This window comes from Pelodiscus sinensis, chromosome 12 (genome assembly GCF_052426305.1).
Source record: "Pelodiscus sinensis isolate ZL-2025 chromosome 12, ASM5242630v1, whole genome shotgun sequence".
NCBI lineage: Eukaryota > Metazoa > Chordata > Testudines > Trionychidae > Pelodiscus > Pelodiscus sinensis.
Genome location: NC_143063.1, coordinates 44,005,386 through 44,149,564, shown reverse-complemented (window position 1 = coordinate 44,149,564; position 144,179 = coordinate 44,005,386). Strand labels below are relative to the sequence as shown.

Below are 144,179 nucleotides of genomic sequence, written 5' to 3'. Positions count from 1 at the left end.
CAAATTTAAGCATGAATGACAGTTCAGAGGATTCTCTTTCAGGTGTAGTCTTAAAAGGCCTTTGAAGCAGGATGCAGGTAATCAAGTCATTGACATTTACCTCCCCCTCCCCCCATTCCCCTTCTGTTCTGAAATGTGATTTGTCCTTTTCATATGTGTTCATTTTTTTAAATTGTATCCTTTGGTATATATGGTTGTGATAATGTTCTCCCACTATTTGATCTGAGGAAGTAGGTCTGGCCCACAAAAGCTCATCACCTAATAAACCATCTTGTTAGTCTTTGAAGTGCTTCATAGTCTTGTCTGTTGTTTCAGCTATACCAGACTAACAGGCTACATTTCTATCACTATATCTATTTATATTTTTGGTTAGTCCCTAAGGTGCTAAAGGACCCTTTGTTGTTGTTTTTCCCACATGATGTGGATGTTATTCATAGAAGTAAGAAAGCTCAATTTAGATGCACAAGCAGGTTTTTAGCAAGGGCTTGCTGTTTACTCAGTTTTCCAACTGGCATTAATTGAGGTCAAAAATTGCCAAAGGTTACCCAATTAAATGATTCATCGGCCAAGGTAAAATCTCCCAAATCATGCAGCTCACCACTGTTTGCTCTAACTATCAACGGACCAGCTAGGTTGAGGACAGAATTTAGGCCTAATGCTTCAGACTCTTGATTAATTTAAAAGAGTTCTCAGGCTAAGTATATAGTGTGCCGGTGTCACAAATCCTGATCCCTGAAAGAGACGATCTAATTGACAATTAAAGAGTTCCTCCAGATGAAGTGTGATGCCTAGAATCATTCAGAACTGGAATTGACAAACCACTGGAGAACATGCTAGTGTGAACAATCTTGCTTTGGCAGGAGTCAGAACAATGATGTAACAAGGAGCCTGGTTTAGTAGCTAACACATGAAACTGGCAAAAAAAATCTTCTGGCTTCTAGTCTCAGAACTGCCAATGTCTCACTATCTTGTGGGTAGGTCTTGTGTAATCTCGGTTGCTGGTACCAGAAGTATCATGGTGCTATGTCTAGTATTAAATGAAAGGCCCGGGGAGTCAAGACTTGTTCTCAGTTCTTCACCTCCTAACTGCAACTGACTCGCTAAGTAACCTTGGGCAAGTCTTTTAAACATGCTGTGCTTGTGTTTGCTGATCAGGGGTGATCTTACAGGTGTTCAAATCTTCCAGGGGGGTTGAAGATTCATTCCATTTTTCAGTGCTTCAAAAATGGAAGGCACTAAATATTACCATTAGTTGTTACTATGAATTGCTTTGTATTTGCTCTAAATCCATGTTACGCCACAATTTCTACCCCAGCCAAGCAAGGCTGCTGGAAAGGTTTTGGGCAAAAACAAGGCCTGCTTGTTGCCACCAAGTCAGCGAGTAGGAAACAAAAATGTCTTCCACTAGGAACATTTTTTTAGTCTGTTAGCCAGAATAATGCTGCAAGGGGAAAATCCCATATCCATAACAACATAAGAATGGTCATACTGAGTCAGACCAAAGGTCCATCTTGCCCAGTATAGTGTCTTCTGACAGTAGTCAATGCCAGGTGCCTCCAGAGGGAATGAACAGAACAAGCAGACATCAAGCGATCCAATCCCTGTCACTCATTCACAGCCTCTGAGAAACAAAGGCTAGGGACACCATTCCTACCCATCCTGAATAATAGCCATTGATGGACCTAACCTCCATGAATCTATCTAGCTCCTGTTTGAACCCTGTTAAAGTCCTTGCTTTCACAACATGCTCTGGCAAGGAGTTCCGCAGGTTGACAGTGCATTGCATGAAGAAATACTTTCTTTTGTTTGTTGTGTGATAGAAGAATTTCTGTCACTTTGGAACTGGCTCCTTCCACAGACTCTACACATTGTGAGTGATGCTACCCAGGTAGCTTCTATAAAATCAGATGGTGTGAAGCTTGAGTGGCCTATGATGCTTCTTGAGCTCCCAATGTGTCTGGTCACCAATATGCAAATTTATGAATCTCCTGTGTGGAGCAAATATGTGCCTTGTTTAACCCATTTAAAAGGCTTTCCTTTTTCAAACGTGGCTATTTTTATAGATCTCACAGTTAATTTTTATATGGCTTAACTCCCTCCCCACCCTTACCCCCCACTTGTTTTTTTAACACATATGCAACACTTTGGATCCAATAGAGATTGTGGAGTGCAAAGACGTGTGCTGAAAAAAATACTTGCATATCTTTAATATTACTGAGAAAGATCAATAAAGAAAAAAAAAAGCACCAGGGTGGAATCATCTCCACTCTGCTATAGACTTCAATGAGGCTAGGATTTCACCCATATTGTCTAAGATCTAAATTAATGGAGATTGCCTATCTCCTAGAACTGGAAGGAACTTTGAAAGGTCATTGAGTCCAGTTTCCTGCTTTCACCAAGTATCATTCCTGACAAATTTTTGCCCTAAATGGCCTCCATAAGAATTGAACTCACAACCCTGGGTTTAACAGGCCAATGCTCAAACCACTGAGCTATCTGTCTCCCCACATGCAGTGACTGCTAGCTCTTTATTCCATGAATTTCAAACTTTGAGACTAAATTCATGGAAATAAATCAGCAACTTCATCCTCTCATCTATGTTTCCAAAGTCAAAGAATATACGATTAGTTCCGGGTAGCTTTTGAACACTACATTTGATTTGGATGATTATTATGCCTTCTGATTTCAGAGAGAGTGAATGTTGCAAAAGTAACATCGGTAGGTCCACTGATATAAAAACCTGTACTACTGACAGCAACGCATCCCAAATATAGGCCTCGCCTGGACAGCCTGTCTGCAGTACATGGTAACAAAGACTGAAGCTATGCTGGCACCAGGCCTAATACAACAGTAAGAACTTCCCTGTGGCTTTCTACTCCCAGGGAGAAAGAGCAAAGAAATCAGCAGGGAGAGCAGTAGAAGTCATGGCTTGACAACATCAAAGAACAGCTTGGACCCAGTCCGCACAGAGAGAAAGAGGTTGCCAGGATCCCATGAGCTGGCCGACTAACTAGTGAACTGCTGCCAGTGCTCTCATTGAGGGACAACTTGGGGTGACCCAATGAATGTTGATCGTTCCTGGTGGAATAACTTAATGGAGAAAACAGGAACCTCAAGAAAAATAACCCAGCAAATATGGGAGTCAAGAATTCATGTGAGTACAGAAGGAGCCGCCTCTTGGATCAGAAAAGTCTTGTGTTGCGCAGTAAGGTCAAGAGCCCTCCTGAGGCCTTGCCCCAGAAAAGCACGTTGTGATCACTTCCCGCCTCTGGCATAGCCCCACTCGTGAACACACAATATTTGCCTCGATCACAGTAACAGACACAGCCCTTGCGGCATAGAATACGTCACCTGAAGTTGAATCACTCAATGGACCGTTGTGCGACAACCTCTGCCTCCACTACACGAATCTGCCACGTCTTGTTCTGAAGACGGCGCTTGCTTTCATACACAGCCCATTTCCCAAGTCAGGGCCGAATGACTTTATTTGCCTATCTGCAGACGCACGATAGGAGAATAAAGTCACACAGCATGTGGAAGTTGGGCTCATTCTACCGTATACATAGAATTGGCAACTGCCTCTGAGGCATGCAAATGTTTAGTGACTGTTCATTGGGTGAATGACTGCTAGGCATGAGGAGAAAAACCAGTTCTGCTAAGGCTGTAAAAAGCCTTAAAACCAGAATAGAATAAAAAGGATCATAAAAAAGGAGGGCGGTTTCAGTAAAAAACACTCTGAAGTGATGCAGAGAAGTAGATTTGTCAAGCAGGTGACCGCCAGTTTGCTGTCAATTATTTTTCTGTGTTTGATAGTCTCCGCCGTGAACCAGGGACTATCATACACAGAAAACGTCTCCGAAGGTCAGCCATGTTAGTCCATATCTGCAAAAATGAGTCCAGGACCAAATGGTAGAGAAAAGAAGGGAAGACATGCAACAAGAGGCATTTCAGATGCAACATTTGACAAAATGTTTTTTTTTTTAACCCATGAAAGCTTATACCCAAATAAAACTGTTAGGCTACATCTACACTGCATGATTATTTCGGAATAAGCTCTTCCAGAAGAAATACTCTGAATTTCAAAATATTTCAAAATAGCGTGTCTACACTAGAGGGAAGGCTGGAAATGAGTCCGTGATGCAGACATGCTATTTAGAATCCCAGCAAGCACTGGGGAGTAATTACTTTGAATGGCCTGAGGGTGGAGCTATTTTGAAATAGCAGCAGTGGAGCATCCTCCCTCCTGCTATCCCAAAATAGCTATTTCAGAAGAGGCATTATTCCTCATGGAATGAAGTTTACAAATGCCGAAATAAGCTTCCTATTTTTTCAAAATTATTTCGAAATAACAGGTTAGCTGTGTAAACACTCGCATACTTATTTCAGAATAACGGATGTTATTCCAAAACAACGCTGCTGTGTAGACATACCCTTAGTCTTTAAGTTGCCACAGGGCTCCCTGTTGTTTTTGCAGTATTTGTAAAATACTTTTTCTCTTGTCTCCCTTTTCTTTGTCCATCCTTTGGTCCTATTTTCTGCCCTCTCCTCCAGCTCCAGCCTTACTATCTACATTACAAGAGCACTGGCATTTTCCGGGTTAGATCCTGCAAATTAGGGAATGTTGACAGAGTGGAAGAGCCAGCACAAGAGAGAGAGAGAGAGAAGTCTGGTAATAGAAAAATCATGAAGGAAGGGACCACAAAACCCTGCATAGGTAACACCTGGGATCTCTTTCCAACTGTGTCACTGAAAGACCTCCGGCAAGTAATTAAATACCAAACCTTTATTTTAATTAAAATAAGTCAACTGAGCACATGCAAAAGTTAGGGTGAGCAGAAGGATAAAGCAGGAGAGCATATCACTGCTCTGTGTCAGAGTTTCCTCTCTCTCTTCTGTATTATCTATTTAGATTATACAATTTTCATTACAGGGATTGTCTTTTCCCATGAGACTTAGCAGAATGTAGCCATGAACTCAGCAGACACTACTGAACTGCAAATAATAGGCAATTAAATACCATCCATGAATTCATCTTTCTGTGTTTTTATTTAACATCCATAAAATGGGTGTAAAATACTCCTTGGAAGGAGCTGTGAATTGTAATTAAGTAACTGTTGCAGGGAGACTCTGGGAGATCATGTGAGACATTGCAAACTTTTAACCCTCCTCTCCATTGGCTTAGCAGCCTGAAGAACTAGGCCAACAGGTTTGAAGGAAGAGAGAACACAATCAAGGGGTGTTGTGGATAGCACTGGGTCCCCTAAGTCATGATGTCACATAAACTGGGATAAAAGCAGAATGGCAACCAAGAAATCCTAAATAAAACCGAAGTAAAGACAAATTACACTCTGTTAAAAGAAACCAAGACACAGTAAGTCAATGCTCTTGATGCTGTCACCATAGAAGTCAGTGACATTGCTCACATAAGAACATAAGAATGGCCAAACTGGGTGAGACCAAAGGTTCATCTAGCCCAGTATCATATCTTCTGACAGTGAGCAATGCTGGGTGCCCCAGAGGGAATGAGCAGAAAAGGGAATCACGAAGTCCTAATCTGCACTAGAGAGCTATTTCAAAATAACAAGTGGAGCATCCACACTACCGACCCCATTATTTCGAAATACGGGGCTAGTGATTTCAAATAACAACTCCTGCTTTCCATGAGGAATAACGCTTATTGCAAAATAGTTATTTTGAAATAGTGGTAGTGTGGATGCTCCAGTGCCATTATTTTGAAATACCTAGTCCCCAGAGTAATTTAAACTAACTACTTCTCAGTGCTTCCTGGGGCTCTGAGTCGGGATTACGCATCCACATTAATGAAGCCTGCCTCGGACTGATTTTGAGGCTTCCCCATAGTGTGGACATGCTATTTTGAAATAGTTATTTTGGAGTTATTATTTTGAAATACATTTTTTCAAAATGATTTCCAAGTGTAGTAATGCTCCAACAGATCCATCCCCGGTTGTCCATTCCCAGCTTCTGACAAACAGAGGCTAGGGACATTATTCCTGCCCATCTTGGCTAATAGCCACTGATGGACCTATCCTCCATGTATTTATCTAGCTCTTTTTTGAACCCTATTAAAGTCCTGGCCTTCACAATGTCCTCTGGACCCATAGCACAATGTGCATTGGGTCCATATTATAATACCATTCCTCATGTTCTGTAGCAACCTTTGTCACAAATTGAAGTCATACGAACTCCTCGTAGAGCAGGAGTGGGCAATAAAAAAGCAGCAGTCCTCCAGGGTTAGTCCCTGGCGGGCTGCCACTGCTATGTTTACCTATGATTTTGCAGGTACTAGACAATCACAGCTCTCATTGGCCATGGATCACTGTTCGCGGCCAATGTGAGCGTCGGGAAGCAATGTGGACCAGGACGCCACTCCCCCTCCACTCTCATTGACTGCAAACAGCGATTTGCGGCCAAAAAGAGCTGTGAGGCTGAGATAAACATAGTGGTGGGGACCTGTTAGGGATTAACCCTGCAGACCGGATCTGGCCCATGGGCCGGAATTTGCCCACCCTTATCGTAGAGCGGTATTTCTTAAACTTTTTAAGACTGATGTACACCAAACAATTAATGAGGAACACCAAGGATTTTTGGTTGAGGGGAAAAAAAAAAGGTCTCTTGCCCCTTTAAGTGTGGCCATTTTGAATTCTGTTGTCATCCAGGGCACACCGGTGTGCCATGAAACACAGTTTAAGAAACACTGTCAGGGTATGTCTACACTACCCACGAGGAGTAACGGTAGTTCGAACTAGGAAGCCTAGTTCGAACTACCTAGTTCGTGCCCCGTGTAGCCGCACTGCATGGGGTTCGAACCAGTGGGGTTTTAAAAATGGCGGCTCCCCGCTTATGCAAATGAAGCCCGGGAAATTCAAATCCCAGGCTTCATTTGCAAGTGCGGTATGCCTACATTACCCTCCTAGTTTGAACTAGGAGGGTAGTGTAGACATACCCTCATAGAGTAAGGAGCTCTTCAATACAAGTTAGGAAACCAGAGACTGTCCATTAACATCGGTGGTTCAGGATCAGGGCATGAATTCTCTCGTGACCCTAACTCTTATCTGTGAAAGCATCATAAAATCCTGCAACTAAAAGTCTACTGGGATGAGGAAATAAAAAATGTTGCTCCATCTTCTTCATTAGACGATTTGAAGACTGTATTTATTACTTTCCCTGTTTCAAATGGCACAGCACAAGGGAGGAAAAAAATTGGTTTACAAATTTCCAGCTAGGATCATTTGTTTGCTTTATTTTTCAATCTAAAAATGGTTTCAGTCCAGCAAACCTCCCTTTAGAGTGAGAGGGCAGCAATGAATGCGGTTTCGGGTTCATTTTTTCCCAAGCACGCTAATAAAAATGAATTAATTCCAATATGTTTAGAGAGGATATATATAGAACTGTACAGGCTGCCCGTCCATTCTGTGGACTAGATCCTTTTTGTGTACATGTTCAGATTATTATAATATATATATAATTACCTTGCGTGTAGAAAGTGGTTAGACAGGAATGGACATTTATAAAAACCATGATTAAAGGTACATTCACACACACACACACACACACACACACACACACACACACACACACACACACTTTAAAATGCAATCAGGAACCTAATTATGGGATATTGACTGAGAAAGGAGCTGGTATAAGTGCCAGTCAGATTATTAGATACCAGAGGCTGTGAGTCTAACACTATATTCTTTATGGTTAAAATTCACTCCTCTACAGAACAAGATCTAAGTAAGCACTAGCTTAAGCTTAAGTACTGTCAGGTGGGCTTTTGTGATGCATATGTCCAAGGCTTTGCATTGGAGTGTATTTCACCACACTGAGTGGTTATTTCCCAAACGTTCATGCAAGCAGAAAATCTTTGAGCAGTAATTTGACAACAGGGAGAGGTACGTGCATGGCTGAACTGAAAAGTCCTTTGGAACAGAAATAAAAATGCACAAACACTGGGCAGCATTCAGCTCACTCAGATAGGCAGCTTGATCATGTAGCATGTCATCTCGGTACACCCTGCTGAGGTGGCAGCCTGCCTTACTTCCCCTGATGAATCACATCTGTGTGAGGATCGATCACACGCAGGGGCAGAGAGCACGTTTTGCAAGTGAAGGCTCTCAAGTTATCGGAATCAAAGGTAGTAGGTTATGTCACCCAAATGTGTTTAATCGTGTGTGGGCACATTGATTAGTCCCCGTGTGAAAGTGTTGCACACGTATCCTTCTGCAAACACGCAGGGCTGGAAGGTAAAACTGGTTTAAAGATACTTTGCTGCAAACACAGCCTGTAACGCCTCACATGTGCATTTTTGCTGGGAGCTCATCGTTCGGTGGAAGTTGTAAGCAGCGTCCTCCCTTTCTGACAGACCATAGGCATTCAGCTGTGGTGAAAATTTTCCCCAAGCCACTCTTCAAGTGCCCTCCAGGCTGACCCTGCAGAGGTCACATTGTCAGAGGATATGATTGAGAACAGTTCACTTTATCCACCGGCTCCAACTTGGGACCTTTCTCATATGCCATTTGTGCAAATTATGGGAAATGGTGTGTTATAATTTTGGTTTCAATTACTGGGCAGCAGGGTTTGCGCTAACACTCCCTGCAGTTACAGCGGAAGGTAGGAGTTAAGCCCTGGGAAAGAAGAATTAGTGTTGTCTCTGGTGAACTACTCAGCTTCTTTACCTCTCAAGAGAAATGTATCCGGGAAAGATAGAAATATATATACACATAGCTAACAACTAGGCGTGAAACTGTGGAAAAGACAGACTCCTGCCTCCAAAGAGCTAAGCCAAGACCCCCAACTTTCATTTCGTGTAGGTGGTCTGAGACAGATGTAATGAACAAATGTGAAAGAAAGAACAAATCCTGCCTTTCGTAGCCAATAATTAGAGCAAATGGACTAGTCTTAATCTGACATGTTAAGTACATTGTCAGTCTTTGAAACCTATGATTTAGTTTTAAAACCAGCAGCATATATTTGAAAAGAAAACCTCTGGTTTCAGTCACATGTTCCCTTTGAAAAACAAACAAACAAGCTTCAAGAAATATTTTCTTGCCAAATTCACTCAACGGATGTTTTTCCTAATATTGAATGGTCTTATATCCAAATACAGTATTATTTTCTCATTTGGGGAAAAGCTTAGGATGCACATTAGTTTACAATATGTTATTAGAACTCCTGGAGATATTTTCACCATAAGACCAAGGGTCTTAACTGATCCTTATTCACTAAATCAATAAGCAGGGAAGGCATTGGTTTTCCTGTTTATATTAGTAGATGACATATTAATGCTTGCTTATTCCTCATATGCATTAATCTGTAATTTTCCCATAAAACCCCATATAGACAGATTTATTTGTACCACAAAAAAAATATATAGATGTGTTGGATTTAGTTTGCAACTGATACTATTAGAAAATAAGCATGTGGTTCAATACATTCTAAATATCGCTCTATCCTTTTGGTGGCAGTCTCTTCTGTGCCCTCTTCTGAATAAGACGTTAAAGAAGTCGAAAAGACCATCAAAAACTGTCAAAATAATTTGACAACAAGTTCAAGCAAAAGAAGGACGGTACAAACAACGAGGAGGTAAATACAGACATTGCATAAAATTTTCACAAATATCTTAGATCTCTTTTAAGTGAATTCAGGTTCCTAAGTCTCTTAGGCCCAACTCATCAAAGGGAGTCATGAGCCTAACTCCCACTGAAATTAATGTAGGAGCCTAAATACCTTGGATGCTTGTAGGCCTTAAGTGAAAATATAATATAAACAATGTCTGTAAGGATATAACAATGATATGACATATTTTTAAAAGGACAACTTTTTGCAGGATGCCTAAGACACACTTTTTAATAGCTTTTGGAAAGCTCCAGAATGCTGGTTCTAATGGCTCTGTTTGTGAGATGAAAGACTATATAATAATATCTGAATCATGTTGAACCTGAAAGGACTTGGCATTTAGCTCTCTCCTGCTGTCTAAGAGTTTGCAGAATTTAGGTCTGACTGAATAAGATAGATTTGACTGTGTCATTGAGTGTGAAAGAAATATAGCACAGCCTCAAGAACTAAGAAAGTGGTCTTGGAAGAGAATAATTCTCATCCATTTAAGAATCGCTAGAGATGACATTCACTCCTATACAGAGAGACCCAGAGCTGGCCCACAACATTTTCGCACCTGAGGCAGGGAGCTCAAATGATGCCCCCATGACCCCTTTTCTCCTGACTGTTATGTCTCTTGCGCCCTCCTTCCTCCAGCACAGCACTCCACCATCTCTGTGCATCTAGAGCAGAGAGAATACAGATGCACCAGCAGCAGACACAATTTTCTGCACTCTGAGTCCTAGTGGCACCCCCCACAGTCTGGCACCTGAGGTGGCCACCTCAGTTCGCCTCATGGTAAGGCCAGTCCTGGAGAAACCACACAAACCCTATGCATCTCTTTCAAGCCCTGTTTTGAGTGTACTGGCCCTTTGTATGTACAGGTTTAACCTATCTAGTCCAGCACCCTTGGGACCTGACTGGGGCCAAATCAAAGAATTTGCCGAACCACGGGAGGTCAATATTGTCTAGCAGCATGACCAACACTTCCACGGCTTACTGGGCTCTTAGAAGACATTGAGGGGTAAATTAGAGCTAAATAACAGCACGGAACACTGAGAGCCAGGACTGGTGGCTGTAAACAAACAAACAAACTTGATGGGACCGTGGGAAACCCGGACAAACCCATGATAAGTGGATATCCAGTGAACTAAAATCACGCTAGACCAAGACGTTGCGGGACCACAGAATGCTGGACTAGAGACGTTTAACCTGTAGTAAATTTCATCCTAGAAATATTAACCATCAGGGATTAAATCTATATGGGAGCTTGATCCAACCTGCCAAAGAGTACTTACCATGCCAAAGTACTTATGGGTCTCCTGGCACCTCTGCTTTACTAGTATTACATCCGGCTCCCCAATTCTCATGATGGATCTCTGTGCTCTGTTGGGATTCCCTCCTCCCTATGGATTCTGTATCCCATCTTTGTGGGTCTCTTGATCCAGGAATTCTGCCTGAATTCATCCTTGACCAATGATTAAGGATCATATTTAAATCAGAACAGCACGTTCCATGATATTGCTGATTCCTGATCTTTCTTCTAGGCAGAGTTGGACTTACAGATCTGGACGGGGATGTCTGAGTATGTCTCCAACATTTACAAGCCACCCCTTTTCTATCAACTAGGTGGAATATCTCCATATTTTGTGGAAGATTGGATCCAGATTTGGATCTGACAGTTTGTGGCTTGGGCCCATTCCTAGCGTCTCTTAAGCAAATGTATCACCTATGGAGAGTTAACAATAATCCCACCCTGAAGAAGGCCAAGGAAGCCAATGCTGTGTGTTTGGTGAACAAAGATTGTCCTTCAAGATCTCAGAAGGACTCCAGCCTAACCTGATGCTACAGTCTGAAAACGAAAAATGTGCCTCTTTCCAAAGGCTAGGATCTGAAACATCCTTTGATTCAGCCCTATTTTCACAGGCCCGGATCCAGCAAAGCACGTAAACACATTTTTAATTTTGATCCCAGTTTAACAAAGTGTTTTATGTGGTCAAAGAGATGTAAGCACATAATTAAGCTAAACGTGTGTTTACAGTTTTGCTGAATCGGGATGGAGTTAAGTATGTGCCTGAGTGGTTAGTGGAGTCTTAACTTAATCCTCCATCCCAGTGGTTAAAGTTTTCTCAGGTCCCTAAATTCTGATAGCTTAAAATGTATTTATTTTATTTCTTTCCATATTGACACTGCATTCTGATGTCAGTTTAGACCTGCCTGGCACATAGCGCTGTGACAAATGCATCAAAGGGAATCTAAGATTTGATTTAGTTACAAATTTTAGTAGAAGTAGAACCACAGATACACTGTTTTAATCCTCAGTTATGAAATTGCTCAAAAGAATTAATTCAATGGGGAACGTTGAAACATTTTGGACATTATGCCAATGATGTGTTTGAGGGGGCTACATGATGCTACATGTGCTGAACTCTCTGTGAACCTGGGGTTGCTTGGTGCTTCCCAGAAGTCAGACAATGCAGCAGTATCAAATCAAACCGAAGGGGAAGGAAGTTACTAGAAGGAATTGTCTCTCAAAGACTGGCCCAGGAGAAAAATAGTAGCAAGGGTACTTGTAAGTGTGTATATAGGTTCTGACCATGAGCCCCTGGAACTCAATGACAAAAATTCCTTTGCCCCCATCCTAGTACAATGGTGCAGAATGTGACTCATGTTGAAATGATATTTTTTTCTGTGCACCATGCACAGTTATGTAGCTGGATCTGAAGGGTGAAGGATTCTGTCCATTAATGATTATAAATAGAGCTGGTTGAAAAAATCAAAACCAACTTTCATGAAAATTTCAATATTGAAAGTTGGTTCCACAGAAGAATAAATACACGAAAGCTCATGATGCCATCTGCATGTTTTGTTAGTCTTTAAAGTGCTACCAGACTTTTTGTTTATTATTATTTATTATTTTCAAAAATTGTAATTTTCCACATTTTGAAACTGAATACTTTCATTTTAATATGGTTTTGGTTTAGAAGCATCATCACCCTGGCTGCGTCTAGACTGGCAAGTTTTCCACAAAAGCAGCTGCTTTTGCAGAAAAATTTGCCAGCTGTCTACACTGGCCACTTGAATTTCCGCAAGAACACTGACGATCTCATGTAAGATTGTCAGTGTTCTTGTGGAAATGCTATGCTGCTCCTGTTCAGGCAAAAGCCCTTTTGCACAAATGCTTTTGCGCAAGAGGGCCAGTGTAGATAACACAGTATTGTTTTGCGCAAAAAAGCCCCGATTGCGAAAATGGCGATCGGAGCTTTCTAGCGCAAAACCATGTCTAGATTGGCATGGACACTTTTCTGCAAAAAGTGCTTTTGCGGAAAAGCATCCATGCCAATCTAGATACTCTTTTCCGCAAATGCTTTTAACGGAAAAACTTTTCCGTTAAAAGCATTTGCGGAAAATCATGCCAGTCTAGACGTAGCCCCAGAGACTAAGTTGAACAGTCAAAATTGACAGGGAGGGCAAGAGACAGAAAACAAAAATGAAAGAGAAAGAAACAGAAAACCCCAAAATGACAAAGGAAAACTGACAGAAACAATTAGCACCCTCAGCAAAAAGCAAAGAAACAAAAATGGTCGGGTTTTGTGGGGGAGAGGAAGATTTCAAGAGAATCAAAATGTTTGCGTGAAAATTTTGAATGAAAACATTCACCAAGTCTTACTAACGATCTAATGGGGATTCAATGAACATGCAATCATCTCCAATCAAAAGAAAATGGAGTTATTCAGATTCTGCTTGAGTATTTAATTGCTGGAACAAAGCAAGTCTTCTCCTACACTTTTAACCAACTCCTTAAAATAAGTGGGTAGTGGATCAAATAGATGACAAGTAGACTTGCTTTCTTAAGCAGTACAGTGAATGGGGCTTGCAGAATCTTGCATGGTTCAGGTCTTACCTCTCAACCTGTATCAGTGAAGTAAAGAGGAACTTCGACATTGGTTTGTATGGCCAAGATGTCAGGCCACGAAGCAGCATTTTGATTTACACCAGAGTTTTTTCTTTTGGAGTTTCAGGTTAAAATAAAATAAAATATTATCAATGAATATAAGAGTTTATAATGAAAACAACCTAGTTATGCATTTATCAGAGAGATTAGAACAGAATTGATCACTCCATTCTTCTACCTTTATAAAGAATCTACATTTCGTAATTGGGCACAAAAATTCAGATCACTGAAATGCCTAACAAAACGAAAACAAGTTGATTAAAAAGCATTATTGTTCCGGCTTGTGGTAGCAAATGCAGATCATTCAAAATATGCATATTTAAAACCTGACAATGCTTTTTATAATCAGCATTTAGAAAACAGACATGTGCCTAATATTATACAAGCTATGCATGTTGCTGTTGAATCAAAACTTCCCTGTGTGTGTGTGCGTGTGTGTGAGAGAGAGAGAGAGAGAGAATGAAGGGCAATTGTCCTGGCTGTTCTTTCACGCTTCCTCCCCTCCCTCCATACTTCCTCCCAGTTTGCATTGAAACCTTTAAGGTGATTTTATTTATTTTTAATAAAGATGATGAGGGGAAGAAGGAATAAAATCTGTATTTATAAATGATCTTCAGACCCTTTTGTGTTCAATTCAAATGTATAGGAATTATACTGTGTGTGCAATGCTTTTTTTCCCCCCTCAGATTTTTCAATATGACAGATCAAATTCCATTCCCAGCCACACCAGCGAAACCCCAATTGAGTTCAGTGGGAGCTGGGAGCAGTATCTGGGCCATAGTGTGATTAATGAGTGAGGATTTCTGATCCATGAGCCAATCACGCTTATGTGTAAGGTTCCCTATGAGACCTTGTCTTTGTACATCAGAGGACTTCGTTGAGTATAAATATGTGCAGCTATTACTGATAATAAAACAATATCCCGATATTCAAAGCAGTTTCCAGTGCGACTAGTTTATAAGGCACCACACTCTAGAGAGTGGAGGGGATACACATTTAATTCTTCAGAGCTAGATTAAAAGGAACATACACGTAATACAGAGAACACTGTTAGCACAGCTAATATATACAGTCCCACAAAGTAGTGACAGAAAAGCCATAACTCATGGCTACTAGTGAGCTTTCTTCTATTTATTTACTGAGTTCAGCCAACAGACTTCTAAGTGATTTAGATGGTCTGCGAGATAAAACAGCATTGAAATCAGGACTTTCACAAATCTAATTACTGCATCAGTCGTGTAGTGGAAAAAGTGTCTGATTGTTAACTGGTCATGTACTTGACTTCCTAGAGGCCTCTATTTATAAAGGCCTCCCGGTAATTTTTATCTGAGTTTATACATTTCTTTTATTTATTTTTGGTTTAGCAAAAGGAGTGAAGAAACATTCCAATGTAAATGGGGAAAGCTCTCGGGGAACTGGCGTAAACTGCAAGGTAACACAGGGAAAGAGCAAGCCAGGGTAAGTACGCGGGGAAAGATCGGATTATAAAAGAAACAAAAATGTCTAAAGTGACATGAGGAGATGACGGCAGGAATTCAAAATGCAGGGAACTTAAAAGCGAAGGACAAATTCCTTTCTTTTTTTAACTTAAAGGCAAAATATGATTTACGTCTGAGGAGCATTGTTGAACTCTGAACTCTCTGACCTTTACAAAGCCTCAAAATAAACCCCAGCTGACTCTGATAAAATGGAAGCAAACAGCAAAATCAGTCCCTTGGGTAACTTCATTCTTACACCTCAGCAGCCTTCATTGCATCTTCAGTGGCAACACTCCTTGAATAGAAATGGTGGAAGGCCAAATTCTGCTTGGTTGCATTGGAGTTTATCTGGAGAACCCTATGGATTTTGATAGAATTCCTCTGGATTTATACCTTAAGGGGTAAAAGCTGAATTTGGTCTATCAAACATATTTTCTTTGCACTAAAATTAGTACACCAGGTGAAATTTTGTCCTGCCCCACAGTAACTTGTCTTCAAAGGTATTTTCCCAGAGTGCAAAGTGCAGCCGATTTTGTGCAAGCATACAATAGATTTGTATTTATTTTCTTGTTTATTAATCACATCAGTATAGTTTTAAAGCAAAATATCTAGGAGCGAATGTCTTCTCCCCAGCTTGATGGCAATATTTCTCTCCTGCCTGCGAGAGGCCTTTCAGAATAGGAGCTCCGGCACAGCAGCAGTCTGTGGCAATCCAAATATTTACTGAGCAGAGCTAGCTAGAGGTGTTTCATCTGAATTCTTTATAGTTTGCTTATTTGAATTAAAACGCTAATGATAAACTAAACTCCAGTGTTCAAAACGATCTGTCCTTAATCCTCAGCCACAGGGAAAGGGCTGCACAATGTAAAAGAAAATAAGAAGCCACACTGAGCAAAACCTCAGCACTTTCACACTCTGCTCAATGAAGCATTTTTGCATTGAGCCAGAAAGAGGAAATCTGTGTTTAGAACATCTTCTGTGTTCATACCTCCCTACCTGGACAGTGGCCTCATAACATAAAGTATTTAACAGCACCACCTAGTGACAGAATATAGGCATTGCAGTGCTGAGTGATCCGCCCCTCACATGCCTAGAATAAACAAAAAACAGGAGTCTGTATCACTTTAAAGACTAACAAGATGGTTTATTAGGTGATGAGCTTTCGTGGGCCAGACCCACTTCCTCAGATCAAATAGTGGAAGAAAATTGTCACACCCATATATACCAAAGGAAACAATTAAAAAAAAAGTGAACACATATGAAAAGGACAAATCAAATTTCAGAACAGAAGGGGAAGTGGGGGAGGGGGAAGGCGGAAGGTAAATGTCTGTGAGCTAATGATATTAGAGGTGATAATTGGGGAAGCTATCTTTGTAATGGGTAATATAATTAATGTCTTTGTTTAAACTTAGGTGTAAAGTGTCAAATTTAAGCATGAATGTCAGTTCAGAGGATTCTCTTTCAAGTGTGGTCTTAAGCGGTCTCTTAAGCAGAATGCAGGTAATCAAGTCATTAGACAATGTCCTTTCTGGTTGAAATGGCAAGAAACTGTTTTTGATCCTGTCTAATAGTTGATTTGTCATGCTTAAATTCGACATGAATTTAAGCAGGGCACAGGAAGAAAAGGAAGGGGAGTGCTGATGTCAGGATGCCCCTCCTTCCACTCCACAGAGCAGAGGTGGGCAGGAATGGAGAGAGTTTGCAGGCTGCTTTTTGGAGTGGGGGCCAGGGTAAGGGTGAACTTTCCTTAGCCCCCTGCACCACCACTCAGAAGTCACCTGTGATAAGTGGTGCCCAGCTGGAGCCTGCACTCCAAACTCAGCTCCAGTCCTAATCCCTCTTGTACCCCAAGCCTCTGACCCCAGCCTGATAAAAGCGAGGGAGGATGTGGGAGGGAGGATGGAGTAAGCAAGGGCGGGGCTTTGGAGAAGGGGTGGGAAGAAGGTAGGGTGTGAGTGTTTTGGTTTGAGGAAGATCCTGGATTGCACTTAAATTCATAAAGTGATCTCATGCTTAAAAAGATTGAAGATCTCTGGTACAGAGGAAGGGAGCATAAATAATTTGAAATAAAAATTGGGAATGTAATTATAAATGTTTATTTAGTGTTTGACTTGCACTAGTGTCCAAAAGCACTGTTCAGAATCCTATCCCAAATGGCCAATAACCTCATTTAAGGCGCGGCAACAAGCAGAAGGAGGGAGCAGAGGACGGAGGAGGAGGGTAAAGATGAAGAATGAACTTCCAGCAAAGGGGTGCCAGTGAGACTCTGGCAATTTGAGTTCGCTTCCCACCTCCACCACAGACTTCATGTGGGACCAGGATCAAGTCTCTTTGTGCATCTACGTTGTTGGGGGAAAACCACGAGCAGCAGCAAGACTCGGGCTGGCGCTAAGTGACTCCGAAATCTGGCAATGGGGTTGGATTTCAGAAACGGGGCCACTGCCCAAGTAAAACCATCTCCACAAGTGTTTTTAGCCCCATGGTATGCATTGGGTCAGCTGATGTGGGTTCTGTCACAGAGTTTAGAAGCCTGGGGGGAGGATGTTTTGTTGGTTAGACGTACCCTCTGTGCCTCATTGCCCCTTATGCATAATGTATGTGTGGGGGGGGTCTCATTCTTCTGCAGTTGTAACCTGTGAGGAGAGGAATCAGTGAACAGATCTCACTATTCATTTGTACACAGTGGAGGTCCCATCTTGTTAAGGCTTCTAGCAGCTATCATAAATTATAGCAATAAAGTAATCAGAACAGGAATTCAAGCCCAAATCTACAGTTTTTTCTCCTCATTACCCTTCTCTTAAGAGGCAGATAAGGATGCAAACCTGTTGCCTATTGTATATCCCAAGTGAAATCATGACTCAAAAATCATAAAGCTGTCCCCTAATAATCTCCCAGATGGTTTAAAAAACAGGAGGTTTTTCAAAAATAATGTTGGGATCCTTTTATGTGTTTCTGGGGTTTGAGCATTTGGGGCCATGTTTTCAAACTTTGCTCTGCAACTGTGAAGGCTAGATGCTTCCTTCTTTTATTTTTAAAAAAGAGGAACGTTGACATTCTCATTTTATCACCTGACTCCGGAAGCACGGGCTTGAAGAAAAAAATGACATAAGTCCCGTGATACCTGATGTCATGAATGGTGGCAACATTCAAAATTAGGAGTTCAGCAATTATGAGACTGTCTTAAAAATCCTTGAGAGACTTTTTTGAAATCATAGAATCACAGAATCCTAGAGCAGGAAGAGACCTCAGGAGGTCATCGAATCCAGCCCTGCCCTCCCTCCAATCATACTTTTTAAAACTCATACATTTTGAATGCTCTTTTCTTATCCTCTGCATCTTTGAAGGTGCACTTAGGCTGAATTTTCAAGCCTTTTTGTGCAATAAAACGGGTTAAAATCTTCCCTGAGAAAAAGCTGACATTGCTCCAGAATAACTGGATTCCAGAACCTGCAGCTTTAAGAAACACTCTAAATATCAGGAGAGTCACAGGAAATTGCCAAAAAATGACAACACAACTGTTCCTGGATTTTTTTGTCCATAAATGGCTCATGGAAATGTACCAGACTCAGAAGAGATGCTCCCTTCTATTTGTAGAGGTGGCAGGAGGGGAAGCCGGAAAAGAATTGAGTTGTTCGAAGCTACTACCTCTCCTCTATAGTGGAAGTGACTATGCCATCGGAGGCTATCTCAGGACTACATGATGATTGGCTTGCCACTCCTGAGGACAGGCAGGTGATGGTGACAACATGACTTCAGGCCAAAGAAAGGAAATGAGATATTTGTGCACTACACACAAAAATCCTTCATCTTTGCATTTCTGCTGAGCTTGTCTAAGCAACTTTGTCTCTCACGATCAGCTCTTATGTTTTTTTAAATAATTTCCATTTGTACATATATGAATTCCACTGCCTTTTTTAAAAAGGAAAGGAAGAGAACAAATTCCCATTTCTCCAAATAAGATACCAATCAGAAGTGGGCTGTGCCCATGAAAGCTTGTGATACTATCTACATGGTTTGTTAGTCTCAAGGTGCTGCAAGACTATTTGTTGTTTTTTAAGTTTTTCTATTTATAGATTAACTGTAACCTTTCTAAAGCAATTAGTAATGGTCAGCTACCATCCCAGATTTGAACACTTGTGGACTGAATAGGTATTGTCCTCAATTAGTGTCTGATAGTATCACAGTCACTGAATCAGATTCTGATTAGTTACCAACACAAATGTGCTAGTCAGTTTCATCTTTTCCCTATCTAAGTATGGATAAGATGCCCAACAGGGCAGTACTAAGGCATCTTTTCTGGTCAATTTCACTTGCAGAATCTCATGTACTTGCAAAATCCTGCAGTGGTTAAGTAGCAAACACTTCAGAGGGGTGTTTGTTTAAAAAAAATCAGCCTCCACTCTGCTTTCATAGGAATTAAAATGTTTAGCAAAAATTCGATGCCTCTTACAGCTAGACCTAGACTTGCAACTAAGTTTGTCCTCAGAATGTCTCTTTATATGATACCAATTTATTTCCAAACCCTTGAATGCCATGTTGATTGGGTTGTACCAGGGTCGGAGAGATCAAGTCCTAAAAGATGATGCAAGTACTGTTGCGGGCAAGGATAGGATAGCTCAGTGGTTTGAGTGCTGGCCTGCTAAACTCACAGTTTTGAGTTTAATCCTTGAGGGGGCTATGTAGGGCAAATCTGTCAGGGATGGTACTTAGTCCTGCCGTAAGGGCAGGGGACTGGACTTGATGACCTCTCAAGGTCCCTTCCAATTCTATGACATAGGTATATCCAGGGCTCACCAAGTGGCAGTGAGCCCTGCTCACTAGCCATGTGGTTCAGTGTACTGTGCTGCACATGCACTTATGCAGCTGTGCCAGCTTGTAATCTGCTTGCCACAGGCAAGTAGATTACACTAATTGTCAAGCCCTGGGTATATCTATATATTATATTATAACATTGCCTCAGCATGCTTTGTGATGCATCAAAGTGTGTGTGTGTGTGTGTGTGTGTGTGTGTGTGTGTGTGTGCGCGCACATGCATACCTGTGTGTTTGCAAGTGACACTTTTTTAGGCATGGTTTGTGAGCCATCAAAGAGAGAAAGAGAGAGAGAGAGTGTGTTTAAGGGAGAAATTCATGTAATTTGGTTTTTCTGCAGCTACATTCCCTGGATCATATGCAACCTGTCTCTCTAAGAAGCAATTCTCCCAAACGTATGTGCCCGGCTTGGCTGAGCAGAATGCCTGTAAATCCAGAACAGTTCATTCAGTCAGTGCTGTTAGTCCCAGTCACACCCACACCATATCATTAGGATCATAATTTGGCCAGCAGTTCATAAGTCGCTCAGTGACAAACCAAATCACTAAACGTTCCACTTACCGGCCTTCTAAGAAGCAGATTACCGCAAAGTATCAGATACCAGCACAAGGATTTTTCCTTCTCCTGTTGTTTTTATGATGATGTTAAATTGTTACAATCTTCATTTTACAAGAACACGATGGTTGTCAGGTTCACTGATTGAGCTGGGTCACTGATTGCTATGCCTTCCTTGCAGGTAGAAAGGATGTTGATTTATTGTAGGGGAAATTCATATTAGCCATAAATATCTTAATAACTAACCATCTGGGGGAGAGCGAGCCCTGCACATGGACAGCAGACTGATTGCTATTCCATGTGTTAGCTCTCTAGGAAAGCGAGGCCTTTGGTTCGCCTTTGAAACAATCCCTTTGGCATGATTTATTTCTTTGCTGGGCTCGTCATTTCCTTTCTGTTTGGAAAAGGAAAGCAGGGTTTGCAGTACTGGATCAGAGCATTGCTTCAGTGAGTCCGTGATCTACATCCCGCAATTGCGAAGGGCTGATGGTTCCGATTAAACCCAGGGAGTGCAGCCCCTCAAAGGAGCCACTGGAAACAGAACGCCCAGCTGCAGACAGGACTGGCTCCCCCATGCTGCTTTGCTTGCTCCCGACATGCCAGAAGCTGGAACAAAAGATGCTATTGTGAGGCCACATCCCTAGAGCCCAGTTCTCGCCCACACCTCAAAGGAATCATGGCCCAGAAGCACAGTTCTGGAAGGGATTCCATGGGGCCCGGGGAGAACCCAGGTTCAAGCAATTCTACCATGTAAATCCAATGGGTTTCAGGACTTTCTACAACCCCCAAGGAACTTTCACCTGAGATAGGTCCTCCCCACTTGTCTAAGCAGAGGGTTCATCAGGCTCATAGAATGTATCCCCTCGTTTAAGTGGCGAATGAAGATGGAAATAAGAAATATGATTATGATGTGACCGTTGACCCTTGTGTAGTTCAGCTAACTTGCCACTTCTCATCAGAGAAGAGCTGAGGACTCATAGACTGTGTCTAGACTGCAGGGTTTTTTCGAAAAAAGTAGCCTTTTTTTGAAAAAACTTCACCTGCGTCTAGACTACAGCAGCGTTCTTTCGAAATTAAATCGAAAGAACGCGGCTTTTCTTTCGACGGTGGTACTCCTTATTTCACGAGGAATAGCGCCTTTTTTCGAAAGTGCTCTTCCGAAAAAAGGCGCTATGTAATGCAAACTGTGCTTTTTCGAAAGAGAGCATCCAGATTGCCTGAGTGTTCTCTTTCAAAGAAGCGGCTTGCTTTTTCGAAAGTACTGCTTGCAGTCTAGACGCTCTTTTTCGAAAGTGGATTTTTTGAAAGTATCTGTTGAAAAAGCCTCTTTCGAAAGAGGCTTGCAGTCTAGACGTAGCCATAAGGAAAACGATCTATGTGGAAATAAGTCTTCTCATACATTAAATATTTCTTCTGCTTTTCTTTCCTCTCTTCATTAGAGACTTTTGTGCCAAGCCAATCCTGAGGCGTGGCAAAGATCTGGAGCTTTACTGATGAATTCAAAGGTTACCAGAAACCATGAAATTACTAGAAACCATGAAAAAAAATATACAAAACTTTTTTTGAAGAGTCATAGTCGACATTTAAGTACTGGTTGGACCTCCCCTGCCACTGATCCCCCTAGTCCGCTGATCCTCAGTGCTGCCAGCTCATTGACCTAGCTGGCCCCCATGACCTCCCGGCCCCAGCAGGGTTGCTGGCCTCACTGCCGCCAGCCCCTGGTCCTGGCTGGACTGCCTGCTGGGCTGCTATGGGTTCCAGCCCTGCGCTGCCACAGGCTTCCTGGGTCCAACCCCAGCTCCACTGCTGTGGGCTGCCGCCGCTCTGGTCCCAGTGCCACGAGCTACCAGGGGCTGCTGCTGGCTCCAGTCCCAGCCCTGCTGCTGGGGGCTGGGAGCTGCCGCCAGCCCTGGTCCCGCTGCCAGGGGTTGCTGCAGGCTCAGACTCCAGCCCCATGGAAGCCCACGGGCTCTAGCTCTGCTTTTGCGGGCTTCCTGGGTCCGCAGCCCCATGCCTCTGTGGGCTGCCCGGTCCTGCATTGCTGAAGGATGCCACCAGCCCTGGTCTTAGCACCATGGTCTGTTGGGGGATGCTGCTGGTTCTGGGACTGACACTAGTTCCAGCTCTGGCCCCCACCCTGCTCCTGAATGCTGGTCCTCCTGCCGCTAGGCTTCCAGGGCTCTGATCCAGGAACATCCACGGCCCTGTTGGACCACAAATAGTACCAGTATGGGGAAGCCCAACCTGTCACGTTCTTAGCAATCTTTATAGAAGATGGGCCTGAATAAATCCACAGGTTTATAATGTCCATGAATTTTGCAGAAGTTGGCTCTGGATCTAAACATCACGGCTGCCTCCATAACCTCTTCTTTTACCTACATTTTGATTCTCTGGTCCCTCCTTAAATCAAGATCTTACAAGTTTCAGTTGCACAGGATGAGGTTTCTTATATCTTCCGCTAAAGCAGGAAGACATGGGAATAAACTAGCCAGGAATAAACTTGGGCTAGAAATTAAAAGTTTATAAACGAGGAGTGTGGGTTTGGATACCCTTCCAATAAGCACACAACCTCGTTCAATTTGAGATGGTGTTTGACGGGGCTGTCCTTAGGGATTATGGGGCCACCTATGCAGTACTGTTAAACTGGGGACCCTGTGCCTGATGGCAGCTGATATTTTAGAGCAGTGATTTTATAATCTTCAGCCACCCACTAATGAAATATTTTTAAAGCAAATTTTAAACTCAGGTCCTGTGACGAACACAGTATATTCAGAAACTGACAATCTACACCTGGGCTACGTCTAGATTGCATCCCTTTTTCGTAAAAGGGATGCAAATTAGACGTATCGCAATTGCTAATGAAGCGGGGATTTAAATCTCCCCTGCTTCATTAGCATAAAAATGGCTGCCGCTTTTTTTCGGCACGGAACTTTGCCGGAAAAAAGCGCCAGTCGAGACGCGGATCTTGCCGAAAATAAAGCCTATTCCGAAAGATCCCTTATCCCTTATTTTAAGGGGGTAAGGGATCTTTCGGAAAAGGCTTTATTTTCCGCAAGATCCGCGTCTAGACTGGCGCTTTTTTCCGGCAAAGCTCCGTGCAGAAAAAAAGTGGCAGCCATTTTTCTGCTAATGAAGCGGGGGAGATTTAAATCCCCACTTCATTAGCAATTGCGATACGTCTAATTTGCATCCCTTTTATGAAAAAGGGATTCAATCTAGATGTAGCCCTGGGGTTCACAAATGCCTGTTAATTACCTTCATGAACCCGTGAATGGCTCTTTTACAGGTTCTGCTAATAGCTCTGGCTGTTTTTTTCACTTTTAAGTTAACTAGATCCTCTCCAAAGGAAGTGAAGACATAGACCGGAGATGGGAAAAGCTGGGTGGGTGGACATAAAGACCCAGTGATGCCCCAAATTTCAGGTGTCCTACACCAGTGTTTCTCAACAAGTGGTACGAGTACCCTTAAGGATACTTGAGAGAAGTCTGGGGGGTACATCAACACAACTGAAATTTGGAGAAAACTGAATTGTTGTTTTAAGTTTTACAGCACTTTATTATTTTTGTCCTTTTTACACCCAAAAATTTCATCGCCCGCCCAGCTACAATTAAGTTGTTTAAACAAATGTGTTGCAATTGTAGAAAAAAAATTGTGTGTCTGAAAACTGTAGGTACTGGGGGTACTCTTAATTTTTTTAGGGGTACTTTATAAAAAAAAGGTTGAGAAACACTGTCCTACACAGCTGCATTTTCTACATATTGGTAAAGATGATCCTGGTGCTTGATAAGCTCAAGAACAGTATTATACAATGGGGATGCCTGTTATTGCAAGGGACTAGCTTTGATGACCTAAGAGGTCCTTATTAGTTTGTTTCTTTTGGTTATTGCTCTTCTGTGTCTTGGCCTTCTAATCATGGTTTTGCACTTTGTCCTGCTTCAGCCACATTTGGAGAGAGACTACTAGAATTTGCTGCCTCCAATGCTCTTAGGAGGTCATCTACTCTACAAGCTCACTCCTCAGGAGATACAACCACCTTGTGTTTCTGGCATCACTGAAGAGATGATTAGGAGGATGAAGAGGATCTGGATTTCAAGGGGGAAATGAACAGCTGACCTCCTATGCTGTTCCTCCATAAACCCCAAGCTGAAGAGAGAAAAAAAGCTGCAGCAAAGCTATTCAACATGCAGAAAGACATCCAAAGCAAATGTTTTCTCGGTGTGGTCCATGAGGCTCCAGCTGCTCTTTCTACTAAAGATCAGAATGAGATGTCATGAAGGAGGAGTATCTGATGAGCAATGGCATGCCCTATTTCTTTACCAGGTAGCTTGTGTACACTGCTAACATTCACCTTCATGCCAAGGAGTCTGCTGCAGCAGCCATCCTCAAGATACAAATCTTCAAAATCTGGGGAAAAAAACCCCACCTGTATGTATGTGTTGCAGATGCTGGAATGGAGAATTAAAAAGCCCCAATAGAATACACCATCCTACAAACACAAACTTTTTAAATGTCCCTGCACCTTCTCTAATTGCCATTTATTTTTCGCTGACGCCTATTAGTAATGCAGATCTCACTTGGCGCGTTTTCTCTAAGCATTGGTATCTCCAGAAGGCCAGACTGATTTCAGATCAGTCTAATTGTTCAGAAGCTAACACCCTCTAACATTTCCCCTCCTGCACCTCTCCCCTCAGGAATTTAACATGTCAGACCTGAGATGAAAATTGCAGCAATTGTCAGAGCCATGTAGAAACCAAGCCAATTAATTCCAACACCTAGCCACCTGTAAAAATAAAGCTCCAAAAGAATTTGCCAAGCACAAATCCACATTCACTTCAGAGCTATGAACCACGCTGTACATGGAGCATTAGGTTTTTTTAACTATTAAATTGGGTTCTTGACAGTTTTCTGTCAGAGTGCGATTCTGCCCAGTTAGATGATAATACAGCAAATATTCTAATGCTACCATATAAATCCATGGTACACCCGCATCTTGGATCCTGCATGCAATTCACCTCTACTCAAAAAAGATAAATTAGAATTGGAAAAGGGACAGAGAAAGACACAAAATTGGGATATGGAACAGCTTTCATAGGAGGAGAGCTTTAAAAGAGTGGGACTTTTCAGAGTGGAGAAGAGATGACCAAAAGGGGAAAAGATAGAGGGCTATACAATTGTGAATGGTGTGGAGAAAGTGAGTAAGGAAGTTTTATTTACTCCTTCACATAACACTGGAACCAGGGGTCACCCAATGAAATTTATAAGCAGCAGGTTTAAAATAACCCCCCACCCCCAAAGGAAGTATTCTTCACACAACGCAGAGACAACCTGTGGAACTCCTTGCCAAGATATGTAGTGAGGCCTAAACTAAAAGAGGGTTCAGAAAGGAATTAGATAAACTCCTGGAGGACAGGGCCACCAATAGTGGCTAGCCAAGATGGTCAGGGATGTATCCCCCTACTCTTGGTAACCCTTGTCTCTGTCTCCTAGTAGCTGGGGATGGCTCTACTTGATGATTGTCATCAGTTCTGTTCATTCCTTCTGAATCACCTAGCATTGGCCACTGTTGGAAGTCAAGATAATGGGCTAGATGGACCACTGGGCTGACACAATATGGCTGTTCTCATGGTTCTCATGTTCTTATGCCATCTATAGGCTTGCTTTGATAGAGCTCCAGATTGGTAGCCTGTATCTTGATGGGCCTTTTTCAATTGGTTAAGCTATCTCCGCTGAGCTAAAACAATTAAAAAACATACCCTGGTAGCCCGTCACCTGGCTGGTTCTAACCTGAGGGAGAATCCAATTTACTCAGTGTAAACAGGGTTGCAGAGTTGGGTCCTATTTGAGGGATGGACTATTTTAGGGAGAGAGAGATTTAAAATTTAGCTCTGCTTGTAAACTGGTACAACTCTGTTAATTTCAGTTGGAGTCTCATGAGTTTACAGCTATTGATTGTAAATGTTTTTCTTCATTTAAGGTGGGCAACTTAGAAAAGGTCCAGAGAAGAGCAACAAAATGATTAAAGGTCTAGAAAACATGACCTATGAGGGAAGACTGAAAGAACTGGGTTTGTTTAATCTGGAAAAGAGAAGATAGAGGGGCAGGATAACAGTTTTCAAGTACCTAGAAGGATGTTACAAGGAGGAGAGAATAAAATTGTTCTCCTTGGCCTCTGATGATAAGACAAGAAGCAATGGGCTTAAATTGTAGCAAGGGAGGTTTAGGTTGGACATTAAGAAAAACTTCCTAATGTCAGGGTGGTGAAACACTGGAATAAATTGCCTAGAGAGGTTGTGGAATCTCCATCATTGGAGACTTTTAAGAACAGGTTAGATAGACACCTCTCAGGGATGGTCTAGATGGTGCTTGGTCCTGCCATGAATGCAGGGGACTGGACCCTTCCAGTTCTAGTATTCTATGATTCTATGATGTGGTGAATGCCACCTTAGATTGTTAACATGGAAATGCCTGTTGTGCATCTGTAGCTCAGCTTTTCAGAAGAGAACTTGCAGAGATACTGTCGAGGAGAAGAGAATTCCGATCACATGGCATTTGTCTGTGGAGTGTAGTAGGTATGTCAATATCCTGCTACCTTACTTTAGTGTAAGCTATACATCAGGAAACAAAAGCTACCTATGACTTTTGGAGGGTGGCGTTCTATCCACTTTTTATTTCATGTGTTTTGGCCAGGCCCCAGGTATCAGAATGGGAGAGTGGCTGGACCCTGCTTCATAACAGCTCACTGTGAGCTTTTGAAAATCCATCTTACTTTAAAATATACCGATGGGGCGATGGAGGCATCATGGACAGGCCTTTCACCTGTAGGGATCTATGTTTAATGTCTGGCTTAATTCATACATGCAATGAGTTTGATGGCCTCAGCCTACGCCCTACTAAACACCAGTTCATGTTTCATCCTCATAAAGCAACAACTAAATTGGCAGCAGAGCTGGGAAGCACGCCTGTGGTCTAGTTCAAAAGAAGTTGCAGTTCACTTACCCTCCCCCGAGGGTGACCTTTCTATGTCACTGTCTGACGGCCTCAGAGGACCTCACACAAACAACTTTTCGGCTCCAGCGTCTGAATAGTTGGCAACATCAACATGTGAAGTCTATCGTCAGTTGTAAATTTCACAGCTCTCGCTGGGCTGACTGGCTAGAAATGAGTCATCCCCGTCACAGACCCAAAACAACCCCACAGGGTGTGTGAAGGATTCCACCCGCTCCATTTTCACTATGAGGCCTCCCGCTTCCAGGAAAGATCTGGACACACTATCACCGACCACCTCCTCTGCCAGGTTCCCTCCAGCCCAAAAGACTAAGGGAGACCTCATTTGATCTACTTTTACAATCAACTCTGGGCCAGGTGAAGCTGCACCGAGTTATACTCCGGAGGATTTGGCCTTCTGTTTGTTTCTGGCACCATGTCACAAGGGCCTGACTTATACAGGGTGGATCATCTCATACAACTATTCACAGCAGTAGATCAACAGAAGAGCCATAGGCCACTGATTAGTCTCCTAACGAGACTTGAAATATGCAAAATGACATTGAATAATGCAAACAAATAATAAATATATCTTAAATGTCTTCAGCCATTCACAGAACTAAAGGCTGGAATGCATCAAGTAATCATTTCTTCAGCTCTAGTAAGCCAGGGTCTAATCTATTTTTAATGTGTCCATCACTATGATATCTGAGGATATGTCTACACTACAGAGGGTTTTTTTGAAAAACGGCTGTTTTTCCGAAAAAAACCCCTCATTTATGGCCACACTGCAATCATGTTCTTTTGGGGGAAAAATCGAAAGAACAGAGGCGTTTTTCTGACATTGAAACCTCTTTCTACGAGGAAGAAGCCTTTTCCAAAAAAGCTTTTTCAGAAAAAGGCGTGTGTGGCAGTGTGGACGTTCTTTTTCTGAAGAAGTTTTTTCTGAAAATCTCTTCCGGAAAAGCTTCTTCCGCAAGAAGCCTGCAGTCTATATAGCCTTAGTAAATAACTCCAAAGTGAAGGACCAGTAGGGGGCGATGCAGGTCAGGATTGGGTACACACAATATTGCTCATCTTCATGAGAACGTAATTGCCCAAATGCAGTAATGCACCACAGGAATGAGGGGGGAAAAGAGGAAACAAAAGGGCTATTTTTAAAGTCCTTTCTTTAACTCCTTCCTTAATGTCTTCACTGGCAGATTTCATTTTACCAGTTTCCCTGTTTAAGACCCCCTTTACTCTGACTGAGAAATGTGTGTGCATGATCTGTGTATATTACAAACATGCACATTAGACTGATCAAAGGACCACGAGGCAAACATTCTCTCATTCAGTGGGTGTGGGGTGTCTAAATCCCTTGAGTCATTTAAAAATTCTAACCAAAAATAGCTCAGTTATCCTCCTCTTTAAAGTTGATTTAACAACTCAGCTGGGATGATTCCAGTGTAATCGGCCCTTGCTTTTCAGACAAATTTAGATGCATAAATATATATCTTTGCTGAATATATGAGTGTAGCTATGCACACATCTCAAGGAATTGCATAACCAATGCACTTACCATTTGAACGTGCAACTGCCTGATATTCCTACACCCCTATAGTAACTGACAGGCAAACTGGAGATGCAATTGCAAATGGTGTGTATGTATTTGTATGTCTAACTTTAGCTGAAAATCTGGCTGGCATGCAGCAAATGAGTAACATTATAAAAGTCACACACACACGTGTCCTTTTTAACAAACAGACCTTTTTTTTAAAAGGATTGCTAGGATGAATGAATGAGCAAACCCATAGCATGGAGGTTAACTCTTAAGAGAAATGGAAAGAACACAATTTGGCAGTAAAATCTTCAGCAGTTGGTACATAAATGTCTCACAAGCATGAAGACAACTGGCAGGCAAATGTCGAAGGCATTAACACCTACCTCGGAGTGTAATTATTTCAGTCTGTTAGCCGTCTCAAGGCTAATATGCATTTCAAAAACGCTGCAAGAAATCAAAGCTTGGGAGGTCTGGGCAAACCATTTCAGAAGGTTGTAAATTTTATTTAAAAAGGAAGAATTTGGGATTGCGTAAACACTGAGCTGGTTTCTGACTTAAGACGAGAGCATTTTACAGCTTCAGTCTTAGCCATAATCAAATCCTCTCTGACATGAAAAAGAAACCTTGAAATGTAAAACTAAATGTACATTTTAGGCGCAATATCTATGTAAAGATCAAAACGCTGAGAGCAAAAGGCTTCAGTAAAAACTTCCCTCCCACGCACATGCTTTTCAAATTAGATAACACAGATGGATATTTAAGAGGTCAGAGCTGCAAACCCTTTCCTCATATAAGGTACCCAGACTCACTGCGTGTTTCACTGAGGTTTGGTCATGTGACCGGGCCCTCAAACCTTGGACTGGGAATAGAATGGGTCAAATTTAACCCTGTGGGGGTAATTGCATGTCCAATAAGATGGTGACTTTCCTTGCCATTGGTAAATGTACTTTGATGGCATCTTTAATTATGAAGTAAAGGCTGGAGATACTATGAGTGGCTTCGGTCATACAACCCCACCCATGTGCCGGACCTCCGTGCCAGCATGCAGACTTGGGACTGAACCTGTGACCTCCAAAGCTAAAAGCATAATTAGGTGCAGCTGACACTAAGCAGCTAGGGGGGAACAGACTCCCACTGAGCATAAAGCGGGTGGACGCATAACACACCTGACTAGGGGTATGGGGTTCTCTTCCCCATAGGGGCCTCTCAGAGGATTTTTAACCCTTCTCAGAGACACTCATGGTCCCCCTGCTCACTTGTATACCAGGCTACCTCTGACCCATGAAAAGGCCGGAGCTAAGTCACAGCCCCGCCTCTGTCCCCTGCCTCCTCATTTACTTCGGGGTAGCTTGTCGCACACGCCAGGTGCAACAACGGCTGCAGTTACACCCAGAGGCTGCACAGGAGCACTAAGAAGAAGGGGCCTGGCACACCCCTAGAATAGCTGGGCCTAGTCTGGCAAGGAGCTCTTAATAAGGGAAAGAAACTCTATTCATGAGGGCTACGTCTAGACTGGCATGATTTTGTGGAAATACTTTTAATGGAAAAGTTTTTCCGTTAAAAGTATTTCCACAAAAGCACGTCTAGATTGGCACGGATGCTTTTGCGCAAAAAGTGATTTTGCGCAAAAGCATCCGTGGCCAGTCTAGACACGATTTTGCACAAGAAAGCCCCGATCGCCATTTTAGCCACAGAGGCTTTTTTGTGCAAAACAGTTCTTCCCTGTCTGAAGTTCCCTGTCTGAAGTTCTTCCCTGACTGGCCCTCTTGCGCACGTATTCTCGTGCAAGAGAGCTTTTTCCTGAGCAGAAGTGTGAAAGTATTTGTGCAAGAAGCACTGATTTTGTACATTACAAAGTCAGTACTCTTGCGCAAATTCAAGCGGCCAATGTAGACAGCTAGAAAGTTTTTACACAAAAGCAACTGCTTTTGCACAAAATCTTGCCAATCTAGATGCACCCGAGGAGTAAGGGAAGTCAAAGGAATAGAATTCTTCATTCAACTTCCTTCTGTGTAGACAGCGCCAAAAGCCGAATTATGCTGTGTCGACTTCAGCTACACAATTGACAAAGCTTAATTCGAGTTTTGCCCTGCTGTGTAGACATGCCATTACAGATTAACAAAAGTATACAGTATCATGTGCTTTTGTGGGCAAAATCTACTTCCTCAGATGATGAGCTGGACTCATCTGATGAAGTGGGTTTTGCCCATGAAAGCTCATGATACTACATACTTTTGTTGGTCTCTAAGGTGCCACAGGACTACTCATTGTTTTTACAGTTACAGATTAACACAGCTCCCCTTCTGAGACTTTTCATATATGCATACGGTTAATGCATTATCAGATCATGATACAGCACCTGTATATAGATTTAATGGCATGCTGCAACCCGCACAAAATATAAAGGGGAGGGGGGGCTCTTTAACTGTCCTGTAAATTAACTTGGGCTCCTTTGAACATTTAACCTAAATTTACAACAGCTAAGAACTTTCTTTTGGGATTGCCTTTTGGCCTGCCAACCATTACCGAATTCTCACATTTTATTTTCTATTATTATTGGTTCCATCATGGCCACTTTGTAGCATCCAGGAACTGGGGAATTACACTGTCTGTTTCACATGATCCCTGGAGCTCTGGTCGTCAGTGTTCCAAATGACGTGCACCCTGCTACTGGCTCCATTTCCCTCGTTCTGTTTGTTTCGAGAGAGTAAGAAAATAAGCATTCTTGAGCCGCATGGTAAATGAATAAGCAAATACATTCCTCCCTTCGAGGCAGTTAAAGCTCAGAGGTATTTGTTTCCAGTTTGGCAGGTGGAAGGGCCACTGCTGTAGAAATGTGGTACTCTTTCACGGCTAGTGAAGCCACTGAATCACATTAAGTGGGATTCTTCTTGCTTGTACGCAGCCCGCTGCCATTTCCCCTACCAACGTCAGAGACACAGTATGTGCAGACTGCTGTGGAGACCCCCAATATCCTGACCCCCCCCCCAACTCCAATTCTCCTCCCAGCACACAAAGTATAAAAGCTCAACCACTCTATTAAGCAGTAGGAGAATCTGCCAAGGCAGAACCCAACTGGCCAAGAATCTCCATGTTGGTTCTGTCAACATGGCCAACCTGAAAGCTGCAATCACAAGCTCACCTCTGCTTGGCTCATGCAACCAGGAGTATCAGCCACACGGAGGAGCAAAGAAACTCCACTCCCAGAACTGGTAAAACAGAAGAGCCATGAAGAGCAATCCGGGCAGCTCTGCTTTGGGTGCAGTTATGAAAGTAAAACCACAAATGGTGGTGTAGTCAGTGGAAATGAGCTTGACCAGGGGTGGGCCAATACCAGAAGGTGGGCCAGATCTGCACCACTGGAGTTTGCCTCTGGTGGGCCCCCAAACCACTGTATTTACCTGCACTTCCATAAGTACGAGGAATTACAGCTCCCATTGGCTGAGGTCAGCCAATGGGAGCTGCAATCACCGGTATCTGCGGAGGTGCTGGTAAATATAGTGGCTGTGGCCCACCAGGGGCCAACCCTGATGAATCACCGCCATTTTATTGCCCACCCCAATCTAGACCACTATGTTAACAAGATCCAGAATGTATTATTGTTCCCATTGATGCATGTTCCCAATGATGCCCTTCTTGTAGACACCATTGTTTGGCACTTTCCCTCACGTGGAGGGAGGAGAGTCGGACAGGACAAAGGGCAAGTCTTTGAAAGCTGATTGACAGTCTTTCCAGAGGACTTCTTCTGGGATCTCTCCTCTCTTTTATGCTGCTGACCAAGGTTTTGTCCTGGGAGAGAAGGGATGTTATTTTTCCCCTCAAGATTTACAGTTGCAGCGTCACAACGTTGTTTATTGAGGCGGCAGTGCTGCCGAGTGTAACTATAATTATCATCCCCACCATGTAATCTCTCCACTCACTGCACATTTCTGTCTGATTCAGAGACCATTTTTTCCCCCAGAGGCCACATTTAATCCTTCCTAAGTGCCGTCAAAAGCCTGCAAAATGACTGCACGTCTTTCATCCCTTAAAACAAGGCTTCTCAGGGTTTGGAGGTTTTTTTTCACCTCCCGTGATCTTTTATCCTCAGCTGCTCAGAACAGTTGTCTGTCAGGCACAAGCCCAGAACCCTTGATACCGATTCCACAGTGCTTCAAAGGGGTCTCGGTCCCACAAATCGCTCAAAAGGAGACTATGTGGCAGAAATTAGTGTGCTTGTTGGAGCTCGTCTATTCTTTACCACAAGGCACTTAGCACACTCTTAGGTGCTGCAAGCCAGTCCTAAATAAGTAATACTGAAAGTCTTAGAGCACTGTTACTAACTTGTCTGAGACAGGGCTCTTCTTAAGATTTTAGATGTCCTGTGTAGCCTGAACACCTGCATTGTCCATCCCCTGCCACTCCATGAGGGCAAGGCGGTGGAGGCAAGAGCTCTGTGGGGGGATGGGCGGGTAGCTGGTGAGGGAGCAGGTACATGAGTGGCACAGCCAGCTGGAGCTGCAGACAAACAGGTGGATTGGGGGGCAGGGAGACTGCGGGGTGGAGGATTTGGGTCTGACAGGGCTGGGAGGTGGAACATGGGCCAGGGGTCTGGTGGATTGGGGCTGGAAGGCAGAGCAGGGTGCAGAAGGTGGAGGACGGGGGCCAACAGGGCTCAAACATGGAGCAGTGGGCGAAGGGTCAGGGGACTGGAGCCATGGGAGATGGCGCTGCCCGTGGCCGGTGGTGACTCTAGTCATACGCAGCATATGGCACTACTAAATTTGGAACATCACTTATGCCCAAATGTAGTGCTGCCCTACGCAGCTGCATATGTCTAAGCATAGCCCTGGTCTGAGAACTGTGTATCAGAATGAATGCTCACTGAACAGACCTTGACAGGAGCTATATGAAAGTTTTACACTACACCATTACAGGAATGGCAGTGTGCTATTGATGGGTGACAGCACCTTTAGCCAAAGGCCATTCAGCGGTCCTCAAGCTTACTGTGACCCCCCCCAACAGAAGAAATCTGTCCTGCTCTAAATTCTACTGTACCGACAATTGTCAATTGATCCAGTGATTTATTAGTCTTTAAGTTTAGCTTACCCATGAAATAGGCTCTGCTCTGAAGAACTTACAATAGGCCTATTACCTGATTCAGCCCTGCTTGGTCACAGATTCACCTGTCTTTTGGTTCTGTGTTTGTGTAACACACCTCACAATGGAGCTTGGCCCATGAGTAGGGCTCCTAAGTAATAATAAGAACAGTGTGCATTGAAAAGACAAATATTTCTTTCAATAGGCTGGACATGATCAGTTGACACCTTGCTGCCCCTCTGTGGTCATTCTGAAGCATAACTGTCCCTCCTGCCAGACCCTTCCCCTTCCATTTTATAATTCCTGGCACATCCCACTGTCATATGGAGATACTAGAAGATTTACCGAGTGTCTCTCAGGTCCTTAACTCCGATAACTTTTGTTTTTCTTCATTTAAATCATTGCTCTGGGGCTGGGCTAGGGATGAGGGGTTCAGTATACAGGCTGCCTGGGAAGAGAGGACTACCCAAACCTCCTCTCACCACAGCAGGCTGGGGCCAGGTGAGACGTGCCTGTCCATGGCTCCTGCAGCTGCAGCTGCAGCAGGCACAGCCAGGGGAAGGGATGCAGACAGACATATAGACCAGGGGTCTCCAAACTACGGCCCGCGGGCCAGATGCGGCCCGCGAGGCCCTCTCATCCGGCCCGTGGAGACCTTTTTGTCTACAGAAAAAAAATTATGGAAATTTACGTGTTGATGTTAGGGACAACAAATCTAAAGCCAGAAATGTCTGCTATTTTGGCATCCAGGAAACAATTTCACCATTCACACTAATACAGGTGTTCATGTGTAGTGTATCAATGTGTTATTAAATAATAACTGAATAAAATAATATTAAATAAATAATTAAAAACAACATCCATGTTTTGATTGTTTTTTATTTGGACCTCAAGTGTGTAGTCGGCCCCAGAACTGCTGTTTGATAGTTAATGCGGCCCTCGGGCTGAAAAGTTTGGAGACCCCTGATATAGACACACAGACAAACTCTCTGAAATATATAGTAGATAGCTGTCCCTTTCTCCATACCTGCCCCCTGCTGGCCCAGTGGGGTTATCGCTGTCCTGGTCCTCATCACTGGCCCCTTGCTGCCCCCCTGTGGTCATTCTACTGTATAACTCTCCTAATGCCAGACCCTTCCTTTTCCATTTACAATTCCAGGCACATCCCATTGTCCTGGCAAAACCAAACCCTGACCTTGCATTAAGTTATGATAAAAGGAAGCACCGTTCCAAATGCGGTGGTGCTAGCTCTTACCCTTTTGGAGGCGTGCTTGAACAAACAGACTCACAGATGGACAGACAGATGCACAAAACGCTGTCAAATATACAGTATATATGTTACATGTTAGCACGGCAGGGACCATTTCAATTTTATTATTATTAGCAGTGGGAGAGGTGGCTGTTTTCCAGCATATGGACTGGCCAAGATTCCATTTGATTGGCCAAATCTTGACCTAATCTATCCTGATTTCTTTGGAACGATGCTGATTTATAGCAGATAAAGAATTATCCCTATAAACGTGAACAAAATGCATACCAAAAAAAAGATTTTTGAGAAAAATAATATTTTATTCTATTATCTAAAGGGTGGGTAGATTAAAGGACACACAGGAGAAGCGACAACTCCCCCATCCAAGAATCAAAGCATAATACCATGCACTAAAAAGAAACTGTATCATTAGGAGGCAGATGAAAGCACATGTAAGTTCAGCGTGATGTCATGGTTGTTTATGCAGTTAAATCGCTCTTTATCATACACCAGGCACAGAATGACTTTCTAAAGCTCCCACTGGACTGATGGTCCAACTCTGTAATAAATGTTGACAAGTTTTATATAAAACGGTATATCACTTTCTATTCCCACCACAGCCATTTGAACCTGTGATTAATAACCTCACAAATCTTATCTGTTTGAAAATAAGAGGACCTGGGTTTGTTTCCTTCAGATTAGGGTTCAGGGCTTAACAACAGGAAAATAGCCTGCTGAGGTCATGGTGGTTTTCATGTCACATGAAAGTAAGAGACCCCCAAAAAATTAAAAATATGTTTAAGCATTCATATCACAAAGCAAATAAGAGCTGTGATAACATTGATCTGTGAAGTCTGTAACCAAGCAATTGTTTTTTATCTGAGAGAATAACTGTGAAGAGAGTGATAGTATTTTTATATTAAAATCCTAATTGGCCAATACACTGAACTACTAAAAATAATATTCAGAGTCATATTCCTTGGTGATTTGTCAAAGTGAAATGGGAAAGCTTTGAGGGTAAAGTAGGAGACAACTTTGGATTCCAGGTCTATATTTGGATGATGATTATGGACGGAATCCAAGACTGTACTGGGGAAAAAATATATATCACTAGGGACCATGTTTGAGCTCTCTTTAAAATACCCAACATCCTCCAGCTTTATTGTGGAGTCCCTCAACAGTTCCTGGACTACACAAGGCTAGAGAATTTTTTAAAAACCCCAAAAGCACAATGTTAAAAGGATCCTGACGGGCAAGTTGAGCAGAGTAAACATCCGAGGTGAGAGAAAGCAAATTTCTCTAATCTTTAAGCTATTATTTGCCACCAAACAAAAAATAACTGTTTCAATGTACGGAGGTTTCCCCTAATCTTAGGCTCCCCGAATCTGATGGACAAAGAACAACAGTTTGATGGCTGTAAAATCTGGTAATTGTGCAATAGCTTGTTCAGGCTGGTTAATGCTGATTCTGTGTGGTGTAAGAGAAGGCCCCACACAAGAGCATATATTGCCCTGGGATGTATTGTGTTACATGGTGCATACAAATTTTATTTTTATTTTTAATTCACATACTGGGTCAAGTCATATAGATTCATAGATTAAGACCAGATGTGACTGTTAGGCCATCTAGTCTGATCTCTGGTAAAATAATGGCCAGAAAAAGTCATCCCATTACTCCTAAATTGAGCGCATGTTTCGTTTGACAAGGCATATCTCCCAGCAGGATAGCTGGCTTCGAAGACAAATATTTCAAGTGCTTACATGTCCTTACTAGGCAAAAGTATGGCAGGTTGTCTGGGGACTGAATAGCTGTATTCATGCTGGCAAAGTTCTGCTCTTGAATGGAAGTAACAGATTTCCAATGATTTAACAAAACTTGCATACACATGCCTAGAAACAAAGGAAAGTGCAGACTAGATCAGGATGCACCGACTCTAGTACACCAGGGGTACGTCTAAACTACATGGCTCCGTCGACGGAGCCATGTAGATTTGTTGTTTTGGCAAAGGCAAATGAAGCCGCGATTTAAATGATCGCGGCTTCATTTACATTTACATGGCTGCCGTGCTGAGCTGACAAACAGCTGATCAGCTGTTTGTCCGCTCAGCGTGCTAGTCTGGACGCTCCCCTGCCGACATCAAAGCCCTTTGTCGGCAGCCCCGGTAAACCTCATCCCACGAGGAATAACGGGGCTGCCGACAAAGGGCTTTGATGTCGGCAGGGGAGCGTCCAGACTAACGCTGATAAGCTGTTTGTCGGCTCAGCGTGGCAGCCATGTAAATTTAAATGAAGCCGCGATCATTTAAATTGCGGCTTCATTTGCCTTTGCCTATGTGTCTAATCTACATGCCTCTGACGACAGAGGCATGTAGTCTAGACACAGCCCAGCTGCTTTAGAGGAAGGAACAAAGAACTCTGCAGTATGCGGTTATGGAATAGTTTGCCCCAGGGAAAGTTCCCTTCCTAACTCCAGTAGTTAGAGATGGGACTATACCCTGAAGCCAAAACTGTTTCTATCCCTTTCAAGGTTAGCTATTTATTAAATCCTTATTATTGTTAGTTATTTTTTAAATCCTTACTATTGTGATTCTAGATATTGTTGTTATGTTTGTAAACTCTTTCCTAATTCCTGCTGAGGTCTTGGCCACAATGACATCTTGTAGCAGTGAGTTCCATAGACTGTATGGAAAAGTATTCCAGTTTCACTCATTGTTACTTGCTTTAACTTTCAATGGCTGAACTATTTTAAGCTAGCCATTTATACACATTATTTGTGAAGTTGGCATTCCTTTTGCTAATGTGCTCTTTGTCTGCACATTTTCAATGAATAGTTTGGGAGAATAGATATTATCCAACAGATTGTTCACAAAATTATCACTAGGAGAATCCATTGGGTTTTTTAAATTTGATTTTCCATGATATATGAATGGTCACTATATAGTTCTCAATTGATAACCTAATCTTTAGCTCAACAGGAAGAATTGCAACTTGACCACCAACATTCATAAGTGATCAACAAATTTACTCTACATATGACAGAGTATTCCCAAAAGAAGAGGCACCATTTCAAATTGGTATCGTAGTTTCATGGGTAGGCCTTTCCTTTCTGTGAACAGTCTTATGCCTCAATTTTCTGCACCGTTCCTTTGAATCCATCCAGTATCACTCTGTCTCCTATAAAACAAAACCTTGATTTATTAAAGGTGGTGGGAAGGTAGCGCAGGATTCTCTCTAAAAAATGTTGACTAAAATGACCTTCCCACCGGTTATAACACCAAGAAATTTCAGGTTTAAACAGCTGAAAATATGAAATTTATCAATTTTCAAATACTATGGCTGTAAAATTGGCCATAATGGACCATGAATTTGGTAGAGCCCTGCGTCTAAATGAAGGAATATGGAAACCAACCTGACTTAAAATAGGAGGTTGCACCCTTACATTTCATAATACAGGGCAGCCCATAATCCCTTGCAATTACAGCACCTGGAACAAGAAAGAGAGATAATTATTATTATTAATTACGTGAATCACTGTCGTGCTCTAGAGTCTAGTAATGGACCATGACCCATTGTTCTGGGTGCCATATAAAGACAGAATAAAAAGCTGCACCCAAGGAGTTTTGCTTTATATGCCACCCTTTGTTAAAAGGGAAATAAAATAGTCATAATTTGACCAGGAATTACAATAATTATGACAGCCAGTGACAATTCAGAAGATGAACTATATGCCATGGAAGGAAAAAATAAAACATGGGAAAGTAGAGAACCACAAATTCTTATGGAATGCAAGAAAAAAATCACATGGAATCTTATCGATGAAATTCCACATTTCATTAATACACAGATACATAATAGAAAAAGAAAGATCTGTGTTTGTCCACCAGAGGTCTCTAGAGGCTTTTTTTATCCACCTTGTGACCTGCTGTCCTGTCATGGATGTAAGACATCATTTAGGGCTGGGTTATTAGTAAACCAGTTGTCCTTATAGCTTTTGCAGCAAGGTACAATGAAAATATTATGGACATTCATTAATACAGATCATGCAAGGTCCCTTTGGTGTATTGTATGGCAACTCAGCAATGGTAACACATCACCCTACTTAGACAAATTTAGTCTCAGGGCTTTTTCATAATAAGTTGTTTAACTTTGCTTTTCAAAGCTTGGGGCAGGTAGCAACATTTGTTTTGATGCCACAGTGGATGCAGAACAACCAACAGTCCCTAGAGATATCAAAACGAAGAACTGAATGGAGCTTTCCACTGAAAGCTATCCATTCTTTGGGTTTGTAAATTAATAAACATCTTGTGAGCATGTCCTTATCTCAGCAAATATTTAACTTTTGTTACCATTTTTATTGAAAATGGGGATAAAAGTGTTCTGCTAGGGTTCTACTTCTGCATGAAAGAGAAATCAATACAAGTTGAACCGCTGTAGTCCGGCACTCTCTGGTCTGGCAACATCCATGATCCGGCATGATTTTAATTAGCTGGATGTCCACTTATCATGGGTGTGGCCAAGTTTCCTGCAGTTCCATGAGTGTTCTGTGCTATTATTTAGTTCTAATTTACCCCAGTGAGTAGAGCCCAGTGAGCAGTTGAAGTGTTGGTCATGCAGCTAGACAATATTGACCTCCCATGGTTTGGCAAATTCTCTGGTTCGGCACTGGTATGGTCCCAAGGGTGCCGGACTACAGAGGTTCAACCTTTATACAAATGAAAGATCTACATTCATGCAACATTATGACTGATATCTTATTAACATTAATGTTGGAAAACACACAATTATAATTTCCACAGCATCTCGTAACTCGATTTCTTTGCTTCAATTTATTATGACTATATGTTTTAAAATATAATATCAGCCAAATATTTTTAAAATGGCATCTCATTTTGTACCCACACTTCCTTTGCCCATAATGCCTTTCAGAAACACCTAATAGAATTTAGACAGGTAAACTGCTAGATTATGCCTCCAGATCAGGTAGCCAGACATTGACATGCTGTTATCTGCACCCACAATTCACTGTCGACACAAAATTGCAGGTGCAAAATTAGATGCTTGGACTGAGGCTCCTTTATGTACAATGTGGCTAAGTTGTTACTGAAAATCATGATCTTGAATTTCCATACATGGAGCAATTAAAGTCTTAATCATAACATTGAATTAAAGAGTTTTCTGATTGATTTTTTTATTATTATTTTTAAAGGCAAAGCCAAAAGCAACACTGAGGGAAACCCAGTAATATATGCGTTCAGATGCCTGACTAATGAAGCTGTGCACATTAAATAGGGTCTAACCAAAGCTCTGCTAAACTTTTGATTCCATCCACAGACATTATAAGTAGTTGGGATGTTGCCATGTTAGGCCTGGTTTATATTTAAAATGTATACCAGAATAGCTATGTTGGTCAGAGGGGCGAAACCCTTTCCCCCGTCCCCCACATCTGGTGACACTGCTATGCCAACAAAACCCCCAGTTTTGTAAGTGTAGATGCAGCTGTGTCAACAGACAAATTCTTCTGTCAATGTGGCAGCTAAATTCATTCAGGGTGTGGGTATTTCTACAGTAGTAGAAAAACTCCTATCCATGCATGCATACACAGGGGGGATTTCAGGAAACTCAACACAATTGAAAGTCAGCACATAAAGAGCAACACCTAGGAATACAAATGCCAGGGCAAAATGCAGACAATCTTCACATATAAAGGATGGAGAGGAAGTAAATGATGCAGACTACAAGGTCCACTTTCAGATTCAACTGTTGGACTATACTTGAGCAAATACAGGGCACAGTCAACGCTGCAACATTGTGAATGATGCCATTGATTATGGCAATATTGTCAATCTGTAAAATGGGTAATTCCACTAGAAGCTATTGAGTCTTTCAGAACTGTCCGCATGTTAAGGGAGCCCATTGTGGAAAAACTATCTGTGAATTTAATTGCTTTTTGAAACATTCAAGCACACTGGTTTCACTAACATAAACATTCACAGAAAACACATTCTATGGAGGAACAGTCAAATAATCCCAGAAAGCAAGTTTTGGTTGTAAATTGTGCAATTAACCTTGTGTTTATTTGCAGGGTTGTCTGATTAGAGAACAGAAAAAATGCCACATGACTGACACCACAAATTTTTTTTAATTTGCATTTACCAGCTCAAGCATCATCTGCAGAACAGAAATGAGTTTCTGAAAGAATCCAAAAAATCATTGTGAATGACAGATCTATTTTGAGACCACTGTGACTTGTTCTCAAAAAAATCACAAAAAATAAAGAGGAGAAATTCATTGGTCAAAGCAGTGGTTATGAATTATTTACCCATGTACGTACCACGTGACAGCACTCCTCCAATTTCTGTGACTAAGCCGCCAAGTAAGGGAAAGCATGAAGTCCAGCCAACACCTATGGTTGTCACAATTAATATATCTCCTTGCTTAATACTGCTAACTTCTTGAATAGTCTTCAACACCCGGGCTGTTCCTTTAGCCACTCCATGACTAATTATTACGCCTGGGGCCCAAAGTAGCAAAAAAACCATTAAATGGATATTAAAACAGAAAATAGAACATTTTAAATCATTACATAACTGGCTTCTTTTGTCTGCACTTAGCATAATGAATGGGATTTACATAAGGAATGAGTGCATGAAGTCCAAAAGGTATGTACAAAAATGCAGTGCGGAGTTGTTGGTGATTTTAACTACAGATGATCTCCACCTAGCCGATACGTGAGAATTTGGGGTCTTGCTCCATGCTGGGGCTCTTGCATGCTACCACAATGAAAGTATGAAATCCAAGTGGTGATCATATTCGGGCTTGGAAGTATCCAACTTTTTTAAAGCTGGAAAAGTAGCTATGAGAATACAAGTTAAAGCCTGAATCTGACAATTCCAAGACAAGTGTAATGAAAGGGAATTTGGCAACCCTAATGCATGCGACATAAAAAACACCAAAAAGACATGCAGCCTTGGCCTCGTAGTAAAACACCAACATTAAATTATTCCAGCAATGTAGGGAAATGTGACTAGCTGCACCAAGCATCTCAAGCACCTGCTCATGTATCACGATGCCACACCCAGCTCTGTGTGTGTCTCTTAGCTGCTAACTTACTGATATATTGCAGCAGAGAGATGTTTGACTTCCAAATTATCTGTGTAATAAAGGACATGTATGATGACATTTCAAATGTACACAGCAGTGGCTGGACTCTGTTCCCACTTAACTGATTGGGAACATTCCCGTTGATCCCCAGGGATGTGAGCAGGGGAGCTGACAGGATCACCAGGCCCCTGAGCAAGAGGGAGGGCCAGTTCCATGCTCCTGGAAGGGGTGGGACTGGGCAGCCAACCCCCAGGACTGCCTGGCATCCCCGCCAGCCCTCAGTGCGGCGCAGGGCTCCAGAGCATACCACCCGTCTCTCCAGTGGTGATTCTAAAGGGCCTGGAGTCCAGTGGCAGTCAGGAATTCTGGGCCTTTTCGAATCGTTGGACCTTGGGGCAATTTCTCCCTCTCCCTCCTGTCAGCGGGCCTGGTTGTGAACAAAGTTAAGCCAAAGCTGAAGGCTTTTGAAAATCCTACAGTGAATATCTTTGTGTTGCTTCCTGGCTGTTCACACCATTTCCCGGTACAACGTCACGTATATTCTGCGCGGTTCTTTATATCGTTTACCTGTTAAACCTTCTGATGCCTTCTGGAAGACAAGTGTTAGCCAAACAAGCGATTGGGCATAACACCGGGATAATATTCCATGGGCTACATTATACAAGAGATCAAACTACAAATAATCTAATCATCTCTTTTGGCCCTGAAATCAATGAATCTATACAAACTGCTACCTCAGACTCTTTGGCCTGTAGACGTCCCCTCATCCTTACCACTGAGCATGGCCTCCCCTGTCAGTGTTGCGCCCACCTCAAGTTGTAAAGGAACCGGTCTGGCTACATTCACCTCTGGGAACTGTAAGGCCATCTGATGGTCTAATATTTGCCTCCTCCTGCTCGCCCTGCAGAAAAGAGAGGAGAAGAAGAACATAAGAATGGCCATACTGAGTCAGACCAAAGGTCCATCTAGCCCAGTATCCTGTCTGCCAAAGGTGGCCAATACCAGTTGCCCAATATGAAGGGATCACAACAGGTAATTCTCACATGATCCCGCTCCTGTCACCTGTTTCCAGACAAAGGATGAGGATCAGAAGGATGAGGGCTCATATGTATTCTGTCAAAGTATTGTCAATATAATGAAAGTATGTTTCAGGCACTAGCCTGGAAGTAAACAGAGGCTTAGAATATCTGAGAAACACAAAACACCAAACTTCACCTGAGGACGATGTCTGCTGATCTACACCGTAAGACTTCTCCAATCTCTAAATGTGTTAGGAAGAACAACAAGTCCTCATCTGGCAAGAAACACTGTTGGGAATGACAATAGTTGTTGGACATATAGGCTACGTCTAGACTGCATCCCTTTGTCGACAGAGGGATGCAAATCTAGCACATCGAAATTGCTAATGAAGCCGGGATTTAAATATCCCGCGCTTCATTAGCATAAACATGGCCGCCACTTTTTTTCAAAATGGAGGGTTTTTTTAAAAAAAGGCAGTCTAGATGCGGATCTGTCGAAAATAAACCCTTTTTCAACAGATCCTGTATTCCTCAAAAAACGAGATTTACAGGATCTGTCGTAAAAGGTTTTATTTTCGACAGATCCACGTCTAGACTGCCTTTTTTTAAAAAAAACTCCATTTTGAAAAAAAATGGTGGCCATGTTTATGCTAATGAAGTGAGGGATATTTAAATCCCTGCTTCATTAGCAATTTCAATGTGCCTAATCTACATCTCTCTGTCGACAGAGAGGTGTAGTCCAGACACGCCCATAGTGACTTCAGGTGTTCAATGCAGCACAGTCAACACCAGCGCTGTCAACTAGATTAGAACTAAAATGTATTTCTTCGTATTTAACAAAATCTATTGTGTGTGAACATGTTTCATTTAAAAAGGTTTGGTTTATTCATCCAACAGTCTCAAGCACAGCAGTGGAAAGTCAAACACAGCAGCATTATCTTTGTTCTTATTATCATAAGAACAGTCTCTCTAGTGCCACAGCTCAAACTAAATGCAAAAGGTAGGAGAGCAATGAAGAATACATGGAGACCAGTCAGTCAAATGGTTTACACAGAGATTTAAATTTAAGTGGATGTGTTTCAAAGAGCCCAGTGTAGACCTAGCTTGGCTCCCATTGTATTCATTGGAAAAATGCCTATTCACTTGGATATAAGCTCAAAGCACATTGGATAGCCACACACTTTAGCCTGACAGTCTCCCTTTAACATTCCTGACATGAAGGAATAAAATAAGATTTTACCTCTTCAACCATGTGCTTAGCCAGAGCCCAGTATGCTGTCTTGAATAAGGCATAAACCTTCATAGCTAAGTCCTTTGAATGTTCACGTTTGGAAATCCCTTCCCTTGCCTTTCTTACCAGAAAAGGGAGTATAAACCTGAAAAACAAGGTAACCAGGTTACCAGATTTACTTAAAACAAAATAAAACCTTTGCATCATCCCAGGAGGTCACTCCAGCCATATCCCCTTACCAACACCTCCTGGAAATGCTCAGTAAGTGATGGCTTCAGGCCTTCGGGATAGCACTGGGCACTGCTCAATTCCGTATCACATAATCAGTCTACGTCTACACTGGGAGCTTCTTGCACAAGAACTCTTTTGCAGAAAAGATCTTGTGCAAAAAATCTTCCACAAGAGCGCATCCACACCGCCATGTGCTTTTGTACAAGAGCATCTTTGACAGTGTGGACGCTCTCTTGCACAAGAAAGCTGTGATGGCCATTTTAACCATAAGGGCTTCTTGGCCAAGAAATTCATGTTGCCTGTCTACACTGCCCTCTTGTGGAAGAGCTCTTGTGCAAGAGGGTTTATTCCTCATGGAGAGAGGAATAACTCTTCCGGACGAAGCCCTGTTTTACAACGCTATACTGTAAATTTACTTGCACAAGAACGTGCGTGTAGTGTAGACAGCAGGCAAGTTTTTGCACAACAGCTGTTCTTGCGCAAGAAGCTGCAAGTGTAGACATAGCCTCAAACTATTACTGAGCTGACTTACTTTCTGAGCCCAGTGACTGGGGCTTTTATCGCAGCAATGGCTTCTTCCACTGATGTTTGGGCTTTCTTCTTGGAAACTTGGCCACGCTCTAGTGCTTTTTGAAGAAGTGGAATCAATTGGGCAGGGTCATCAGCCCAAGGTTTAGCCCGCAAGTCCGCCTGTACAAGCAGATGAAAGATTTCAAGTCTTTCGCGCTGGTAGAACCAGCGTTAAGCATCCTCATGATTTGCAGGAAGATTTCCTGAAAGTGGCTTTCAACCAGAGTCAAAGACATACTTGTTCTTTTCGAGGCAGCTTTACTGAATCAGCAGTAGCACATCCTCTTCCGCGGTATCAGCATTCTTAGGCTTGGTCTGTACGACCAAATTTTGTCAGCTTAACTGTGATGGCAGATTGCCCAGTGTAGCTGCAACTTTCCTGACAGAAGAGTGCTTGTCAGCAAACTAATGTCATATGGGGATAAGGCATAGTATTGTCAGCAGAAAAACTCCCTCTGTCAATTTGCACTGTGATTGTACTAGGGATGTGAACATATAACCATGTAAGCAGTTAACAGATAAGCCTGGATTATCCGTTAATATTCACGGTTATACACAGGCTCCTGCCTCACTCCTGGGGAGACAGCTCAGAGGCGGCAGCCAGCTCCCCCAGGAGTGGGGCTGCAAACAGGAGCCAGCTCCCGGGGAGCCGGCTGCTGCCCTACACTGCTGCCTCTGTATCAGATATCTGATACAGAGGCAGTAGCATGGGGTGGCCACCAGTGCGCACCGGCTCCCTGAGTGTGGGGCAGCAGATGGGAGCTGATACATGCCAGGAGCTAGCTTAAAAGCCGGCTTCCAGTGTGCACAGACTCCTAGAGAGCCGGCTGCCATTGAGGGTGTGTGTAACCATGTAACCGCTGAGTTTTAGCAGTTACACTGTACACAATAACCCACTTTTTAACATCCCTAATCTGTACTAGAGGCTCGGTAGCGTAAACAAGCCCTTCATCTCAGATTAATTGGTTAGAAATATTAAGAAACTAGATATTGTTTCCCTTCAGTTGTGTTAATCTTGCCATGACAATAACGGTTAAAAGTTACATAGTGCTCATATGTCACCATTGTCTGTTCCTCGAGCAAGTTCCCTAGCCTGCAACTTTCTCCCAATATGCACTGCACTTCACTCTGAGTAAAGGGCAAGCATGTGCACTTCTCATGCATGCAATGCAAATATGGCACTTACTTCTCCAAAGCTGTGGAAACCGTGTTTTTCCAGAAAGCTCTGGAATGTCTTCCCAGCCTCTCCACTGTCAGATGAAAGCAGCCATGACACTGCTGCCTGGAGAGAGGAATTGTCTATGTTAACCTCCCCAAACTGCCAACTTACAAATATGCTTGTTCTCTAATAGGTGGCAGCTTTATACCAAACAAAAGGAAGCATGTGTGGTCAACAATGCACAGCCAGCCTGAGGAACTCATTGCCGCAGGATACTGTGAAGTCCACAAGTATAACTGGGTTCAAAAAACAATTAGGGTATGTCTACACTACCACCCTAGTTCGAACTAGGAGGGTAATGTAGGCATACCGCACTTGCAAATGAAGCCCGGGATTTGAATTTCCGGGGCTTCATTTGCATAAGCCGGCTGGCGCCATTTTTAAATGCCGGCTTGTTCGAACCATGGAACAAGGCGTACAGATAGTGCGGAATGGCTTGCTAGTTCGAACTATCTAGCCCGTGCCGCGTGTAGCCGCGCGGCACGGGGTTCGAACAAGCCGATATTTAAAAATGGCGCCGGCTTATGCAAATGAAGCCCGGGAAATTCAAATCCCGGGCTTCATTTGCAAGTGCGGTATGCCTACATTACCCCGCTAGTTCGAACTAGCGGGGTAGTGTAGACATACCCATAGATACATTTATGGAAAACAGGACCATCAACAGCCCCCGTGCTCTGGATATCCCGAAACCTCTGACTGACAGAAGCTGGGACTGGATGACAGGGGATGATGGATCAGTTAAAATTGCCCTGTTCTTTTCATTCCTTCTGAAACAGCTGGCCCTGGCCATTGTCAGAAAACAGGATACTGGGCTGCTATTGGTCTGACCTAGTGTGGTTGTTCTTATGTTCTAATACAGGGTAAGCGGTCTGTGGGCCAGACACAGTGAACCAAGCTTACCCCCTGGAGTATGGCTGCTTGTAGCTTCCATTGGCTGCGGATCACAGTTCCCAGCCAATGGGAGCTGCGGGAAGCAGTGCCCCAGTCCGCACAATTTCCCACAGCTCTCATTGACCAGGAACAGCGATCCACGGCCAAGAGGAGCTGCCAGTGGCTGTACCTGTGGACACGCAGATAAATAAAGTGTCCAGCAGCCCACCAGGGGTTAACCCTGGTGATCTGTGTCCCACCCACGAGCTGTTGATTGCCCACCCCTCTTCTAATATAACCAGAAACTGCATGCACTATACAAAAAACTGATTTGAGGCTCTGCCTTTTATTCTTTGGCTGCCACACCAATTTCATTGCTAGATGGCACGCTCTTTGTGTCAGGGCCCATCTCTTTTGTTCCAGATGGAGCCCTTATGTGCTACTGTAATACAAATAAAAAAAAAGCAATAAGGATAATTAGGCCACAGACTCCACATTTAATCTGGTGTATCATCATGGACTTCAAACTGATAATTTACCTGCTCTCCGGTAAAATAACTAAAGTCCAGCCAGATGTACCTCTGCATTTTAAAAATATTCACTTTGACTCTGTTTGGGGTCCTTTTGCATCTGCTCTATGAGACTATTTGAACAGCCAAATTTTGATAACACTAATGTTTCTGGACAGCAGTTTTCAAAGCCACCTGCCCATCAAGGAAAGCTATTTTAAAAGGCACACGTGACTCTAAAGGGCTGGAATAGCTTGCTTGCGGATCGAATCTGGGGGCAGGCATAATAACAGGTGGCTTATCTAGCCAATCACATCTTACCAACACTGCTTGAATAACATATATTTGCAGGGCATTGGTGATGATCAAGCCATAGAATAAAAAATAATTCAAAAATATTCATCCCATATACAATGGAAATCACATACTGAGGACAGAGGATCTGTTAGCCGACACTGGACAAGCAGAAAAACAAACTATTTGTTATGAACGATTCATTCTACTAATCAACAGGCTTTTGTTCTTCTCAGCCACATAGGAGGTGAGCACACATCTACACATTGCAACGTGACTCCGTGCATATTTTGTGCTACTTGACCTGTGGATCCATTGTTATAAATTCTGCACTTTCTCCTTGGTCTCTAACAGCCTGAATTATAGCCTGGAAAAACAAAAACAAACAACAAGCAGGTGGATAGTCACTTTTTTTATATGGTCAGCTTACAAAACTCTTGGCTAGTAGAGAACAGTGTTCCCTTGAAGCTGAGCACTTGGGTGACTGCCCAGGAGATTCAGAGTGCCCACAGCTGGCAGTAGCCATCAGCAAGTGTTTCTGGTGGTGCACATCCACACATACCTTGGTGCATATAACAAAATTTATTTTGCACATGTATAGGGAAAAATTAGAGGGAACATTGAAAGGATACTCTGGCCTTGAGGGTTTACAGACATAGACCCACGCAAACAACTTCTTAAAGGGAATTATCCTAAGTGCCAATTTAAAATACACTCTATCCCAAATTAAAATAAACATGACATATATGCCTTCAACTGCAGCCAAAGGCATGGCTAAGCAGATGGCCTTTGAACCATGAATGCCCTGAAGAACAACACTCATGAGCTTTGTTCATCAAACAAGGGAAACAAATTCCTCTAATCAGCCCCAAGTATTCAAATTTAGGAGCTATAAGCTCAAGCAATCAGCTGATCTTGGCAGAAAATGGGAATCTCTCTGTTAGTTCCAGAAATGTGAAAGGAAAAGTCAGGACCCTTGACTTGAATCTCAAAGAGATTAGAATGCCAATGTAATCCATTCCCACAGGTCAGATAAACTGGCACCTTCTGAATGCAGTGCTCTTCCAATGGATTCCCATGGAGCATTACCTCATCTGGGAGATGCCAAAGACAAGGGAAATGTCTGATACAATGATCACAACATTGGGATTTGCTGGCTCCCAGCCCAAATTCAATCCACTCCCCTAGGCAGCCTGTGCTGACCCTGCAGTAAACTGTCATAGTTCTGTTGACTTCACCCAGGTTACAACAATTTACACAAGCAGAGGAACTGGTCCTAAGCCAGAAACCTGTTAATGATAAATCTCACTGATCTGACTGGACAGTAGATTCCCTGCCCTGCACTTTCTGCTGATGACCTGGAAAATGAAACCTACTGCCGTCACCAAGGGTCGCTGAGTGAAATCATTTGCTCAACACGACAATGAATGCCAAAGAAAGATTCTCTTTCGTGAGCTCTTCATGAGCTCGCTGGTACCTGGGAAAATAACTGGAATGTCAGTGTGGCTTACCTCAACTGCCCTGGGCAGCTCCACAGATGAATCTGAGCAGGTGTGGCAGAGAACAGCCATAGCAGCCATGGCCTCAGGGGTCCAATCTGACACAAGAGGAAGAAATTCAGAGAGTATTTGTGGATAGTGCTACAGGAATTGGCTGTCAGCAAACGTGATTTTGCTGCTTGTACACAGGCTACAATAACTGGTGATGTTCCATCTTCCATGCTGCATTCAGTCAAGGGGAGATTTCAAAGGGCTTTATTCATATTCACTAATGTCGTAAAGGTGTGTAGCTAAATCTGGTAAGTAGTGACTGTTTACATGATTAGCAATTCTGGGCCGGATTTCCAATAGGACCTCACCTTTTGTCCTGTGGGTGATCCACTGAGGAGGATGTGTAACAGGTTCTTGCGCCTGATCCACAGAGGAATAAGACTTTTACAGCCCTAGAGAAAGCAACTTAGCTCTTTAACTCACAACTGTCACAGTGTGTGCTTCTCGCTCTGGCAGGCCCAGAGACAGAACTCGAGTGACTCTGTCAGAATTTATGAATACAGTATGTTGATCTGGTTAATGGGATGTTTAGGGTGTGAACATGTTGGTTAAGTTTAATGGAGGGGGTTGTTAGGAAAAGCAAGCAGGAAGGGAAAGAATAGCTTAACATAAACCACTCCTCAGTAAATGTGTAAGGATTAAGATATAAGCCTGAAATGTTAGCTTTGAAATGTTTCCCTAATGGATCCAGCCAACCTACAGAAAGATTCGACAAGCAGGCACAAGGATTAGGAAACAGGTGATTAAAAGGACTATCACAGTTAAGAAAAGACCACTCATACGGGACCTGCAGAGATGTCTAAAGAAGTCACCCTACGTTATCATCAAGGAGTGCTAAGTCTTTAGCTACAATAGATATATCTGTAGACTGTGATTTTAAAATACCTTTTTTTTCTCCTCTTAATGCTTTCAACCTACTGGTACATTGATCCAATTTGTTTTAAGACAGCTGTTTTGTTACTGTTGTCTTCACTGATTACAAACTACAGGCGACAAGAGTCTGAATTCAGATGGGACGGGAAAGAAGAGTTGATGCACAGCCCGGTCTAGGAGTGGGAGAATTGAAGAATTCCGCCCCCGGAGTGGCGAACGCATGCTATGACATCTGAGGCTATCTCTACACTACAGGCTTCTTGTGCAAGAAGCTTTTTACGGAAGAGAGCATCCACACTGCAAAAATGTATCGAAAAAGCGATAAGTTTTTGCAAAAGAGAGCATCCAGGCTGCATGGAGGTTCTCTCAAAAGGAAACTCTGATTGCTATTTACAGAATGGCACCAGGGCACCTGGGCTTTTTTCGATTGCCTCTTTTTGCCCAAAAAATCCCTGTTCCCTGTCAAAAAGGAGTTATTCCTCGTAGAAAGAGGAATACCTACACTGGAAAACCCCCTCTGTTCTTTCATTTTACTTGTGCAAAAACGCGTTTGAAGTGTGGACGCTCTGCGAGTATTTGCGGAAAAACAGGTTTTTTTTGCAGGAAAAACACTATAGTGCAGACCTAGCCTGAGGGATGTACCAGAAAAGACCAGAAAGGAGACTTAGATACAGTTAGCTCTGTGACAGACCCTGGTTCAAACCCAAAACTGCAGTAGCCCTGGAAGCCTAATAACTTCTTGATCAACTCAACAAACTTTAAACAGCCTTGTTTGTCCTTTAAGTCCAGAAGGTGGTTGGTTCTAGGAAAACATACTACCTGATATGGGGATCCATTTTGAACCTGGTATTTTTCAACGGAAGGTAGGGGATGTAAAACAAATGATTTCCACTCTGGGGGAGAGTCTATTTAATCAATGGGACACTATCAGCCCTTTTGGAAACTGCTCGACATACCCTAAGAGGATACCAAAAACTTTAAAGAGGGCTGAAGACCCAAGTCATAGTAAAAGATCATCTCTGCCTTGAAACTTATGCATGAAGTTAGAACAGCAGTTTAGGATAAGAATTTGCACGTGACAAGTTTCTTAGTAAAGTAGAACTAGCTATGCATTTTCGATTCATTTTTATTTAGTAACTTACTTTGATCTGTCTGTTTTCACTTACAACCACTTAAATCGTACTGGTTGAACTTAATAAAAACACTATTGTTTACAGTCAGACCCAGTGTAAATAAGTGGTTCCTGGAGGCAGCAACCACTGTGCATATCTCTCTTTCATTGATAAAGGGAGCTTACCTGGTGAGCTTTCGCTGTGTAAAACTTTTATTTGGGGGGTTGATTCCTTTGGGGGGGGGGTACAGTGCTGTGCCCTAGAACTGAGCCCTTCCAGAGTTGAGCTGGTTCAGTGTCTGCATTGCTCTTCAGGGCAGCGGTAACCCTAATTCTTCTGGAAATGCCTTTGCAGTGTCTGCGACAAGCAACTAGTTAGTGTGCCAAAACAGGAATATGGAGAGCCTACTTCCAGACCATTTCCAATACCTTGTGCATAGCAGGCAATTGTATTCTGTAAAATCAATATTTTCTTCCTAGTCCTAATCTGGCCTTGTGTATCCAACCCTTCCTGCCTTGAACAGTTTCCTAGGTGCCAATGGCAAATCATGAAACAAAGCCTGTGAATCTGATACATCTAATGTCTTGCGTGTATATGTGTTCGGGTCTATATGGTAATACCCTTTGAAAAGACAGTATATAAAGTAGTCTCTTACGGTTTTCTCCTTGAGACAAGGTGCTAAGCAAATAAGTGGGCCACATCGCAAATGCTGCAGAGCACATCAGTGAAGTTAAAAGTGCCTAAGAAAGAAATTGCCAATGAGAATCAAGGCAGCAGCAGTTTAGTCCACCCACCTGAAATTGATTATTAGTGCTAGGTGACTTGTTCCAGACCTCAGTCCAAAATTCAAACATAATTGAGATCAGAAAGAGTTCAATGAATCTCTGTTTTCTTTGAATTTTAAAGGGCCGCTGTGCTTGCTCGTTTCAGATTAGGAAGTAGGAATTCCATAGGAGCCTTCTCCACCATGGTGTTTCTAACCAAGCCAAGATCATTAGCATTTACTGAGGGAGCCACTCGCATGAGATTTCCATTTTAGATGGCTGGTATTCCGCCCTTACTTCAAAAGGGCAACTATGGCTTTGCGCCAGCATGAATTGTAGTGAAATCTAGCCCATTGTACCAATGTACTTCAGATCATGTAGCATGGTAAGTTTCCCAGGGTTCAAAGAGCAGAAGCATCTACTATGTTCTTGTTTAGTATTCTTCCAAATAAACAGAAAACAAGGGATGCGTGACATTAGCTATAATTATTGTTGAGTGTTCAGCCTATTCACTAAGGGTGTATCTAGACTACATGGCTCCATTGATGGAGCCATGTAAAGTAGTTTACCCAACATAGTCAATGAAGTGGGGATTTAAATAATCCCTGCTTCATTAAAATAAAAATGGCCACCGTGCTGTGCCGACAAAGGCTTCTCTTATCAACCAATCTGCGTCTAGACTGCCACATTGTGCCAAATCAGCTGATTGTCAGCACAGCGCGGTGGCCATTTTTATTTTAATGAAGCAGGGATTATTTAAATCCCCACTTCATTGACTATGTCGGGTAAACTACTTTACATGGCTCCATCGACAGAGCCATGTAGTCTAGACACACCCTAGGGGTTCGTCTACACAGTACCCTAAACTCGAAATAAGATACGCAAATTGCGCTACACAAATTGTGTATCTTATTTCGAATCTATTTCAAAATAGCTTATTTTGAAAATTGGTTCATCTACACAGCGCCAAATTTCAAAATAACCTGCTATTTTGAGACATCCCTTAGCCCTCGTGGAATGAAGTTTACCAGGATACCGAAATAATGCGTCCATTATTTTGAAAAATATTTTGAAATAATGGGTGGCTTGTGCAGATGCGGGATAGCTATTTTGGGATATCAAATAGCCATGCAGTGTAGACGTACCCTAACGGACAAATCTGGATTCACAGCAGCTTTCAGCCTGACAATTTATTTCCCACAAACATTTGAAATAATATGAAACATTGCAATAAAGAACAATACTTAGAATCATAGAACACTAGAAAAGGAAGGGACCCTGAGTGATCCTCAAGTCCAGTCCCCTGCCCTCACAGCAGGACCAAGCACTGTCTAGATCATCCCTGATAGATGTCTATCCAACCTGCTCTTAAATATTTCCAGTGATGGGGATTCTACAACCTCCTTAGGTAATTTATTCCAGTGTTTAATCACTCCAACAGTTAGGAAGTTTTTCCTAATATCCAACCTAAATCTCCCTTGCTGCAATTTAAGCCCGTTGCTTTGGGTCCAGTCATCCAAGGCAAACAATTTTTCTCTCTCCTCCTTGTAACACCTTTTAGATACTTGAAAACTGCTATCATGTCCCCTCTCAGTCTTCTCTTTTTTAAACCAAGCAAGCCCAATTCTTTCAGTATGCCCTCATAGGTCAAGTTTTCTAGATCTTTAATTATTTTTGTTGCTCTTCTCTGGACCTTCTCCAAATCTTTTTTGAAATGTGGTGCCCAAAACGGGACACAATACTCCAACTGAGACCCAATCAGTGCAGAGTAGAGCAGAAGAATGACTTTTCATGTCTTGCTCACAACACTCCTGTGAATGCATCCCAGAATCATGTTTGCTTTTTTGCAACAGTGTCACACTGTTGACTCATAATTAGCTTGTGGTCCACTATGAACCTTTGATCCCTTTCTTGCAGTACTCCTTTCTAGATAGTTTCTTCCCATTCTGAAAGTGTGAAACTGACTGTTCCTTCCTAAGTGAAGTACTTTGCATTTGTCCATTTACCTCAGGCCATTTCTCCAGTTTGTCCAGATCATTTTTAATTATGACCCTATTCTCCAAAGCGCTTGGAATCCCTCCCAGTTTGGTATCATCATGCGAGACCATATCAAATGCTTTACTAAAGTCTAGGTATGCCACATCCACCACTTCTCCCTTATTATATTATCAAAGAAAAGTATCAGATTGGTTTGACATGATTTGTTCTTTACAAATCCATGATGACGGTTACCTGTCACCTCGTTATCTTCCTGATGTTTACAGATGAATTTCTTAATTACTTGCTCCATTATCTTCCCTGGCACAGAAGTTACACTGACTGGTCTGTAGTTTCCTGGGTTGTTCTTAATTTCCTTTTTATAGATGGGTACTATATTTGCCCTTTTCCATTCTTCTGGAATCTCTCCTGACTTCCATGACTTTTCAAAGTTATAGCTAAAGGCTCAGATACCTCCTCTATCAGCTCCTTGAGAATTCTAGGATGCATTTCATCAAGCCCTGGTGACTTGAAGACACCTAACTTTTCTAGATAATTTTTAACTAGAAAAAATTCAGCCAATAGAGAATGGCTGGGTATATACAGTAAAATACACGTGCCTACCCTTAAGCAACTCTGTTGATTCTAATAAAATGGCTCATGTGCTTAAAAGTAAGGCTTATAATTAAGCATCTTGTTGAATGGAGGGTCTTGTATAAAAAAATCTTAATCTGAGGATCTTAAAATGGCTTTTTTACAAAGGTGGATAAGTATCACTATTCCCATTTTAAAACTTGGGAAACAGAGGAACAAACATCAAATAATTCAGCCAATAGGGAATGGCTGGGAATATACAGTAAAATAAGACTAATTAGGTATACTTCTGATAATGTATACAGCTGTTCTATTAAGGACCATAAAAGAATCAAATTTTTTAAATCTCTCTAATAAGCCTTTTTTTTCTTTCTGTTTCTGTCTCTTTTCTTTCACTCCTCCTTTCTCTCTGGGTTTTTTCTTGGTACTACTGCTTTTATTTTATCTTTGGGTACCAACTTAAGTAACACATTAATGACAATAACAGACACAGAAGTCAGCAATCTGGTACATAATCACTTTCCAGCTCACGACCTAATAAATCTGTTCGTTTCTAAGATACAACAAGACTTCTGTTTTGCTTATGTGCATGACATCATGTCATCTTTCAGTCAATGAAAGGTTACTTTTCATTTATAGTTACCTACTGCATTTGCACTTGTCAGTTTATCCAAAGCTCAAAACTAGAACTAAAATCAATACAGAACGTAATGAAAAGTTTGTGGGAAATAACCACTAAGTGCAATGGGCCAAACTGCAAACCAAGACAACTGAATTTGAGTTTCTTGTTGATTTGAGAAAATGTGAATTGTCGATTCAATGAATTTATCTAAAAAATGATAAACCAGTGCAACAAACTACTTACATCAGAATATTCTGGCAGAAGTCGATCAATATGAAGATAAGCTTCCGTGGCATTGCTGCCAGAGGGAATGCGGAAGGTCTGGAGTTGCTTGAACCAATGCCGTTGTCTAAAAATATTGCTCAGCAAGAACTAAGAAAGGCCACAAAAATTCAAAGCAGTTTTTAGAAGTGAGTAAACATATGTGAAAAAAATTATAAGTGCTAATGTTAATAAAGCTCTGTAGCTCTGCACTGTCTGGTCTGGCAACATCCATGGTCCAGCATGATTCTAGTTAGCCGGATGTCCACTTATCGTTGCTGTGGCCAAGTTTCCCGTGGTCCTATAAAGTTTGTCTACAGCCACCAGTCCTGACTCTCAGTGTTCTGTGCTTTTATTTAGCTCTAATCTACCCCTAATTGTCTTCAAAGAGCCCAGGAAGGCGTGGGAGTGTTGGTAATGCTGCCAGACAATACTGACTTCCTGAGGTTTGGCAAATTCTCTAGTTTGGCACTAGTCAGGTCCCGAGGATGCTGGACTAGAGAAGTTCAACCTGTAGCAAAAATTAACAATAATTTTACTCCTAGATGGCTTGGGTTTAGCTTCTTATTATTTGCTGAATAAATTATTCATTTTATTTTAATTCCCCGCCCCCCTCCCCAAAATGATTTGTTTAATTAATTATTTTTTCTGGTATTCAGCCCAGTTATAATCTTGGTGCTTTAACAACTCTATACAAACTATAAGTAGTTATCTGTAGTACATATATATGTAGTATTTAGAAATGGTACTGTCAACCACTTAACTATCACCGGCCAGCTGTTTTGATTTGGGGGGTGGTCTCAGTTTTTTTAATCCTTTCAAAGAAAGCTGAGGCTGTGTCTAGACTGGCAAGTTTTTCCGCAAAATCAGCCGCTTTTCCGGAAAAACTTGCCAGCTGTCTACATTGGCCGCTTGAATTTCCGCAAAAGCACTGATGATCTCATGTAAGATTGTCAGTGCTTTTGCGGAAATACTATGCTGCTCCCGTTCGGGCAAAAGTCTTTTTCCGAAAAACTTTTGCGCAAAAGGGCCAGTGTAGACAGCAGAGATTTGTTTTCCGCAAAAAAGCCCCGATCGCGAAAATGGCGATCAGAGCTTTTTTGCAGAAAAGCGCATTTAGATTGGCCACGGACGCTTTTCCGCAAAAAGTCCTGCCGTTTCCGGAAAATCATGCCAGTGTAGACATAGCCTGACTGAATAAGCATTGTCATCCAGGATAAGGCCCTTAGTAAAATGACTGATTTTTTTAACTGATGTAATGGATTGCTTAGGGATGTGTAAACCCTATTAAGGAAGAGAAGAAACAAGCTAATAGGTACAATAGTTTGGCAACTCAAAAGATCAGGCATTGATGCTGCTTGACGGAGAAGAGAAAACAAAACATTTCCCCCAGCTTTTGCACCCTATTCAAAATAAATTAAAGGCCTATACATTAAAAATATATTGGTGGCAACATTTTGAAATTGGGAGAGTATGAATTTATTTTCATCTCAAAAGCAGCAGTTTCTCACATTACTAGCTCAATGGCTAGATTTGAAAATGAGTCCCCAACATGTGTCTGGCTGCACTGAATTCCAGCAGTCCCCAGCTAGTACAAGCTTCCTGATGGGCCAGAATCAGAGAGCTATAACCAGTCTTTCCTCCTTCCATTTCTCTCAGCAGAAACTGAGCACAGCTGAGTCTGTGACTCCTGTCCACAGCTCCACTGGATGCTTAATGACCACAAATAGTCTGGATCTTGGTTATATGGCTCATTCTAAAGGCATGTGGTAAGGAGGAGCGCTACACGTTACAAGGTTTTAATACGTGAATTCAATTGACTATTGATATGAGGCCCTACAAGAAATGACAGGGGGATTTTACTCTTTTCTCTTCCCACACAACAGAGTGCTTGTGTGCAAATAAAATCCTGACTGGGCTCTTCACAAACATTAGACCTTAAATGGAAAAGCCTTAAAAATCTTCAAATGGTACTTCACTACCTGCATCTGACACAACGTGCCTAAATCAGCAAGGGACAGAACACCATGGGTGTGTCTAGACTACAGGGTTTTGTCGACAAAAGTGGACTTTTGTTGACAAAACTATACCTGCGACTACACTACCACCGAGTTCAGTCAACATAACGTCGACAGAACTTGGCAGTTTTGTCGACGGCGGTAAACCTCATGCTATGAGGAATAACGCCTTTTGTTGACAGAGTTCTGTCGAGAGAAGGTGTTATTGCATCTACACTGTCCTTTGCGTCCACACTCATGTCGACAAAGCGGCTTGCTTGGTTGACAGAATTGGCTGTAGTCTAGACGCTCTTTGTCGACAGAGGCTTTGGCGACAGTATCTGTCGACAAAGCCTCTGTTGACAAAAGCCTGTAGTCTAGACGTATCCCATGAGAACCCAGAGAAAGAGAGATATTTGTTCCTCACAGGCGCCAAGAACCTTGCACTCCTTACCATTGCAGATTTGAAGCTATTTAAGATCTTTCTCCACATTGGTAATTCCCCGTATGTTACAACAAGGTCATAAGAGCTCAACTCAGGCAGTTCCTGGTGGAAGAAACGGAACAGAAAATGGGAATTAACTAATGAACCAAATGTTTCAATTCTTAGAAGTCCAAGAGCCTAATTAGCACCTACTTGTTCTATCAAAAAGCAGAGAGCTTTGTTCTTCCCATACACCAGGTTGGCTTGTTCAAATGAAACAGCAATCGACTGAAGAGAGAGAACAGACATGCTCAGATACTTTTGTGGAAAGAACAGATAACAGCAACTGTTTATTGCTCCATGAGTGGAATTGGGGCTAATCCCTGCATCTTCTATCACCAGGCCTTTTTGCTTCATGATCACTAAGAGGTAAATAAATAATTAGTAACACTTTAGGAAGTGTCAAGTATCAGAGGGGTAGCCATGTTAGTCTGAATCTGCAAAAGCGGCGAGGAGTCCTGTGGCACCTTATAGACTAACTGAAGTGTTGGAGCATAAGCTTTCGTGGGCAAAGACCCACTTCGTCAGATGCAAGTAGTGGAAATTTCCAGAGGTAGGTACTCTATAAGGTGCCACAGGACTCCTCACCACTTTAGGAAGTACGTTTTGCCTCCTTTCACCTGTATATAGCAGAGTAATTTAATAATTGTAATTATATTGTTTTATACGTGGTAATATATAGTCCTTGCATAGCAATATGCAGCATATCTCATGAAGTACCCAAAGAACAATTTATTTCCCTATGGGCAGACATGGCATTTGTGAGAGGGATGCTACAGGGATATTTTAAGAGCAGCCCAATCAGTGGAAGAAAAGGAAAGTTGATCAGATGCCTTTCCATTCTTTGAGTCATACCATAATATTCAGGAACAAATGGCCGCAGTACATATCCAGGCATCGAAAACTGTATGGCTTGAGTCCATCCAGCCCTCCACTATGCACACAGAATTGCTGGAAGTGATTTAAAAGCGAAACATTATTAGCATCAGAGCCACCCCTACCCAATGGCAGAAAATGCAGCTGCGTAGGGCACTTGAAAATCTGGGGCATCGCTGGGTCTTAATGTCCACCCTCCCACCTCTTCCTATCCCTGTTCTGTGGCTCTGCTTCCTCCGGTGAGGATCTAGTTAACTTTAAAGTGAAAAGCCTGCCAGAGCTATTAGCAGAACACTTCGCATCCGTAAAATACAGCGAACAGTACTTATCTCCTATGTACCATACCCTCAGATGAAAGGTTCTATATAGGAATTTAGATGATGATGATGAATTGGATAAATACCCCATTCATCAAAAAAACCCACCCTTATCTGCGTTCAAGATTTCTTTTTAAAATCTCACCTGAGCTGCATACTGTAGGGCTCTCCCAAACACAGCCCACATCAGTGGGGTCACAGCACCGGGAGCTGTTTCACTGAAAACAGTCAAATCATTCATTCTCAGAGCTTAGATCTCAATATCAGTGTTTAGCTTTCTTTATGGAAGTCAAGACCCAACTGGAAAAGTCCAGGTTATTTACAAGTTATGGCAATGCTTTATCTACGCATTTAGAAAGGTAATTTTTTTATGTCCATAAAAATGTCTTTAAAGCGTGTCCATTTCATAGAATCACAGAATCATAGAACATTAGAACTAGAAGGGACCTTGAGAAATCAAGTCCAGTCCCCTGCCCTCACAGCAGGACCAAGCACGGTCTAGATCATCCCTGACAGATGTCTATCCAACCTGCTCTTAAATATCTCCAGTCATGGAGATTCCACAACCTCCCTAGGCAATTTATTTGTTACATACTGGTTATTGCAAACTGATCCGTCCATTGACATTTGGTGATAATGTGATCGTTGTGATAAGCATGTGTCATGTCCCCCTGCAGTTGGCTCACATAGAGGATAACAGCTTACTACTGTAGCCAGCTAATGGAGTTACTCCTTAAATTAACGTGTAAATGTCTAACTCCACTAGGAGCTGTGAATGCTCATACAAAAACAAAAAGAGGCCACTTAGTTAGCTGCCTAAATGTATATGTAGATGTCAAAATTTTGGTGCCCAAGTTTCATAATTTTGGCCATAATGTTCAAGCGCCATGTACTGGCCTTTGGCTTAGTAAATAGATATATGAAGAAGCCATAAGATTTGTGGAAAACCATGAAATCAAAACAATTCATTGATCCCCAGTACTTACCTTATATTGGCTGTTGTTAGCCACTGATAGTCTGATGGGAAACCAGAGTCAAATTCATGCATCAGCTCAAATTCTGACGCCAGGTCAAAAGCTGTCACAGGTCTATCCTAAATATGAGGAAAAAATACAGGAGTGGAAATTATTTCCACTTGATTTAAAGAATGCTTTTGATTCAAAATGTTGTCATACTAAACCGATACAACCTTTTTCATTGCTAAGTGATCAGGTTTTCATAGAATCATAGGGTTGGAAGAGACCTAGGAGGTCATCGAGTCAAACCCCCTGCCCAAAGCAGGACCAATCCCAATTAAATCATCCCAGCCAAGCATCTGTCAAGCAGGGACTTAAAAACTTCTAGGGATGGAGATTCTACCACGTCCCTAGGGAACCCATCCCAGCGCTTCACCACCCTCCTAGGGAAATAGTTTTTCCTAATATCCAACCTAGACCTCCGCCCACTGCAACTTGAGACCATTGCTCCTTGTTCTGCCATCCATCACTACTGAGAACAGCCTCTCTCCATCCTCTTTGGAACCTTCCTTCAGGTAGTTAAAGGCTGCTATCAAATCCCCCCCAATCTTCTGTAGACTAAATATGCCCAAATCCCTCAGCCTCTTCTCATAAGTCATATGCTCATCATTTTTGTTGCTCTCTGCTGGACTCTCTCTAATGCATCTACATCCTTTCTGTAATAGGGGGCCCCTTTTAATTGTCACTATGGTCCTGTTTGTAAAACAGGGTCTTGTTTGCAAAACTGTTTGTGTGCAAATCGATATTATCATATAACTGGGCATTTGTGCACTCTTCTGGGAGTAGCTGAAGTAATTACTAGGTATCATCCATAGAACTGTCAGGCACAGGCCCTGAAACTTATGTTGCCAGAGAAGTTTCCATTATTTGTTCCACTATAATCTATTCCTTTTACACATCAAATAAGGAGGCAAGGCTGTTCTGTTGTTACGAGGCATCATTGCACTCCGTTTTTGATGGCAAGTTCAAATCCTTGCCTGACTTCACAATCAATAGGGGGTTTGGTGTCCACATCTTAACCCTGATTTTATTCTCCTCACAAAACCACAATGCAATCTGGCATGATTGCCACTCTTCTGTAGAGTTCCCCGAATTGGAACAACAGAATGTTGCAAAAGTATGAGTTGCATTGACAGCGTTTGGCAGGGTTGTAGGTCAGGACAGAAGCAGTATCAAGTACTTCTAATCAAACTTGATGTGCCCTGGCAGCGCTGAATAGAGGAAGCTTGTCTAGCGTCTCTTGACATTTATGCCATGCTTCTTTTTCCCTCCCTTCTATGAGCACTGAATTTATTCACAACTAATTTTTTGGAAGTATGTTAAACGAGCTGTATTTGCTAATCTAATTAGCATGGACCATGGAAAATATTATCACAGTAGTTTTACCAACTTATAAACATGTGGTAGGAGTCTGGAAGTCTTACAATAACAGTAAGCCCAAGATTGGGAATGAAAAAATTGGGATTTGGATGATTTTGGTAAACAAAATTACCAGAATCACATTCCAGTGTCTGACTGTGGTCATTGTAAATTAACTCTGCACACTTTTGCGCACGCAGCTATGTGCACAAAATTCTAAAAGCCTGGCTAGCTCACTCGCTTTGCTACTGTGATGTGCAACAAATAACATATCATACACAGCTGTGCTGTAGTTAATGGCCTGCCAGCATTTCCATTAAGAGTAGAAATTTCCATTACAAATAGAAGCAGTCAGAAGTTGGTTAAGGTGAGTTGTTGTGAACTCTGGTCTGGAAGACAACATTTCCATAATAACCCACCCTAGCATCCTAAGAAAAAAAAAGGGTCCCATCCATTTCAATAGGAATTTTGCCTAAGGCACACCTAACTTGGTCCTAAATGGGAAACTAAGAAGGATAGTCTTATAGTTAAGACACGTTGGGCTCGTCTACACTGGCCCCTTTTCCGGAAGGGGCATGTAAATTTCACCAGTCGTCGTAGGGAAATCCGTGGGGGATTTAAATATCCCCCGCGGCATTTAAATAAAAATGTCCGCCGCTTTATTCCGGCTTTTTTAAAAGCCGGAAAAGAGCGTCTACACTGGCCCCGATCCTCCGGAAAAAGTGCCCTTTTCCGGAGGGTCTTATTCTGTGACTCACCCCTCATCTGTAAAATGGGGTTGCCCACAGAGTGAGGATGACTTCACTGATATGCAGGGGATACTCTGTCACCAGACGGATGTAAATTAGACATACTGACATTGCAAATGATGCAGGGATTTAAATCTCCCGTGCTTCATTTGAATAAAAATGGCCACCGTGTTTTGCCAAGTCAGCAGTTTGTTGGCAAAATGAGGCTGTCAAGACGGGTATCAGGCGACAAAGAAAGCCTTTGTCGCCTGATCCTGTAAACCTCATTTTACGAGGCATAAGGGATCGGCCAACAAAGGCTTTGTCTTCTGATCCCCGTCTTGACAGCCGCTTTTTGCCGACTCACTGCTGACTCATCAAAACACGGTGGCCATTTTTATTCAAATGAAGCACAGGAAATTTAAATCCCCACTTCATTTGCAATGTTGGTATGTCTAATATACATCCCTCTGGCGACAGAGTATCCCCTGCATATCAGTGAAGTCATCCTCACTCTGTGGGCAACCCCATTTTACAGATGAGGGGTGAGTCACAGAACAATAGTGTAGCTTGTTACAGTCTGTGGCCAAATCCCTAAATCCCTAACAATTATAACGTACTCATCTGATGAAGTGGGTTTTACCCACAAAAGCTCATGATACTATATATATATTTGTTAGTCTCTAAGGGTATGTCTAGACTACATGGCTCTGTCGCCAGAGTCATGTAGATTAGTTTACTAGACATACCCAAATGAAGCGGCGATTTAAATAATCGCCGCTTCATTTAAATTAAAATGGCTGCTGCGCTGTGCCCATCAGCTGTGCCCATCAGCTGTACCCTAAGGGTACATCTACAAAGCAACCTAGGGGAAGGCCTAGGACAAGCTAGCTCAGAGATAATGATAATTAATCTCACCTGGAGGAAGTAGATTACGTTTTCCTTCACGGTCCACTCAATATTCCTTGCGGTTCCATGTGCTTTTCCCACCTTTAATAAACAAACACTTATTGCTGAGAATGGCAGCACCTTTCTCTGCTGCCTGTCCATAAAAAGGGAGAGAATTCTCACTGGTGCACAGGGAGCGAGTCTGTGAGATGCAAATGGACACGCCTACCTGGAGAGCAAGACCAGCCAACTTCATGATGGTGTCCTCAGAAATGCAGCACCGCTGGGCCTCTGTAGGGCAGTCATCTTCTGCAGTGCCTCCACCAGCTTGGAAACAAGAGGAAGAACCACACGCAATATGGTCATTTGTGGATGAGGATCATTTTGTTTTAGAAGAGAGGAAGGCTGGCCCAATGGTTAGGGTGCTAGCCTGGGGTCTGAAGGAGCAGGATTCAATTTGCTGCTCAGCCACAAGCATTTCTGGTGTGACTTTGATCAAGCCACTGTGTCTCCATACTTATTGACAGATGATAATCACACCGTTCTGCCTCACTGGGGTGTGTTTCAGATAAATATATTAAGTACTGTGAGGTGCTTAGATACTATGGTAATAGTGTCTAAGATGGACAAGTGGGAAAGCAGCTCTGGGACTGAGTCTGAACTGTCTAAAAGTGTCTATTTGTGGTACCCAGGCATTTTGCAGCCTGGCTCCACCTGGGTATGCAGTTTGCTGGCCCTTCCTACTCCCAGGAAAATCTTTGCAAAGTGCAGCCTCCGTCAGCTATCATTCCTCTCCCCCTCTGTATGGCGGGGCCCTGCATTTTTCACAAACGTGCCGAAGAAAGCATACCGGGGATCATACCCAAGGCTCACCTCTCAACTGGCCACCCTGCGGCTTGGAGCCCATCTTCTTGCTGGTGAGGTGAAGCCCACACTTTGGGCTGTGACGAAGTGTGATCGTGTCAGGTTCAGCACAGTCACTGCCCTTCGCCTGGGGACAAAGCAGAATCGGGGAAGGAAAAGGCTACAATTTGCTTCAGGCTTCTCTGTTCCCTCCCCACAGGAGGGGAGCCATTCATGCTTCCTACCCCCAGGAAATGCACAAAATCCCCTTGGTAAGGGTATCACCCTCCTAAGAGTACCCAACTGTAAAGGGGGGGGTGCAACCCACACACAACTTGAAAGAGCTGAGGTGGACTGGTAGGCCAATGAACTCCCCAGGCAGCACCTGGAGGAGGAGCCAGGGAGAAGGGACCGATTGATTAGACCCCTGGCTTGGCTGAACAGGAAGGGATAGAGCCCAGAAAAGCCAGGAAGTGGCAACAGAAGAGGCTGCAGGAAGGTAAGCTGTGGTCAATCTGTGGCAGAAGGCAGGTGTATTCGCAGAGCTTCCCTAGGAGGATGGGGAGTCCGGGGCAACCACTCCCCTTCTGAAACAGGCCCTGACCCCCACCCTGTCTCTTCCTGCCCCTCCTCTGCTCCCATCCCACCTTCTTCTGCCTCTGCTCCTCCCTTCTCCCTGCCCCCCATTGCTCCCATTCCCTGAAGCCCCCTCCCCAAGTGATGCAACCCATAGGATTACCAGGGGTCTGGTTGCAGGGTGGCAGCAGAAGCCTGGGTGGAAGCTGCGGGAAGCAGAGTTACCCAGCTGCCTGCTCCGTTCTGCTGCCTTTCTCCTAGCCGGGTCGCTCCGCTTCACTGCGGCAGCAGGAAACAGGGCGACCCTGCCCCAGCCTGCCCTGCTCTGCAAATCCAAGCCCACGTCCCGCAGGGGGAGTGGAGCAAAGTGATCTGGCTGGGCGATGGCGGAGCAAGCTGCCGCATCGCTCCACTTCCTGTGGCTCCCGCTGCTGTGGTAACCCCTGCAGCCAAACTCAGGCCTCCTAGAGCCCTGTGGGCTAACTTCAGTATGGGAGACCATCCTGTCCATAGGGTGGTCCCCAAAACATGGGGCCCAGGGCAGCTGCCCTAACCCATCCTATGGCTCCGGAGTTAGATACCAGAGATCAGTCCACAGTTACTCCCCAAGAGGAGGGAGTCGGGAGCTGGTGAACCCAAGGATGGGGGAAACCAGGAATGTAGGAGAAGGCTCATGGGAAAAGAAGCAAGGAATAGGGCTGCTGATTAGTGCGCCCCTGAGCTGGAACTGAGGCTGGAGGGTGGGTCCAGCTTACCCTACAACATGGCCCAGGCCAGACAGAGGACAGCACTGCCTGAAGCAATTTGTCTGGGAAAAAACTCCCCCCCCCCCCCAGTCCCAAAAGGGGAATACAATATGCTGATCTAAACAGAGGGCCGAGTCATAAGGAAGCGATGGTTCCTGGCATGAGTGGAGATGCAGAATGAGCTAGGACAGGGTGAATCTCTCTAATTCCGTGTTTCTTAAACTTATTAAGAGTGAGGAACACCAAACAATAATTTTTTTTTTAATGGGGAACACCCATTTTGTTGAGCAAAAAATAAAAAAGGATGGGGGGGAGTTATTGAGAAGACAAAAAAGGTCGCCTGCCCCTTTAAGGATGGCCATTTTGAATTCTGTTCTCCACAGCACACCTCCAAAAGCCTCGCGGCACACCGGTGTGCCGCGGAACACAGTTTAAGAAAAACTGCTCTAATTCATCCACTTCCTTCCTAAAGATTGGACACCGGACTTCAGATGGGGCCTTCCTGGTGTACACGAGAGCTGTCAAGGCACCCAGAATGACATTAGCCTTTTTTGGAACTGCATATTCAATTTGTGATCCACTGTCGCCCCCCCAGATCTGCCTGCCAAGTTACTCCCTATATTATAGTTGCGTGTTTGATTTTTCCTTCAGAGGTGCAGTGCTTTGGACTTGTCTTTAATTAATTTAATCTTGTTGATTTTAGACCTCCAATTTGTTATGGCTGTTTTGAATTTTAATGCTGTCCTCTAATGTGCATGCAACCTCTCTCAGCTCTGTGTCATCTGAAAATGTTATTAGCACACTCTCCACTCTATTATGCAAGTTATTAGTGAAAATATAGACTAGTACTGGATCTAGGACAGACACCTACAGGTCCCCAGTAAATGCTTTCTTCTAGTTTGACAGTGAACCATTGATAATTATACTTTGAGCATGATGTTTCAACCAGTCACTCACCCACTTTATAGCAATTCTATCAAGACTACATTTCTCTAGATTGTTTATAAAAATGCCAAGTGGCCCTGTGTTAAAGCCTTATTAAAACCAAGTTATGTTATGTTCCTCACTCCCTTGCTTCTCCTCATATCCATTAGGCCTGTAATACTGTAACAGAAAGAAATGAGGGTGATTTGGTGTGATTTGCTTTTGATAAATCCATCTGGGCTACATTACCTTTTATCCTCCAGGTGCTTGCAAATTGATTGTTTAATAATGTGTTCCAATATCTTTTCAGATATCTTGGTTAGGCTGGTTGGTCTATACTTTTCCAAATCCTCTTTATACGCTTTTGTAGAGATAAGTACTGTGTTTCTCCTTCTCCAGTGCTCTGGGACCACACCTGTCCTCTATCGGTTCTTGAGGAGAATTGCTAACAGTTCTGAGATTGCTTCCTAAAATAAGTGTCATCAGTTCCTGACAACATGACTTACTTAAATATTCTTTAAATTATTCTTTCCCTACTTTGGCTTGTATTCCTTATCACTTGTTGTTAATAATTGTAATAACAATGAGTAGTCCTGTGGTACCTTAGAGACTAACAAATGTATAGGATCATGAGCTCTCATGGTAAAACCCACTTCATCAGATGAGCTGGAGTGGGAAAAAACAGAATCCAAGGTATAAACAACAGCAAAAGTAGTTACCTATCAATTGTAGGACCCACGTTAATGAAGCTAATTAAGTAGACTGGATATGTCCCATTCATAGCTTTTGATGTGAAAATATGAATGTCAAAGTCAGGGGAAATTGGCTTTGTAGTGCGTTAACCAGTTAATATCTTTATTCAAGTTCAGGTTGACAGCATCAAATTTGTAAATGAATTCCAGTTCAGTAGTCTCTCTCTGTAATTGGTGGTAAAATTGTGTCATTATGTTATGCATCTGGTCAATTAATTTTTCTGGAGAAGAATGGAGCAAAAGAGCATTGAACATGTCAGCCATTTTGATGTCATCCATTATTAGCTCTCCTGTCCTACTGATTAGTGGGCTTACATTTTTTGTCTTTCTCTTGTTCCAAATGTATTTATAGAGCCTCTTCTTATTGCCTTTTGTGTCCCCTGCTTGGTATAACTCATCTGATGACTTAGCCTTTTTTGATTTTGTCCCTACATGCTTCAGATACACTTTGGTACTCATCCAAGCAATTTTGTCTTGGTGTCCACTTTTTCAAGTTGAGCATGCAAGAATTGAAGCATCTTGAATCACTTTTGGAAACCTTGACCGTGATCCATTACAACCCAAGGGCAGCGCTACTGAGGGCCAAAGATGCCAACATCTGCTAACGCAGCTTTCAAATATTTCTTAAGTTTTCACATACTGAGGATTGTTTCATATGAATGATGGAATTCATACCTTTACAGAGGGGCAGCAGAAGAACCTGTGCACCACTTGGGTCCCATGCAAGCCCTATTTTGAGGAGCTGAATTTCACCTTGAGGGAACTAACAAGGCAGCATGGATAGGAGTAATTATTTATACAAGTGATAGGAAAGTTCTAACCAGCAGGTTATAAGTTAGCAAAGATTTCCAGAGTTTATTGGGTGAGATTATATGGACTTTGTGCTACAGGAGGTTAAAATTGAATGTTATAAGCCAGAAGGAACCATTTAAAGTCTATGAATTTGCAAGGTATTACAAGAAAAAAAAAGGGACAGGGAGACAAAAAGAAAGAGAGAGAAGCCAAGCAAGCAGCAGGGAAGATTAAGGCAAACAAAGAAGGGATAAGGAAAAGAAGTGAGAACAATGAAAAGGAGAGCTGATGAGTCATTCTGTCCTCTGAATCACTTCATTCCTTTGCAAACTGAAAAACTATAAAGAGCACCACCGTGTGGTGTCACTGACAACTTCCATATAAAGAGATTGCGGAGGACCCTTTACAGAGGTATGTTTTAGAAACTTTCACTAATCACAAACCAACACCGTCCAATAAATACCAGCAACGTGCAAATAACTTAAATTCATCCTGAGCAGAAATGTCTGTGCTCAGACATTATAGTCGTCTACCGCCATTGGAGGACTGGATCAGACCTGTGGTTGATCTAGACCCGTGTCCTGTCTTTGATGGAAACCAGTCCAGCTGCTTTTGAGAAAGCAAGAAACCCTGCAGTAGGCAGTTCTAGTCCCCATATATTTCCATTGCCACGCTCATCAGAACAGTATCGTTTCTGAGCGGTCTCCTGTGTGTTTTTATATATAGACACAGACTACATGTTCTAACTTGGGTGGTTGAGGTTAGGCACCTAACTTCTTACTTAGGCACTTGAATTAAATATAACCTGATTTGCAGAGCTACTGAGCACTTTAGGAGCACAAGACCGAGGTGAGGAGCGTAGGGACATAACATTCTACTCTCAGAATTTCTCCTCCCCCAGGGCTTAGGAAGAGCGCATTCTCTGCTGCTTTCTGCCTACTATATATTTGAGAGAGCTTGTCTGTCTGTGTGTGTATGTCTGTCTATCTGTCCGTCTGTTCAAGGACTCCTGCTAAACGATAAGAGCCAGGACCATCAAATTCGGTATAATCTAAACCAAGGTAAGGGTTTAATCATTCTAGGAAAATGGGATGTGCCTGGAATGGGATTGCTTCTCATATAACCACTCAGAAAAGAGACATAATCACAGCAGGTGAAAGGGGCTGGCGGGGGGTACTCCCCCAATCCAGAACTGTCCCAGGCCCAAGTCTCTCAGGGTACATCTTCACTATCCCCTCAGTTCGAACTAGGGAGGCTAATGAGGGTGACCGAAATTGCAAATGAAGCGCGGGATTTAAATATCCTGCACTTCGTTAGCATGTTCCCGGCCGGTAGCCATTCTGGAAATTGACTAGCCTGGAATAACTGCCCCCGTCTACACGCGGCAGAGAAGGGCGATTCTGAAATAAACCCCTTACTTAGAATTACCAGTTAAACCTCATGGAATGAGGCATCCTTCAAGGCATCCAGGCATCCTTCAAGGAGGGTGAGGTGGGGGTCTGAAACGCCCTCCCCCTATTCATACAGGAATATTGCTGGCTATTCCCCTTTGTCAGGGAGTCAGGGGAAAGTGCACAGTTTACTCCATTCCTCACTCTGGCTGAGGAAGGCAGGAAGCAGATGAACTTGGGCCTACCCCAGGCAGTGGTCATCACCCCTCTCCTGATTGTGGCTACTGGAGCTGCAGTAGCCATGGAGAGGTGCTTCTCTCCTGGCCCCACGCTGCTGCAGTGAGAGAGGGCTGGGGTAGACCTCTCTCACTGGGGCAGCCTGAATTCAGGACCCCTCCCCACAACCCACCCCATGATTTCAATGAAACCTGGACATTTTCATTTTATTTAAGAAAAAAATGAATTGTGTTAACGACCCTTGCAATGCTGGGTAAATCTAGTACATATATATAAGAACCCCTTTTTAAACTGAGCAGACCTCTTTGCTTTTTCCTTTCCTCAAGTCTGTAGTGTTATTTATAACTGGATTGAACCACTTGTTAGATAAATCACTATACAAGGCATTTAATTCTAGTGAGAAAGCTCCAGCGTTTCTTGGCCGCTCCACAGGTTTAGCTCCTCCTCCTTCTCCCTTTGATTTAATACAGATTGTAAAACTTTATAGCCAGATTTGAATGACCTTCACTTGCACTGTTTGTAATCTGTAGTATTTCTCTAGAGTCTCTTGCATAAATGCTAAAGACAGTGCAAAACCCAATATCTCAACTGTGAAAGGATAGGGCATCTGCATGGGGTAAACTCATAAAGCCCCCAAAATACATCTTTCAGAGAGAGAGATTCATGCTCCTGCATGCTTAGAATCCTATTTGTGTTTTAATGCTTTACTTACACATAGTTATATTTGCTTCTGTGAGGAGCAACGTGAGATCAAGAAGGAATTAACTGAATTTTTAACGGGAACTGTGAAGGACTCCACAGAGACATCTGGATTCTGATAAATTGTCTTATTTTTGTATCCATTTGGACTGTTTTTGATTAATTTCATTGTTGGACAGACGGCTCAACTTAAGACAGCTTTATTGAGAAAAATCGATTTCCTGAGTAATTCCTCTTTTTTTTTCCCGGAGAAAATTCACTCGTGCAGTACAATTTGTGATAACTTATTCCTCCCAGTGGAGCTCTCTGGGATTCACTGAATCTGTAATTTAGTTTTACGAACTGTAGAGGCTAAAACTTAAATCCAGTGAAAAAAATTTGCCCTGGCTTTTTACCATGCAAAGGAAAGACACCTATGGCATATAAACTATATCTACTGTAGGCATTCAAAACCCAAGGACCTAACTGCAGCTAATAAGCAACATTTGATGCCAGCAGAAAAGTTAAAGGGAAATAAAGGTCTAGATGCAGAACACAGTGAACCCATTTTCCAAATCAGGCAACTGGCCAGGCGGTGATTGACTGCCAGATCCAGGCATATCCATCTTTAAAAGTGTCTGTGTCTCTCCTTAAATTTAGCAAACCTAGGCAGCCCATGTACTTCTCCGGTGGGAGTTGCAAATATTTCGACTCTGTCTGGAGCTGGCCCATTGACTGCATCTCTCCAGGACCCTCAGGGGATATCTACACTGAAGCTGGGAGCCTTCCTTCTAGCCCAGGTGACCACACAAGCTAGGTCAGCTCAGCTAGTGCAGTAAACCTATCAGGGTGGACATTGCAATATGGATGGCAGCTCAGGTGAGCTATTCAAGCTCCTACCCAGGGCATTGGGTGAGCTTGGACATGGGTGACAAGCCTGAGCCACCACGTTGCTATTTTTCTGCTCATTAGCTTAAGCAGAACTAGTACGGGTCTGTCTACCTGAGCTGGGAAGCTCGCTCTCAGCTGCAGTGTAGACATATCCCCAATGTCCAGATAAAGTAAAGCGCCATTATCACGATACTTTGGGTCTACGTCTACACTGACCATTCATGATTTTGACACGAAGCAATAAAACAGAGGAAACTCACAGCTTGGAAGGAAATGGACCGTACAGCCCTGCACTGGTCCAGCACAAAGGGAGACAGCCAGGCTATGTCTACACTACGAGTTCTCAGCAAAAAATATGCTAATGATGGACTCATTTGCATAAGTCGCAATCTCATTTGCATATTTTTTGCCAATCCGTTTTTCTGCCGGGGTTTTTGCGCAAAAACCAGCAGTGTAGATGTTTTCTTATTGCGCAAAATCCCCTTTTTCCACAAGATCCTTATGCCCCAAAAAAGGCGGTTTACCGATCTTGCAGGAAAAGGGGGTTTTGCGCAAAAAGAAAACATCCTCACTGCTTGTTTTTGTGTAAAAACGGATCAGTAGAAAATATGCAAATGAGATTGAAATTCATGCAAATGATACCTTCATTAGCATATTTTTTGCCGAGAAAACTCGAAGTGTAGACGTAGCCTGGCTGTCTCCCTTTGTGCTGGACCAGTGCAGGGCTGTACAGTCCATTTCTTTCCAAGCTGTGAGTTTCCTCCGTTTTATTGCTTCCTGTCAAAATCATGAATGGTCAGCATTAGAACCTTCATGCTTTTGGAATTCCTGTTTTAGTGGGCTGCTGTATCATTTCCTGCAGTGAATTTTCCACCCAAGGAAGGAGCCATGAAAAGGAGCAACTTTACATGGTTGGAATGAAGGTTTTAGAATGTGATTTATGTTAACCATAACACAGTTCTGCCATGGGTTCTGGACACACACCCATCGCTGTGAAGTAATTTGCAAAGTACGGAGCAAGCCTGAGATGTGAATGCTTAGCTTCGTGTGCTTCAGTGCCTGGCAAATAAAGCCTCAAAGACTGATCTTTATTACAAGTTTCTGACCTCTTATTGCTATTTAAAAAAAATTAACTCAAGAGGCTTCCATAGTCTCACCTCCCCATCCCACCAAGGGAGCAGGAATATAGGCCCCAAAAGTGGATGGATGGGAATGGAACCTACATTGCCTATTACCCTCTTCTACTTTGCCAGCACAAACACATGCCAGCCCCATGAACAGCACCCTGCAGAAGCTGTCTGGGTCTGGAGGATTGTGGGGAACTGCTGGGAAGGTCAAAGATGGGCAATCTTCAGATACAAAGTAAAAGAAACCAGATAGAACTGCAGATCTTCAGGTTCCTTATGAGTTCCTGGCCACCTCTCCTATCCTTGCCACACAACCCAAAACTCTTCCTCAAACAGAATGAAACTCAGCAATGTCAAGAATTCAAACTCACCAAGGCTTTGGAATATGTTTCCCTTGGATGGAAGGGTTTGGTTCAGAAAGCTTCCCCTCAAAGTGGGTAAGAAGAAAGAACCTGTATAAAATGAGCCTCAAGATCATCTCATCTGAAGAAGTGGGCTGTGCCCATGATACTATATATATATTTTTGTTAGTTGCTAAGGCTACATCTACACTGAATTGTAATTTGAAATAAGATATGCAATTTGAGATATGCAAATTGCCTATCTTATTTCAATCTTATTTCAAAATAGCTTATTTTGTCATTTGGCGCTGTCTACACAGAGCCAAATTTTAAAATAACCCGCTAGTCCAAAACATCCCTTACTCCTCGTGAAACGAGGCTTAAAGGGACATCGGAATAGCGAGCCTGAAATAACGAGTTTGCTGTTAATACACGAGATAGCTATTTCAGTATACTCTGGCATCCCAAAATAGTGCTGCAGTGTAGATACAGCCTAAGGTACCACAGGACTACTCATGTTTGGAATGAGCCTTTCTTACTAAAAGAAAGGCTGAGAGGGGATGTGATTCGTCTCTATTGATACATCAGTGGATAAGCATTCCAGAGAGAGAAGAACTTTTTAAGTTTAAGGACAACATTGGCAGAAAAAAACATGCCTATAAACTGTCCCTAAATAAATCCATGCTGGAAATTTGAAGAAGGTTTTTTAGCCTCCGAGGAGTGAGGTTCTTACACAGCCTCCTATTTGGAGTAGTGGGGGAAAACAATCTAAACTAGTTTTAAGATAGAGCTTGATACATTTATTAACATGATTATAGGATGGTGCTAGTGTTCCACGTAAGCTATACACTTGGGCGGCCTCCCAGGAAAGATTCAAGTGCTGCCCAGTTGATTAGTAAAGCACACACAGCTGGCAGTACTTGTTTTTATTGGTGGTACACATCTACATCTGCTTTGGTGCAAATAACAAAATTTATTCTGCACATGGATGGAAAAATTAGAGGGCGCATTGGCTGGGGCTACCTACAGTGGCAGAGCACTAATGACTTGATGACCCAGAAGATCCCTTCTGGTCCAATGTCCCTATTCTGGTTGCACATAACAAACACATATCAGTTCTCATGGAGTAACAAACGTATTCAAAAGAAGGTCAACACAGGCAGGTAGTAATCTTCAAATTGCAGAATGGCTATGAAGCAGACTCCTACCAAACCAGCTCCCATGTGTGAACTGCAGAGGTACAATTTACTGACTAAATACCTCATTTCCCTTCCTTCTTTCTTCTCCCACTTGCTCTAAAGTGATTTTTAAACATCAACAATTTTTACTAACCTCCCTAAGTCCACAGCTGGCACTGATAACCATCTTCCCAGGATGTCCAGTAACTGGGTCACAGGTGAACAGCTCTCCTAGAAAGGACATTTTATAGAGGACAAAATCAGTGACTGTAAAATATTGACTGAAAACAATGCTTTCTGTGACTGTGTGTGTGTGTTCACTCTTCTCTCACATTGGGAAAACAGAATTTTACTGGGACAAATTGTTCCTTGGCTGGCACATTTTGAAGTCGTATGTGATCAGGAGTCAGAAACAGAATCACATGACATTTAATGAGTCACAGCTAAGCCACACAACTCAGATCAAGTACTCAATAATCACAACAAGTTCTTTATCTATTGAGAAACATAGCATAAAATATATGTATTGAATGAATATGAGGAAACTATCTTGCAGTGGGTGTTCTGAAAAAAGGAAAATAAATTAAAGTATCATCAAAAAAATATCCCCTGTCACTTACTCACTTATTTTCCTTGAAAATTGTCCTTTGCCTTTTCTATGATGGCATTTTAGAGAGAGAAGGAGAGAGCGAGATAGCTGGGAAAATCATGGATTTGGGGGGTATACTGAAAACAAGATTTTTCAAAATTTGCAGCAAACTGAAAAGTAAAAAAAAATGTTTCAGGTTGAATGGAATGTTTTGATTTTTAAGTGATTTTTAATATTTTAAAAATACATTTAAAATCAATGGCAAAAAGAAAAGTTGTTTCAAATAGAAAAATCAAAAAGTTGAATTTCAAAATAGTCAAAATCAAACATTGTGATTTTTCAATACTTTTTCCCCAAAACAAAGAAGTTTAATTAATTAGCTTAATTAGCTAGACTTCATGAAATATATCAGTGACACTGCATCTGCATTCTCTCTCTCTCTCTCTCTCTCTCCCACACACACACACATCAGTTTGGACTGAAAATTTTTGCCCAACTCTAATATATATTTTTCCCCCTTCCCCTAAATAAGAACTTTAAATTTGCAAAGTCACGCACTCAGGAGTTAGGATATATCAGAATGAATGTTACCTGTAAAACCTTAATGTGGCTTCCTTTTATGTAAATATCATGATACAGCCTAGAGATGTGAGCATGCACCCAAGTTCACAATTAACCGATGATCCACAGAAGCAGAGCGGGGGAAGGAATCGGGGGGCAGGCAGGAGCCAATGCTCATGGGCAGCCAGCTTAAAAGCCATTTCCCTTGATTACCGTCTCCCATGGAGCTGCCTGGAGTGGGAGGAGGGAGGAAGAAGGAGGTAGACAGGACCCAGTGCTTATGGGGAGCTATCTTAAAAACACCAACTCCCACCTTGCCTCCCACTCCCATGTAAATGTGTATCCACTGAAAATTCTAGCAGTTACATGTTTACAAAAATAAACACATTTTAACATCCCTACTACAGTCTTTATTTACTTGATCACATGCTATTTTTCCCACAAACCTCTGCTTTGTTCAGTAAACAATGATCACTTAATAGCAGCTCTTCTGTATTTTGTTTTATCCTCACTGCTCAGTGTGTATCCTTATGCTTTATTTACTGCACAAACCCTGCTCTGAATACAGAATTATTTAATTCTTTGCAAGCTTTCCAGAAATGCTAATTTGAGTGCTTCTTAACCATACATTCATTTTCTTTCGCAACACCCCAGTGAGAGGAGGGGGTTAGATGACGGGTTGAGGCACAGAAATTAAATTAAAAGATTCCCATTCATTTTGGCTGCCTGATCTGAGATGACACTGAAGAATACTTGGCATTGTACAGAACTCGTTTGTTCAGTGCACTGTGCCAAGCGATTTCAGATACAGTTGTGAGTCCTCTACACTTCTGCAAATCAGACCCCAGGACCTCTAGTCACACCCGCAGAAATGAGTAACACTCAGGATAGGTCTACACTTCAGCGTTTTTCTGGAAAAACTACACTTACATCCACACTGCTGTTGTGTTCTTTCGAAAGAAAGTTTAAAGAACGGGGAGGTTTTTCCAACAGCGATGAACCTCTTTCTATGAGGAAGAAGCCTTTTTCCGAAAAAGCTTTTTCAGAAAAAGGCGTATGTGGACCAGGAGAGGGAGTTCTTTCGAAAGAAGAGGCCTCCAGGAAATTAAACAGGTGCCTTGGTGGCCACTCCATCCATACTAATCAACTGAAATGTGAGAGAGCATCCAATCAGTGTGGACGCGATCTTTCAAAAAAGCACATCGCTTTTTCATTGCGCTTTTGCTGTGTGGACGCTCTCTTTGAAATAAGCTTTTCTAGAAGATCTCATCTAGAAAAGCTTCTGAAAGAAGCCTGCAGTCTAGACATCGCCTCAGTGACCACCTCTGACAAGTCTGGCTTCAGTGACTTCTCTGGGAGCCCATAGCAACCCTGTGGCACAGGCAGGGATAGAATCCAGTTCTCTAGAGCAGCCATGACCAAGGCGGGGTGTTTTTTTCTTCCTGCAGTCCCTTGCCTCATTCATTGGACGCCTTCCATCTCGGTAACATATGAAGAAAGGGGCCCTACCGACAGCAGCATCCCTCACCACACAGCCCTGCGTGATCCCCCCGAGTAGCTCTGTCCTGTGCATTGAATGAGGGAAGGATCCTGTGGAAAATGTGACCATGGCATTAAAGGCTGTTTCATGACGCAGTGGTTTTCAAAGGGTGGGTGGTGACCCAATACTGGCTCGCAGAATGCAAGCCACTGGTCACCTTGCTCTGCACCCAAGGACCCTGGTGGCTAGCTAAGGCTGGGTTGCAATCCACGCTTTGAAAACCCTTGAAATCTCTTTCTCTTCTGACACTGGGCTGTGCCCTGGAAGTGAACTGCAACAGGTCTGGCTCCTGAGCAGTAGCGGCACAGGGCTCCCTACACTGCCCCTGTCCTGAGCACTGGTTCCGCATACTCATTCACCAGAAACCAGCCAATGGGAGCTGGGAAGGATCAGTGCTGCAGGTGAGCGCCATGGGTAGCTGCTTGCGTGTCTCCTACCTAGGAGCCAGACCTGTTGCTGGCTGCTTGTGGGGCACAGTGTGGTCCATGGCGCCAAGATAGGCAGGAAGCTGCCTTCATGCCATGGGAGGGAAGCTTGTGCCCTGATCCTGTGCCCCAATCCCTTGCCCCAGCCTTGAACTCCTCCAAACCCAGAGTCCCCTGCACCCTAAATCCCTCATCCACAGCTCCATCTCAGAGCCTGCATCACCAGTCCTTACCCTATCCTGCACCCCACTCCAGCCCAAAGACCCTCCTAAACCATACACCCCGCATCCCCGGCACTCAGCCCTGCACCCCTACCCGCTGCCCCAGCTCTAATCCCTCTCCTGCACCCCAAAGCCATTGTCCCCAGTTCTGCTGGGTCTCGGGCATCAACAATTTTCTTTAATTGGGTCACTGGAAAGGAAGTCTGAAAACCACTGTCATTTTGGTACACACCCTGGGGGCTTGACTTAAGTGACACGCCACCGGATCCTCTCAGAGGTCCAGAGAGGCCTGGGTCACTCCCAGCTGTTGAGGCCCCTAGCCATCATAAACAAAAAAATGCTGACACATGAAAACAAACTGAGGCACCCAAAATAAATGAAATGTAATTGGATTTTTTTTTATTTAACAAGTGCTTGGCTAGCCTTTTTTCTGTGCAATCTAAGCAGAGAGAGCGGGTCACATTTCAGTCTGATAGCGATGCTCATAAAAACAAGTTGTGAAACTTTTTGAATGCCAAAAAATTAACAAGTGTTTAAATCTGAGGCCCCCTTTGACCTTGAGGCCCAGGCCAGATCGACCTCCTGTCCTCCCCTCATCCTCCTTCCCGACTGGCCTTGCAAGAAACCTTAATTCTGGCATTTCCTGACTTCTGAGTGCTTGATTTTACAACCTAAACAATGGTCTTTTAATGGAGTTTTTTGCATGCAATTTCCAATGTTATAAATAAAAATCAAATCGGAGAAGTAGAAGTTCCGTTATGTGGATTCCTATTAACACCCCATAGATCATCACAAGGGGTGGAACCATCAGTTTCACCACACAGACCTTTGCCACACAGGTTAACAGAGTGACTGATGACAGCAGTCATTTATCATCTTCTTTGTGGACTAGGGAGATGAGACACTTTGCCAGTAGGAGTCACAGATCTCTACTGGCAGCAGAGGAATTGTGAGGTTCATGCTTCTCCCCACTTCCCTTCCGCCCCTCTAGCTTCTAGTCCAGCCAACCCCAGTCTCCCTCCAGCTCTTCAGCCCCTCCCAATCTCCTCCCCAATAGCTCACAGCCCCATTTCTCTCTCCATCCATCCAGTCTCCTTGCCCAACCAGTCTCCGTCTCCCACCCCATTCTAACTCCTGGTCTCTGTTTCTCGTCTGTTCTGCATTCAAATCAAGCCGTTTCCTTCTTCATGCTGCTGGGGCCCAGCAGAGGGGTCACAGAGAGCACATAGGAGACAGACGCTCTGCTTTCAGTTCTGCTGCTCAACTATTTCAGCCTGGAGAGTCCACTACCTCCCTAGGTAGCCCCTTCCAATGCTTCACCACACTGCTAGATCGGATGCAAACTTCAGGCATCTAGCTATGAAGCTCCAACAAAGCTTTACTGAGTTTTCATTGGCGTATAACCTGGCAGATTTTCACAGGGATGGCTAACAGCACATCTCTGAGACAAAAGCCAGGCCTTCTCCAAAGCGAACGTCAAATCCCTTTTTCAAAGCATGGGGTCACAACCGCTTCTCAAAGAAAAAGCCGCCAGGATTTCTATGAAATAGGCATAGCCAAGTATTTTTCCTTGCGCACATTCTCCGAAACAACTGAACCTTTCTGGCTGGCCCTTAAAAATAAGCAGATAACCTGAGCCCGAGGCAGATAACCAGCATGGACCATTTCAGCCCAAATGATTCAATATTAGTAAGAAGTGATAAGCAATTGAAAACAGGACTGTGGAACGGGACATGGCAGGCAACCTTAATAATACATGATACTATCAGCCCCATCTATACTAGACACAAATGCCCCCGTGTCCTGTTCCTCTGAGTCTTTCCCCCACAGATTCTAGCTCCAGGGTATGAGTAAAAGCATGAAAAAGCAGGAAAATCAAGTCAGTTCACCTGCAGGGTGGAAAGGAGGAGCACAAAAGGCGGGATCCCCACCAGCTGCATACCTCACTGGTTGTGCTCTGGAAGGGTGGCTTATGGGGAGAGCAAGGCAAGGCCAGCAGATATGCGGCTGAGCTGATCCACCAGCCTAGCACCTGCCTGGGATGCACCGAGACTTCAAAAGCTCCTTCAACAGCAGCCAAAGCCCAGCAGGGAGCAAAAGAACGGTGGAGAAGGAGCATACGGGGGGCTGACCTGCTGCGTCGGCCGGCACCATTCGCTGGATGACAACTCCCATGCGCGCAGGGATCGGTTGGCCTCGTTGCCTGCGATACTGCACAGCTGCGAATGAGTAGAGTGAGGCCCAGCAGATCTGTATCCCCTCACACACCTGGAAGGGGAAGTAAGCAAGACCATCTCACTGGAGCTGAGCACCACACTGGATTGGGCCCAGGGAGTTGGGGGTAAATGCCACGTATGCATTAGAGCAGTGGTCTCCAACCTTTTTAAGCATGAGATCACTTTTTGAATTTAAATGCAGTCCAGGATTCATCTCAAACACAAACACCCTTGCCCCGCCTCCTTCCTGCCCATTCTCCAAGGCCCCGCCCCTGCTCACTCCATCCTCCGTCCCTCTCCTATCCTCACTCACTTTTATCAGGCTTGGGGCAGAGGGCTAAGGTGTGGAGGATGCAGACTCTGATCTTGGGTTTGGAGTGTAGGAGGGGTTCTGAGCTGAGCCTGGGGCAGAGAGTTGAGGTGGAGATTCTGGGAGGGAGTTTGGGTGACACAGGGCTAGGACAGTGATTTGGGGGTGCAGAAGGGGTTCAGGACTGGGGCTGAGGTTTGGAATGCAGGCTCCAGCTGGGCACTGCTTACCACAGGTGGCGGTGCAGGGGACTAAGGCAGGCTCACTTCTACTTTGGGCCTGCACCACTCCCAAAAGCAGCCAGCAAACTCTCTCCATCCCTCAACCTTAACCACAGCCCTCAACCTTAACCACAGCAAAGAGATGTCGAAGCAGCTTGCCCATTGCAGAGAAAAAGATGAGACGGAGCTGTACCTGTTGACTCCCCCTAACTTCCAGCTCGGTGTAGAGTTGCCCGGCAGCAGACATTGCTGTTGTATCTTCCCCAACAACGCTAGATCTCACAACTAGGTGCTCTTGCTGCAGTCCTAGCTCTTCTAGCTGCTGCAGGATTGCATCTTCTATCTCACTGGAGAGCGTGGTGGCTCTGAACAGGTCAGAACATCTGTGGAGCAGAGCACAGCAAATTGACAGTGGCCATCAATCAAACACAAATTAAGAGCTCCCCCACCCTCACCCCAGCGTTTTCTTAAATAAATGACCTTTATCCTTGGCTTCCCAATTAAGAAATGCACTTGTAATTCATAACATCCCCTATCTAGGGGCCCAATTTGAGAGGTGCCGAGTACGTGAGTCTCTCCATGGGTCTGCCACTAAAAAGTACTAAGTCATGGAGCCGTGAGAGCCAGCAAAATCAAGGATCTATGGGGACTCCCAGCTGAAGAAGCATAGATTTTCTACTGCAGCCCCCAAACTCACTCAGCATTGAGGCCCGGAGGCCCTCTACTGATTTGTGCTGCATGGAATGGAGGGGACACCGTCTTCCTATATCTCACCCTTTTTGCCCAGAGGAACCATGCGGGCCCTCCAAATCTGCAAAGGGACTACAGAACAGAGCAGTCACATTTTCGAGCTGAAAGATAGTTTCCCAGTGTCCTATTAGAAGGTTCCAAACCATCCTGTGCACCAGTTTCAACAACAAAAGAGCAAGGTAGCCAACGTGACACCAATATTTAAAAAGGGCTCTAGAGCCGATCCTGGCAATTACAGACCGGTAAGTCTAACTTCAGTACCGGGCAAATTAGTCAAAACAATAGTAAAGAATAAAATTGTGAAGCATGTAGAAGAACATAATTTGTTGGACAAAAGACAACATGGTTTCTGTAAAGGGAAATCCTGTCTTACTAATCTATTAGGGTATGTCTACACTACAGCACTAATTCGAACTAACTTAGTTCGAATTAGTTAATTTGAACTAAGCTAATTCGAATTAGCGCATCTAGACTTAAAAAACTAGTTTGAATTAGCGTTTTGCTAATTCGAACTAGCATGTCCACATTAAGTGGACCCTGAACCGAGGTTAAGGATGACCGGAAGCAGTGCCGGCAGGGCATCAGATTAGGACTTAGAGCATGGAGCTTCTGTCTCAGGCTAGCCGAGGGCTGTGCTTAAAGGGACCCGACCCCCCACCCCGGACAGACAGTTCTCAGGGGTTCCCCGCTTGCAAAGCAGTCCTGTCTTGGAGTGCCCTGAGTGCCCACACTCGGCACATCACAGCATTCGGCCATCAGCCCAGCTGCACTTGCCGCAGGCTGCCATCTGGAGAGGGGGGTTCAATCAAGGGGCTTCAGGAGAGTTTCCACCCCGAGAAGCCCACAGAGCCACCCCAGTCCTCCCCATCGGGGGCTCGTACCCCATTCCTCCCTCACCTCCTTCCACTTACCCCTCCATAGCCCCCCTTCCTGATGTACAAAATAAAGGACACGTGTGTTCAAAAACAGAAACTCTCTTTATTGAACAAAACTCGGGGAGACTGGGAAAAGGAGGTGGGAGAGGGGAAGAGAGAGGGTGGGAGAGGGGAGGGCAACTAAAATGATCAGGGGTTTGGAACAGGTCCCAGATGAAGAGAGGCTAAAGAGACTGGGACTTCTCAGCTTAGAAAAGAGGAGACTGAGGGGGGATATGATAGAGGTCTATAAAAGCATGAGTGGTGTGGAGAGGGTGCATAAAGGAAAGTTCTTCATTAGTTCCCATAAAAGAAGGACTAAAGGACACCAAATGAAATGAATGGGTAGCAGGCTTCAAACTAACAACAGAAAGTTCTTCTTCACAAAGCAAATAGTCAACCTGTGGAACTCCTTGCTGCAGGAGGCTGTGATGGCTAGAACTAGAACAGAGTTTAAAGAGAAGTGAGATAAAGTCATGGAGGTTGGGTCCATGGAGTGGTATTAGCCAGGGGGTAGGAATAGTGTCCCTGGCCTCTGTTTGTGGAAGGCTGGAGATGGATGGCACGAGATAAATGGCTTGGTCATTGTCTTCGGTCCATCCCCTCCAGGGTACCTAGTGTTGGCCGCTGTCGGCAGACAGGCTACTGGGCTAGATGGACCTTTGGTCTGACCCAGTATGGCCATTCTAAGCTCAGGGTCAGGGGTCTCAGTGGACCACCTTGATTTTCATGCACACCTGTTCCTGGGTGGCCAGGCTGGCAGCTATCCTGCCCTAGACGGCCACTTTCCTGTGCCTAGTGCGGAGGTCGTGGATGAGGTCCACGATGTCTGCACTAGACCAGGCGGGCGCCCGCCTCTTGCGGACCTGGGCAAGCTCCCGGGAGCCGCCAGCCTGGTCCCGGGAAGAGGTGGAGGGCTGGGTGGCAACGGGTGGCCGGCTCGAGCCGTGCCAGGTGCAGGGTCTGCTGGCTGGGTGCTGGCAGGCTTGCACCTGGCACAGGCACCGTAGCCAGCTTGTGCCCCTTTAAGGGCTCCGGGGCTGGGAGGGGGGCAGAAGAGTTTCCCTGGTGGTGCCCAGAGTGGCCACCAGGGAAAGCTGGGGAGGGCTAGCCTCCCACTAGTTCGAATTAAGTGGCTACACAGCCCTTAATTCGAACTAGTTAATTCGAACTAGGCGTTAGTCCTCATAGAATGAGGTTTGCCTAGTTCGAATTAAGCGCTCCGCTAGTTCGAATTAAGTTCAAACTAGCGGTTTGCATGTGTAGCACCTACTAAAGTTAATTCGAACTAATGTCTGTTAGTTCGAATTAACTCTGTAGTGTAGACATACCCCTAGAGTTCTTTGAAGGGGTTAACAAACATGCGGACAAGGGGGATCCAGTAGATACAGTATACTTAGATTTTCAGAAAGCCTTTGACAAGGTCCCTCACCAAAGGCTCTTGTGTAAATTACATGGCCATGGGATAAGAGGGAAGATCCTTTCTTGGATTGAGAACTGGTTAAAAGACAGGAAACAAATGGTAGGAATAAATGGTAATTTTTCAGAATGGAGAGGGATAACTAGTGGTGTCCTCCAAGGGTCAGTCCTGGGACCAGTCCTTTTCAACTTATTCATAAATGATCTGGAGAAAGGGGTAAGCAGTGAGGTAGTAAAGTTTGCAGATGATACCAAATTGTTTAGGATAGTCAAGACAGAAGCAGACTGTGAGGGACTCCAAGAAGATCTCACCAAACTGAGTTATTGAGCAACAAAATGGCAAATGAAATTTAATGTGGATAAGTGTAAAGTAATGCACATTGGGAAAAATAACCCCAACTATACATACAGTATGATGAGGGCTAATTTGGCTACGACAAATCAGGAAAGAGATCTTGGAGTTATCGTCGTCAGATATCTGAAAACTTCCACACCGTGTGCAACGGCGGTCAAAAAGTCAAATAGGATGCTAGGAATTATTAAGAAAGGGATAGAAAATAAGACACAGAATATCTTACTGCCCCTGTATAAAACTATGGTACGCCCACATCTTGAATACTGTGTATAGATGTGGTCCCCTCACCTCAAAAAAGATATTTTGGCCTTTGAAAGGGTTCAGAAAAGGGCAACTAAAATGATTAGGGGTTTGGAACAGGTCCCATATGAGGAGAGGTTAAAGCGACTGGGACTTTTCAGTTTAGAAAAGAGGAGACTGAGGGGGGATATGATAGAGGTATATAAAATCATGAGTGGTGTGGAGAGGGCCGATAAAGAAAAGTTATTTATTAGTTCCCTAAATAGAAGAACTAGAGGACACCAAATGAAATTAATGGGTAGCAGGTTTAAAACTAATAAAAGAAAGTTCTTCTTAACACAGCGTGTAGTCAACCTGTGGAACTCCTTGCCAGAGGAGGCTGTGGAGGCTAGGACTATAATAGAGTTTAAAGAGAAGCTAGACAAATCGCTTGATCATTGTCTTCGGTCCACCCTCTCCGGGACACCTGGTGCTGGCCACTGTTGGCAGACAGGATACTGGGCTAGATGGACCTTTGGTCTGACCCAGTACAGCCGTTCTTATGTTCTTATGTAAGGAGGAAGGGATGAAGAACTGAGGAGGACTCAGTCTACATTTACCTTTTGCAAAGCTCCTGAAGGTTTCCTGGTTTTATTTTACTGTGGGGGGAAAAATAATAATATAAATGTCAAGGTAAAATAACATTCCCATATCAATGGCTGTAATTATGACCCCAAAGTAGCCACTGCACATATTTCACTGTGCTCCAAAGTATTATATCGTTTGGAGTTCACAGTTTAGAAAGAAATCAGTGGACACACAGAGAGCTTGAGCAGTTGTAAGTGTTCATTTATTTCATAACATAGAACTAACTAGAACCAGCCCAAACTGGCTGGGCTGACCCCTAGTGACCTAACTCAGTCACTATAACAAGATCTATATCTACAATCCCAATATACAACACAAAGCCATCCCCATCTTTGCAATGATGCTTCCCATTTTTCTTTCTTTTAAAAAAATGTTTATATCTTACTGGAAAAAGGTAAGAAAAAAGTGCAAGTCCGACACAATAAAACAGGGTGGGCAATAATTTGTGAAGGGAGGCCATTTGGGGAATTTCTGAAGTGGTCGCAGGCCACCCTGGAAGGGGCGGGGCCTCGGGCAGAAGGGGCAAGGCCAGGAGACTTCACAGCCCACAGACTATGATTGGTGAAATCCTGGCTGTACCAAAGTCAATGGCAGAATTTGAGGAGGGATCTCTCAGCGGTTTGAGCATTGGCCTTCTAAACCCAGGGTTGTGAGTTCAATCCTTGAGGGGGCCATTTAGGGATCTGGGGCAAATCTGTCAGGGATGGTACTTGGTCCTGCTGTGAGGGCAGGGGACTTGACTCAATGACCTTTCAAGGTTCCTTCCAGCTCTCTGAGATGGTGTATCTCCTTATATTATATTATTCCCATTGACTTCAAAGAGGCCATCTTTAGAGATGTATTTTTTATCCCCCACCCTACCCCCGTCACACACGCACAATGGCCAAATCTGTCTCTTTGATGTTACTGGGGGTTTGTCTACATCAGTGGGATCAAAATCTGACCCTAGTGAAGATTCCCAGAGATCCAAAGAACTTGTTTCTTATTTAATCTCCCTGTGACAAAAGCAATGCTGATTACTAATGATGTCAGACTAATTGCCAAAGCTTTCAGTCAAAGGGTGCCTTAAAAAAGAGAACCATACAGGCAGGGTGCACTATTTTGCTACAGCTATAGACAGCTAAGAGTTCCAGGCTGCAAGTAAAAAGGTTGTGGTGTTAAACAACTGGAGAAGGCTTAATGTGTTGTTATAGAATAACTCAATGCCTTTTACACACCTGACTATCCCGGAACTAAGGCTGGTGCCTATAATATTCCTTACTGTTGTTTCCCATAATCAGCTTAGATCCCCGTGGGAGAAAGGACAACTCTGTTGCAAGATTATTACTAGTCATAAGAAGGATGAAATAATCATCTATTTACGCTCTGCCAAAGATTTGCCACTAATCAGCAGGATCTTGCATGTGTCAGACGATACTAATTTTAAGAAAGTAGGAGAAGAAAAATGTTGGGTGTTTTTTTAATTCAAGTTGCATTCTATTTTTTTGAGAAAGTGCAGGAAATTCTGAAAACCCAGGCCTCTCTCTGGCCCAAAGGAGAAGGAAGCATTGTTCTTAGCTCAGAATATTGTTACACAGACAAAGAACCGAGAATCCATCCCACCTTACCAAGCCACTTCAGTGAGCTCCCTCACAGCTTCCCGGAGATCATGGTTCTGTTTCATCTGATGTTCCAGGGTTAACACGGTGACACAGAAGCCTTCAGGGACGATGAACTAGGGAATTGCAGAAAGGATCCCATTAAATTCAAAATCCACTACCAGAGATCAGCCAAAGATATTCAGGCTTGGCTAGTCAGAAAAGTGTGTGCAAACATGCATGCTCAATTTGCGTATAATCATTATAGCATTGCTCTCACAGTTGTGGTACTGCACTTACAAATTAGACACACAACTTTGAGCACATTTTGCAGGTACAAATTTCTGAAAATGCAGACTGGAGTTTAAGGGAAAATTACTTTAGCTACAGTATATTTTGTAAAAAAATTTCCCCAGACAATGCCATTTATTTAATATGGTACTGAGTCAGAGAACTGAAAGCAGACTTTTGAGAAGAATTTATTCTGTCCTATCAAATTTAAGTCATTTAGAGCATGAGTTTTTAAGCAAAATTCCTTACATAACTCAATGAAGAGTTCTACTTAGAAAACTAAGTACAGTCCTATGCCATGAGACAATGACTCAAAAGCACGTTCTCAAACTATCACAAAATCAGTGTTTCCTAATGTTACTTTTGTTATCTGGGAACTATCAGTAACCACATGGTTATATGTGGAAGAGATAAAGGCTATAAATGATTTCAGAGTATGAAGGAAGCTTCATCATGAAATCCTGGCCCTATTTATAGTCAAACGGAGTTAGACAACTAATTTCAATAGTCAAAATGTCACCTATGAGATTTCAAACCAGTTTACCTCAGTGTGATGTCAAACCGTGATAACGTAGCACAACTGTCATCAGGACTGAATGTCACGCAATATTTTCCAATACAAAACACAGGACAATGCACTCTTTGCCTTCTGAAACAGCTGTAGCTGTAAGCTGTAGACCTCTTCTTTCTGGGCCTCATGAGGAGAAAGCTAGACACAAACTGCAACTCCAATAACAATACTTAAGTCTTATAATGTCTACACTACAGGACAAAGTTGAGTTAAGATACACAACTTCAGCTACATTAATTGTGTAGCTGAAGTCTAAGTACATTAACTCGACTTTTGGTGCTGTCTACACTGCAGGAAGTCGGAGGAAGAGCACTCTTCCTTTGACTTCTCTTATTCCTCATGAAAGCGGGGTTACCAGCACCAACTGGACTGCCCTTCTCACTTTGAATTAGCTGTCTTAATGAGACTGCAAATTTGAACCCCGGAAGATCAACAGCAGCAGCTTCAATCTTCCTCTGCAGTGTAGATGTACCCATACAGTGCTTTCAATCAGCTCTCAAAGGGTATGTCTACACTGCCACCCTAGTGCCACCCTTGCAGGAGGAATAACAGTAGTTCGAATTAGGAGCTTTAATTTGAACTACCTAGTCCGTGCCGCGTGTAGCCGTGGGCAGGTAGTTTGAACTACGGGGCATTTAAAAATGGTGGCACCCGGGAACATGCAAATGAAGCCCGGGATATCTAAATCCTGGGCTTCATTTGCAAGTTCAAATGCCTACATTAGCCACCCTAGTTCGAATTAGGGTGGCAGTGTAGACATACCCATAGGGCTTTCTAAAAGAGAGCTGTACCATTATTCCCATTTTACAGATGGGAAAGCCAAGGCATAGCGTGGTGAAGTGGGATGCCCAAGGCAAGAACCCAGGTCTCCTGAGTCCCGGGCACTCAAGTCACAATCAGCTGTTTTTTTGTTACGTAGCCTATAATGGCTGAGTGTGAATAATTTTAAACACAAACTTTATTAATACTGTGGGATCAGAGTCAACATGTTGTATATATTGGTAAGCCAATGACTAGAAGAAAGGGAAAATCTAACTCTGTTGAAATTACATGATTAAGTAAGATGCCCGACAGACATGAGGAATATTGATTCCTTGTAAATGTTTAAATAACAGCAAACTCTGCGTTATGGTTTTTCTTGCTTACTGATCTTTTTGTTTTTAATGGCTAAAGCCTTACTAATGAGTATTTACCACAATGGTTATTACATTAGATCAGGCTGGAAAGGCTCCCATTTTAAATATTACCCAGTCTCAAAAACCAGGTTTTGAGTTTCACCGGAAGTTGAGCTATAAATAAAAAACATCTATGGTTCTAAAAAGCAACTGATTTTAAGAGATGTCCAACAATGAATTCTAAAGTATTAACAGATTTATAAGTATATGATAGACAATTAACGCACAACAACATATACTTAGATCATTTACTATGTAATCATTGCTTACAGGAGAAAACATATTGTACTTATTTCCACCATAAAAGTAATTTACTAAATAATTGCCTTTTTGCTACTATGTGCAGGCTTTAAAATACCATTCTTTTGCCTCTGCTGATGAATTCTTATGCTAGCTATTAAGTAATCTATTCTTAAAGTTATATGGATGTATAGGGTTTAAAAATAAACTAGACTATCACAACTCGCCAAACATAATGAAAAATACATTTTCCTTATATAAAAAAGTTGCCAAAATTACTATAGTCTTTTTTCAAGGCAGAACTTAAGCCCCCCGAATGAGGCAGACAAACTTTACAAGAGAATTTCATTTCTGAGGACTTAGATAATTTGATGGGCTACAAAGCTTTTTAACTGTTCGCATAACAGGTGCGGTCAAGATTATTTTCCACCTGATGGAATGTTCATGCCCTATTTTTAAAAGGAATTGATTATCTCAACTCAGTTTCTAATAGAGAGGCATACATATCGGGGTGGAGGGGAACCCCTTATTGGACCCCATCAGCAATCTCCTAGTTGGCAGTGTAAGCATCGAAATCAAAACTGAATATGCATGACGACTGCTCTACACTCTTCATCCTAGAGGTGGCAGTCTTGCCTAAACTGGTGCGAAAGCACATTGGCAGGAATTAAATAGAGGCTGCAAAGTGTATCAGTTCTGCAGGTATATGGGACTCCACTTTATAGGACTGTCAGTCCAGAATTTTTCACAGGAATGATACAAATACATAATACCACTTTTCTACTGTAGAAAGACATATTGTAACCATTCAGTGCTGTAAGCAGAATGTAGATTATTTCTAAGAGCTTTTTATATTTTTTTATATTTAGAAGTACTAGTATGACTATTTAATATTTGCACATAGCACTGTAGGTTTGAGTGCTCTGATGGGCATCCCCGTCATAGTCTCTTACTTTTTCTGGTTTTGCTTTTGGAGCAATTAAAAACAGGCTAACACATTGGGGGAGTTTACCACAAAACAATCTGTGCCCATTTTGTTATAACTTCTAGGGAGAAAGAAATCAAGGAGACGTAGCTCGAATCCCCAGATCTGTCACATACATGCATTTATAACCACACACAGATGTCATTGCAAAACTCCACTGCCTGGGAAGGGAGACTGAAAGATGCTAGCTCCTGGGGGGGAAGCTCACCTTGTTCCCGAGCTGCTTTTGTAAGTATGTGAGCTGACCTAGCTGGGCTCCTTTGCCCCCCACGTCCCGGGGGCATTGAGAGTGCTCTTCAGTGAACGACACCACAAATTCAGAGGTGGGAGGAAGAGACGGCTCCTTCCACCTAAAGCCAGAATTCTGACTAAGTTGCCCCGCTGCATCTCTAGAAGCACAGAAACAATGCATGTTATGCCAAGCATTGGGGAAGACCAGGAGTAAGACTGACTTTGTCAGGAATGCTAGGCTAGGTTCTCAAAAAAAATATCACCTAGGGTGGGAAGTCAAGCTAGATCAATGGTTCACAACTTCCATTGTGGCCTGCAGATGAAGTTCTTTCTGAGTTACATGGGCCAAAGTGGCGAGGAAACAGAGGCAGAGATGACCCAGGGATGTTTCATTGCTTTGCTGGCCTTGTGCTGCCTCAAGAGTAACTGGTTTAAAATCTCTTTTGCAGAGTCTGGGTCTTACGTGCTGTATCTATGTGGCATCCTTAGAGAGGTGAACTGAAATCCAGTGTGATCCTGACGCTGGAGCTTAAGCAACAGGGGATTTTGGGGGAACTGGCATGAATCACAGAGTCCAGCCACTTGGACCTTAGACTCTCAGCTCTCAGAAGGGGAGCTAAATGGAGGCTCTGCACCCAAAGAGTGCGCCTGAAGACCAAAAACCAGAGGCAATTCCTGGTCTCTGTTCAGACAGGACACACGGCAGATGGTCCCAAAACAGCAGCCTGGTGAATGTCCAGCAGGGGGCGTTTTACCAGGCTTGTGAGTTACAGTTGACCATGAACAAAAGAGTTTGTTTATATTTTGTCTGCTACTTGCAGCTGTCTGACAAATATTTTGATTGTATGAAATTCAGCCTATAGGTGGCTAAAGTGATGCTTGTGAATGGATACTGTTTGTTTATTATTATTTGCATACCACGCCAGACCACCTAACTGATGTACTCTAGTCCAGTGTTTCTCAACCTTTTTTTATAAAGTACCCCTTTAAAAAAAAAAAAAAGTACTGTCAGTACATACAGTTTTCTCAAACACACAATTTTTTTCTACCATTGCAACACATTTGTTTAAACAACTTAATCGTAAACAGGCAGGCAATGAAATTTTTGGATGTAAAAATACAAAAATAATAAAGCACTGTAAAACTTAAAACAAAAATTCAGTTTTCTCCAAATTTCAGTTGTGTTGACGTCCCCCCCCCCCAGACTTCTCTCAAGTACCCCTAAAGTTACTCGTACCACTGGTTGAGAAACACTGCTCTGGTCTACAGTATTGGAATTCATCTACAGATTTGACACCATTACCTGGGCTTGAACAAAGACACTAACTGGTTAGTGCACTCCAAAGCCAATTTCTCCCACCTTTACCAACTGCATTTATACAGTAAAAGCTATGTATGGGACACATCCAAACTACCTAATTAGCCTTCTACAACTGACAAGTACTTCTGCTGCTGTTTTATATATCTCTTGCTTTCTGTTATTTTCACTCCAATTCATCTGATGAAGTGGGTTTTACCCATGAAAGCTCATGATTCTAGATATTTTGGTTAGTCTCTGAGGGTATGTCTACACTACCACCCTAGTTCGAACTAGGGTGGTTAATGTAGGCAACCGAAGTTGCAAATGAAGCCCGGGCTTCATTTGCATCTTGCCGGGCGCCGCCATTTTTAAATCCCAGCTAGTTCGGACTCCGTGCCCATGGCTACACGCGGCATGGACTAGGTAGTTCGAATTAGGCTTCCACGAGGTGTACAGGTAGTTCGGAATAGAAGCCTAATCCGAACTACCTAGTCCGTGCCGCGTGTAGCCGCGGGCACGGAGTCCGAACTAGCCGGGATTTAAAAATGGCGGCGCCCGGCAAGATGCAAATGAAGCCCGGGAAATTCAAATCCCGGGCTTCATTTGCAACTTCGGTTGCCTACATTAACCACCCTAGTTCGAACTAGGGTGGTAGTGTAGACATACCCTAAGGGTGGGTCCTTAGTTCAAAATAAGCTATGTGATTTGAACTATGCAAATTGCGTAGCTTATTTCGATGCTATTGTGAAATAGCTTATTTAGTAATTTGGTACTGACTACACAATACCAAATTTCAAAATAACTCACTATTCCGAAATTCACCTTAACACTCATGGAACAAGGGTTGCCAGGATGTCGGAATAAGCCACCCGTTATTTCAAAATCTACAGTAAAACTCCTTTGGTCCGGCATCCAATGCTCCGGCACTCCTGATGATCCTGCACCATCGGGAATCCGGAAGTGCTCCAGGTAGCCGGACCATTGGAGTTGCTCTGCTCCCGGCTTCCCCGATTCAGCCACTGCTGAAACTGACCAGCAGCTGAATCAAGGAAGCCGGGGACAGAGCAGCTGGGGTGCTGCTGGGGGCGGCACTACCGGACCAACCCAGCAGCACCCCAGCTGCTCTGCTGCAGGTGTCCCCGATTCAGTCGCTGCTGAAACTGACCAGTAGCGGCTGAATCGGGGACGCCTGGGGCAGAGCTGGACTATCGGAAGGGGGGGCTATAAGGGATCTGGGGTGGCATCCCTCTCACCCCATCCCAGACCCCTCATACCCCCCCCCCCTTCCGATAGTCTGGCATATCTGATAATCCTTCACCCCCTGGGTCCTAGAGGTGTGGATTATCAGAAGTTTACTGTATTTTGAAATAACGGGCTGCTTCAATAGATACAGAATAGCTTTTCTGGGATTTTTCAGGTATCCCAAAATAGCTCCGCAGTGTAGACATACCCTAAGGTGCCACAGGACTACCTGTTGTTTTTAAAGTTACAGACAAACACGGCTACCCCTCTGAGAATTTTTTATATGATCTCATTCATTTTCCCAGAATAAATGGCTTTCCAGCTCACAAAGCCTTCAAGATAGCTGCACAAGCCACTGCGATGCACACATAACAGACACAAGACTACATGTACACAGAGGCGGCCCGAGGCGGGCTGCCGGCAGCTGGCGCCCCAGGCGGAATGCGCGATCAGTGCCCCCGCCTCCACAGCCCTCAATGGCGTGACGTCATCGTTGGGCGCCCCATTTAACGCGGTGCCCTAGGCGACGGCCAAGTCAGCCTATACGCACGGGCTGCCCCTGCATGTACAGGTATTCATGAGAATTTTGCTTTGCACAAACATTCTTTGGAACAAAGGATGCTTGTGCAAATGTTCACAGAAAGCAAAGGGAAAGCCACGGCCGGTGACTCAGAGGCATGCTTTTTGTTCAAAAGCCCATTTGTCTGCTGCCTTCACTCAGCTCTCAGAATTAGAATAGTTTCTCTACTTCAGTATACCTGTTTCTCACCTGTAATAAAATTCAACCAAGCCCCAGCCTCGGATGGTCAGATTCAGTCGGAAATCAGCAATGCACTCATGGAATACCCCTGTCCCCGTTAGACCATTATACACCACCGGGCGAGCTTGCTTGTCAAGTGTAGCACGAATGTCAAAGAATTTGCCACCTTGGGAAGGAAAAATATAGGCAGGCTTTCTTCAACATACGATAGAGTAATTAGCCAAGATGAAACAAACAGGACTTTTTTTTTTTTTGCCATTTCATACAGTTCCCCCATCCCTAAGGCTTTTATTTTTTTTTAATTAATGTTGTATTCATTTTTAAAGCTTCTGTGGCCTTTCACCATTTTAGGTGATTTCAAGGAGCTGGTTCCAAAGCCCAAATGGAAGCGCTGACTAATGGAGTCTGGAAACTGCAGCACTCATTTCCAAGCTAGTTAAACCTGAGTGACACAAGGATGTTCAGCACAACCGAGGATCTGAACTCCTCTCTCTGGTCCCTGAGGCCCGGGCAGGCAAAGAATGACACCTGAGCCTTTACTTAAACATACCACTGATGTCAATGAGATTGCTCCCACCGACTGGCGATTCAGAGGGGCCTGGGCTCCCAGCAGTACCCGAAGACCCGGCCCTTTAAATCACCGTCTGGATCGCTGCACTGCAAGTTTCGGGTGGGTGTGACGGGGGCTTAGGGCTTTCTGGGGAGGTCAGGGCAATGCACAGAGCACGCCACGCAGTGTGGGGAGGGGGGCTCCGGCCCACCCCTTCTTCCTGAGGCCCCGTCCCTTCAGGGACACTTGCCCAGGGCCCGCTATGACTGTCGGCTCCTCAGCATCTGTGCTTAAAGTTAAGCACATGTGTGGGTGTATCTACGCAGCAACCAGACCCCCGCAGCTGGCCCATGCCAAGCAACTCAGGCTGATAGGGCTCGAGCTGCAGGGATGTTTCATTGCAGGTCTGAGTCTGCAGCCTGAGCTCTGAGACCCTCTCACCTTCCTAAGCCTGGAAGTCCACAGAGCAATGTAGAGCGAAGTCTATAGAGCCCTGCACCCCAAGCCCACGTCGGCTGACACGGGACAGCCGCGGGGGTCTGGTTGCTGCATGGACATCCCCGGTAAGTCTTTGCAGGAGAAAAAGACTGGGCTTTGCGAGAGGGAATCACGCACGATACAGCCAAAACAGGATACACAACATTGTCATAGGGACGTGGCGCAGGGTGTGCGACTCTTTGAAGGGACACCTGGAACTTACAGTCCAGCCTGAGGGCTGGACTCTATAAACCAGAAAAGGAAGCTTCGTGAGAGAGGAGACCAGAAACCATACTGATTGCAAGCCCCTCCCCGCAGGCCTGCTGATGGAGGGAGGCAAAAGAGGCAGTTGCTCTAGGACCCAATGATTCAAAGGGGCCAGCTGTCGTGTTGTGGAGGGAAGTGCACCAGGCCCTTTCAATGGCCACCGGAGCACCACACAGCATGCTCCCAGCGGTTCTGAGGGCTGCCTGGGGGCGGTGGCATGGCATGCCCTGGGCAGCTCTCAGGGCTGCCTGCACTCAGCCCCGCCCCTTCCACCTTCCACCTCACCCCCCCTCACAACCACGGAGCTGGCCCCCTCCGTTATGCCCAGGAGCCTGGCAAGTCTGGGCCCTGTCCCCACACCACAAGCCTAACCTAGGAATGAACGAGTGGTTTCCTGGCCATGAGTCTGGCTGCTCTGAATCAAAGCCCTGACTCCTAGGGCATTTTAGAAGCACTAAACAGTACTGACTGGGCTGGTTTGGGGAGGGGACATGTTTGTTAATTTGGTTGTGGCCTCCCCCTTCTTGTATTCGGTACAGTCTCTCTGGAAAACATAGCAACCAATTAGCTTCACATGCAGAATTCCCCTTTCCTTTCACTGTCTTAGAATTCAGTGACATTATTTTCTAGACTCGAAAGCCTTTTGTTTAATACTGAAAAAGCTGGAGACAACCTGACTTCCTTTAACCTACCTGCAGTGAAACTGACTCGGTATATGTCTCTGATCATACCGTCGTCTGCCACGTCTGCCAGTGAGGCATTGGACCAGTCAATGCCAGCCTTCTTCCCATTGGGGAAAAGAACATAACCTACAGCGAAACTGAGAGAAACAAAAAAAACAGAACGTGCCTGGTGCAGGTCACGGTTTTCAAAGCTCAATCAAAACTATGGAAATCATGGAACAGAATGCTAGCCCTTTCAGGGAGGCTACAGGCCAGGCACCACCAGGTTAAGGGTATAAAATCAGGAACGGTGTGGAAAAAGTAAACAGATACAGCACAAAAAGCAGGGGTCCCACAATGCAAATAATAGGCAGCAGGTTTAATACAGACAAGACAAAATGCTTTTTCACACAATGTACAATTAACCTGTGGAACTTATTGCCGGGGGATGTTATGGAGGCCAAAAGTATAATTGGGTTCAAAAGAGAACTAGCTAAATTCATGAAGAATAGGTCCACTAAAGGCTGCTAGTCGAGATGGTCAAAGCAATCCCATATTCAGGGCAACCCTGAAGCTCTGGGTGCCAGAAGCCAACAAGGAAAGAAAGGGCTGAATCTCTCCATTATTGCTCTCTTCGTACATGCCTTCTCACAGACAGGCTACAAGGCTAGCAGGACCACAGGTCTCACAGAATGGCCATTCTTATGAGCCTCAGGCAAGGAGAATTTCTATGCACTTTACAATAGAACTGGGGGGCTGGTGAGAAAAGGCTTTGACGAACCTGAGAAAAAATAATGTTAAGCGAAAAAGCCAGAAATCAGCAAATCCAAGGAGAGTTCTGAAGTTTGAATCTAAATATTATAAGAGGACAACTGTGCAGGAAAAAACGCCTGTTTGACAAGAAACTTTAAACTGCCTGCCTTTAAGATGTAAACTGATTCCTCAATGTAAAATGACTGGTAATGGGAATTCCTGGATTTATTTTTCCCCAATGACTCCTGATTTGTTTGTGCATGTCACTTAATCACTCCATTTCAATTTGCTCATCAGTAAAATGGTTCAAATGTATCCTGATGCATGATGTTGACCTGAGATTTTATTAATGTTATAAAGTGCTTTGAGATTTCTGATGTAAGACGCGACAGCTGTACTCTCTTGTTAGTATCTATGGGTATGTCTACACTACCCCGCTAGTTCGAACTAGCGGGGTAATGTATGCATACCGCACTTGCTAATGAAGCCCGGGATTTGAATTTCCCAGGCTTCATTAGCATAAGCGGGGAGCCGCCATTTTTAAATCCCCGCTGCTTCGAACCCCGTGTAGCGCGGCTACACGGGGCTCGAACTAGGTAGTTCGGACGAGGAGTACCGGTAGTTCGGAATAGGCACCCTAGTCCGAACTACCTAGTTCGAGCCCCGTGTAGCCGCGCTACACGGGGTTCGAAGCAGCGGGGATTTAAAAATGGCGGCTCCCCGCTTATGCTAATGAAGCCCGGGAAATTCAAATCCCGGGCTTCATTAGCAAGTGCGGTATGCATACATTACCCTCCTAGTTCGAACTAGGAGGGTAGTGTAGACATACCCTATGTTAGTATCACACAAACTCCAGGACAGATTTTAAATGCTAGTCTCCAAACTTTCACTTGAAGGTGTGCATGAAATTATGTGGGTGTCTGGAAGTACTCAATTTGTGCCCTTAAATCAGATCTTTGTCTGAATGATCCAAACTGAGAGTGTAAATAACTGACAGTGAAAGCTGCACCCATGATTATTTGCAACCACAAATCTGTGGGGACCAAAAAGCAGGTCTGGCCATGGTCTAGAAAACCCGGCCATTCCAGAGCAGGACAAGGGAGGTATATGTTTCACAGACTGCTTGAACTTACTGTGTTGTAGTTGCTGGTATAGAAATAACAGTTAAGTGTGCTGAGGTCCCATCCTGTAAGAAAAAGAGTGGAGATGGAAAAGTATTCGGACTGCATGGAGCTATCACCTGAGTTTATGATGCGACTGATCAAAAAATTCCCATTTGCCACTTTCTTCCAGAAAGCCATGGATCTCACAAAATGCCAGATTCCAGAGAAAACAACGCTTATACAGATTTTGACTATTGCATTTTGCCAAACCTTCTTGCTAGATCAACTTAAGTACTAGACATTTTGTATTTCCCACAAAGAGCACTCATTACATGGAAATGCGGACCCTTCAAGCCAGATACATTAAGGATGCCTCTTGATGCAGCAGTGATGTTTAATGGCTTGCTGTGCTTTCAGAGCGAGGCCGTTTGGCACAGCATAACGGCATTACATGGAAGAAGCCGTGGAGACGAATGGGAGAAAGAAATCCACAGGGAGCACGGAAGAACCACACAGCCAGCAGGAGCAATGCAATGAGTGTAGGCAGTAGCAGCAGTGAGAAGTGAAAGATGACGCATTGGCAAGAGCTAGAAACTTGAACTGGAAGTGTCTGAGAACAGTGTATCGGATAGGAAAAATGCTAACTAAAGAACCAAATGCACCTTCATTCTTTGCGTACCTCCCCCTGCCTTGATCGTAGACTTTAGAGCAGTGGTGGGCAACCTGCACTCCAGGCCCACATGCGGCCCATCCAGGTTCTAAGTGTGGCCCAAGAGACATATTTATTTAACATAATTGCCCACGCCTGGGGTGGCCAGATTCTGCTGGTTTGTGTCCGTGTCGTTTTTCCCCCACCAGTATTTCTAGTGACATACACGTAAAGCAAGGGCATCTGAGGTGAGGTGCGCACAGGATTGCCCGTAAGCGCCCTGCACTCCCTCTGCATCCAATCAAAGTGCTGCTAAGGTTCTGCAAATTCTAGGTGGCAAAACTGCCCTATCCAAGAGACCGTCTTGCTTACGACAACCCTGAGGCCCAGGGCGATGAAGGAGGCCTCTCATCCATCCCACTCACTAGCCTGGGTTGCCCATCACCAGTGGGGGCCCGTCAATACAGGAGAACTAGGCAGTCACCGAGGGTGCCAAGATAAACAGCCATTGAGGGCTTTGGAGGCGGGGGCGCCAATCGTGCGTTTTGCCTAGGACACCAGTTGATGGCAGCTCGTCTAGGGCCACTCCTGCCCATCACCACCCTAAGTTGTGCTCCTTTCATGCCATTGCACTGTAAATTCTAGTCCACCATCTACTGCGAACGCACACCAAAGAAAGGTATTGTCCTGGGTGGACTCTCTACCCAGTCAAACATTTACTCCTTCCTATCAAAGCAAACCCCTGGGTGGCTTTTAATCACAAGCCTAGCGGCAGAAGTCATTGTAACTTCTAGGCTATCCATACACCCCAAAACAGACCCATTGCATCATGTCTCCAAGCCCAGGGCTACCGATTCGGGCTCACGCTATGGGGCTGGAGTCTGAGCTCTGAGACTCTCGCCTGGGTTCAGAGTGTGAAAAGTCTACACTGTTATGCTAAGCTCCATGCAAGGCTGTCCTTAGATTCCTGGTGCCCTACACACCCCGAGCACCTGCACTCCCCCAGTGTGGGGTGTTGGCTGCTCCATGGGGGGGATGGGGATCAGGACCGTGGGGTTGCAGGGGCAGGGCAGAACTTCTGGAGGTTGGGGGGCAAGAGCAGGACAGGGAGGCTAGCCAGAGAACAGGCCAGAGGCGAGGAGCAGCACAAACTGCAGACTAGAGGCAGAGTAAAGGGCAGCCATGCAGATGACCAGTAAGCCGTGGCAGTGTGCAGCCCACAGGGAGCCATGGGACAGGGCTGGCCGCTGGAGCTGGCACTGCCCGTGCCTTGTTTTCCTGTCCTGGCTGTAGGCTTAGGCATACATAGCATGCAGCTGCCTATAGCACAATGGACTATGGAGCAGTGCCCCAAATGTTGTGCTGCCCTACGCAGCTGCATATGCCCAGGGACGGCCCTTGCTCCATGGCATGTCATGAGTTAGCTGATCTGGGCTCTGAGACTCACGGCCAAGAGGCTGGGGAGGTGTTGAGTGAATTAGTGTTGACATACTCTCTGTGGGTATGTCTACACTGCAAGGTTAATTCGAAATAACAGCCGTTATTTCGAATTAACTTTAATAGCATCTATACATGCAAACCACTATTTTGAAATTAATTCAAAATAGCAGAGCACTTAATTCGAATTTGGTAAACCTCATTCTATGAGGAGTAATGCCAAATTTAAAATAGCTATTTCGAATTAAGTGCTGTGTAGACATTTAATTCAAAAGAGGGGGCCTCCAGCTCTTGCCAGGGAGCCCTGATGGCCACTCTGGGTGCAACCAGGAAAGCTTACTCTTCTCTCCCCCAGCCTCGGAGCCACTAAAGGGGTAGACCCTGGCCACAGTGCCTGTGCCAGCTCCAAGCCTGCCAGCCCAGAGCCAGCAGTGGCCATTGGGGCCCCTGACCCAGTTGGCCCCAAAACATAAGCCAGCAAGCCACTGGCAGCCAGCCCTCCACTGCTCCCCAGGAGCAGTCTGCCAGCTCCCAGGAGCCTGCCAGGGCCCGGAGAAGGCGGGAGCCTTCCTGGTCCAGGGTGGAGATCATGGACCTTATTCAGGTTTGGGGGGGATGCCCCCAACGTCCATGATCTCTGCACTAGACAGAGGAATGAAGCTGTCTATGGTAAGATATCTGCCAGTAGCAGGTTTGCATGAAAATCAAGTTGGTCCGGCAAGACCCCCAACCCTGGGCCCTGAGCTTCCACTCCCCCTTCTTCCCCTTGCTTCCCCCTTCCAGCTCCCTCCTCCCAGGTTTCTCCCTCCCCTCTCCCACCCTCTCTCTTCCCTCTCCCACCTCCTTTTCCCAGTCTCCCCAGAGGTTCATTCCTCCCCCCTCCCCCTCCCCCCCAGTTTTGTTCAATAAACCTAGTTTCTATTTTTGAACATACGTGTCTTTTGTTTGACATCAGGAAGGGGGGCTAAGGAGGGGTAAGTGGAAGGACGTGAGGGAGGAATGGGGCACGAGCCCCCGATGGGGAGGACCGGGGTGGCTCTGATGGCTCCTAGGGGTGGATGCTCTCCCACAGGGCCCCCTGGATCCTGACAGCCCTCCGAAGGACCCCCCCAGATGGCAGCCTGCAGCAAGTGCAGCCGGGCTGATGGCAACGACCCCATGAGACGCATCAGCGTGCCCAGGGGCAGCTCTGGCTCCATGTGGCCGAGTGCTGTGGTGTCCCGAATGCGGGTACTCAGGGCACTCCAAGACAAGACCTCTCTGCTGTCCCTCATCGAGGTAGATAAGCAAGCAGCGAACCCTGAGAACTGTCTGTCCGGGGTGGGGGTAGGGTCCCTTTAAGCACTGAGCTCAGTTAGCCTCAGGCAGCAGCCCCACACACTAAATCCTAACCTGATGCCCTGCCAGCACTGGTTCTGGCCAGCCTTAACTTCGGTTCAGGGTCCACTCAGTGTGGACGCGCTATTCCGAACTACCAAAACGCTGTTTCGAAATAGGTTTTGTGTTTAGATGCATTAATTCAAATTAGCTTAATTCAAATTAACTATTTTGAATTAAGTCAACTCGAATTAACGCTGTAGTGTAGACGTACCCAGTAACTATAAAACAAATTGCTCCATGATAAGAATTGTACACTAGTGACTCATTCCTTCCCTACAATGGGTCTGCACGGTGCTACCTGTTTAATCAAAGCAGCTCCTGAATTTGCTCATTCTTGCATGCAAGATTTCACAAGGCATGCAGTGATTCTGGCCAGGCAGGATTAAACCCTCTCAGTCTGTTTATTTGGGTGGAGTGTTAGCTCTTCAAATGCTGATATTTTGGAATTCCCTGAATCTATGCCAAGACAGGAAATGCCTTCTAAAAAGCCCTTGTCCGATTTCAGTGCCTCTATGGATTTATCTTGTTAATGATTCCACCAGCCTCCTTTCCGCATATTTCTTTAGCACGGCCACAAAAATGTGGCATGGGGATAGGAACTGAGCAAACAATATGGCAATATTTGCAGAGACTTTCATTTTGGAGCAGACTCAAAATGTTGCAAACCCTCAGCTGGTCTAAATCAGGAAACCTCCCAGTCCACTGATGTCAGAGGAGTAATGCCCGTTTTCACGAGCTGAGAATCTAGACGGTGCTTGGTTCTGCCGTGAGGGCAGGGGACTGGACTTGATGCTCTCTCAAGGTCCCTTCCAGTTTTAGTGTTCTATGATTCTATGGCTACGTCTACACTGGCCCCTTCTTCGGAATAGCCATGCTAATTTAGAACTTTGGAATAGGGAAATGCGCAAAGGATTTAAATATCTCCCGTGGGATTTAAATAAACATGGCCGCCGCTTTTTTTCCGGCTTGGGGAAAAGCCGGAAAAGAGCGTCCAGACTGGCGCGATCCTCCGAAATAAAGCCCTATTCCGGAGGATCTCTTATTCCTACTTGAAAGTGGCTATTTGAAAGTGGCTACTTGAAAGTAGGAATAAGAGATCCTCCGGAATAGGGCTTTATTCCGGAGGATCGCGCCAGTCTGGACACTCTTTTCCGGCTTTTCCCCAAGCCGGAAAAAAAGCGGCGGCCATGTTTATTTAAATCCCGCGGGGGATATTTAAATCCCCCGCGCATTTCCCTATTCCAAAGTTCTAAATTAGCATGGCTATGCCGAAGAAGGGGCCAGTGTAGACACAGCCTATGAGTCTATCTGCCCCCAAAAGTGCTGAACTGTCACCAGCAGAGATGGGCAGTAGGTTGCAGTAATCCACGGCCAGATCAAAAGGAGATGCACGGCAAAGGAGGAATGAGAAGCTAGAAAAATACACCTGTCCCCACGTCAGGATAGTTTACAAAACCTCCTTACTATTTTGGGGAGTGGGACAGTGATGAAATTCCTGATAACAGAGCAGCTGTGAATGGCTATTGGAGCTAACAAAAGATTCAAGGTTTTGAGTGAAAAAAAAACACATGTTTTAGAAGCAGTTTCCTTGAGAACGGGAAATGGCAAGAATGGATTTGTATCATCAATTAAAGCAGAGGTGGGGAAACTCAGGCCTGGGGGCTGGCTGCAGCCCCCGGCTTGCCTGGATCTGACACACCCAAGTCTCAAGGCTCCCCTACAACACTGGGGAGCCTGCATTGGTGCTCCAGGGCCCTCGCCATCCCACCACAGGGATTTTGTGGAGCACACAAAATCTACTAGCCTGGGCCCCCCTAAGGTGTGGTGTGCAACGGGAGTGTGAGGAGTGTCTTTCTCCTGAATCTGGGGCTACTGGTCAAGTGAGGGTTTGCCTTGTTTTTTTTGTTTTGGTGGAGGTGGGGTTTTTTGTTTTTGTTTTATATTATATTAATTATTATTATTACTATCACCAACTGATTTTTCTGTGGGTCAGCAGCCCCGGACCCAAAAAAGGCTCCACCCCTGAGTGAAAGGGTCTATCTTGCGGGTGAAAGACCAGAGGGCCATTGGTCTAATCCCTGAGGATAGCGTCCTCCACATGCAATCAGAAGAACATTAAGGGAGAGAAAAAAAACCCAAATTCTACCAGTACACTTTGTAGAATAATGTGGAAATCCGTGGAATCTTTTTTTGCCCTCACAATTCTACGACCTACGAGGCTTCATCATCGGTACAAGGCCAGGTCATATTATCGAAACTCGGTCCCTGAGGTGGGGTAGCACACCCCAGCTCCATGTCCCACCTCTATTGTATCGCCCCCAGAGGTTGGGGATGCAGCATATGTGCTTGTCCAAAAGTATCGGAACACCCCAGTGCACACCTTGGAAATGAAATATCACGAGAACCCTGGGCGGATACAAAAATGTGGAGCCATATCCGATGCACGTCCAATAGGCTCAACTCCTCATCCAACCGGAAATCCATGATCCGGATTTTACTTGTATCCACACAATAAATCTGGAGGCGAGCAGAAGAGGGAGCACAGATAAGTAAGGAAGGGGCAGTGTCATGCAGGGAAGAGAGAGGGAGGAATCAGGAGGGCTGGGCGGGGCTGGTACTCAGTCCCTCCTGAAGGGAGATTTAGGACAAAGCTTTTTGCATCCTTTCCCTGCGAGAAGTGCAGGGGCCTGCCTGGGAGCCCTGTGCCCGACACAGGGAAGGGAAAGCCCTGCATGAATAGCCACAGAAGCAGACATCTGTGGATATGCAGAGCTCTAAATATCACCTTTAGAACTTAGAAGGGACTCTCTGCCAGAGCCTTGGAATCCCCATAGGTGAACTTTGCAAGGTCAGTGTGACAGGGCATCCCTATGCCTGCCCATCCCTACCTGCAGGGCCAACCCGCTGAATTTGTGGCCAGCCAAGCATAAATTAGTGCAGTGCCTGAATTTGCACCTATGGATGGGGCATTCCCTTGTCAGACCCAAGGAGCTTAAGAATAGCTGGACGGGAGGCGGAAGACATTCTGTGCCAAGCACCAGTCGGACAGACCGCAGGGAGCTGCTGTTTCAGAGAACGACAAAAGCCCACCCACACACTAGCAACTTGCAGAATGTGTGGAGGCAAATTCCTACATGCCTCTATCTCAAGTTAATCATTTACCATTAATCTTGGTACTATAAACACATCTCAGCTATCCGGAATGAGGTCCCCGTCCCACAAGCTTCTGCTACTGAGTGCTAGCCCAGCAGGTGCTAATGAGAGGTTTGGCAATGAGACAACTTGCTAAAAGGCAGAGTCTACAGGTGCAGTGTTAGGGTATTGACTTTCCTCCTAGGATACTGCTTCTGGATGTTCAGACATAGCCTACAAACGCAAGCGAAGTGTGTATTGCATCTTGAGAGTGTTGAAAGGCTCAAGACCTACCTCACAATGCATCAAAATCATGACATAGCGGTAAATCTCAGCCCAGTTTCGAATGCCTGGTGGAAAAATTGAGAATACGGGCTTGAAATTCCCCTTTACGGAGCACTTTAAATACAAGCATTTATATAAAGGTATCTGGCATCCTTATCTTTATCCAGAGAAATGCTCTACCCGGCAATCACGTGTCAAGGTTTTAAAAATGTCTGTAGGTAAAATTATCAATTAAACTGTTCCTGTTAAGGGGAAAGGGTTTAATTTTAGACCTAGTGGCTAGTGGATTAATATCCCCCTCTAACCTTCTTGCTCAAAGCCCCAAATTACAAGCCAGGCCAGGGCCATCCTTAGGATTTATGGTGTCCTACACAGTACAGGTTGCACCCTATAAACTGGGACTCTCTGGTTTGGTGACATCCGTGGTCTGGCAGATGCATCCATAGTCCAGGTGCACTGAGAGGTGGGGGGGAGGGGCAGGGCGGAGCTCAGCGTGATGCAGGGGGTGGGGTGGGAACGCAGCCCAATGTGGGGTGGAGAGCCCAGTGCACATCTCAGCCAGGCTGCGGGGGAGGAGGATGGGAGCCGGTGAATAGCTCAGCCAGAGGTTGTGAGCTGGGAAGTCTGTTGCTTGGTCCAGCGGGGCTGCCAGGTAGCCTGATGGTGCAGCAGGGTGGGGCTGATGCCAGCAGCAAGGGGACCAGAAATTACCTCCATTACCGGCAAAATCCTCCATCTGGGACCAGTCAGGTCCCAAGGGTGCTGGGCCAGGGAGATCCAACCTGTACTATTAAACTGGCACCCCTTTGCCCAATGACAGCTGGGGGGGTGTGATTTTTTAGAGGTGTGATTTTGTAATCTTCAGCAATTCCCTTAAAAATATTTCTAAAGCAAATTTGAAACGAAGGTCCTGTCGCCCACACAGTAAATTCAAAAACTGACAGTTTATGCCTGGGGTCACATAAAAGTCATAGGTGGGTCCTGCAGCTTAGTGGGTCCTGCAGCTAAGTTTCCATCCCTGCTGTACCCAGCTTTGCAAAGTGTGGGGCGCTGCAAGCCCAAATCGCAGCTGGGCTTCATCAGTCCTAACCTGTGCCTTAAGCTGGGAAACTACTAAGCAGTAAACAAGTTTGACCTCGGTCTCAGCTCATAAGAGTGATAAACATGGTGCTGAGCCAGGTATGTGCACACCCGGTAAACAACTGTGGTATAACTAGTGTAGGAAGCCTCAGGCCCATTGAGTCTCAACAGGGACCTAGACCTTGAAGGGTGCCCTGGATCCCCCTAGCTGGAGCCACATCCACTGTGGCCAGGTGTGAGGTAACCGTAACCAGACTCCCCGCAAACCTGAAAGGGTGTGAGCATTTCCAAGTGCCTGTTACTTTTATATGCATTGCTTTGCCCGGTTGGGCCATGGCTCTGTGAACTGACACCTGGGGTCAGCAAAGGCCTGTTAAATGGCTTCATTACCATGTGAATGGCTCCTTCCCAGGTTTCATGTTCTGCCAATAGGTCTGGCAGGTTTTGTCACTTTTTAGTTAGCTAGATCCTCTCCTGAGGAAAAAAAGTCACAGAACAGGGATAGGAAGACGCAGATGGGTGGACATTAAGACCCAGCAGTGCCCCAAATTTTCAGGTGCCCTATGCAGCTGCATATTTTGCATATGGGTAAGGATGGCCCGGAGCAGGGCTATATGGCTGTAAGTATCTGTCTGTCCAGAGCAGCTCACAGGATAGATCCCAGAGTAGTGCCTTGACCCCCTCAGGATAGACTCTTCTTTGCTGTAACTAGGAAAGCTCTGGAGAACTAATTCAAATATTTCACCTATGTTAGTAAAAACAAACAAGCCAGCATAGCTCCTTGCTCTGGCACATGGAGGTTCTGGACTGACCTAACCAAATCCTGGGGATAGGTCTGCAACCGGGTTTCCATGGATCCTAAACCACTCTCACCTCCCCTTTGTGAAGGAACCTTGGCGGCTAATGCCACCTCGAGGAAACAGGTGACCCCACTGAGGTGGAGGGAGATAGGAAGGCCTGTGAATCAGCAGGGCTCAGAGTGGGCTCTCCACAAACAACACCTGTGTAGGGGGAGGTTGTAGGGCCTTATATGTACCCCACTCATAGCCCCTCCACTCCATGAGCACACACAGAGCAAGGCTGGGAGGGAATCTTCAGCCTGATTAGGCCCCTTAGCAGCGCACTAACACCATTTCAGAGCTGTCAGCTGGTTCTGACTGTGGAGTTGTACAAAGAAGGCATCTCAGTCTCTCAGACTGTCTCTCAGCCCTATGGGCTGTGAAGAGGGATGACGATTTAGGCTTGTCCTCTGCTAGAGGAAAACAGCACCAGACAACGTGTTCTTCCTGAATGAGTTTTGTTTGGTATTTAAAGTGAGAAAACATTAATAAGCTGCTAATGGAAAGACTCTGATGGTTGATTATCATAATTCAGCAGCAAAACGTTTTTTGTTAAACAATGTTAGATCTAATTACGGAACAGATCATTTTACAAGTCACACATTGCAAGTGATCATTCTGCAATAATTAAACACCAAAGCAATATCTTCTAGGTGACTACGTCATTGAATCGTTGGGAATATTGTTACCGTAAGAGTGGCTCCGAACACCTCTCAGAAGGATCTCTTTCTTCTCATGACCTTCAATTTCAATCTCTCCTACAGATTGACCCCATTGTTCATAACGAGATTGTTGCTCCCCATCTCTGGAAAAAGCAGAAGGGGGGAATAAGATCATGCAGCTAAAAAACAAGGCTTCTTATTCAAACACACTCCCCAAACTCCAGTCAGAAAAAGGTTGATTCTGTTATGAAAGATACAACGATTTAAGAACATCTGGAGCACAGCTGAGCCATTGGCCTGCAATCGGTCAGACATATTTTGAATTTTAAGAATATTGCTATGAACTGTTTAGCCTACGATGGTTATAAAAAAGACATCCTGATACTATAATAAGTGCTGACTCTCCTAAAATAAACTGTTTTTCCTACAAAAGCTACAGTTCGGTTGTTGCCACTTCAAAGTCAGCATGTGTCAAGAGTGATCCCTGTTTTCCCTGTACAGTAAAACTCCAATTGTTCGGCATCCAGTTGTCCAGCACTCCCAATAGTTCGGCAGCAACTGGGACCTGGAAGTGCTCCCGTCAGCTGCTCTCATGGCCGGGCCACTGTGAGCCGCATGTGTGCTCCCAGCCCGTGTTGTTCCGCTCACAGTTCCCAGTGCACACAGCATCCAGCCTGTACTTGCTAGCAGCCGGCCACTGAACACAGGCAGCTGCCTTGGGACCCGGACATAAGGTTGGGGGAGAAGGGAACTGGGTTATAGCAGGGAGGGGAGAAGTTTGGCTCTGGCAAAGGGGAGGAGAGGGAAGGGGAGGGAAGAGGGATTGGGTTGGGAGTATGCCCCCTTATAGTACCTCCTGGTACTCCGGCATATCCGATAATCTGGCACCACCTAGGTCCCAAAGGTGCTGGATTATCGGGAGTCTACTGTATTTAGAATAAGAGATACAATTTTCTTAGGCCTATTCTTCTCTGCCTTATCAACTATACCATGACTTCACTACACATTTTTTGAGGAGTACAGGATCTTTCAAAAAAGACTTTTCTTTTCGAAAGAACCACATCTAGACCACAGTTTCACTTTTGAAATAGCGTTTTTCAAAAGAACGCCATGACAAGATTATGCAAATGAAGCACAGAAAATTCAAATCCCAGCTTCATTTACAATTTCAATGTGTCTAATTTACATCCCTCTTTCGAAAGAGGGATGTAGTTTAGATGTACCCTATGACAGATTAATCTACATATCTACAATATATAACAATAATACTTAGGCTGATAATAATAATACCACAAGTTAATAGTACCTACACCTAGAATTTAAATGATTGATACCAAAATTATTAGGGGTTCCACAAAATTCTTTTGCGTTTAAAAGGGTTCCATAGCCAAATAAAATTGTGAAACACTGATGTACAGATTTAAATTACATTCATTCTTATAAAATAATAAAAAATACACACAAACCTCCAGAAGAAAACTTACACAGATGTTGGCTGCATCGATGAATTGGTCTGCAGCAAACAATGGCTGGTAATTCTCACTGCGCTAGTAAAGCAAAGATTACCATCAACCCCAGAAGAGTTAAAACTGTTCCTCACTTTTGGACTCTTTTGAAGAACTCTGCACTCCACTCTTCCAAAGCAAAGGCCTCTGCAAACGCTTTTGGGTGGCTGTCAAGCTGAAAGTCGAATACATCTGAGAAGGAAGTCCAGCTACAGACGGAGAGAAAGAAAAATCTCATCTGTTTTCGGTTTGGATTGAGCCAAGCCCTGCAATCATGACTTAGACAGAACTTCAGTTTGTCTGCAGGATTTGTGCCATGCTTGGAACCTTCTAATTTTACAATATGCCTAGATATTATAGTTCTCTGGGAACAATAGAAAAGCCAGGATACAAAACTGCAATTATGGATTGATTGGATTAGTGTGGGCATGGGCAGCTGATATGCTAGGCAGGGGAAGGCATTGCCTTCCCAAACTGCCAGCCTGGCCCCGCCTACACTCCACTCCCAGAATGCCTACTGTAGATCTTGTGTTGCTGCCCCAGAATGCTCCTGTGCTCAGGGGCTGTGGAGGTTGTGGCCAGATGCCCCCCATTCTCCCTGTACTCTGGGGCCAGGGAGGCTTGGGGGCACACCTCTTCCCTCCCTGTGCTCCAAGGCTGGGGAGGGCGGGCAGCATGTTATCCACCCTCCCTGTAATGGGGTGTGTGGTCTGGGCAGATGAGGCAGGGCTGGGGGTGGGGTTGGGGACTTGCCTCCCTCAGCAATACCTTCACCAACCACCCATGGCAGTGGGGATAGCGAAAGAGCCTAATCTGTCATACCGTTGCCTCACTTTCTCTCATTGGGTATGTCTAGACTACACCTCTCTGTAGACAGGGTAGACTGCCGTTTTTTCCCCAAAAAAGCTCTGTTTAGAAAAAAGTGGCAGCCATGTTTATGCAAATGAAGCACGGGATATTTCAATTTGCATTTTCAATGTGCCTAATCTACATCTCCCTGTCGACAGAGAGGTGTAGTCTAGACACACCCATTGTGATCTCTTGTAACTTACACACTCCACACTGTATCAGAAATGTCACGTACATTTCTCAGCAGAATAGTAATTGGATAGAGAGTGAGGAGCCAACCCCTGTAGCTCAGGAAGAATAGGGAACCACCAATCAAACCCAGGCCGACTCTACACTACAAAAATCCAGGATGGTCTGGGGTAAGAAGACACACAGTCCCCGGCTGACATGTCTGTGCTGGCAAAAATCCACAAAGAAGACACCGTTATATCTGGGTCCAGTTGCTATGCTGTTGCCACTTCCCAGCAGCCTATCCGAGCAGGCAGACAGTTCGCTAGAGAGTTGGCTCTGTGCATTGTTTGCATGCACTTATGACCAACGTACTCCGGAGAACAAAGCTCTTCAGTGGTTCGGCAAATATAATCATAACTAAAAAAAAAATCTAAATATGACTTGAGATTATTTTTAGTCATGATTTTTCCCAGTGAACCGATTGCTAAAGGGAGATAGAAAGCAGGAGGGGTGTTTCCGGGACAGACACATACTTCTAATGCTAGACTAAAACATCGCCTCCCCTCCCCCACTTTTGAGCCTTGCTATCATGCCGACATTGGAGTTGTTTCTCATATAGCCCATCACCGAGCTGCTCGGTTGAATTACTTGTATACAGGGTGAAAGTAACTGAAATGTCTTACGTGTGGTGGTTTCCTACCTGTAAGAAATGTAAGTGTGGGATGGAGTGCTGGGGAGAGGGGACTCTGGACGGGGTGGCTGGAGGTTTGGGTTGGTTTCAGGGCAGAGGGTGGAGATATGGGGGGAGGAGGAGTCAGGGAAGGGGCTTGGAGATGTGTGGGGCTCAGGGAAGTGGCTTGGAAGTGCTGGGGACTCAGGGAAGGAGGTTGGGAGTTCTTGGGGGTACAGGAGTTAGGGCAGGGGTCTGTAGGTGTGTAGGAGGTTCAGGACGGGGGAAGGAGGTTTGTTGGGGTGCAGGAGTTAGGGCAGAGGCTTGAGCATGTGGGGGACTCACAGCAGGGGGATGGGCATTTATGGGGTGCAGGAGTCAGAGTTGGGGTGTAGAGAAGGGCTCAGGGCAGAGGATCGGGTTGTGTGGGGAGGTACAGGAAGAGAGGGTTAGGGCAGAGGGCTAGGGTGTGTGAGAAGGGGTGCAATACATTATTTTAGTAATTTAACGGGGAATTTATTGTACAGACAGGAGAAAATTCACGCTGAGCTGAAGGACAACACAAGATCTATGCACCGTGTAAGCAGACTTCGAATAGCATCTGGTCTAGAACTTGTTTATACTCTTACAAAATAAATGGATCCATCAAACTTCAGTGCTCTTACTGGAAAGAGAATTTAACGTGGACAAGTTCGCCCTCCTCTTCGTTCCATTGATGCCGATACGGTCCCTTTCTAGAAGATAAATCAGCAGCATTTACCACTATTCCTTACATTTGTTTTTCACTTTTCATTTACTGGACTGTTGTGTGCTTTTATATTTCAATATTTAATTAAAGTCTAATCAACAAGAAAGCAGCAATGGAGAAGGAGAAAGGGCTTTGTTAAAATCATCTGATTCTGTACCTGGGCAGAGCAGATAAACCAGAAAAATCTAAAGAGGAGGGTTGAAGCTACTAAACATGCTTTACAGCTTCTGTAAGGCAGCATAAGTAGCCAGCTTTTATAGGCTGGCATTTCTGCAAGTCCTATCTTCATTGTGAGAGCTGACCCAAACTGATCTTCTGAAGGGTGCAGAATTGTTGTATCTAGATGCTACATGATATTCTCAGGAGTCTTGGTTAAATGATAACACAGAGCCAAAATATGTGGCAGGTGTTATCACTTGTAATAAAATTTTCCAAGAGCCTCTAAGGGTGCGTCTACACAGCAGGGCTTAACTCGAAATAAGCTACGCAAATTGAGCTACATTAATTAACTTATTACGAAATAGCTTATTTCTAAATTCGGAGCGTCTACATAGTACTTATTTCAAAATAGAGCACTCTTCCTCCAACTTCCCTTACTCCTCGTACAATGGGGGGATACAGGACTTGGAGTAAGAAGTCCTCCAGCTTGACAGTATTTCGACATTATTTTGAAATAACTGCCTGCTGTGTAGACTAAGTTATTTAAAAATAACACTAATTATTTTGAAATAATGTTGCCGTGTAGACATGCCCTCAGCAACTTAGGAGGTTTAGCTCCATTTTCAAGTGTTTTGATTTAGTGCATGAAAGTCAGATTCCTAGGCCACCTCCTCAAAGGTGTTTAGGGACCTAAAGATGCAAAGAGGCAACTAACCTGCTCAAGTGCTTTTGTAAATTCCAGTAGGGGGTCTACATCCTGAGGCACCTAAACATGTGAAAATCTGGCTCCGAGGGCCTATGCCTTGATGTAGTCCTCCTAAGCCACTTACACACTTCGAACATTTCAGCCAAAATCTCAAAACCTGTTATGTTTTAGCTACAGATTTCCCATCTGAAACAGACTCTCAAGAGAGCAAGTCATCTGTCAACAGAGGACTGATTATGGCTACTAGAAGGCTCTCCCCCAGACCCGATTTTTTTTTCCTGGCTAGGCAGAAATGTTTGGATGTGGACAAGATGAGAGGGATTTCAGTCCTTGTTGTTCCTGAAATTTTTATTGTCAACACTATATATTGTAGATCACAAACTCTACTCGTATATCAACAGCAGAATTGGTTAAAGGTGGTGGTGGAAGAATACACCGCTAGATTTATTAACTAATAGGGAATTAGTAATATCTTCCCAAGTACTGGTTAAAATGCTTGTGCTGTTTGTATTGAACGTAAACATTTGTACACTAAGCTAGTGTGTGGCATGACAGTGTCTTTGAACAGGACCTAAAGGTGGTAATAGGAAATGGAATTCACTGTTTCAAACTCTGTGTTGTGCTTTCTGAATTATCCTAATCAGACTGCATTCTAGTCCGGTGTTTCTCAACCTGTAGTACGAGCACCCTTAGGGGTACTTGAGAGAAGTTTGGGTGGCACATCAACACAACTGAAATTTGGAGAAAACTATTTTTTGTTTTAAGTTTTACGGTGTTTATTATTTTTTTTTTATACTTTATACACCCAAAAATGTCATCACCCGCCCAGCTACGATAAAGTTGTTTAAACAAATGTGTTGCAATGGTAGAAAAAAATGTTGTGTCTGAAAACTGTAGTTACTGGGGGTACTTCTAATTTTTTTTAAAGCGGTACTTTAAAAAAAGGTTGAGAAACACTGCTGTAGCCCATGTTTCAGCAGAGGTTCTCTGAGGCTCAGGGAAAAGGCTATAGTTAATGGGAAACAAGGCTTGCAATTGCATAATTAACTCTGTATAACTGTTCTAACTAAATAGAGCCAGGTCCTGTTGTGCAGGGCACTCGCTAGCCACATAAGTAACAAATCTAAATAGATTAAATCATGACTGGTGTAGAGAAAGTGAATAAGGAAGTGTTATTTAGTTCTTCTCAGAACACAAGAACTTTTGGGGTCACCAAATGAAACTAATAAGCAGCAGTTTTAAAACAAACAAAAGGAAGGTTTTCTTCACACTATGCACAGTCAACCTCTGGAATTCCTTGCCAAAGGATGTTGGAAAAGCCAAGGCTATGAAAGGGTTCAAAAATGAACTAGATAAATTCATGGAGGATAGGTCCAACAATGATTATTAGCTAGAATGGGTAGGAATGGTGTCCCTACCTTCTGTTTGCCAAAAGCTAGGAATGGGTAACAGGGGATGGATCACTTGATGGTTACCTGTTCTGTTCAGTCCTTCTTGTGCACCTGGCATTGGCCACTGTCAAAAGCCAGGCTACTGGGCTAGATGGACCTTTGGTCTGACCCAGTATGGCCATTCTGTGTTCTTGTAATAAAAAGGAGGTACAAAAGAGGCATCTTCATTCCCATTTTACAGATGGGAATGGAGGCAGAAAGATTAAATGGCTTTTCCAAGGAGAAACAGCAAGTCTCTGCCAGATCTAAGTATTGACCCAGTATCCCTGAGTCAGAATCCAGTGTCTTAGCAACCATCTTCCCCCCGACGTAACGTGGTAATACCTGAGTAGTCCATTGAATTTTATTTTCCACCGTCTGTGTGGCTCTAAGCATTCAATCATCAGACCTCCGCCACGCCAGCATTTTTCAGACTCATCACTCACCATCATGTCTGGATGCACTGGGTGCTAAGAAGACAATTCAATAAAACATTCATTGAAATGTGGAGATAAGGCGGAGGTGGGGTCGTGTTTTATTATGGCAGACACACTGACAGCAATAGCTTTTTGATTCTGCATAGTTCACAGAGGATAACACTGCACATAAAACACCTGAGATGATGAACATGAAGTAATTACGGCAGACAGCACCAAACAGCAAATGGAATGAAACTGTAAATTACTGCTCTAGGACCTCATGATGTCAGCACTGTCAAGAATAACCATTATTACCACATGTTCTTATAGTTAGAGCCCTGCATATCCATGGATATCCTCACCTGGGAACGGATAGTGGAATAGATACCTGTTCAGGGCTCTCTCTACTCCACCAAGTGAAGGGGAGGATGGCCAGGCAGGCCCCTGCACTGCCGGCAGAAAAAGGACACAAGAAACTGCATCCTAAATCTCCCAGCAGGAGGGGCCGAGTGCCTGTCCTGCCTGGTTTCCCTCCTCCTCCCCACCTGGTAAGCACCAACCTGTGGAGTCCCGGAGTGCTGCCTGCCTCTTTCTTGCCGGACTTGGCTCATCTGTGCTCCCTCCTCTCCAGATTTATTGTGCAGATACACGTAAAATCCAGATCATGGATTACGAATTGGATGAGGAGTGGAGCCTGGCTGATGCAGATTGGATGCGGATCCACATTTTTGTATCCGTGCAGAGCTCTACTTATGGTTTGTCTACACAGGGAAATTGACCCATGTGATTATAGTAGGATAAAACCACTTTTATTCCACCGCCCATCCATCGTTATTCCTATCATCTTGTCGGTCAATATTGCTATGTAGACTTCAGTGGGACTGCTCACAGTTGTCAACTGAATGGGGAAAATCGTGGCCACATAGAAGTCAATGGCAAAATAATAATACCTAGCTTCTATATGCCGCTTTTTATCACTAGCTCTCAAAGAAGGTTACAAAAAATTTCTATTGATGTCAATGAAGAGATGATTTCACACTATATTTTGCACAACTTTTAAAATATAAACTGGATTTATATTCCTAGTGTTGGGGTTCCACCTCAATGATACATCCCTGATAGTCAACAAACATCACTTTGGAATATTATTCCCTGCCACCTATTTTCCTCTCACCCTCCACTTACTTCAAACTCTCCAATTCCATCCACTCGGAGGAAGAGCCACATTTCACATAGGCCATTTGGACGCCTTCCGAGGCGAGTGATCACAAAAGTCTTGTCGGTTTCTGTGAACCCAGTGAGGTAAACTGAATCCAGGGCCTTCGGAAAGGGAAACAAATAAACAAATCACAACAATAAATGCCGTAGTGTTGAGAGGACACAGAACGAATGGGAAGTGAGATGTGTGTCAAAAATCATCAGGCCAGCTACGTTTCCTCCTTATTCAAAGAGCATAGAAGGCTCTTTCTTCCTAACATGAATCCTTTGGGGTATGTCTGCACTAGCCCCCTAGTTCGAACTAGGGTGGCTAATGTAGGCATTCGAACTTGCAAATGAAGCCCGGGATTTAAATATCCCGGGCTTCATTTGCATGTTCCTGGGCGCTGCCATTTTTAAATGCCCTGTAGTTCGAACTACCTGCCCGCAGCTACACGCGGCACGGACTAGGCAGTTTGAATTAAAGCTCCTAATTCGAACTATCGTTACTCCTCATTGCAGGAGGAGTAATGGTAGTTCGAATTAGGAGCTTTAATTCGAACTACCTAGTCCGTGCCGCATGTAGCTGCGGGCAGGTAGTTCAAACTACAGGGCATTTAAAAATGGCGGCCCCCAGGAACATGCAAATAAAGCCCAGGATATTTAAATCCCGGGCTTCATTTGCAAGTTCGAATGCCTACATTAGCCACCCTAGTTCGAACTAGGGTGGCAGTGCAGACATACCCTTGAAGAATGACTCCGGTGGACTTGAGACAGAATGTTTTTAGTAAACACCTGCAATCCCCATGCCTCCAGTCCCTTCCAACCAAGCATCTCAAAGCATTTTGCAAATAGCAATCTATTATATATTTTGGAAATGTGCATCTATCTGCCCATCTGTCTGTGAGTCCTTTTGTTCCAGAACTCCTAAATGGTAAAATGGTATGCAGCTTCCTATTATCATAAATGAAAGCAAGGTCAGGGTTTGGTTTGCCCTGGAGTAGAGAGCATGTGGGAACCTCAACACACCTGCTCTCCCTTCCAGGGACATTAGAGGAAAAGGACAACATGGAGTAGTGTTACCTACCAGCCCTGTGCTCTTGGGGAACTAGGGAGTGACACTCGTGGAAAACCACCCCGCTCCCCCAGGCCTCTACTAGAATCAGAGACAAAGCAGTGAAAAGGCCGGGGAAGACACACCTAAATGGCTTCAGACAAGGGTGATAGAATTAAGGAAACACCCCAGCCTCATCTGCATTGAAGATAGAACAGAGAGTCATCTCCATTAGCAGACAGAATGGAGACCAGTTCTTCCAAAGCAGGAACAGCACTGCACTATGGGATACCGAAAGCAGAGAAGCACTGCCTGATGGGAAATCCCTGCTCCAGATGCTAATGAACCCAGGCCTGCTCACACCCAAATTAGTCATTTTCAGACCATTTCTAGTAATGGATCCTATTGACATCCAAAATACTGCCTAGTTGCATTGTGAGCTTCTTCAAGGAACACCACCCATAACCAGCTGTGATCAGACTCTATTGTCTCACCTCTGTTTACCCATTAACAAATCCAGTGTCCTCCTCAAACTATTGTCCTATCCCTATCAAAACTCCTACCCTTGCCCAAGAAAAACTGGATTTAAACCGCATCAGTTCTGTTATGTCGTGGGGAGTTTCACAGCACAGGAAGAAATCAGTGGAAAGGCAGAGAGCTGAAGTAGGTGCAAGTGTCCATTTTATTGCATAGCACAGAACTCAAACAAGCCCAGACTAGCTGGGCTGACCCCAGTGACCTACTCAGTTACCATAATAACAAGATCTATATCTACAACCCAATATACAACAAGTTCCATTGAGACTTCTTCATCTCCCGTCTGATCATGCTGGGGGCTCTGCTCTGCTTGTTTCCTGCCCTCTGGACCCCCAGCTCCCATCACCATCTGGGAACCCCATCAGTGCAAGCTCCATAGAGTGGTGAGGTCTCTCTCCCTCTTCCTCCCCCTCTTCCACACTAACATAGCCTCCTGACTCTTCCCTGTGTAAACTGTTATATGGTTACCTAACATTTGTAATCAGTTTCAATTGAGATTTAATATTGTGACAGTTTTGTGTGTTTGGCTATATATTCACTACCCAGAAATAAATAACTTGCATTGTTAAGCTGGTTGCTTCTCTCTTTCTTTCTCTTTTGCTCACTCTTCCTCAAGGGGTGTTGTTTTGGCTTCCCCATTCGCTCTGCAACAAAGCTTCTTGTACCCAAGCTAAAGATCCCTGGAGTGCCCAAAATCCTGTGGGGTTTGCTCATCGTGTGGTTTACCAGTGAATGACTGTGGGGTGAAAGTGGGGATAGGGGGTGCTGAACCTGGGGGCTTATGAGGATGGCAGCTTAAAGTGCTGTTTAATCCAGCCCACTGAGTCCAAAGGCACACGAGGGTGTAGTGTGGCATTGCTGTTAAACCCAGCCTGCTCAGTCCAGGGACATATGAGGGCTCAGCTTGTGAGTGCTGAGTACCCAGTCCTCTCAGACGTGCTCTGTTAGCGGGTGTGAGTGTCTGTGTGTGTTGCTAAGGTGGGAGGAACCCCATCTTGAGGAACCTAGTTCCTGCAGGAGAGCTCCAGTGGGAGGCAGCAGGGAGAATTCAGCTCCATATGAGAGTACAAGTAAGCACAAGCAGCACACTGATAACCTCCCCCCAATCCCATAACGCTAATAAATGAGCATACCCCAGAGTATTGGGCAAATCTGGTAACAGTAGGGAACATGTGAGAATCCCGATATGCCCACTCCCCCTTCCAGGTTTTGGGTATGATGCTGCTCTTTGGGAAAGGGGAAAAGCCCCCTTCCCCCGCCTCCTTGAATCCACAGTGGAGGGGAAGGTGACAAAGTTTCCCCCTCCTCTTTCTCTGGGCAGTAACAATGGGTGTTGACTCACAGGCAGTTTCATCAGGGGAATGATATAGTGTTCCAAATTGACTGGGGCCCTCATGGGAAGTGGGCCCATTGAGGGAAGCTTAAGCATGTAGGAGGAACCATCCCGGTTCCATCCCATCTCTCTACAATAACCCGGTGCTTACAGCTCAATCCCCTTTAGTTTAACCCTTTAGTGGCATTCAATGACAGCTCAGTCCGCTTTAGTTTAACCCTATAGTGGACTGTTAATTCCTCCTTTAATAAATCCATATGAATTTAACCCTGGGGTGGTCTTCAGTGAAATCTGGGGTAACAGTTGCACCAGGAGATGTGCCTAGAATCAAACTGTTTTCCATAACATGGAAAGGGAGGGGTCTGGTAGAAGGGACAGTAATGCTCCAGAATGACCACAACAAACAGCGAGCATGGGGGACAGTTATACCGCAGAGTGTACACAGGGGGGTGGCCACACCAGTAAGAGAGAGCTGGCTGGGGCCCAATCTCTCCATGTTGCAGGTCACCAGCTGGAGTAAGTGGACCCCCACCCCAAAGCCTCAAGCCAAACCACTCCACCCTGGCCCTCAGCCCCAGTGTTGAACTGCAAGGGAGCCCCACCAGCCATGACCCTGCCACTGTGGTAGCAGCCACAATCCAGGGCTGAGCAAGGCAGCTTCTGCTGCTACAGCCCATCCCTCACCCCCTGGGAAGAGATGCCAGCAAAGCAGCACATCCTCCTTCTCCCCCAGTAGGAGCTGCCAGACCCACAGAAGAAGATACTGGCCTAGGCCAGGAAGCACAGCACTACCCCCTTCCTAGGGAGCACCTCCAGCAGGACAACGCAACCCTGGCCCCCCCGCGAGGAGGCGCTGGCCAGGCATCATAGCCCCGGGCACTCCAGGGAGCCACCACCACCAGAGAAGCACTGCCCTCCGTGCCTTGTGAGCTCCAACAATGCTTTTTCCTGTTTTACTATCGGCATGACCACATGTCAATTTAAGAAATGGACGGGAAATAATCTGCATTCCACAGCCATTACTATAACAACTGATTGTGCAATGGTCCCATTGCTCATTAGTTATTGATTTTTTTTTTCCTGTTTGCTAACTTGGGAGTTGAGAAACAATGGCTAAAATGGATAAACAGAAGAAATGTAGGAAGGCTGGGCAGCAACTGGGAGAAAGTTGTAGGAGAAGGAAAAGATGACTGAAAACCTGGCTTTGTCTTCAGTTGGAACAAGTCCGATAGTGCCCTAAATCAATCATGTTGCTAGTTTTGCAATGAATAGTGTCACATTTTCCTCTAGAAGAAAAGTTTGAAACAAGGGTGCTTGTAACTAGAGAAGACCGCTGACATATTTCCTGCATAGAGCTTCAGCAACCAAATTTGCCCTTTTAATATTAATCACTTCCATATCACAGTCTTGGACCCCCAAGCTTCCTCTAAGCAGGGGGCCAACAAAATTGCCAGGGGGGATTCCCAACTCTGTGCTCTCAGAAGGGGTGGGTCCCCAAGGGAAAGGTCCAGAGCCAGTGTTTCCTTTAAGATGAGTGCTTGGATGGCCACTCAGGAAAGATTCAAGTGCCACCCAACTGATTAGCAGACTGACCACAGCTGGCACCATGGGTTTCACATGCCTCAGTGCACATCATAACATTATTCCACACATAGATGGAAAAAATTAGAGGGAACATTGGGTGCGGTAGAGCTGGTGACCAGGAGCCCCAGGTCCTTTTGAATCACCAGGCCCCAGGGCAGTTGGTCCCTTAACTCCCCCCACCGTTTTGGCTGGCCTGCCTCTTAGGAACTTGGCACTTGTGCCTTTCATTTGATGCAGCCAGATGAGTTACCTTGAGCAGGCCAGCAGGTGGAACTAATGACTTGCAAAAGTCTTTTCAGTGTTTGGCATTTTCCTTTGTCCCAAACCATGACAAAAAAGGGAAAAAATGTTTTCAAAACTTTTAACAAGATCAAAATGCTGGGAAATCTTTGTTTTGGAATCATTCTGAAGACTTCTGACACATTTCAAGTCAAAATTATTACTTGTGAATTGTATTATTTTAGCATCTAAGAACCCTAGTCACAGGTCCTGAGCCTCATGTGTTTCAGCATGCCCATGCCTGCCATCTGGAGTTACAACCGAGATTGACTCTACGGTTGGCAAATAGCACTGGTATTGACCCCAGAATCCAGGGGGTATATTTACTGCCCCGGAGCCAAGTCAACATAGTAGCTTGGAAGAAAGAATTATATTTCAGTAAAATCCAGTCACATTCTAACCGGGTAATTAAGGATCTAAATGTCAAATGCTGACTCCCATGTTATGCACTTAGATCCAGCTTTGCAAATACAGCAGTATAAACACGCAAATTGTGCAATCCCCCTTCCCCCCCATCACCACAAGTTGCAGTTCAAAAATCAGGTTTGCACATGCATGCACTGACTTGTGTGTGCATTTTGGGTGTGGATAAATTCCTGCCCATGAAAAATGTACTTGAAGATACTTGCACTGGGTGGGCATCTAAGCATCTAAGTATGCATGCATGTGCCTTACTTGAGGTAACCAAGTGTGATAATTGTATTGAGCAAAGGAAAGTGCTTTGGATTGTAAAACAGCTATTTGGAGAGTTTCTGAACTATTGTTGAACATCTCTGGATGCTCCATTACTCTCAGTCTGAAGAGGGAAAAGGTAAGGCTGGGCAGGGGAGCCAACAGCCTCACCCAACAGCCTCACCGGGCCCCTGCAGTTTGGGACGGGGGATATTCATCCTCGACATAAAAAGGGGTTTCACAAATGGGAAAAGACATGAACGGTTCTTCCAACTCTGCTTTAAGATGCACATCCAACATCACTTATGGCAATGTCCAGGAATTGCTCTGTGTCCCAGTCACTCAAACAGCCAGCATTACAAATATCCTTTTATTTAAAAAATAAAATACCCCTTCCCCCAACACACACACACACACACACACCACTAATGTGGGATAATCCGCTTGGGCAAAAAAAGAGAAAAGTCTGGATTCCCCAAAACTTTAAAAAATATCACAAATTGTGAGATGTTTTTCCAAAATGAAAGTAAGTCAAATCCTCAGCTGGTGTAAATCAACCTTGCTTCAGGAAGCAATGCCCATTTACATCTGGAGAAGATCTGGCCCTAAGTCTTTAGTTATACTGCACCTTCTGCCTTGGCCTCTGACCAGGACTTTCTTATCACCAGCTTCTAGACCCTGCAATATCATTCTGGTTCTAGTTCCTGCAACATTGGTCTCGTAGTATTTATTATCTGTACTACAGTGGCGTGTGGAAGCCCCAGCTAAGCTCACTCGCCCACTGCACAAATAGATGCATGCATCCCTGTCAGGAGGAATTTACAATCAAAGGAAGACAAGATGTGACAAGAGAGCGAAACAATTAGGAAGAAAGCAGAGGTGGAGGGCTCAGCTTCAGTGTTCCCTCTAATCTTTTCACTCCAAGTGTGGATTTTTTCCATCTGCGTGCAGAATAAATGTTGTTGTGTGCACCATACCATGTTTGAATGTGCACCACCAGGAAAAACACAAACCTAACTGTGGGCTCTCTGCTAATCAACTAGGTGGCATTAGAATCTCTCTTGAGCAGCTGCACATGCGCCCAGCTTACTGGGAACATTGCTCAACATGTCTTTGCAGAGGTGATAGTCCAAGCTAGCTGGTTGTCAGCTGGTGCGTTTCTTTGTCCAATGCTGGCCAGATGCTAAAGTGAATCAAAGGTGCGTTCATGGAGCCCTAAATCCTTACACCAGCTAAAAACATGCCCCATTCCTTTATGCCACAAATGTGTCAGCATTAACAGGGGTGTTGCGAGCAAGACACAAGAAGTCATTCGTGCACTCTCCCCTGTCCTGATTAGGCCTCCACTGGAGTACAGCATCCAGTTCTGAGCACCACATTTCAAAAAACATATGGAGAAATTGGAGAGGGTCCAGAGAAGAGGAACAAGAATGATTAAAAGTTTAGAAAACAAGCGCTGTGAGGGAAGACTGAAAGAACTGAGTTTGTTCCGTTTGGAAAAGACAAGACTGAGGGGACATGATAGCGGTTTTCAAGTTCAGGCAATCCCCAACTTACAAACAAGTTACGTACCAAGCACTTGGTCGTAACTTGATCTGTTCGTAAGTCAGACCCTATTTATTTACATGTGTCCGCGCTGTTCGTAAGTGCGGATCACGTTTGTAACTCAGGGACGCGCTTAATGGGAGGTTGGTTGTAAGGACGAACGGTCGTAAATCGATGATTCATAACCCAGGGACTACCTTTACCTAAAAGGGTGTCACCAGGAGGAAGAAAAATTATTCTCCTTAACCTTTGATGATAGGACAAGATGCAATGGACTTAAGCTGCTGCAAGGGAGGTTTAGGTTGGACATTAGGAAAAACTTCCTGCTGTCAGAGTGGTGAAACACTGGAAAAAGTTGCCCAAGGAGGTTGTGGAATCTCCATCCCTGGAGATATTTAAGAGCAGATAGATGGTGCTTGGTCCTGCCCTAGGGCAGAGGCTGGACTTGATGACCTCTGGAGGTCCCGTCTAAGGCTGCAGCGGTCAGTCCCGGCTGGGAGGAGGCTGGGAGCTCTGGTCACGCTCCTTCGCACCTCCCTGCTCCCCAGAAAGGTGCCGGGCTCATCCCCCCTCCCGGAGGCTCCCTGGCAAGGGGAGCGGGTGGCACGGGGGTGGCACAGCAGGGGGCTCACTCACATGGGCATCGTGGACCAGTTCCTGCAGCCGCTCCTGCTCCTCCGCCCCATGGCGGGGCTGCGCGCCCGAGAACAGCGCCTCCTGGCCGGCTCCCAAGCCCATCTGCTCCCGCCGGGACGGCCGGCCGCGAGCTCGCTGGCGCCGGCGGAAGGCGCAGGAGAAGAGACCCCGCAGGGCCCATTTCTTCAGCTGGAAGCCGCGTCCCGGCACTGAGTAGTGGCGGCTGACGACCGGCCCGGCGGGACCGGCCCGACACCGCAGCAGCCTCCAAGCCAGGACCAGGCACAGCAGGGCCAGCAGCAGGCTGAGCAGATCCGGCAGCATCTGGTGCGGGGCGTGCTTGTGGGCACGAGCCAGCCCCTGGCTACACACACTGCCCACTGCACGATACACACACACACACCTTCACTGGAGGGTCCAGCTCCTGGCTACACACACACACCCCTTCACTGCAGAGTCCAGCCCCTGGCTACCCACACACACCCCCGTTCACTGCAGGGTCCAGCCCCTGGCTACACACACACACAAACCCCTTCACTGCAGGGTCCAACCCCTGGCTACACACAATCCCCGCTGCACCATACACACCTTCACAGCAGAGTCCAGTCCCTGGCTTCACACACACACACTTTCTTCAATGCAGGGTCCAACCCCTGCCCCCCCCCCACACACACACACACCGTTCAATGCAGGGTCCAGTCCCTGGCTACACACACACACTTTCTTCAATGCAGGTTCCAACCCCTGCCCCCCCCCCACATACACACACACCCTGTTCAATGCAGGGTCCAGTCCCTGGCTACACACACCCGTTCACTGCAGGGTCCAGCCCCTGACTACACACACACACACACACACACCCCTTCACTGCAGGGTCCAACCCCTGGCTACACACACACACACACCCCCCTTCACTGCAGGGTCCAACCCCTGGCTACACACACACACACACCCGTTCACTGCAGGGTCCAGCCTCTGGCTACACACACACACACCCCTTCAAAGCAGGGTCCAACCCCTGGCTACACACAAGCCCCGCTGCACCATACACACCTTCACAGCAGAGTCCAGTCCCTGGCTTCACACACACACACTTTCTTCAATGCAGGGTCCAACCCCTGCCCCCCCCCCCCACACACACACACCGTTCAATGCAGGGTCCAGTCCCTGGCTACACACACACACTTTCTTCAATGCAGGGTCCAACCCCTGCCGCCCCCCCCCCCCCACACACACCGTTCAATGCAGGGTCCAGTCCCTGGCTACACACCCCCTCTTCAATGCAAGGTCCAGCCCCTGGCTACACACACTGCCCGATACACACGCGCGCACACACCTTCACTGCAGGGTTCAAGGGTCCAGCACCTGGCTACACACACACTCCTAGCTTCACGACACTCCCCCTCCCCCTCCCCACACACACACACACTCCACTCCACTGCGGGATCCACTCCTTGGATACTTACCACACCACCACCGCAAGCTTCTGGCTACACACCCGATTCCTTCAGACCCTGGCTACACGCACTACGCGATTCAAGCCCTGGCTAACCACACACACGCGCACACCCGCTTTCCAACAATCGATTCCAGCCCCGGGCTGCACACACACTGCACACCCCTCGCCCCGCCGCACGAGACACACGTACAACACCTCACTGTAGGAGCCAGCCCCGGGCTACCCGCACTACAGCACGATTCAGCCCCTGGAGAAGCACACACGCCCCAGCGCTCCGACAACCCTCTGCGCGCACAATCAATCCCAGCCCCTGGGTAGACGCGCTCAGCAGCTGGCTGCCCTTTACCCTCTTTCTGCGCACTTGGCCCCAAGCTCTCTGGCCTCCTCACCTCCCTTTTCCACGCGCCCACGCTGAGAGCAGAGCCCCTGATACCAAACCCTAGCCCCCCAGTGGCGCCCTCTGCAGCTCTTCCGTCTACCAAGGAGTTCCCAAAGCGAGCAGCCCTGCCCCACTCCCGGCAGCTGTTTGGTTTGGCTTGCATTCCGCTTGTTTCCTGCCTGTTTCTCTTTCTTTTCCATTGTCCCTAGTGTTTGGAAAGCTCCTCTCTTCTTCATGCCCCCTCCCCCTCCTCTCTGGTGCCAAGTTTTTAGGAGCTGTTATGAGCTAAGGGTCTTACATTAACCCTAGCCTAACCCTCATTAACCCTAACCCTAACCCTCAGCCTGAGTCCACCAGCTTGTGCCAACCTTAGCCCCAACTTGCTGCTACAAACCAATCTGAATTGCAGTCCAAGCTCCTCTCAGAAACCTAACTTGTGGCCACTAATACTTTCCATCCCTGCCACCATGCCCGCCCACTGGCCTTAAGCCTAAACCTATGTTGCGGGTCACCATCAATGTTCCCTCTCATTTTTCCATTCATGTGCAGAATAAATTTTGTTGTGTGCACCAAAGCATGTGTGGGTGTGCACCACCAGTAGAAACACATGCTGCCAGCCCTTAGAGCCAGGATAATCCCAGATGGGCAGCATTTAAACCTCTCCTGGGCGGCTGCCCAAACTCTCAACTTACAGAGGAAACTGGTTATCATCCACCCCAGATCTGAGGCCGGGGACTAGTAACCAGCCCTAATCCTAATGCAAGTCCATCCCTGGTCATCAGCATTTCATATAATCATAGAATATTACAACGGGAAGGGATGTCAAGAGGTCATCGAGTCCAGTCAACTGCCCTCATGGCAGGACCAAGCATTGTCGGATCATCCCTGACAAGTGTCTGTCTAACCTGCTCTTAAATATCGCCAATGATGGAGATTCTGCAATCACCCTAGGCAATTTATTCCAGTGTTTAACCACCCTGACAGGAAGTTTTTCCTAATGTCCAACGTAAACCTCCCTTGCTGCAGTTTAAGCCCATTGCTTCTTATCCTATCCTGAGAGGCCTAGGAGAACAATTTTTCTCCCTCCTCCTTGCAACACCTTTTAGTTACCTGAAAACCGCTATTACGCCCTCTCTCAGTCTTCTTTCCATACTAAACAAGACCAGTTCTTTCAGTCTTCCCTCATAGGTCATGTTCTCTAGACCTTTAATCATTCTCATTGCTCTTCTCTAGACCTTCTCCAATTTTTCCACATCTTTCTTGAAATGTGGTGCCCAGAACTGGTCATAATACTCCAACTGAGGCGTAATCAGCACAGAGTAGAGTGGAAGAATGACTTCTCGTGTCTTGCTCACATTCCTATTTTCCTGAGTTCTACCTCCACCAGGGGATATGTACCAGAGGCACAATTTTCAAATGGTGTTCTACTGTTTTATTCACTCAGCTCCACTATGGGGCTGGTTTATTTCAGGCTGACGGTTCCCAGCTGCTTGATGCCGGTGTCAGAGCAGTTTCCCTAAAAGGACTTGTTTCGAATATAGATGCAATTCCCTGAAAGGACATCCATACATATGCAGGAACTTAGAAGGGAAATTCCAGGCTTCACTGGCTGTCTGCCTGGACTCAGACATGATTTCCCAATGTCTAAGAGCTTCTCTGGAAGTTAAGTTGAATTTGTGCTGGCCAGCTTTGCTTGTGCAATAGTATTGTCTTGGTCTTGGGATACATAACTCTGGGGATCCATAACTCTGGTGGCGCTTGTGAAAGTGTCATTGGAGGGGGAGCAGAATTTTTCTATGTGTTTATTGTCACAAGTTTCCTGGCTTTTTAAGGGGAGGTGCATTTCAGCCAATCCCTCCTCCCCAGATGGAAAAAATTAAGGTCATGTGACTAGTCTGGTTTTAGATAAGAGAGGCCAAGAGGAAGAGGAGGGGGAGGGGGATGGACGCGTGCGTGTAGAGATGGAGGAGGAGCTGCTGCTTGGTGAAAGTTAATAAAGTGGGTTGGCCTGCTGGCTTCCTGAAGTGGTATAGGAAATGGTCTAAGGAGAGTTTTCTGTCCTCTCCTGGGGGGAGAAAGCAGCCCAGGGCTCAGAGGTGCTGATTGAAGAGTAGCTAGTATGGGCTGGGAGAGGCTTCTTGATGGAGAATGACTGCAAGTTGCATAGCCAATTGTATGACCATACTCTGGTTTAATTTGTTTGAGCATGTAAATATACATGACCGATGTCATTTATTAATATGGAGGGGAGGGGCTTATAGGACACCAGTCTCTGAGGGGCAGCTTTGAGCGGTGATGTTACATTCGCCTTGTGCAGAATATGTGCTTCCCCCACCAAAACATTTCAGCTGCCGTTATTGATATGATTTTACAAGTTACACAGGACTACTTGTTGTTTCTTTACACATCACTACAATCTACCCAGTGGTCGCCAACCTTTTTAAGCATGAGATCACTTTTTGAATATAAGTGCAATCCAAGATCTACCTCAAGCCCAAACACCCTTGCCCCGCCTCTTCTGTGCTCCTTGCCCTGCCTCTCTCTGAGGCCCCGCCCCTGCTCACTCCATCCTCCCTCCCTCCCCCACTTTCACTCACTTTCACCAGGGTTGGGATGCAGGTTCTGGTCTTGGGTTAAGGGATGTAGAGCATGAGGGGCTCTGAGCTGAGCTTGGGGCAGGCAGTTGGGTTGCAGGAGGGCGTTCTAGTTGCAGGCCCTGGGAGGATGTTTGCATGCATGGGGGCCCAGGGCTAGGGCAGGAGCTTGAGGTACATGAGGTGGTTCATGACTTGGGGAGGGGTTTAGTATGTGGACTCCAGTTAGGCACTGCTTACCTCAGGTGGCTCCTGGGTGGTGGTGTAGTGGGGCTAAGGCAGACTCACCCCGGCCCTGGCCCTGCACCACTCCCAAAAGCAATTAACAAACTTGCTATATCCCTAGTCCTGTTGTGCCCCCTCTCTGCTCTGTGGAGACAGGATACAGGAGGGAGAAGGGGGCACCATGACATTAGTGCCCTCCTTGCCCTCCTCCGCCCTGCACAGCAAGCAGGAGGCTTCTGAGGAACAACTCCAAGGCAAAGGGCCAGAGAGGAGGAGCTGGGGAGGAGATGTAGCAGTGGAGGAGGAGCAGTTGAAGTGCTGGCACTTGATAGCCACATGACCAAACCAGTTAGGATCACCTGTCAGAGATTCTAAGATCTACCTGTAGATCCAGATTTACTGGTTGGTGACCGCTGATCAGTTTATTCTGCCACCCTAACTTGTTCTGTTCCTTCTGTTTGTCCTGGATAGTAGCGTGCCGAGTGCTGGTCCAGGAAAGTATTTCTCTAGTTTCTATTAAGACATACAGTGAATGCATGGACATAGTTTGACTTCTATATTTGGGGGAGCAGTGCTAGTCAGGCCAATGGGGGCATGTGTTTGGGGGTGGGGCAAACCCCGCATCTGCCTGAAGCTTTCAGTTTGGGGAGGTTATGTCCCTCCTGTGCCACCAAACCATGTCCATGAATCTTGGGCTATATCTGCCCTAGGAAGTTTTGGCAACAAAAGTGCTGTTGACATGCAAAAATGAAAACAGGTCAAACTAGTTTGTCTGCCTTCTGTTGTCGACATTTCACGATCTCATTGCTCGTCCTCTCCCCCCGTCGACAGAGCAAAGCAATGTGAGTAAGCATCCCACAGTTCAGTGTTGTGGGAAGGCAGAGCTGATCCCTTCATTCTTGAGAACTCCAAGTTTTCCCACAGCATCCTCAGCTACTGGGAGCAGCATCATGAGTAGCTCTGTGAGGAATGTCAAAGCAGCACAGCAGTTTCTCCAACCTTCCATCTGCAGCTGTTTCTGTCAGGGTAGAATGGCAGCATTTCAATGATTTGCTCTTTCTGTTTGTTCTCCAAGGGGAGCAGCTCACACAGCTGCCAGGTACTTCCCGGAGCTTTGAAAGGGGAGGGGACACATGCCTGCAGGGCAGCAGAGGTCACAAAACACTGAGCACAGCCATTAGAGCCGGCATTGTGGAATACTGACAAAATAAACAGCAGAGACCACATTGTTGATAATAAAGGGAGGGGAAAAAGTCAAAAGTTTCTCATGCGGGGGTGGAAGGGTGAGTTTGATGCCAAAACTTAATGTTTTTCCTAACAAAACATTACAGTGTGTATGCGTCTCACTATTTTGTCACCAAAAAGCAGTATGTGGGGACAAAACATCCCAGTTTAGACAAAGCCTTGATTTAGGGCAAGTTTCTGACCTGCTTATGTCAAATGCAAGGAGTTATGGAATACTTGCCATGTGGTGGATTCCATTTGACCAAAACCATCAATATTCAACAGAGTTCAAATGACAGATTCCAGTTTGAGCCTAGCTCTCTAGTAGGGATGCAAAAAGTCAGTTAAAAAGTTAACTGTAACTGCTGAAAATCTTAGTGGTTACACCAGGGGTGGGTAAAAAGACCTCAGCTGGCTGGATCCTACCCACCAAGTGGATGTCCTGCAGTTTTCCTGTCCCCAGGCCCGTCAGGGTCTAGCGATGAGGGAATGTGAGCGTCAACCCTGGCAGTTGATTCTAAGTGTCATGGGCTGGAGGACAGGGAGCGAGAGACTTAATATTCCCCCGTCCCCAGGCCAATCAGGGCTTGGGGAGCAAGGGGAGCATGAGAAGTCTCCTTCTGCCTTGCTAGGGGCTTGGCACTTAGAATCAACCACCAGCTGCTGTTCTGCTGGCACATGACTCTAATGCAGCGCTCCCTTGCAGGGTGGGGGCCAACTTTGCATGCTGCCCCCGCCCCCACGCTGTGATTGACCTGGGGGCGGGGAGGGGAATGCACAAAGTCTCCTCCCACCACCAGGGGTGCGAGTGCTGGCCTAGAAGGAACTGCCAGCTGTTCAGAACAGCTGGTGGTTCTCTCAGGGGAGGCGGGAGGAGGAAGGGCAAATACTTTACACACTCCCTTACCCACAGACCAATCAGGCCTGTGAGTGGGGAAATCTGGACATGTCAACTCCCCACTTCCGCCTGAGGCCCCGCCCCTTCTGGGGTGGCCCAAGGCACTTAAAAAATTTCTGAGGTGGCCCCCAATCAAAAATTATTGCCTACCGCTGGGTTACACACTTACATGCACTGAGGGCTCTGTTGTATAAAGCTTAAATATACTTTATTTAAGCTTTATAATGCAGAGTCTACAGCAAAGTCTCCCCAGGAGTGGTTACCCAGTTCACCTTTCACATCCTTACTCTCCAACTTTGTTTTTTGCCACCTTTATTTCTAAGATGGACATCAGCAATGTCCTTCAAGACTTTGCTTTTAGGAATGAAAGCACAAGCTAAGGCTGCTGTTTTTATTCTTTTCTAACCAGTAAACTTCTCAACTCCTTAAAACAAGCTAAAGGATCAGGCTGTCATCTCCCCCCCTGCAAACTAACAGGCCCTGAATAGGAGAAGCACTATTCCCCTCTATCAACATGCAGCTACAAGCTCCTATAAGCAGCTGAACAGGAAGGAATGATTTCTTATTTTCAAATAAGTGAGCCCCGGAGTTTAGTTTGACCTTTTGTTACAGAGCAGAAAATAAGGCAAAGCCCAATACTCAGTATATTGCCACTAATGAGAAGTGATTTCCACCTGCAAATTCATCTTTATTAGGGCCTGCTTCCACTCAAGTCACTGATTGATTGTCATCTTCTTCTCTGAGAGCTATATCAAGCCCTGACTGCGTAATAATCCTGTGGTGCCCTTACAAATGAGAGTCTCTCTATTCTGGAAGATATGCATGGAACAGATCACATCAAAGGTAGAAGGGTGAAACTAAAGAGTAGTGGGAACAATAGAGTTTAATTGTTGGTTTGGAATGGATCCTTTGTGAGTATAAATCAGCATAGTCCCATTAAAGTCAATGACGCTACCCTGACTTAATCACAGAACACCAGAACTGAAAGGGACCTTGAGAGATCATCAAGTCCAGTCTCCTGCCCTCACCGCAGGACCAAGCACTGTCTAGATCATCCCTGACAGAGGACTGTCTAATCTGCTCTTAAATATCTCCAGTGATGGAGATTCCATAACATCCCTAGGCAATTTATTCCAGTGTTTAATCCCTCTGACAGTTAAGAAGTTTTAACTTTAACCCCTACACATGAGGACATACGATCATACGCAGAGGGAGGACAGCAGCACAAAGGTTTTCTCCTCACCTGCACACTTGGCTAAAAAAAAGTCTCTTTCAGGAAATCAAAAACCAAAATGGTTCAGCATTGTACCTTTCTGATATTCTGTATCAGAGCAGATATGATTCTCTACAGAAGAAAAAGATTAGCTGACAACATGATGAATAACAGGTCTGATTTATTTTTGTTTGTAATTATGCACAAATCGGTAGTAACCAGAAAAACTTAACATTCTGCCATGACATGCATTCTGGAATTCATAAACATATATAATTAAACTCTCAGTTAGACTTTCATATGTATGGCAACTCAGTGTAAGAAATAAGATCATATTCCCTTAAAATATTAAAACAAGTTAAGTGCCATTTGCCCAAACCACAAGCCCTTTATACAAATTCCACGCTATTCACTGACTTCCAGTTTCTAACAATTGCTTTTTGTCACCATTAGTACTCTGGACCTGAGTGCTTCATACGCCTTATCAGTTCCTGAAAAGCCCTCAGTATCTCCCACCTAGTCAAAAACTTTGTATATTTCCGTTAAGGATGGTGTGCATGTATTAATACATAACCAAGATACATACCATCCCTTGCTTAGGCATCTTGGAAACAGATGATAGAAAGAATCTAACTGTTTTGCTTTAAGCAGTGATGCTGGATATGTTTCTTGATTTCTTAGTTCACTTGTCCCAAGACCTGAAGATGCTATTTCTGAATGATTTTATTAGCAATATTGTATCACATGAAAATCAGTTCCAATGATCAAAATTTGTCAGAGAATATAATCAAGACCATGATGTAACTGTTGTTGCTTATAAGGTGCCAGAAGAATGGTACATACACAAAGCCCAGATCACTAGGCAACAGTGCCAAGAAAAAAGATTGTGCAATAGGCACTTTTATTGCCATAAATGTTTCATTCTGAATGTGTGTTGCTATTTAAATATTAAATACTGTAACCTATTCCATGGTATTAGTCACCAAAGTCCTAGGAAAACAGAAAATTTGATTAATTTAGGAGTCAGTGTTTTTCAAATTGTGACACTAACCTCACCGAAGCTTATGAAGGAAGGTTTCTTTTTACGACTTCTGGGGCTATGTCTAGACTGCAGGCTTCTTTCAGAAGAAGCTTTTCTGGAAGAGATCATCCAAAAAATCTTCTTCCAAAAGAGAGCATCCACACTGCCAAAGAGTGGATGCTTTTTCGAAAGATAGCATCCACACTGAATGGATGCTATCTTGCATGTAAGCTGTGATTACTGTGGATGGAGTGGCCACCAGGGCACCTGTGCTTTTTCCTCTTTCTTCGTCTTCCAAAAGAACTCCCTCTCTCGCGTCCACACATGCCTTTTTCCAAAAGAGCTCTTTCGCAAAAAGGCTTCTTCCTCATAGAAAGAGGTTTACCAATGTCAGAAAAGCCCCTCTGTTCTATCTTCTTTCCCCCCCGAAAGACTGCGATTGCAGTGTGGATGTCCGTGAAGTTTTTTTGGAAAAACAGCTGTTTTCCCCGAAAAATCTCTACACTGTAGACATACCATGGGGGAAATCAGAACTTGATAACAAGTGTGTGCAGCATTAACATACAGAGCACAGAGCAGTATAAAGTACAGTACAACATAGATTTACTAGTCTCTGGTTATTCCACATTTATTACCGCCTGAATAGAATTAAGCCTCTACAGTGCTGGCCAAAAATTTTGGCTCAGGCGATTCCACTCCAGTTTTAGGCATCCTCTCTTCACTGCCTTCCAGCTTGTTTGAGGCTAGCTGGCAGCCTTCTAAAATTAGGAGAGATGGCCCTGCAGGTTATGAGAAGTTATATGTTGGGAGGACCCTTCTGAATGCAGATTGCAGAGCTTGCTGGTCCATTTCCCTTTCCTGAATACTCAACATTTGTGGCTGTATTTGCAGAACCCAAAGTGGAAATGGTTCAGTTGAAAAGGATGTCTGGAAAGGATACTCTTTCCAAATGATTAGGAGATGGGATTGGACTTTTGACACTGTTTCCAAACCATGTGGCTGACCTCATAGCTGTAACAGGCCAATTCAAACACCCCTTGGCTTTGAGGAAATGCAGACCTGGAACAGGACTTCAGTCAGAAGCACTGTTTTAGGATAGTCTTCTTAAATGCATCTGTCAGCTCCTGGAAGAATTCTTATACTGATCAAGCTACTACCTTTCAGAGAGGCAAATTACCTGTTACATCAAGGGGAAAACCTGCTTCCGTCCATGTAGGAAGCACCCATGCTACAGCACTGTAGCTGTGCCACTGTAGTTTAGGCAAGGCTTTAGTGCAGAAAAATCAGAAAAATCTTACACTAGTAAGAAGCAAAAAACCCCCACACCAACCCAAAAAATCCTTCTCCGACTGAGAAGCAGAAAGACACTCCCCACATTTCCCTTGCACACCAGAGCCTTGGAGGCCCAGGCTAGTAGATTCTGTGTGCTCCAGCCCTATGGCAGGGATGACAGGGGGGCGGGGCTGGAGTGCCAGTGTGGGCTCCCCTGTCATTCCCCCCCATGGGGCTGGAGCACACAAAATCTACTAGCCTCAGGGTCTGGATCCAGGCAAGCTGGGGGCCCTATCTGGCCCCCAGGCCTTAGGTTCCCCACCCTTGCCTTAGTGCTCGGCCACACAACATGCGGCACGTGGGCCGTGTTGTTTGCAGCCCATGGTGCTCTTTGGGCTTACACGGGGCTCAACACGCAGCCCACATGTGGGATTCTTGGAACGTGGCCTCCAGTGGGAACACGCTCCACAACGGCGAGGCGTCTCCCAGGCGGGGTGAGCACTGAAAGATACAAGCGGATGGGTTGGCTGGAACAGACAGGTACAAGGTGTCAGCGTTCTAGCCCCCTGGGAGGAAGTGCTGGGAGCACCAGGCATTGTGGGAAGTGCTGGCTGCTTAGTCTTGTGGGAAGAGCCTCAGATGCTGACTGGCTCACACTGGCCACATTTGGGTCTGGCACTGCAGCCAGGCAGCCCTGCCTCCATCCTGCACGGAGTGACAGACTTCCACATAGAGATGTCAGCCCTGCTGGGAATCCAGGACAGGGTGCCCGGGCACCTGTGCTTTTTTTCCTCTCATGTCCGGCCTGACTCACCCAACTCCCCACCTGCAGCAGGTTGGAGCACTCTGCCTTGGAAACTTTTCTTTTTACAGTAAAATCAGTCCAAGAAACCCACAATCTTCGCATTGATTGTACTTATACTCCAGCAAATTCCAGGACTGTATTAGCAGTTTTTGTTTGATTTGTTAAAAATTGTGAAGCCAAAACAAAAGTCAATAGAATGGTCTTCTGTTGATATGCAGTTTAGCAGTTAAATTCCTGGACTGTCATTGCTCATTAAAAGTGCTGTCATATGGGTGGAAATTGGATAAATTTTGCATTTTATTAATATCAGCAGAACTGACTTAAATGAGGCCTGCGTGTTGTATAGTCTTGCCTTAATCTTTGTATCCATGCCCGTCAGTGTGAAATAAGCTATTTGCATATATTTATGTGTATATGCAACCACACTTAAGTTGTGGCCCTTGCATGTCCTATGAGTATCATTGTGGCCCCTGAGGCTTCCAAAGTTGAGTAGCCCTGCCTTAGTGAAAAGGACCCTGTCAACCTTAAAATTAAAGTTTTAAACATTCTCTTGAATGCTCCAAACTTTGCAACATTAAGAGCCTCAAAATGAAAGTGGCTATAAACGAAAGTGAAAACGTCAAAAGTGGTTAATTTTTCATCATTTCAACTAAGGGAATGCCACTGTTTATGCTCTTTGTTTACATTCTACATGTCAATTGGATTCTTAAGTTTCATTTTTAATCGGAAGTCTAATTAGTAAGAGACTGAGCTTTACCAAGCAGGTTATTTGTTCATACAGAGCTTTGTCCAATGGGATTCTGATCTCTGTTTAGGAACTCAAAGCACTGTGTGATAATAATAAATACTATCATTATTAGTTATTAATTTTATTATGGACTGTAACACCTTGGGGTCCTAGTTACGGAGCAGTTCTCCATTTGTCTGTTGAAAACAGAGAGAGCGTATTTCACCACTATGCTGTGATTCCATGCCACATTTGTACCTTTGGTCAGGAGTAGGAATGTTAACGGATAACCAGTTACCCAGTAAGCATCACCCTGCCAGCGGCTCACCATCAGTGGAGGACTGCTTCAGCCCTGCCAGGCCCCCATATGGGTCTGGGAGACACCAGCCCTGCATGGGGCCAAAAGAAGCCAGCCTGGAGCAGTCCCTGCCCACAGAGAGGAAGGCAGGGGATGGTGATGGTCCAGCCCACCTGTTTAACCAGTTAATCAGTTAAACTTAAGGGTTAATTGGCTAACTAATTAAACAGGTGCCAGCAATGCCCCTCTGCCATGTATATTGGCCAAACAATACAGTCTCTATGACAAAGGATTAATGAACACAAATAAGGGTATGTCTACACTGCCACCCTAGTTCGAACTAGGGGGGGTAATGTAGTCATACGGAGTTGCAAATGAAGCCCGGGATTTGAATTTCCCGGGCTTCATTTGCAAAAGCCGGCCGGCGCCATTTTTAAATGCCGGCTAGTTCGGACTGCGTGACGCGCGGCTACACACGGCATGAACTAGCTGGTATTTAAAAATGGCGCCGGCCGGGTTTATGCAAATGAAGCCCAGGAAATTCAAATCCCGGGCTTCATTTGCAACTCCGTATGACTACATTACCCCCCCTAGTTCGAACTAGGGTGGCAGTGTAGACATACCCTAAGATATTCGAAAAGGTAACACACAGAAACCTGTTGGGTTACATTTTAACTTGCCCAGGCACTCATTAATGGATCTCAAAGTTACCATATTATTACAAGCCAATTTAAAAAACCAGCTTGAAAGGGAAGCTGCAGAACTTAATTTCATTTACAAGTTTGATACCTGCAATAGCGGTTTAAACAAAGACCTTAACTGGATTACCTGCTACATTCCACATTGTAATGACATAAAAAGCCAACCACCAGTACTGAAGAGCACTCTATCAACTTCATTTAGCATGGACAATCCAACTGACATTTTTTCCCCTTCTCTTTTCCTTCCCATCCCCTCTTTTTCTCTGCTATTTATTTTGCAACCTGGACATCTAAACTCAGGTCATCTGAAGAAGCGGGTTGTGCCCATGAAAGCTCATAATACCATCTACAGTTTTTGTTAGTCTCTAAGGTGCTGCAGGACTATTCATTGCTTTTTTTGAACAAACAGGATTTTACATCCCTAGTCAGGAACCACTTACTCCCAAGGGCTGCCCCAATTGCCAGCCAGCTAGTGCAATCGCCTTAACTTGCACCTGGTTTATAGTAAGGATGTTAATTGAATAGTCAATGCATTTTTGCATCGACTATTTGATTAGTCGATAGGGCGGCGCTGCCTCTTTGAAACACCACTGCGGCATTTCAAAGGGCCAGCACCACACAGCTGATCCTGGGCTTCATGCAGTGCTGCTGCTTTGAAGTACCCTCCTTCCTCCCCTGCCTCCCTTGCTGCCTCTATATGATAGAGGCAACAAGGGGGGGAGGGAGGACAAGCGACTAGTCAACTATACTGTCAACTATCCAATAAGCATTTGCTTACTGGATAGTCGACTAGTCCTTAACATCCCTAGTTTTTAGCAGTGCTCTGGCTGCTCCCTGGCTCCACCTTTTGGGAACATTTTGTGACAGGGCACACAAACCCAGCACCAGGCAAGCAGGGGGTAAGCAGCAGCTTTTGCCCTAGGCAGCCTTACATTTCCAGAGCCTTGGAGGAGAAGCCTTCAAAAGGGAGAAGGTCACCTCAGAAAGGCTCATCTGGGGAGATGGACAGACCTGTCATCCTCAGGCCCCACAGAGCAGGCCTGGTCAAAGAGTTTGCGGGGCCCAAGGCAGCACGCTATGTCTGGCTGAGCCGCACGACCGCGTGGCTCCCAGTCAGGGGAGAGAGTGAGCGGCCGGGTGGGCAGGGCTGGGAGCTGGGCAGCGCGAGGCCTTGAATGTGTGGGGCCCAAGGCAACCACCTCGCTTGCCTTGCCCAAAGGCTGAGCCTGGCACAGAGTTGCACAGCAGAGAGCCAAACTGCCTGGATTGTGAACCCAGAGTGGTTGGACAGGTAGCTGGAGAATCCGGGTAGGACAGAGAAGTTGGAGCCACTTTTTCTTTCTGTTACTTTTGTTTCCTGTCATTTGCTACTTTCAGGACTGAGACTAGGGGTTGGGCCCCAGGGCAGACCCCTGTTGAGAATGCAAGTCCCTTGAGGAGAGAGGGAGTTGACACAGGAAATAGCTTAGAGAGGAAGCAAATGGGTCTGGCCTTAACCACTTGTTACAAGGGTCCCTGGGTGGGAACCCAGGAGGGAGAGACCTGATTTTCCTCCAGCCTTGCTGGGAGGATTAGACCCCAAACACAAGGGGCCAGATACCAAACACGAAGGGCTAGAAGGATTATCTAGGAATTGACCAAGATGGTCAACCAGGTGCAAAGACCTGAAACTACTGATTGAAAATTCTTCTTTATTCCAAAAGGATTGAGTGCAAAGGTGATCTGGCCTGGTTAACTCCATACAGGAAGTAGAGTCCCAAGAAAGATCTATCAACCTCATGGCTCGATTTATCAGCTTCATAGCCCCTTTACATTGGCATTAAGAGATCTACACATGGGCTATGTCTACACTACAACATTATTTCAAAATAAGTTATTTTGAAATAATAACTCCCGAAATAACTATTTTGAAATGGTACATCCATACAACAGAAAAGCCTCGAACTTAGCATGAGGCAGGCTCCCTTAATGTGGACGCGCTACCTCATCTTAGAGCCCCAGGAAGCACTGGGGAGTAATTATTTTGAATGGCTCTGGGGAGTAAAAGCAGCGAGGAGTCCTTATAGACTAACCGAAGTATTGAAGCATAAGCGTTCATGGGCAAAAATCCACTTTGTCAGATGCATGTAGTGGAACTTTCCAGAGGCAGGTCTGGGGAGTAGTTATTTCAAAATAACAGCAGCTGAGCATCCACACTAATGCTATTTCGAAATAACAATTTTGAACTGAGGGTTATTTCTGGTGGAAATAACTGGGGGTATGTCTACACTACCCTGCTAGTTCGAACTAGCGGGGGTAATGTAGTCATCCGCAATTGCAAATGAAGCCCGGGATTTGAATTTCCCGGGCTTCATTTGCATGAAGCCGGCCGGCGCCATTTTAAAATGCCGGTTAGTTCGAACCCCGTGCCGCGTGGCTACACGCGGCATGGAGTAGCTAGTTCGGATTAGGCTTCTAATCCGAACTAGCTGTACTCCTCGTGGAAGCCTAATCCGAACTAGCTACTCCATGCCGCGTGTAGCCGCATGGCACGGGGTTCGAACTAGCCGGCATTTAAAAATGGCGCCGGCCGGCTTCATGCAAATGAAGCCCGGGAAATTCAAATCCCGGGCTTCATTTGCAATTGCGGATGCCTACATTAGACCCGCTAGTTCGAACTAGCGGGGTAGTGTAGACATACCCTGGCTTGGTAGTGTGGACTCTCCAGTGTAGACATGCCCACAGTGATGGTTTGGGCCCCGGCTTTTACATTGCTTATGCTGCATGATTAAGTTTTGGGCTAAACTAGAAAAAGTTATACAGGATTAACTTCTCTAGTCCAGCATCCTCAGGACCTAACCGGTGCCGAGCCAGAGAATTTGCTGAACCATGAGAGGTCAATTTGTCTAGCAGCTTTATCAAACCTCCACTGCTCACAGGGCTCTTAGAAGATATTTAGGGGTAAATTGGAACTAAACAACAACACAGAACACTGACAGCCAGGACTGGTGGTTGTAAACAATTTTATGGAACCGCAAGAAACTTGGCCACACCCATGATAAGGGGACATCCAGCTAACTAAAATCATGCCAGACCACGGATGTTGCCAGATCAGAGAGTGCCGGACTAGAGAGGTTCAGCCTGTATTAATATTAGTATGTCTGTTAGGTGAGTGATGTTCTACTGATATAATCCCTAGTGTGGACACAAAGAGGTGTCTTATACTTGGATAGCTTATTTCACTTTCTGAACTGAAATAAACAATGGCAGTATGAGCACTTATATACTGATAACTGTATCCACAGTCAGTAGGTGGGTTTTTTCCCCCACTTTAATTATCCCAGAATAGTTAAAGGAGCCAGAGTTTCTAGTGTAGACAAGCAGAGGCATTGCTTTATGCTGTTTCTTTCAAAGTCCCACTAGATGGCATACATGCAACAAGTGAAAAACCACATGCTGCAAAAAAAATTACACGATCTGTGATTTTTTTGTCAAAGTTTTCCATTGTTCAGCTATTTACACTTTTGTTGTAAATGGTTTGACATGCATAATACCAGTTTCCCACTTTGGAATATTATTTATAAATATAGTTTGCAAGCATCTGCCATAATATCAAATGGAAAATAATCAACTACCATAATACAATGATGTGCAGGACTTCAATAAAAATCCCTTTACAAAACTGAAATCAAACCACTGTCTGTACTGAACTTCTGTCTAGCTAGCATGGACATACACTGGTTGCAGGCCACTACTGGGCTTCTAGCACGGGGATTTCTTGGGGGATGGTGGAGAGTGCACACATACACACTTTGGGTATGTCTACACTGTGAGGGGGAAATCTCGCTCCCCTGGGGTACAGAGCCCCCAGAAGGGTCCGAGGCTGGAGGTCAAATCAGTGAGGCAGGAAAGAAACCTAGAAGAGAAAACTTTATGATGCATGCATGCAGGCTGTCACTTCCAAGAGTGAAGCAGCCCTGACACACAGATTTAGGGAATCTTTATACAGAATGCTTAGACAGTTCAGTTGTGGATTGTTCTTTTTTAACATATCAAAGTCTCAGCAGAAGTACTCTGAGACTTCTGTTCACCCCAGGAGTGCTAGAAGTAAGTTTTTACAGTACACAAAGCCACATGAGAACTTGAGTGGAGGAGTCTACAAGGCAAACTGTGACAAAGATAAGGGTTTACATGATAATTTGTGACAGACTAGGAGTATCCATGAATTTGAGATAGTCATTTGTAAGGGTCTTTGATTAGAGTTAATTTGATTCTCTCTGTTACAGGGAGAGAGGCCTGGAAAACTTTTTAACCCTTACAGCAGTTTTCTTTAGAGAGTTTTGATTTCTGCACAGTCCCCCCTTTAGACACAATTGGAGTTATTGGATTTTCCCCACAATTCCCCCCTTTAATACTCCTATTGGAGTATTACTCAAAGTTTATTCTGGACATTCTTAGGTATTCTTCTTTTGCTGGGATGAATTCTTATCTTAGAGGGAGGTTTTCTTTATCAGTTGGGTAAATGATCCACTGCCCATTCACCCCCAGATCTTTACCAGTGCCAATATTGCTTTTAAAACATAAGGGAAACATAAGGGAAGCATTCCCTGATGGATGTAATGCTTGAGTAAGGGGAATCTCTGAGGCAATTAGATTTTTATGCCAAATCTGCCTGTTCCCCCCCATGACTATGTACTTTTGGCACAGTGTTATCATTCTGGGCATTTACCCACTCCCGCTCTCCTGTTGAGTACTGACTACCAGTAAATCTCAATTTTAGGGGTCTGGTCCACAAGGAGGCAGGAGTTGGGATAAACTGTAATGGTAAAAGGCCTTCAGAGCCTTTTATAAGCTGTTCACATATCCAACAGTCACTTGTATTGGTGAGGGACACAACCTTTTGCGGGGCTTCCCAATAAGGGTGAGGAAAGTTATATACTAAGGCTATTCTGACTACTAAAAGAAGGAAAACAATCCTCATCCTATTATAGTATCTTAAATTTCTAAAGTAGAAAGGATAATAATAATATAGTAATTAGCTAGCAACTAGCAAAGCAGTCTCTTTAACTAAGCTTAATCAGTTAGTATTGTTTGGCTTGCCTCTGCAGGCACTCTTCGAGATTTCGTAGTCTCTTAGTTCACTCAATACTGGAATGGATTCCCCTTTGTGAGAGCTACAGGGCGCCAGGCTCACCTGTAGGTCTTTGCTGGCACAGTCCTACCTCTCAGGTTGTACCTCGAAGCTCCTGGTGGAGGCCGGTTTGGTAACAGTCTGGTTTGAGAGTTTGCCGCCTCGGTCCGCTGAACCTCGTCCTCAGGTGATTCCTCCAGGGAGGGGTCCTGGGTGACGGGGTCAATCAGCTCTGTGGGATCTGCAGTTCGGCGTACATGACTTGCGTGGATCCACGAGCGGCGCTCCTTCACCTTTACTGCTGTGTGGGTGATGAGCAGCAATTGGAACGGTCCTTCCCACCGGGCTGTCAGGGAATTCTTTCTGCAATGTTCCTTCACGAACACGTAGTCGCCTGGTTGGATGTTGTGGCACGGTACATCAGTAGGTACTGGGAGGGCTTCCTTTACCCGCAGGTGCAAGCTCTCCTAACCGTCATTTTATGTCTAGGTTTCTTCTTTCTGTGTGGCTGCTAGCCTGTGGGCCTCCTGCAACATTAAACTGCTTACAAATCACACATGAATTAGATATTCTTGAGACAGCTTCTAGGTGCACGCCTGGGGCGTACCATTGTTTTGGGATTTGTGAGGCCACCCCCCTTTTGCTCATGTGTGTTATTTGATGAGACACCTGAGCAAGCTGCCATGTGAGAGATTTTTGGGGCGACTGGGCAGCCATCAGGTGCACCCATTATCCCAGCTGGGGATAAGGAGCAGCCTGCTTTTTCCCAAAGGTTTTTTTTTGCAGGTTGAGCAGCTTGCTGTAGTTTTATCAGGTCCTGCAAAGAAACAGGGAGGGAAAGAGAGACCAGAATCTGAAAGGGAGTTAGAGGTCCATGTGCTGCCGCATGTTTGGCTGCTGCATTAGCACTCCCATTACCCAGAGAAACAGGATTAGTGGCACCTGTGTGGGCCGGGCAATGGGTAATAGAGAGGGATGAGGGTAGCTGAATAGCATCAAGGAGTTGGGAGATAAGGGGACCATGAGAGATAGCAGAGCCAGAAGAGGTAAGGAAACCTTGTTGTTTCCAAATTTGTCCTGTGGCATGACAGACAGAGAAAGCATACTTTGAGTCAGTATAAATGGCAGCAGACTGTCCGGAAGCTAAAAGGCAAGCACGAATTAAAGCGATGAGCTTAGCAGCCTGAGCTGATTTTGATTCCTGGAAGAGAAAAGAACCTTTAAAACATTATTATTTGAGACCACTGCATATTCTGCCTTTAGTTTACCAACTGAATTTTTTTTACATGAGCCATCAGTATACAATACAAGATCTGCATTTTCCAGCGGTTGATTAGACAAATTTTTGGGGAGGTTTTACACAGTGCTTAAGCAATTCTTCACAGTTATGGGTATGTGCTTTACCATTAGAGGGTAAAGGAGAAAAAGTAGCTGGGTTAAGTACATTACATCTTTGAATTACCACATTTGGGAAGAGAGGATAACATTCTTATACAGGGTTTGTCTTTGAACAGATAGGTGCTGAGTGCGGTGTCGCTGTAAGAGAGCAGAGACAGCATTAGGGACCTGTAAGATAATGCTGTGGCCTAATGTGACAGGTTGGGCCTTTTTAAAGTAATTCAGCAGTAGCTGCAACTGCCTTCAGACAAAGTGGGAACCCACGGGCTACTGAGTCCAGTGTTGCAGAAAAATAAGCTACTGGACGAGGTGTGGGTCCAAGGGGCTGACAGAGAACTCCAGCTGCAATTCCATCCTGTTCATGACAAAACAGAGTAAAAGGCTTGCTATAATTAGGTAAGCCTAGAGCAGGTTGCTGTGAGAGAAGAGTTTTAAGGGAAAGGAAAGCAGATTCACATTCTGGGGACCAGGTCACTGGGTCAGGAGCTAAGATTAAGAGTAGAATAGTAAGGGGTTTGGTGAGTTCAGAAAAGTTAGGAATCCATTGTCTGCAATATCCTGCAGTACCCAGAAATTTGTATAACTGACTTTGGTGAAAGGGTGAGGAATGGAAAAAATTTGTGAGATTTACTCAGGTGTTAACTGGCGGCCATCTCCTGAAAGTAAATGTCCTAAGTACTGAACTCTTTGTTTTACAAACTACAATTTGGCTTTGGAAGCCTTGTGACCCTTATTAGCAAGACACTTTAACACATAGGAGGTATCCGTTTTACATCTTTCCTCAGTTTCACTAGCAATTAGCACATCATCAACATACTGAACTAACACAGAACTGCAGGGAAGAGAGAGAGAATTAAGGTCAGCTTTTTAAAAACTGAGAAAACAGAGTAGGGCTTTTACAATAACTTTACAAAAACATGTTCAGGTTAATTGATGACTCTGAAAGGAAAAGGCAAAGAGAAATTGGGAATTCTTATGCACTGGAATAGAAAAGAAGGCAGAACATAAATTTATTACAGAAAACCAGGTGAGGTACTACTGGAAATCTAGGGATTACAAACTTATTAATGACTTTTAGGTTTTCTACAAATCTATAGATTTGCTTTTTCACAGGTAGTATAGGTGTATTACATGGTGAAGTTGTATAAACAAGTATCCCTTGTTTAAGGAGGGAAGAGATTACAGGCTTAATGCCCTCTTGTGCCTCCCTACCCAATAGATACAGGGCTACCCTTGGGAAAGGCTTGTTGTGTCTGTATGTTATTTGCACTGGTGTTGCAGAGGCTAGCAACCCCACTTCATTCACATGGGCTGCCCACAATGTCTCTGGGACATCTGAGAGGTCCAGGAGGGGTGTATGTCCTGAGGTCTCATCAGATTCCTCTGAGAGTAGTAATGCCATCAAATTTGGAGCCTGATAGGGGGGAAGGTCAACAAATATCCCTTCCTCTCTACAGAGAAGGTTTGCACCCAATTTACACAACAAGTCAGGTCCCATAAGGTTTACAAGAGAAAAGGGAGATAACAGGAAAGAATGTTCAGCTGACAAGGGTCCAAAGCGGGTGGGGGTGCAGATGGCACATCTGGGGAATCAAGCTGTTTCTTTAGAGTAGCCAATTCTTGCTGCAGCTTTTTAATAGAATCTTTTTTGCTAGCCATAATGCTTTGATTATTTTTTTTTACTGCCACATCCTCCCAGAGGCACCAATATTCCATCTGGTTAGGATGTTTTTCCTCGAGGAAAACTCTAAGATAAGCAAGCTATTGTAAGTCAAAGCTTTAGTTGCCATTTATTCTGGGAATTCCCCTGAGTATAGCCATTCCAAATGCTCAATAATTCCTTAAGTCTCCTTAGTTTCAAACCTGCAGGCAATACCTAGCTGACTGATCATCTGAGACAAGGGAGTCCCAGGCTGTGAGAAACCTTTTCTCTTAGTAGGAGACAGACTTGAGGGAGCAATCTTATCCATGTTAGCACTGTCTTGTCCAAGGACAGCACAGGAGCCCAACAGTACTACCCTCTCCAAGGATAGCACAGGTGTCCAGCAACACTACCCTCTCCAAGGATAGTGTGGGAGTCCACACAAACTGTCAGCTTCACTTACACTCCTTATGTGCCGGGGGAAACCGCCCTTGCTTTCAGCAGCTGTGCAGTGACACTGACAGCGCTGGTGCGGCTGCGGTCCCACTCCGGACTTTACTCACTCAAAACCATGTGCTTGGACTCCACCAATCAGTCAGCAACAACAACAACAACAACAAAATCCAACCCCTATTTGGCTATACCCAGTGTTTTCGTTTTAAGTTTCCCTCAAGCCTCTTAACAAAAAATTTTAAGTAAAAGATGACTCTTACCGCCAGCCGGTCCAGCTGGTGACGAGAACAGGGAGGCGGACTGGGGGATTTTAAATGGATCCCTTACCCTCCAGATGCGCGCTGTAGTCCGTTCCCATTCCCCGTCATCAGCCTTTCCAACTGGAGTTCCAAGCCATCCCACTTCTGACACCAAATTGAGGGGGAAATCTCGCTCCCCTGGGGTACAGAGCCCCCAGAAGGGTCCGAGGCTGGAGGTCAAATCAGTGAGGCAGGAAAGAAACCTAGAAGAGAAAACTTTATGATGCATGCATGCAGGCTGTCACTTCCAAGAGTGAAGCAGCCCTGACACACAGATTTAGGGAATCTTTATACAGAATGCTTAGACAGTTCAGTTGTGGATTGTTCTTTTTTAACATATCAAAGTCTCAGCAGAAGTACTCTGAGACTTCTGTTCACCCCAGGAGTGCTAGAAGTAAGTTTTTACAGTACACAAAGCCACATGAGAACTTGAGTGGAGGAGTCTACAAGGCAAACTGTGACAAAGATAAGGGTTTACATGATAATTTGTGACAGACTAGGAGTATCCATGAATTTGAGATAGTCATTTGTAAGGGTCTTTGATTAGAGTTAATTTGATTCTCTCTGTTACAGGGAGAGAGGCCTGGAAAACTTTTTAACCCTTACAGCAGTTTTCTTTAGAGAGTTTTGATTTCTGCACAGTCCCCCCTTTAGACACAATTGGAGTTATTGGATTTTCCCCACAACTGCCACCCTAGTTCGAACTAGGGTGGCTAATGTAGGCA

General features: G+C 44.7%; 1 protein-coding gene across 8 annotated transcripts; it reads right to left on the bottom strand.

Moving 5' to 3' along the window:
- Positions 1-37,558: 37,558 nt before the first annotated feature.
- On the bottom strand, positions 37,559-123,709 carry LOC102454033 (uncharacterized). 8 transcript variants are annotated; one of them, XM_089781527.1, is made up of 38 exons: positions 122,753-122,869; positions 122,583-122,709; positions 121,737-122,248; positions 114,085-114,219; positions 112,826-112,950; positions 110,103-110,171; positions 107,843-107,956; positions 106,270-106,385; positions 103,671-103,726; positions 96,809-96,861; positions 94,953-95,080; positions 92,976-93,132; positions 89,642-89,822; positions 86,202-86,308; positions 84,567-84,605; positions 80,483-80,672; positions 79,675-79,810; positions 74,361-74,437; positions 64,604-64,754; positions 63,960-64,057; positions 63,761-63,832; positions 60,726-60,832; positions 59,885-59,957; positions 59,402-59,497; positions 58,700-58,774; positions 58,517-58,609; positions 56,048-56,176; positions 52,503-52,587; positions 49,824-49,909; positions 48,617-48,679; positions 46,607-46,702; positions 45,383-45,540; positions 44,629-44,764; positions 43,585-43,676; positions 43,143-43,270; positions 41,600-41,779; positions 38,678-38,752; positions 37,559-38,442 (listed from the first exon to the last, which is right to left on the bottom strand). In XM_089781527.1, the coding sequence occupies exons 3-38, from the start codon at positions 122,058-122,060 to the stop codon at positions 38,387-38,389; spliced, it is 4,056 nt and encodes a 1,351-aa protein (XP_089637653.1). In that variant the 5' UTR covers positions 122,061-122,248; positions 122,583-122,709; positions 122,753-122,869; the 3' UTR covers positions 37,559-38,386. The 8 variants fall into 8 exon arrangements, with proteins under 8 accessions (XP_089637653.1, XP_075796084.2, XP_089637651.1 ...); XM_075939969.2 differs by lacking the exons at positions 122,583-122,709; positions 122,753-122,869 and adding an exon at positions 123,585-123,705 and having other exon boundaries at positions 121,737-122,116; XM_089781525.1 differs by lacking the exons at positions 122,583-122,709; positions 122,753-122,869 and adding an exon at positions 123,585-123,703 and having other exon boundaries at positions 64,604-64,721; positions 121,737-122,116.
- Positions 123,710-144,179: the final 20,470 nt, after the last annotated feature.

Bases quoted from the DNA above. Each gene is read 5' to 3' on its own strand.
- LOC102454033 (XM_075939969.2), bottom strand. From the start codon at position 122,060: ATGCTGCCGGATCTGCTCAGCCTGCTGCTGGCCCTGCTGTGCCTGGTC. The intron at 107,957-110,102 runs GTAAGAGCACTG...CTCCGTCTGTAG, and splicing joins CACGTTAAATTCTCTTTCCA to CTGGACTTCCTTCTCAGATG. The intron at 52,588-56,047 runs GTAAGTAGTTTG...TTTCTTTCTTAG, and splicing joins TTCTGCCAGAATATTCTGAT to GCACTTTTAACTTCACTGAT.